The following is a 138017-nucleotide window of genomic DNA, read 5'->3' as shown; positions in this document are numbered from 1 at the left end:
AAATATATTATGAGGTAGGGGTTGAGATGAAATGTGTTTCATTATGATATCTAGTTATTCCTGCACTATTGAAAAGATTTTCCTTTCCTGTAAAGAATTGCTTTGGTACCTTTGTTGAAAGTCAATCGAGGGGTGCCTGGGAGGCTCAGTGGGTTAAGCCTCTGCCTTCAGCTCAGGTTATGATCCCAGGGTCCTGGAATTGAGCCCTGCATCGGGCTCTCTCCTCAGCAGGGAGTCTGCTTCTGCCTCTCTCTCTCTCTCTGCCTGCCTCTCTGCCTGCTTGTGATCTCTGTCTGTCGAATAAATAAATAAAATCTTAAAAAAAAAAAAAAAGCCAATCGACACATGGTCTTGATTACTTCAAGCGAAGATGTGCGAGTCCCCCGGCTTTGTTTTCCTTTTTCAAAGCTGCTTCAGCTATTCTAGATGCTCTGCATACCCAAAAATAGCAGGTGTCAAGTTCCTTCCTGTCTCTCAGATCCAGATACATCCTTCAGTCTTTGCTTTGTGATAACAAACTGGCCTCCTTAAGCATTTCTCCTGGAAGAGAGCATATTAATCTTGGTCACTAGAGGGCGCTGGAGGGACACTGCGATAGCCAGAGGTTTGTCTTCCTGGCCTCCTTTGCTATGTTTTGCTTGTTCCTTTCCCCTGCACAGCCACCTGTGCAGCACTATGTGGGTGGGGAGCATGCGTTGACTGTGTGTCCAGGGCACAGTCCCTCAGCGCCCTTGAAGCCTGGGCCAGGTGACTGTCTTGCGCACTCATCCCAACACAGACCTCAGGCCCCCCCATCCCCCACTGTGGCCCCCACTCTCTCTGTACACCCTCAGTTTACAGCCTAAGCTTGCTGGACACCTGGGGAGCTGTTTCCCACAGCCCTCCTGACTCAATCAAACACCAGGTCTCCTGCCCAGTGCTGATCTGATTCCCTTTGCACCCCTGTGCCCTCCTAGGAGGGTGGTTCTGCCACGTGGTGACAGAGGACCAGCTCTGCCCCCTAGTAACGCAGTGAGATTCTCCACCGTCCAGTGGGCCTGCAACCAGTCCTTTTCTAGGGAGGTCTGAAGCCCAGTCTTGGGGAGAGGACCCTCCAGTTTTGTCCTTCCTTGAGTACTCCCCAATAACAAGAAATTCCCATTCCAGCCAAACTCCTCATCATTCATGTCAGAATTACACAGCAAATTTGGGCAACTAACATCCAGTTGAGAAGGTGATGGTGAGGAAAGCAGGCTCTGGGGCCAAGCTGTCTAGGTTTGTATCCTGACTCTGCCTTTTGGCAGGATGTATGCATATTCTTTAATGTCTCTGGTCTCAGTTTCCGCATCTGTTAAATGGGCACAGTAATAGCACATAACTTCATAAGGTTAGAATGAGGGTTAAAGGAGATAATAGAGGTCAGGTACATAGCGTAGTATCTAACAAGGAGCTGTTGATGTTACTGTTAATGCTTTTACTACCATCCCCTTGTATCTCTAACCAATGGTAAACTCTTGACCGAGAGCAAATCTCCGTGCTCTACCGTCCCCAGGGTTGGGTATCTTGCTATGTCCATATTAGATGAGCAATAGGAACTACAGAGTAAGTGAGCTGCTGAGGAATGTTCTGTTTGCTGCAGAAAGAAGAAGTGAGGAGGAAGCACATTCGTCTGCACATGGAAGGCGCGCTAACCGCCAGGGACAAGGTCGGGGTGCAGGATTTTGTGTTGTTGGACGCCTACACCAGCGAATCTGCTTTTCTGGACAATCTTCGCAAGCGTTTCAGCGAGAACCTCATCTATGTAACGTAACCCATTTCTCAGCTGTTCTCCTAGACCGGTGGTTTCCCCACCCCCACCCCCACCCCACCCCCGCCTCTCTTCACGGCCTCAATGATAGCCAACAATATCCCTCTGTTAGGTCAGCTTCTAAAGGGATGGGCAAAGGGACCACTGCCAGATGCATCCCGATCCTTCATGTTAGGCTTTTAGGTTTGCCAGTGACAGAGACCCAGTTTAAACAGGTCTAACCCCCAAGACACAATCTACCGACCTATGTCACTTTAGGGACCAGAAACAGAACTAGGATCTTAGGGTGATGAATCTTGAAGAGCCTCTAGGGCTCTTTCTCTATCCCGCTTCTCTGCACCCTTTTGCAATGGTCTCTTTCTGGGGCCGATTCTGCAAGGTGGCAAGGTGGCCCCCAGGACCAGGCTGATGTTGGTACAGAGGCGATAGCAAGTCTTCCCGGAGACACAGACATTGGTTGGCTCTGACTGGCCCATTTTGGCTCATGTGCCTATCTCTGAACCAATCCCCCGTAGCTAGGATGAGGACTGTTCTGATTGGCCAGGCTATTTACCAAGGCCCAGCCCTGGAAGTGAGGGACAAGGGGCGGGTGTGCACCTTACTGTAGGGTGTGGACTGGGGAAGGTTCCTCAAAGGAATCTGCTGGAGGAAGGGGGTCTAGATACCAGACAGGCAAACATAAGAGATGTCCACCACATCCCATGAATCTTCAAGAGTCAAGACTGCAACATTTTACCAGAACTGTTCTTAGCTTGGTCTGGTTGCTTCTAGGGGCAGTCAGTTTTTAACTTCCCCATTAATCACCCCCACTTTGATCTGATTGGTTGGTTTTCAGGTAAATTCCTTTAGGGTAAACTCCACTGTGTGTGTGTGTGTGTGTGTGTGGTGTGTGTGTGTGTGTGTGTGGTGTGTGTGTGTGTGAGAGATGGGATGTTATTAAATGCAATTAGCTTTACTAAAATCTTACTAGCTTTTACTAAAAGTAAATTAGACAACCAAACCCAATCTAAAAATATTTGTCTTGCACCTATTTTGTTTTTAACGGTGACTGTGACTTAATCTGCAGTTGGAACCAAGGTTACTAGGAGAAATAAGCAAAGGGCTTCTCACAGTATATATTTTTAATTATGGAAATAGATTTTATGTATAAGCAAAGGAGAAAGAGCGTGGTGTGGAGAAGTATACATGGGACGGTAGGATCATCGTGAATAAATTGTTTCCAGTTTGAACAGAGAGACTCTTCAGAAACTATATTCTATCCTGGAAGATTTCTACTGCTGGAAGCAATGCAGAATTTTCATCAAAATACAGTATTCTTATCTGTTCTCGTTCTCTGACTTGATCCTAGAGATTAGAAACATTTGTGAGAATGATTTCAGGCATAATTAGTGTAATCTTGGGAACCTCCAAACTGGAGACTCTGGAATGAAAATCCAGAACAAACTCAGAATCAGAAAACTGCAGATGCGTTTTCAAAGGAGCCCACACATTTACTGTTTTCTCTTTCCGAGGTTAGAGTTTTGTGTCTTCATAACTGTGTTGGTCCTATTACAAATGGAAGCCCTTGAAAAACTTGACTCATAACAGAATCCCACACTGAAATCCAGGGAAATAGATGTGAGTGGTGGGAGTGCCCCCTCGATATCCCTGGGATGCATACCCACCCTGCTTTCACCCAGTGGCCAGCGAGACCTTGGGGACACATAAACATAAATCAGAGTGCAGCAGCCCCTTCTGAAAGCTCTCCATATGACATAACAGTCTGAAGCGGGTATTTCACATCAGTGGGAGAGTGATATCTGCACCATGCACTGTAGTTGGAATAAATCCCCAGTTCTTCATGCCCTGTGTCATCAGAACTTGCTCCCTCTTGGACATCTTGTCTTACCGTTTCCATTCTCCCCTCCCACACTGGCCTCCAGGACGGTCAGCCTGTCACATTTGTCCCCTTTCCTCCTTTTTTTTTTCCATGAGTGGCTCCTCATCCTTCAAGTCCCAGCTCAGAGTCCCCTCCTTAAAGAAGACTTACCTAAGCCCAAGAGCTAAGGTGGCCTTCCTTGGTCATTCGCGTTCTCATTACCCTAGGAACACCTTTCTTACCATCCTAACTGAAGCTGTCTTGATCCCTTGGTTGGTTGTCTGGGCCCCCTCCCCCGCCCCGTGCACACGCATGGAAGCTTCATGACAGCAGAGACACTACCTGTCTTATTTACTGTTTTATATCCCCAGCGTGGAATGAATGTGTGGGGGGTCATAGCATGTGATGGTCTTTTGCTAAAGCTGTTTGCACCCCGGGATTCCTCACTAGTGCTTTGGTCTGTTCCTTTTAGACCTACATTGGGACCCTCCTTGTGTCTGTGAACCCATACCAGGAACTTGGAATCTACACTGTGAGCCAGATGGAACTTTATCAAGGGGTCAATTTCTTTGAACTGCCACCACATGTGTAAGTAGCATGTACAAGCGTCACCAATAGTGTTTTCCTATCTCTTTCCTTCCTCTTTTTCTCTTATCTCTCCCACCTTCCTACTCACCCATCCATCCATCCATCCACTCACTCAGTCATTCATCCGTCCAAATCCTTGATGAATGCTCATTAGGTTTCATACCTCACTTAAACGGCTGCCTTCTTGCAAACTGTCTTTCAGTGCAGTAGAAAACATCACATCATGGTTGACTCTCAGCTTAAATATCATGAGGGGTGGAATCTTTTGCACCTGCTGAGAGATCCAAGAGTGAGGCTTCGGAGGTGTCTTTTCTGTAAAGAGGTTTGCTACAGTGCCATCTACTGGTGTCTGAGTGTCATGATGGGAGAGGAGCATCCCCACTGGTAGTAGGACTTTAGATCCTGTCCCATCTATATGTGACTCGGGCTTTGCTGAAATCTCAGTTCTCCTTGGTTGACTGCTGGACTAATATTTAGGCTCTTCCTCCATTTTTCTTTGGTGACTCATCTGTTCACCTCCTAAGGGATTTATAAACCTTTTTGCATCACTACTACCAACAATGTCCAAAATAACGAGCTTTCAAACTCAGCCACATGGGAATATTAGTGTCTCGGGAGATTAGTGTCTTCACGTTCTGTAGATATCCCCGAGCTTTTAAGATAGTTTAAGTTTCTTGTCTCTGTACTCTTAATACAGAAGGTTTTGAGGGAAAGAGGAAACACGAGATCTTCATATATCCACCGAGTGTTTAAAATATTTAGATGGGGTGTTATTTCCACCTACAGCTAATAGCACGTCTCCTGGGGATGTAATGTAGTATCTAGTTTGTTCTTATAAGAAATGTTGGATTTTTTCCAAATAAATCCATCCCACTGTTAAGAAATGTCCACTATTATTCACATTCTCTGTTTTAACTCAGCTGTTTGAGTACTAACTTCTGGAACACTTTATGCATGATCAGTCAATGGGTCATGGTGAGAGTTTGGTATCTGAGGTCAGGGTTTTGTACCCCTTGTCCGGATGTGATTTCCTGGAGGCAGGGAGCTCTGATGATGTCACAGGTGAGGGAAGCAACAGCATGGTCCCTTCCTGGTCCTTCCATTTCTGCCCCACTCCTCCAGCTACGCCATAGCTGACAACGCATACCGTATGATGTGCTCTGAGCTAAACAACCACTTCATCCTCATTTCTGGAGAGAGCGGGGCAGGGAAAACAGAGGCCTCCAAGAAGATTCTGCAGTATTTTGCTGTGACCTGCCCAATGACCGAGTCACTCCAAATAGCCCGTGACAGACTGCTGCTCTCCAATCCTGTGTTGGAGGTAAGTGATCTTAGAGGATTCGTGCAGGGGAAGTTCTAGGGAAGTCACTAAGTAAGGAGAATCCTCTGCCTGGGCAGATCATCATCTGGGTGTTAAGCAGAGATGTCTCAAGGGCAGGATCATGGTTAAGGGCATAATTTTGACATCCGGCAGGCGTGGCTGCTGATCCCAGGGCCGCCGCGTGCCAGCAAGCTTCGGCAAATCACTCAACATCCCAGATTCTGTTTGCCTTTCTGTGAAATGGGTCTATTCGTAGTTTCTACCTCTTAGGAGGTTTTGAGGGTAAAACAAGATGGATGCATAAAAAGCACCCGGCAGAATTAGTAGTCACTAAAGTCATTAATATTTTTCTTATTTAATTGGGATCATCTTGATGATTCCGCCATTACAATTCACTGACTTGCTGGACGATTTCGAACAGGTTATTTTATTATGGGTTTTGGTTGTCCTTCATGGTAAAGATGTTTGTGGCCAAAGGAATTTTTCCCAATGGACCTATGGTCTGAACAATTCACCTCTTCGATGTAAAAAGGGGTCTGGTACTGTAGCTTCTGGAAGAACAAGGACGTAGTTTCCTCGATATCTGCCCATAATCATTCCTAGACTGGATGCCAGAGAGAAGACACATTTCCCTCCTCTCTAGCTCCATCCCAGGATTTGGCATCAAATCCTCTATACTTAGTGGTTCCTTCTTAGAAGATAAAGTATGGCTTTCATCGCTGGCCCCCCTTCTCCCCTCCATTTTCATAATCATGGCATTTGGAGGGTAGGAAGTTGACGAGCAGAGTGAGCTCAAGTGAACTTTCATCGCAGTTTGGTTCAGTCTGTCCCTGTCTCCCTCACTTTGTATTCCAAGGCTTTTGGAAATGCCAAAACACTCCGGAATGACAACTCCAGCAGATTTGGAAAATACATGGACATACAGTTTGACTATAAGGTACACTGAAGTTCCTATTACTGGTTCATGGGGATCCCTTAACCGGCCAGTGACAGCAGCCTGACCCAAGGTTCCTCAAGGGAGGAAAGGCTTTAGTGGCTCAAATAAGTAAAAACTCCAGGCTTAGTGCTATTTTGGGAGATACAAATAAAGACCACAATGAGATACTATGTCCTACTTTCTCGGGTGGGGGCAAAACTTAAGAAGTCTGGCGATACTAGCTGTTGGTGAAGATGTGGACCGTTAGGAACTCTAACCCGTTGCTGGTGGGGAGTGCATGGGTGCAACCCATTTGGAAAACCGTATGCTATCTCGCGGAAGTTGAAATCCGCATAATCCATTCCACTCTTGGAGATATTCCTGTAGATCTGCAAGCATGCCCACAAAAGCCCTGCTCATCATGGTAAAAGGACTGGGAACAGCCAACGCACCCGGAGGGCTGAGTGTCCATCAACACAATGGCGGGTTGTCCACCCAGGGAAGCATTGCATAGCAGCAAGAACAGATGAATGGCAGCTAGCTGCACAAAACACGGCCAAGTCTTGGGAATGTCCTGTGTGTCGGGGTGATGTCCGAGAACAAGCCCATGCAAACAATGTATTGTTTGGGCATACATAATTAGACAGCATAGGTGGCAAACATTTTCGGATAGGGCCAGGTGGTCTGTGTTTTAGACTTTGCGGACCCTATCGTTTCGGTCACAAGTACTCAGCTCTGTTGTTGTGGTACAGAAACCAAAGACCACGCATAACGGGAGAGTATGGTTGTATGTTGCGCAGAGCTTAAATGGGGCTGATGCAGGTAGGGGGCGGGTGGACAGAGTTCTCAAGGACATAGAATTCCCGGTGACAAAGCGCGTCACTTGGACCAGAGAACAGTCGCTGGTGGGGCGTAGAGTGGAGTGACGCAAGACTGGCTAAGGTTTTCCTGGAGGCCTGTACGTGGACTTCTGGCGAAGTGTGCCTAGACTTTGGAAAAAATGGAATAGTTATGTCTGTTTTAAAGCTTCTTATTGAAATTCAACACACATGCGAAAAAGGACACTAATCGTGAGTACAGCTTGATGAGTTTTACTTGTGTGTATCTCCCTGTGATAACTGGCACTTAGATCAAGAGAGAAAAATTTCTAGGGGCACCTGAGTGGCTCAGTTGGTTAAGCATCTGCCTTCGGCTCAGGTCATGATCTCAGGGTCGTGGGATCGAGTCCTGCGTCTGGCTCCTTGCTTGGCCAGGAGCCTGCTTCTCCCTCTGTCTCTGCCTACCGCTCCCCCTGCTTGTGCTCCCTCCCTCTCTGTCAAATAAATGAATAAAATCTATTAAAAAGAAGATGTAAAAATTTCTAGTGCCTAGAAAAATCTCCTACCTTTCTCTGAAAGTGCCTGCCTTCCCAGAAGTTACCAACTGTTCCAACCTCTATAATCAGATGAATTTGGCTGGTTCTTGAACCTCGTGTAGATGGAATTATGCAGTATGTTCTAGTTTGTGTCTGGCTCCTTTCCATCAATGTTTTACCTGTCAGTTCCATTCGTGTCACTTTGTGTAGCAGCTGGTCACTCTCGGCTTATGTGATCTCTTCACTATCTGTCCACCTGTTGATGGACATTTGGCTTTTCCGATTTGGGGCTATCAAAGAGTGCTCTGAACATCCTTGCATGTGTTCTTGAGTAGATATTGGTGGTCACTTATGTTGGGTGCTTGCCCGGAAGTGGCATTGCTGGGCTCTTACCAGCAATGTTAGGACAGTGCATGACGGTTCTCATGGCCAGCAGGGTTCTCTATACCCTTGTCGACATTTGATATTGCCAAGTCCTCTTGGTTTGAGACATTCTGGTCAAGTGCAGTGGTTTTCTGCTTTATGTTCGTATTTCCCTGATTATAAATGAAGTCCGGATAACTGGCCAGTTAAAAATTTGGCGCTAAAGCCTTTTGCCCACTTTTAAGTAGGTTGTTTTTCTCATTTTGCTTTGCAGGAGTTCTATATATGTTCTGGAATACAAATCCTCTACTGGAATATTCTTAAAAATAGTGTGGGGGCACCTGGATGGCTCAGTTGGTTAGGCAGCTGCCTTCAGTTCAGGTCACGATCCCGGAGTCCTGGGATCAAGTCCCATGTCGGGTTCCCTAATCAGCAGGGAGTCTGCTTCTCCCTCTCCCTCTGCCACTCCCCCTGCTTGGGCTCTCTCTCTCACACACATAAATAAAATTTTAAAAGATAAATAAAAGTGTGCTATTGGCACAAGGATATATAAACAGGCCAGTGGACCAGAATGGGGTCTGCAAAGTCCTCCACATAAGATATGGTCCCCCAGCTTATGACCGAAGCCCACTGTGACTGAACAGGGATAGGAGTGCCTTGCTCGTAAATAGTGCTATCAATTGGAAATCCATGTGAATAAGAACTTTGACCCTCTACCTCATTCCATATACGAAATTTCAAGCACAGTCCTAAACCTGAATGGTAAAATAATCCCACTTCTAGACAGAAGTACAGAAAATCTCTCTCATGACCTCAGGGTAGGCAAACATGTTTTTTAAAAAGAGACCAGAAAACGCTAGGCTTAGAAGAACCATCATTCGAATTCAGAATTTCCGTTCCTCAGAAGACACCAGCAAGAGAGTGGCTTAGTTATTATTGTCATTGTGCCTTTTTTGCTCTGTTCTCAAGGGCATTCCCGTAGGTGGGCATATCATCAGTTACCTGATAGAAAAGTCTCGAGTCGTCTATCAAAACCAGGGCGAGAGGAACTTCCACATCTTCTACCAGCTGCTGGAGGGCGGCAAAGAGGAGCTCCTTGCGTACCTGGGACTTGAGCGGGACCCCCGGCTGTACAAATACCTCTCGCAGGTTGGAAGCACCTGGCTTGGGTGGCCCTTTGGAGGCAGCAATCAAGGGTGTTAGTGGGAGCTTCTATGGGGTGGTCAGGAAGTTTCTCATTACCACTCTGGAGGTATCCTACAGACTGGTTTATGGACACTTACCATAACCCCTCTGTTTATGCCTGGCAGGTAGATGGTAGATCATCTTGGTAAAGTAACCGATCTCTAGGTGAGGGGTTCTCAGCCCTGGCTGAAATTCGAATCACCTGAGGAGGTTTTTCAACACACACACACACTCACACATCTCTGGCCCCTACCCTCCAGCGATCCAGATCTAGTTGGTCTGGGGTGGGATGGGGACCTCAGGGTTGTGTTAAACACTCCCCCATGATTCGGTGTAATTAAGCGAATCCTCCGTGATTCTAAGTCACAGCGGGAGTGAGAACTGCTGGTCTAGGTGTGAGAGTAACTTGCTTTCCACCGGTGTCCACAGCCCGTGCTGCATCCTTCTGCTTTCAAAACTAATTAGGAAAAGACCCTCCGCCTCCTTGCCTCCCATTCTGAGACTCGTTGGCTGCAAAATGAACATACTTGCTTACAGAAAGCGTTCAGGCCATTCCTGGGATCCAGCACTGTGAAAGGGGCTTTCAGAATGTAACTCCGCCCCAACCATTACTCTTTCTGCAGCCAGCACGAAGGCTGGAGAAGGTCCAGATTGTAGAGAACCTACCAATCTTGGACGCCACCAGCACCTTTCTCCCCCCGAGATCTGTGGATTTTTCTCTTCTTTACTGGGCCTGGCTTTGAATGGAGGTCCCTTGGCAGAGTGCAAGTGGGGACATCACTTGAGAAAGAGAACGAGGTCTTAGGAAGTGAATCTTGTAAAAGATGGACCAACATTTCATAGTAAGTCATGGAGGAAGAATAGGCATGACTGAAATTTAGCTTGAAAAATGAGGCGATATAATGAAGACAAAAGAATCCCATAATCTCCTTTTACAAACTTTGTCTTGATTGTAAGAATGAAGAGTAACTCAAATTTGATTTTTTTTTTTTTTTGAGGACCAAATTTTTCTAACAAAGCTGTGTGGTAGCATCACATTTGACTTTCTATGGCCTGATCAGAGAGGGTCAACCTGTAAAAAGTATTTGTGGGCTTCATTCTTTTACCCAAGGGCTTCTCCTCACCCTTTGAGATTCAAATCATTCCCTTTTGGAATGTATCTTGTCTTCATCTTTGCAGATATTTTTCTAGTTCTGTTTCATTTGGCCAGATCTTCATGCCACCGTGGCTTTGGAAATGGTTCAAGGGATGCACCAGTATTATTTTGTTCAATTTTGTGTTCTCTCATAACTTTGGCAGACTTTGTGACTTCGCTTGGCAGTATATCTATACTACTTCTGAACTTCTAGGTGTCCTGCAGGGACTGCTTCACCCTCTCCCTCTGCCACTCCCCCTGCTTGTCCCCACCCTGGTGGGGGTGGGAGCAGACGCTGGTTGAATGGGGAGGGGATATTTGGGAAGTTGGAGATTTAACAGTGGTCTGTTCACTGGTGAATATTTTCATGCTATGGCCCCTCTGGTTTCCCTGTGCAACAGGAAAATCTTTGAAGATGACAGATCTTCAGATAGCCAGGAATCCAGGGACACCCTGTACTATAAAAGCAAAAAACAAACAAACCAACCAAAAAAACAAAAAAAAACCCCTCATCTAGAAGTCTTCCCTTTAAATCGCGACATTTGGTGGTGTGTATCTTATCTAAAAGACAACTTCTAAAGTGGTGGGACCTCTCATCACATATCTGCTGGGGATTGTATCCGTCACCTGTCTCTCTCTAAATGCCAAACTTTTATTTTCTCGAGTGAGGGTCTCTTTTCACTTCGTCCTGCCCTGCAGTTTCTGCTGGAGGTTGTAAGAGCATCAAGATGCTTTCTGAATTTCAGGGCTGTCCTTTCTCTGCATATTTTAGCAGATGTTTCTTGAAACAAGCATCTTCGATTTATTTGGCAAATATGACAAGGAAAACTATTTAAAACACACACACACACACACACACACACACACACACATTCAAAGAGAGATACCACTAATGTGTACCTTTCAAAGTTTTCCCAGGATAAAGATGAAATTCTAAATAAGTTTGAAGAAAGCAAATCACCCTATGCTAGCTGATTAGCGAAACCTACCTTTTTATAATTTAGAACATTCTAGAACCAGCTCTTGTGTGCTTGTAGAAAAAAAAACCCTTCAATTCAAGGCTAGATGTGGGCATGGCTCACTGCCCCTATAAAAATGACATTAAGCAACCCAATTCTGTGTCAACAGGGTCACTGTGCCAAAGAGTCATCTATTAACGACAAAAACGACTGGAAAACTGTTTCCAGTGCCTTTTCTGTCATCGATTTTACTGAAGATGACCTCGAGGTATGAGCCCCAAGGACAGAACTGCTGGTCCGTGGGTCTGGGATTGACGAAACATTGCTGGTATCTTGGTGGCCACCTAGTGGGCTTGCCAGATTCAGCCAATAAAAACCCAGCTCGCCTAGCTACATTTTAATGGTCACCATCATTTGGGGGCACTATTTGGGACCAAAATTAGTCATTGCTCGTCTGAAATTCCAATGTTAAACTGTGCATTCTGCATTTCATCGGGCAGATGAAAGACTTCCCGGTGCTGTATGCGAGGAGGAGGTCATGTTTCTTCCTTCTCTCAAATCCAATCTCAAATACTTAGATGCCCTAGAACAGCAGGATTGTATCTTATTTACACTTTTGTTTTTGAACAAACTGGAGCAAATTGTAGGCTTTATAAACATTGTGTTTTTACATCCTTTTTTTTTTTTTGATGGCTAAAACTATTCTTTCAAGGGCCAGAATTATAATTTTAAAATATCATATATTTATGTAAATATATATCTGGGATCATGGCATTTGCATAGAAAATGGCTTATTGGTGGGGAGGGGGTAGGGAAGATAGAAAAGAGAAGTGTCCTGTCCCGGAGAATGGGCAGAGCTTCCTCCCCACCCTGCGCTGAGGCTCTCTATCCCTCTTCCCTTAATATCTGAGGTGGGTAAGAGGCCGATTTCGGGGGAAGGAGGAAATCAGCTTGGCTCTGCGAGCTCAGGACTGAAATTGGGACGGGGGTGGTTTTCCTTGTGATGACGTCTCCTGTGATTCACCAGTTAGGTGGCTGCCCCTCTTTCCCCCTTCTCCTCGCCCTTTCCAATGTTCTAGAATCTCTTTGGAATTATTGCCAGCGTCCTACACCTGGGAAACATTTGTTTCGAAGAGAACCACCAAGGCTGCGCCACCATACCAGACACCCATGAGATCAAATGGATCTCCAAGGTGACGTTCCACTTTTGAAGAGCAGAGGGAAGGCCTGGCCCTTTTTGGAGATGGAAGGGCAGGACGGGGGAGCTCGAGGTAGCTGGATGCCCAACTCCCAAGTGGCTAATACCATGTCCATCTGGCTGGTACTGCCTAGGAAAATTAAAGAGCATGGGACAAGTGAGGGAGGGGGTAAAACCAGCTGGGCACAAGATCGTATGTGATCTGTCTTGCATTTAATCAAGATTATCAGTCAGAGCGTATAATCCTGGGCCTGGAAATCACACCAGTTCTTTAAACATTGGCAAAAATCAAATCCAACCACTGAATGGCATTTTGGTTTCCATTTTTCAGCTCCTGGGAGTCCACCCCTCCATCCTTCTGGAAGCTCTCACCCACAGAAAGATTGAAGCCAAAACTGAGGAGGTAACAATGCCTCTAGGTGGAAATGGACCTGCCCTTCCTCCTAGGGCTGCTACCTGCCTCATGCAAGAGGAGGATGGTGGTCCTGGAGGAGGCCAGACCCCAGCCTTCCAGCTCCTTCTGGGGTCTCCTGCCTCAGCCTCCCCATCCCGAACTGTTACACCAAACTCCCATGCCTCCCTTTCACCATGCCTTTCCTCCTTGAGGTCTTTGCACATGCTGTTCCCTCTGCTGGAACACTGTTCCCTGTGCTTCTCCCAACATCTTCTCATCCTTCCGTTCCTGGGGTCACATCTTCAAAGAGCCTTCCTGATCATCCCACCCCTCCTAAAACACCATAGGTATCTCCTCACTTTGCTCTCAGCTTGCAATATGACTGTGTGCGGCAGTGTCCCAACTGTGAACCCACAGAGGCTGGAATTATCTGTCTGGGTCAGAGCTGTATCTCAGCAGCTCCATGCCTGGCACGTATTGGGCTCCTGCCTGAACGCTTGCAGGTGGGGATGGTGTCTTCCCACAGCACCTATCCTTCCCTGGCCGTCATTAAAGGCTAATTTGAAAACTCAGAAACGGATGGGCTTTTTTTTTTTTTTAAACCTCTGTAATGATGCCCCTGTTGTTGTTCTCAGGTAATATGCCCATTGACACTAGAACTCTCTGTCTACGCTAGAGATGCAATGGCCAAGGCCGTTTACGGAAGAACATTTACTTGGCTGGTCAACAAAATCAACTCTTCCTTAGTGAACAAGGTTTGTCCACACGTTTTTAGGTGACTCACTCTGGGTAACGTGGAAATGTTTTATGACCGACATTATCACTCTGAAGAATTTGTGAGCATCGGCCATTGGCCTCCTGATGGCCAGGGGCGGTGTCCTTCAGCATCTACATTTCCAGCACACAGCAGGCTCACAAAAATGCCCACTGAGGGCGCCTGGGTGGCTCAGTGGGTTAAGCCTCTGCCTTCGCCTCGGTCATGATCTCTGGGTCCTGGGATCGAGTCCCGCATCAGGCTCTCTGCTTGGCAGGGAGCCTTTCTCCTCTCTCTCTCTACCTGCCTCTCTGCCTGCTTGTGATCTCTCTCTGTCAAATAAATAAAATCTTTTTTAAAAAATGTCCACTGAATGATTGTGTCTCAAAGTGGGAATGCACGGTATTTGCAGTATGCCAGATGGCTTTCAGTGTACATGGAAAGTTTTGACTTTAACAGTAGTATGTTTTAACATGTGTAAGAAAATAATACAAGTCTTTCCAACTCACCCTAAGTGGACTTATTTAAGTAATAAGGGGGAGTTTATTCAAAGCTAGAAATTAAGGAAAGGGTACTGGGGCACAGACATAGATGTAAAACTCCAGGAGGTAGTATGTATAGGACAGATTTGGAAGGCCTTGGCTCAAGACACCATACTGGATGTTAAATTGTGGCCCTTTCAGAAAAAAACAGTCATATTCTCATTAAATATCCGTCCTGTCTGACAGCTCTTGGTCCTGTTTAAAATGGTTTTCAAACCACCCATCCTCTCTCCTGGATAAACATCTCCTTTGCTGCTGTCTCTAGAGGTCTCTCTCTTTCTTTGGGATGTGGGCTCGGGAGACTGAGAAGGACTGAAGCAAGGTTGTGAATCAGAAGGGGAAGGTCTCACTTCTTGGGTGGCAGACACAGAAGCCGCAGTGGGATGCTGGCAGGCTTCAGGGCAGAGGAGTGGGCTGGGAAATTCCTTTCCATCTCATGATTCCTCTGTGAGCCAATGCTGAAAAGAGAGATGATGGGAGCTGTCTAACCAAGTCCAAGCTTTGGAGGCAGTTACCGCGTTTTAAGAGTCATTAAGTAAAAGACCTAACAACAAGCAATGTGTGTTACTTTGACTAGGATTTCACCAAGAAAACTGTGATCGGATTGCTGGATATCTATGGGTTTGAGGTCTTCGACAAGAATGGGTGAGTTCGTCATTACATACTGGTCCTCTGTTCTCCTTTAGGGTGCGAGTCTGGTTTAAGGCATCTCTAGTATTATGGGAATTGGTTTTCCCATCCTCAGAAATTCTCTGGGTTTCCATAGCTGCTAATTCATCAACTATTCCAGAATTGGAATAACCATAAAAAATGCAAATGTCTTTTAGCTTGACTCCTCTGATCTGTTTAGTAAATGATATGATTAATAAGCATTTTGCTTTCTCTGTTAAAAAGCATCTTTAAAAATAAGAAAATACAATTTTTAATTGGTCTACGTGTGTAGCTCTAGTTATTTAAATTTTTGCAGCTTGAGGTGCCTGGGTGGCTCAGTCTAAGCGTCTGCCTTTGGCTCAAGTCATGATCCCAGATTCCTGGGATTGAGTCCCACTTCAGGCTCCCTGATCAGTGGGGAGCCTGCTTCTCCTACTCCCCCTGCTGGTACTTTGTCTGTCTGTCAGATAAATAAAATCTTCAAAAATTAATTAATTATTAATTATTGATTAATTTTCCCTCTCTAGTTTTGAACAGTTCTGCATCAATTATTGCAATGAGAAACTCCAGCAACTGTTGATTGAGAGAACCCTAAAGGCGGAACAGGCAGAATATGAAATGGAAGGTATAGAGGTAAAACATTTTAATGTTTTCTCCTCATCTGATTTCTTATTCTAGCGAAAGAGATTCACTTGAGCAATAATATTTCACTGGAGATTTTATCCTCATTAGTACTCAGAATTATTTTTCACTCTTTTTCTGAGTATTTTCTGAGAAATTACTTTGACCTTCAGGAAGTTTTGTTTTAAGTTGGAGGTAAAAATCAAATTTTGCAAAAATAACATTGGAAAATCACTTTAAAAGAGAGATATTTTGGGGCGCCTGGGCGGCTCAGTGGGTTAAAGCCTCTGCCTTCGGCTCAGGTCATGATTTCAGGGTCCTGGAATCGAGCCCTGCATCGGGCTCTCTCTGCTCAGCAGGGAGCCTGCTTCCCCCTCTCTACTTGTGATCTCTGTCTGTCAAATAAATAAATAAAATCTTAAAATAAATAAATAAATAAAAGAGATATTTTATGTTGCTCTAAATCCTCCTTGGGGAATTCTTTGGTCTCTGTCGTTTTAGTGGGAACCAATTCAGTATTTCAACAACAAGATCATCTGTGATTTGGTGGAAGAGAGACACAAAGGAATCATTTCCATTCTGGTGAGAATTAAGAGACTTCATACAGTGTTGCCAAAACGCAGAAGAATTTCCCTCGGGTGTCAGAGGGTTGCTTAGGATGAGCAGAAAACCAGAAACCGTAAAGGGAGGTTTTACAAAGAACGTCCCTTGGTCCTGAGCTGAGGCTTCTTGGGATGCACCTGTGACTTGATCTTGAACCGTTTCACCTTCTGAGAACATCCCCAGTCGCCGATCTTCAGTTGTTCCGATTCAGACATCACTTTTTTAAATGTAAAGGCCAATGAGAAATCATTCCTTTGCCTTTCCATTGGCGATCATCTCCCATCTGACGAAAATTAACAGGTCCCTTTTCTCCTCCTGCCCCTCCTCCATCTAACCGTTGGGTGAACAAGATTCCAAAGCTCGGCAGGGACATTGGTGGGTGGTGACTGCAGTTGCCAGGAACATGGGCACCATCTGGATTCAGATCCCAGCCCCACCCCACGCTTACTAGCCGTGTGAACTTAGGTGGGTGTTCTAACCTCTCTGGGCTCCAATCTCCTTGTCTTCAAGTGGGTGCGACGATTCGAGCCCTTATCTTAAGAGGAAATGTAAGAACGAGTTGAGATCGTATAGGCACAGGGCTTAGAATTACACTGGTGTATGGCAAGCATTCAGACTCCTAGTCACTCAACAGATAGGATCAGTGCTCACTTGGTGCTCCGATTTGGACACAGCGGTGGACAAAACAGATCAAAACCGTTACACTCACAAGGCTTTAAATTCTAGCACAGAGACAGACAAGGAACAGGTTAATGGGCAAAATAAGGAGGTTGTATGATGAAGAAAAAAGCAGAAAAGATTAGATGTGGTGGGGAGGACGATTCAATTTTAGGTAAGATGGTCTGGGAAGGGCTGTGTGGACATCTGGGGAACCGCAGACTGACCTAAGCTATTCTGTGTGCACTCAATGCTCATACAGATTGCCAGACTAGTATTTTTAAATATTTTAGTAATAAATATTTGTTCCTGTGTGGTTTCGCATAGATGGAATCAGAAAGCCTAGAGATCCTACTTCAGGAGAGTCGTCTCACCAACCTGAACCCAGTTTTTGTTTTTTCTTGCTGTTTTAATAAAAGCTGCAGGGTTGATTCATTTTTTAAGATGGTCCATTAAATGTTAACAATGTTAAGGACCCAAAATAGGAAGTAGACACAGCTGGAGAAACGTGAAAAATTAGATGTACCTGGTTTTATTTCTTTTTAATTTTTTTATTTTAATAAACATATAATGTATTTTTATCCCCAGGGGTACAGGTCTGTGAATCGTCTGGTTTACACATTTCACAGCACTCATCATAGCACATACCCTCCCCAATGTCCATTTCCCCACCACCCTCTCCCGTCCCCCTTCCCCCCCGCAACCCTCAGTCTGTTTCTTGAGATTGAGTCTTTTATGGTTTGTCTCCCTCCCAATCCCATCTTTTCATTTTTTCTTTTCCTACCTCCCCCCAAACCCCCCCACCTTGCATCTCCACTTCCTCATATCAAAGAGATCATATGATAGTTATATTTCTCCGATTGACTTATTTCGCTAAGCATGATACCCTCTAGTTCCATCCACGTCGTCGCAAATGGCAAGATTTCATGTCTTTTGATGGCTGCATAGTATTCCATTGTGTATATATACCACATCTTCTTTATCCATTCATCTGTTGATGGACATCTAGGCGCTTTCCACAGTTTGGCTATTGTGGACATTGCTGCTATAAACATTCGGGTGCACGTGCCCCTTCGGAGCACCACGTTTGTATCTTTAGGATATATACCCAGGAGTGCAATTGCTGGGTCGTAGGGTAGCTCTATTTTCAGTTTTTTGAGGAACCTCCACACTGTTTTCCAGAGTGGTTGCACCAGCTTGCATTCCCACCAACAGTGTAGGAGGGTTCCCCTCTCTCCGCATCCTCGCCAGCATCTGTCATTTCTTGACTTGTTAATTTTAGCCATTCTGACTGGTGTGAGGTGGTATCTCATTGTGGTTTTGATTTGTATTTCCCTGATGCCGAGTGATGTGGAGCATTTTTTCATGTGTCTGTTGGCCATCTGGATGTCTTCCTTGCAGAAATGTCTGTTCATGTCCTCTGCCCATTTCTTGACTGGATTATTTGTTCTTTGGGTATTGAGTTTGATAAGCTCTTTATAGATTTTGGATACGAGCCCTTTATCTGATATGTCGTTTGCAAATATCTTCTCCCATTCTGTCAGTTGTCTTTTGGTTTTGTTAACTGTTTCCTTTGCTGTGCAAAAGCTTTTGATCTTGATGAAATCCCAATAGTTCATTTTTGCCCTTGCTTCTGTTGCCTTTGGCGATGTTCCTAGGAAGAAGTTGCTGCGGTGGAGGTCAAAGAGGTTGCTGCCTGCATTCTCCTCAAGGATTTTGATAGATTCCTTTCGCACATTGAGGTCCTTCATCCACTTTGAGTCTATTTTCGTGTGTGGTGTAAGGAAATAGTCCAATTTCATTTTTCTGCATGTGGCTGTCCAATTTTCCCAGCACCATTTGTTGAAGAGGCTGTCTTTTTTCCATTGGATATTCTTTCCTGCTTTGTCGAAGATTAGTTGACCATAGAGTTGAGGGTCTATTTCTGGGCTCTCTATTCTGTTCCATTGGTCTATATGTCTGTTTTTGTGCCAGTACCATACTGTCTTGATGATGACAGCTTTGTAATAGAGCTTGAAGTCTGGAATTGTGATACCACCGACTTTGGCTTTCTTTTTCAATATTCCTTTGGCTATTCGAGGTCTTTTCTGGTTCCATATAAATTTTAGGATTATTTGTTCTATTTCTTTAAAAAAAATGGTTGGGATTTTGATAGGGATTGCATTAAATGTGTAGATTGCTTTAGGTAAAATAGACATTTTCACAATATTTGTTCTTCCAATCCATGAGCATGGAATATTTTTCCATTTCTTTGTGTCTTCCTCAATTTCTTTCATGAGTACTTTATAGTTTTCTGAGTATAGATTCTTTGCCTCTTTGGTTAGATTTATTCCTAGGTATCTTATGGTTTTGGGTACGATTGTAAATGGGACTGACTCCTCAATTTCTCTTTCTTCTGTCTTGTTGTTAGTGTAAAGAAATGCGACTGATTTCTGTGCATTGACTTTATATCCTGACACTTTACTGAATTCCTGTATAAGTTCTAGCAGTTTTGGAGTGGAGCCTTTTGGGTTTTCCACATATAGTATCATATCATCTGCAAAGAGTGATAGTTTGACTTCTTCTTTGCCGATTTGGATGCCTTTAATTTCTTTTTGTTGTCTGATTGCTGAGGCTAGGACTTCTAGTACTATGTTGAACAGCAGTGGTGATAACGGACATCCCTGCCGTGTTCCTGACCTTAGCGGAAAAGCTTTCAGTTTTTCTCCATTGAGAATGATATTTGCGGTGGGTTTTTCATAGATGGCTTTGATAATATTGAGGTATGTGCCTTCTATCCCTACACTTTGAAGAGTTTTAATCAGGAAGGGATGCTGCACTTTGTCAAATGCTTTTTCAGCATCTATTGAGAGTATCATATGGTTCTTACTCTTTCTTTTATTAATGTATTGTATCACATTGATGGATTTGCGGATGTTGAACCAACCTTGCAGCCCTGGAATAAATCCCACTTGGTCGTGGTGAATAATCCTTTTAATGTACTGTTGGATCCTATTGGCCAGTATTTTGGTGAGAATTTTCGCATCTGTGTTCATCAAGGATATTGGTCTGTAATTCTCTTTTTTGGTGGGATCCTTGTCTGGTTTTGGGATCAAGGTGATGCTGGCCTCATAGAATGAGTTTGGAAGTTTTCCTTCCATTTCTATTTTTTGGAACAGTTTCAGGAGAATAGGAATTAATTCTTCTTTAAATGTTTGGTAGAATTCCCCTGGGAAGCCGTCTGGTCCTGGACTTTTGTTTGTTTGGAGATTTTTGATGACTGTTTCAATCTCCTTACTGGTTATGGGTCTGTTCAGGTTATCTATTTCTTCCTGGTTCAGTTGTGGTAGTTTATACATCTCTAGAAATGTATCCATTTCTTCCAGGTTGTCAAATTTGTTGCCATAGAGTTGCTCGTAGTATGTTCTTATAATTGTTTGTATTTCTTTGGTGTTGGTTGTGATCTCTCCTCTTTCATTCATGATTTTATTTATTTGCGTCCTTTCTCTTTTCTTTTTGATAAGTCTGGCCAGGGGCTTATCAATCTTATTAATTCTTTCAAAGAACCAGCTCCTAGTTTTGTTGATTTGTTCTATTGTTTTTTTAGTTTCTATTTCATTGATTTCTGCTCTGATCTTTATGATTTCTCTTCTCCTGCTGGGTTTAGGCTTTCTTTGTTGTTCTCTCTCCAGCTCCTTTAGGTGTAGGGTTAGGTTGTGTATTTGAGACCTTTCTTGTTTCTTGAGAAAGGCTTGCACTGCTATATATTTTCCTCTCAGGACTGCCTTTGTTGTGTCCCACAGATTTTGAACTGTTGTGTTTTCATTATCATTTGTTTCCATGAATTTTTTCAATTCTTCTTTAATTTCCTGGTTGACCCATTCATTTTTTAGAAGGATGCTGTTTAGTCTCCATGTATTTGCGTTCTTTCCAAATTTCCTCTTGTGATTGAGTTCGAGCTTCAGAGCATTGTGGTCTGAAAATATGCAGGGAATGATCTCGATCTTTTGGTACCGATTGAGACCTGATTTATGACCCAGGATGTGGTCTATTCTGGAGAATGTTCCATGTGCACTAGAGAAGAATGTATATTCTGTTGCTTTGGGATGGAATGTTCTGAATATATCTGTGATGTCCATCTGGTCCAGTGTGTCATTTAAGGCCTTTATTTCCTTGTTGATCTTTTGCTTAGATGATCTGTCCATTTCAGTGAGGGGAGTGTTAAAGTCCCCTGCTATTATTGTATTACTGTTGATGTATTTCTTTGATTTTGTTATTAATTGGTTTATATAGTTGGCTGCTCCCATGTTAGGGGCATAGATATTTAAGATTGTTAGATCTTCTTGTTGGACAGACCCTTTGAGTATGATATAGTGTCCTTCCTCATCTCTTATTATAGTCTTTGGCTTAAAATCTAATTGATCTGATATAAGGATTGCCACCCCAGCTTTCTTCTGATGTCCATTAGCATGGTACATTGTTTTCCACCCCCTCACTTTAAATCTGGAGGTGTCTTCGGGTCTAAAATGAGTTTCTTGTAGGCAGCATATGGATGGGTTTTGTTTTTTTATCCATTCTGATACCCTGTGTCTTTTGATTGGGGCATTGAGCCCATTAACATTCAGGGTAACTATTGAGAGATATGAATTTAGTGCCATTGTATTGCCTGTAAGATGATTGTTACTGTATATTGTTTCTGTTTCTTTCTGATCTACTACTTTTAGGGTCTCTCTTTGCTTAGAGGACCCCTTTCAATATTTCCTGTAGAGCTGGTTTGGTGTTTGCAAATTCTTTCAGCTTTTGTTTGTCCTGGAAGCTCTTTATCTCTCCTTCTATTTTCAATGATAGCCTAGCCGGATATAGTATTCTTGGCTGCATGTTTTTCTCGTTTAGTGCTCTGAATATATCATGCCAGTTCTTTCTGGCCTGCCAGGTCTCTGTGGATAGGTCCGCTGCCAATCTAATGTTTTTACCCTTGTATGTTACAGACTTCTTTTCCCGGGCTGCTTTCAGGATTTTCTCTTTGTCGCTAAGACTTGTAAATTTTACTATCAGGTGACGAGGTGTGGACCTATTTTTATTGATTTTGAGGGGCGTTCTTAGCATCTCCTGGATTTTGATGTTTGTTCCCTTTGCCATATTAGGGAAATTCTCTCCAATAATTGTCTCCAATATACCTTCTGCTCCCCTCTCTCTTTCTTCTTCTTCTGGAATCCCAATTATTCTAATGTTGTGTCGTCTTATGGTGTCACTTATCTCTCGAATCCTCTCCTCGTGTTCCAGTAGTTGTTTGTCTCTCTTTTGCTCAGCTTCTTTATTCTCTGTCATTTGGTCTTCTATGTCACTAATTCTTTCTTCTGCCTCATTTATCCTGGCAGTGAGAGCTTCCATTTTTGATTGCACCTCATGAATAGCTTTTTTGATTTCAACTTGGTTAGATTTTAGTTCTTTTATTTCTCCAGAAAGGGCTTTTATCTCTCCGGAGAGGGTTTCTCTAATATCTTCTATGCCTTTTTCGAGCCCGGCTAGAACCTTGAGAATTGTCATTCTGAACTCTAGATCTGTCATGCTACCTATGTCTGTATTGATTAGGTCTCCAGCCTTCGGTACGGCCTCTTGTTCTTTTTTTTGAGGTGAGTTTTTCCGCCTTGTCATTTTGTCCAGGTAGGATTTGCTTTCTCCTGCTGTGGAATTCCGCTGTTCTTGGTGACTGAAGTTGGTTTTGGATGGTTTCTTGTTGATCTTCTGGGGGAGGGGCCTGTTGTAGTGATTCTCAAGTGTCTTTGCCGCAGGCGGAATTGCACCACCCTTGCCAGGGGCCAGGCTAAGTAATCCGCTCGGGTTCGCTTTCGGGAGCTTTTGTTCCCTGAGCGCTTTCCGTAGAGTTCCGGAGGACGGGAATGAAGATGGCGGCCTCCCAATCTCTCGGGCCCGGAGGAGCCGAGAGCTTGGGGTTCCGCTCCTCAGTGCACTCTCAGAGCAAAGCGCCCAATAGCCCCGCCTCCCTGGCTTGCGGTCGCGCCTCGAGGAAAGCAGTCAATTGTTGGAGCTGGAGAAAAGCGCCGGGTCGCTTTTGTCTCCGTGGCCTCCGGCCGCGCTCCGAGCCCACCCAGCCTGCGACCGGCACAAGGTAACCCCGGGCTTAGAGCTCACTCCTCGGCTTTGTCGCTATAGCCGGCTTCCCCGCTCTAATACCTGCGAGCTCTGCGGCACTCAGACATCCCCAGTCCTTCTGTGACCCTGCGGGTCCTGGGGTTATGCTGACCCCGCCTGGGTTTCCCCCCAGTTTAGCCTCTGGAGCGATGTCTCCCAGTGGAGCCGACTTTTAAAAGTCCCGATTTTGTGCTCCGTCGCTCCGCCGCTTGCCGGGTGCCGGCCCCTCCCCCCGGGGTCTATCTTCCTGTCGCTTTGGATTCACTTCTCCGCAGGTCCTACCTTTCAGAAAGTGATCGATTTTCTGTTTCTGGGATTGTTGCTCTTCTTCTCTTCGATTTCCCGTTGGATTTATAGGTGTTCACAATGGTTAGATAAGCTATCTAGCTGATCTCCTGCTACCCGATGTCGTCTCAGCCTGCTACTTCTCCGCCATCTTGACTCCTCCCCTGGTTTTATTTCTTTTTACCAGGAGACTTTGCTCCTAGTAAAAAGGAGATACGTCCTTAGCCAGCAGAGACTGGTTAAGAGAAAATGAGGCGGTATGTTTAAGTAAGTTGGTCATGGAGGCTGTGGAGGGTCCTTGGGAAGACTCTGGAAGTATGATGAGTCCAAGAGTTGACTTGTCAAAGAATTTCCCATCCCTCCGAGATGCTAGGCGCCTGGAACGGATTGGTGCCCATTCACCCCCAATACTCACCTGAACTTGTGTTCGATAAGAGTATTTCAATCCAGTACATTCTGCCACAGCTGGCAAAGAAATTTAAACTTGGAATTGATGGCATGTGATGGCAGCTATGCATTGAAGCTTCTCTTTTTCTCTGGAAGGATGAAGAATGTATCCGTCCCGGTCCCGCGACAGACTTGAGTTTCCTGGAGAAATTGGAAGAGAAAGTAGGGAAGCATGCACACTTCCAAACGTATGTATCTCACTTGGGAAGCTTTTGCCTGGGGAAGCTCATTGTAGGTCCACTTTCTTGGATATGTGGGCAGTGGACCCCATAGCTGTTGTTCATACACTGCTTCCTACGTTAAAATGTGATGCACCGTAAGGATGCACCAACTTATATACGTCATACCTTTTGTTAGTGGAAATCAAATTCAAATGAATTCTGGGTAGAATGTTCGAAGATTTTGTATCTATGATCGTTACATTTTGGATAGAGTCATGTGCATGAAATAGTTGTTTTGTTTTGTTTTTATTATTGTTTTTTATTATGTGAATCACCATACAGTATGTCACTAGTTTTTGATGTAGCGTTATAAGATTCACTGTTTGCGTATAACACCCAGTGCTCCATGCATTCCGTGCCCTCCTTAATACCCACTACCCAGCCAACCCATCCCCTACACCTCTCCCCTCTAAAACCCTGTTTGTATCTCGGAATCCACAGTCTCTCATGGTTCATCTCCCCCTCTGATTCCCCACTGCTTCATTTTTCTCTTCCTTCTCCTAATGTCCTCCATGTCATTCCTTATGTTCCACAAGTAAGTGAAACCATATGATGATTGACTTTCTCTGCTTGACTTATTTCACTCAGATAATCTTCTCCAGTCCCGTCCATGTTGACACAAAAGTTGGGTATCCGTCCTTTCTGATGGCTGAGGAATATTCCATTGTATATATGGACCATATCTTCTATTTTTTTAAGATTTTATTTATTTATTTGACAGACAGAGATCACAAGTAGGCAGAGAGGCAGGCAGAGCGAGAGGGGGAAGCAGGCTCCCCGCTGAGCAGAGAGCCCGATGCGGGGCTCAATCCCAGGACCCTGAGATCATGACCTGAGCTGAAGGCAGAGGCTTTAACCCACTGAGCCACCCAGACGCCCCTGGACGATATCTTCTTTAGCCATTCATCTGTTGAGGGCATCGCGGCTCTTTCCACAGTTCGGCTCTTTTGGACATTGCTGCTATGAACATTGGGGTGCATATGGCCCTTCTTTTCACTACATCTGTATCTTTGAGGTAAATACCCGGTAGTTAGGTTTAAAGTACAAAATACATATGTGATATGTGTAGCTCTGATGTATAGAACCCAGCAAATCTTCACATTGTACATACCTCCCTCATCACCAGCACCAGATCAGGATACAGAACATTGGTAGCAGCTCAGGAAATTGACTAGAAATTTAACTTGGTCATTGAGACAAGGAGGAGAGAATTACTTATCTCATGCTCTGGAATCCTAAAGCCCTGGTTTTGAATCCCAGCTCAGCCACTTATAAGACAAGTGACTTATTACTCAACCTAGTGGGTAACATTGTAAATGACTACATAGATCACCTAATACAATTTCTGGCCATAGTAAAGTCTCCGTAGATGGTAGCGGCTTTATCGTGCTTTTGTAGAATATCGCCAGGATAAATAAATGCATCAGAAATGGAAAAACAGATTGTGGTCTGTTCACAAATGGAATAATAGCACAAAAATGCATCATCTGTGACTACATGCAGTGATGTGGGTAAATCACAGAGCATGTAAACAAGAGAAGTCAGACACACAAAAAAGTGTATACTATACGATTCCGTTTCTGTAAAGTGCCAAACCAGATAAAAACCAGCCTGTTGTGTTAGATGGGGCTCATCTGGAAGGGGCTCAAGGTGGTGGGGGAGTGATTCTCAGGTAATACTGGTAATATTTTGTCTCTTGATCTGGGTGCTGGTCCCATGGGTATGTTTCTTGTGCCCAGATTCACTGAATTGCATACTTATGATACCTGCACTGTCAATATGTATGTATATATATTTCAAGAAAAGGTTATAAAAATTAGGAATCACCAGAATCCAAAAAATGATGTTTCATGAGTATTTCAGTCCCTCCACATCAGAAAAAAGTAAGGTAGTAAAATTGTTTCTTAGTTATCACCTGGAAGAAAATAGAAGTTATTTCATTGTATAAGTGTTTCTAGGGCTCACATAGGTTTAATTCCTCAGTTCTTCAGAGATGGATCTAATTTTATTTTTGAGTTTTCATTCAATTTGAGTTAGTTAACATACAGTGTAATATCAGTTTCTGGTGCACAATATAGTGATTCAGCACTTCCATTCGTCACACTCAGTCATCACCCTGAGGACCCAAGGAGGGTCATGCCCTCCTTCATCTCCATCACCTATTTCCCTCTCCTGCCACCTGCCTCCCCTCTGCTCACCATCCGTGTGTTCTCTATAATTAAGAGTCTGTTTCTTGATTTGTCTTTCTGTCCCCTTTTTCTCCTTTGTTCATTTGTTTCTTAAATACTACATTTGAGTGACATCATATGGTGTCCTCCTCTGACCTCACTTAGCATTATCCTCCCTAGCTCCATCCATGTTGTTGCAAATGGCAAGATTTTATTCTTTTTTATGGCTGAGTAATATTCCATTATATCTATACACCATATCTTCTTTATCCATGCATCAATCAAAGGACACTTGGGCTGCTTCCATAATTCAGCTGTTGCAGATAATGCTGTTATGAATATCGGGGAGTATGTATTTTTTTGGAATTCGTGTTTTTGTATTCTCTGGTGGTGCGATTTGCTGGATCGTAAGGTAGCTCTATTTTAACTTTTTGAGGAACCTCCATACTGTTTTCCAGAGTGGCTGCACCAGTCGGCATTCCCACCACCAGTGCAAGAGCGTTCCACTTTCTGCACAGAGAGGGATCTAATATTAGGGAGACCTATGCGTGTTTTGTTTCCGGTGCTCCGGTCAGTTGTCATGCTCCTAAACAACTTGTGAAGGCTTCTCTTTTGCTACTTCCTTCATAAACCAGGGCATTTTGTTGCCCCGAACTAGAAAGTTTCAGTCCGTGTCTATTTCTGTCTTGCTGCAGCCGGAAGCTGGCAGGGCCAAAGGGCCGGAAGAGGATTGGCTGGATGGAGTTCCGGCTCTTCCACTATGCGGGGGAGGTCACCTACTGCACCAAAGGCGAGTGTCCCAGCCATGCAGGTGCCCCTGTGTCCACTGAACACATGGCTGCATGCCCTTCCCAAACGTTTGCTAGCCCTCCTTGCAGGCATGCTGTCTGAACGGCTTTTTCTTATTATTTCTTATTATTCATGACTTTTGCCTGTAACCACTCCATTTCACCCATTTAAAGTGTACAATTCAGTAGTTTTTACTGTATTCACTTTAGAGTTATGCAACCCCTTCACCCCAAAAAGAAACCCCACGTGCATTAACAACCGATGTGTTTTCCCCAACCCCCTCCCCCACAGCCCTAGGCTCTGAACTCCTCTATTTTCTGTCTCTGCAGATTTGCCCATTCTGAGTATTTCGTATTGATGGAGTCTTACAATATGTGGTCTCGCGTGTCTGGCTTCCTTCACTTAGCATCGTGTCTTCGAGATTCTCCCATGTGGTTACTTTTATTGCTAAATAATATTCCATTCTATGGAGAGACGCCATTTTGTTTATCCATTGGTCATTTGATAGGCATCTGGGTTTGTTCACGCTCTTGAGCTATTACTAATAATGCTCCTATGAACATTTTCTTTCAAAATGTTCAAAAAATATTTTTGTTGGTCACTTCTGCTTTAGGTTCTAAATTATTTTCACTTTTTTTTTCTCTTTTCTTACATTTTTTAAAAAATTTAGTACATCATTAGTTTTTGATACAATGTTCAAGGATTCCTTAGTTGTCTATAACACCCAAGGCTTATTCTTTTTTAAAGTAGGCTCCATGCCCAATGTGGGGCTTGAACTCATGACCCTGAAATCAAGAGTCACATGCTCTACTGACTGAGCCAGCTAAGCACCCCTAAATTATTTTCACTTCTAAATAATTAGTTTTTTCTCTAAGAATCCTTTAAAAAGCAATACTTTTTTCTCTCTTAAATTCCCAGTGGTATATAAAAACAGAAAACATTTTAAAATAGGATGAGTCTCTGTGCACATCATCAACTGATTTTCGTTTAAAGGATATTATACATGTAAGGCTAGAAGTTGGGGTCCATATAGAAAAGTCCAAAAAGGAAACTGAAAGTCCCCTTTACTCCTTCTTCCAGAGGTAACCCCAAGAACCAACAGTTTCTTGTACTTTTTCAGGAAAATAGAAATACTTTCTCCGTGTACACGTGGGGGCACACATACACATCCAAATACACACCTATGCACACAAAACCAACACAGATTGTTATTTTGTGTTCTCTCTTTGGCAACTTTTCATTTAATGACTATGAGAGATCATTTGGATTCCAGTTAGCACTCAGTGAGCCCTTACTGGGGGCCGGGCCTGCTTTATCTCTGTTGTTCACTTAATCCTCATAAAACCCTTGTATTATTATTATTATCATCATCATCATCATCATTCCCCTCTTAATCTATGAGGCAACTGAGCTCAGAGAAGTCCAGCCACTCACCCAAGGTCACTCAGCTTGTAAGTGGCAGGATTGGGGTTCAGACCCATGCCTTTTGCCTCCAGACCCTCGTCCCTCATCCATGTTCTGCAGCAACCCACAGATCCCACCACGTTTCTTTTGAGAGGCTACAGGCACTCGCTCTAGGGCTGTAGCCTTTGACCCATTTGATGGACACTGCTTGTTTCCAGCGTTGTCTCTTGTAAACACGGCTGTGTTTGGCATCTGCCTATTTCCATGGATGGCTGTGTGGGTGGATACAATGTGCTTTACATAAACAGCGGGATATTATTCGGTCCTAGAAAGGAAAGAAGTTCTGATACACTCCACGGATAGAACCTTGAAAACTGATGTTAAATGAAATCAGCCAGTCTCAAAGGACGAAAGCTGATGATTCCAACGACAAGGTGCCTGGAGTGGTCAAAGTCCTATTGAGACAGGAAGTAGAAAAGTGGTCATGGGGCTGGGGGAAGGGGAATGGGGAATTAGCATTTAATGGGGTCAAAGTTTCAGTATGAGAAAATGCGTTCCGGTGACAGCTGGTGGTGATGGTTCGCAACAATGTGACTGTACTTAATGCCACCAAACACTTAAAAATAGCTAAAATGCTGAATTTTTTTGTTATGTATATTTTACCACAATAAAAATGTTAGTTTTGGTAGCTCCAAACAGCTTTCTAAAAAGATTATATCATAGATGTTTTTTGATACATGTCTTTTTTATTTTATTTTATTTTTTTAAAGATTTTATTTATTTGTTTGACAGAGATCACAAGCAGGCAGAGAGGCAGGCAAAGAGAGAGGAAGGGAAGCAGGCTCCCTGCTGAGCAGAGAGCCTGATGCAGGGCTCAATCCCAGGACCCTGGGATCATGACCTGAGCTGAAGGCAGAGGCTTTTAACCCACTGAGCTACCCAGGCACCCCGATACATGTCTTTTTTAGCAGATTTTTATTTTTATTTTTTTAAAAGATTTATTTATTTATTTGACAGACAGAGAGAGATCACAAGTAGGCAGAGAGGCAGGCAGAGAGAGAGGAGGAAGCAGGCTCCCCACTGAGCAGAGAGCCCGATGCGGGGCTCGATCCCAGGACCCTGGGATCATGACCTGAGCCGAAGGCAGAGGCTTTAACCCACTGAGCCACCCAGGCGCCCCTTATTTTTATTTTTTAATAATAAAACGTGGGGCTTGAACTCATGACCCTGAGATCAAGAGCTGAGCTGAGATCGAGAGTCGGATGCTTAACCGACTGAGCCATCCAGGTGCCCCTGGTGCTGATTTTATAATGTCATTTAGTTACTAATATAATGATTGTTAACTGATTAGGTTTTAAGTGAGCATGTAAAAACCAAGTTTTAAAGTCAGAAATGGCACATTATCCTTTGTATGAGGATACGTACTAGCATCTAGTCCTGATGCTTCAGTTTTGCTTTCCTCAGTAGTGGGGATGATTTTCTCACCTGGCTTCCCCAGGCCACTCTTGAAATTCAACACTCCATCCATTGTTTTCATGCCATTCCTTTTTTTTTTTAGATTTTATTTATGTATGTATTTATTTTATAGATAGCATGAAAGTAGGGGGAGGAGCAGAGGGAGAGGGACAAGCAGACTCCCAGCTGAGTGTAGAGCCCAACACGGGGCTTGATCCCATGACCCTGAGATCATGACCTGAGCTGGAAGGAAGAGTTGAACGTTCAACCAACTGGGCGACCCAAGCGCCTCTCAATGTCATTCCTTTTTTACATAGCTCTTTGCTATTGGACTAGGACAATACTTAGCATAAAGGCTCTACATCTCTGTGATAGCTAGGGAGAGGTTAGAGTACAGTGTGTGTGCCATAAATTCAATTCTGAGGACCTTCTCAACCACAGGTGGGATTACTCATCCAGGAACATCTGGCAATGTCTAGAGACAAATTTGGTTTTCCCAGCTGGGGAAGGGGCTGCTGGCATCGAGTGGGTAGAGGTCAGGGGTGCTGCTAACCATCTTACAATTCACAAGACAGTCGCCACAAAGAATTCTCCAACCCCAAATGTCCATAGTGCCAAGGCTGAGAACCTCAGATCTGAGCCTAGGAGTTTATGCTCAGGATTTCCCTTTGCAGTCAGTTGGGATGGAATTGCATTTTTAGACAAAGCCAGTGATCCAGAAATTTTTCAATGTTTTACAGGATTCTTAGAAAAAAACAATGATCTCCTCTACAGACATCTGAAAGAAGTAAGTCTGGAATTTAACTATATGTATTTCTGATGGTATCACCCATGACACTGATTTGGGGTTGGTTTGGCCTTCTGGATTTTTCTGTACATTATGCATTATGTTAGAACTCTAGCATGTCAAGACCAGAACAGATATTCAAGGTCATCTGTATGATATGCCCTTTTTAATTTAATTTTATTTTATTTTTTCAGTGTTCCAAGATTTATTGTTTATGCACCACACCCAGTGCTCCATGCAATACATGCCCTTCGTAATACCCACGATCAGGCTCCCCTAACCCCCCACCTCCCTACCCTCCAAAACCCTGTTTGTTTCTCAGAGTCCACAGTCTCTCATGGTTCATCTCTGCCTCCGATTTCCCCCAACTCACTTCTCCTCTCCATCTCCCCATGTCCTCCATGTTATTCCTTATTCTCCACAAGTAAGTGAAACCATATGATAATTGACTCTCTCTGCTTGACTTATTTCACTCAGCATAATCTCCTCCAGTCCCATCCATGGAGAAAGGGGAATCCTCTTACACTGTCGGTAGGAATGCAAGTTGATGCGGCCATTTCGGAAAACAGTGTGGAGATTCCTTAAGAAATTAAAAATAGAGCTACCCTAGGAGCCTGCAATTGCACTACTGGGGATTTACCCCAAAGATACAGATGTAGTGAAAAGAAGGGCCATCTGTACCCCAATGTTCGTAGCAGCAATGGCCACGGTCGCCAAACTGTGGAAAGAACCAAGATGCCCTTCAACAGACGAATGTATGATATGCCATTGATTCAAGAATATATATTGGCCCTGTTGTGTGCTGGGCTAGTTCTGGGCAGTCCTTGTTCTCATGGGGCTTACATTGGGGGGCAGGGAGGGGTCAAGAATAAATATATACAAAAAAAAAGAATAAATATATACAGTGACCCTTAAACAACATGAACCTGACAATTTCCTGTGCAGTCATAATTCCATGTATAACTTTCAACTCTCCCAAAACTTAATTACCAATAGCCTACTGTTGACTGGAAGCCTTACTCATACATAAACAGTCGTTGAACACATCTTTTGTATGTTATATATTGTATACAGTATTCTTACAATGAAATAAGCTAGAGAAAAGAGAATATTATTAAGAAAGTCCTAAGGAAGATACACTTAAAACCCTGTACTGTAAAGAAAAAGAAAGTCTGGGGCGCCTGGGTGGCTCAGTGGGTTGGGCCTCTGCCTTCGGCTCGGGTCGTGGTCTCGGGGTCCTGGGATCGAGCCTCGCGTCGGGCTCTCTGCTCGGCGGGGAGCCTGCTTCCCTCTCTCTCTGCCTGCCTCTCTGCCTACTTGTGATCTCTGTCAAAAAAAAAAAAAAGAAAGAAAGAAAAAGAAAAAGAAATTCTGCATGTAAGGGGATCCACATGGTTCCAACCCATTTTGTCCAAGGGTCAACTGTACACAAATAAGTTACCTGTCGGTGAGAAGTGCTCCAAAGAAAATAAGAAAACACGATTGAGAGGAGCATTTTTAATCTAGTTTAAGAGATCAAAGAAAACACCCCTGTGGAGGTGACTTTGGGCTGAAACCCGAGTGAGAATGTTACTGGCCATGGAAAGATTGGGCTGACTCCAGGTCGAGGGACTGGCGTGTGCAAAGGCCCTGAGGCCCAGACAATTTCCATGTGTGTTCAGTAAGGAGTATAATGTTTGGAGAGGGGACTGAGCCCAGCAGGGTGAGGTCCCCAGGGAAGAGAAGAGATTTTTGTTCGGGTACAGTGGGAATGTACTAGGGTAGCATGAACAGAGGATGAGAAAATTGAGACCCAGAGAAGGCTCGACTTGCTCAGGATCACATCATGAAGTGGGGGCTGGAGCTGCGATTAGCCCCTGGGGCTGCTGCTGCAAGTTCCAGTCTCCTTCCATATACCTCACTGATCAGAAAAACCCTGGGTGTTTTGAAGCCTTCCTTTGTATTGACACTGTTGGCTGTTTTATAAAAATTAGATTTTGTTTCATTAGCTTGGTTTACAAAAAGCTTAAAGTTAGGGAGACCTTTTCAGAGCGAACACGGAGACTCTTGGTTTCAGGAATACCTTCTGGTCTTTCCAACCTTTCTCGGCCCAATCTCTGGGCTTCAGGATAGAGAACTATTCCTAACTTTGGATCTCTGCTCTAGGCCAGTGCTCTTTGGGGCTGAGCATCAGCCCTGCCTCTTCCCAGCGTGGGGTCTGGAGCAGATTTTCCTGTCGTTGTGGGGTGGGTCTGGCGGTGCCCCTTCCCAGGGTCACTGTGAATGACACAGGCGTGGAAGGGCCCAGCTGGTACAAGGAACGTAATACTCCTCTCCTGGCTTTGCCCCTGCGCACCACACCCACGCCCATCACAAACCCACCTATGGAGGGTGCTTCCCATGGAAAAATCTCAGAGTCTCTCCCTTCACCAGCTAGGACTGACGCATCTGGCACTTTCTTTTGACTTCAAGATGGGTCCTTTCTAGGGGCGCCTGAGTGGCTCAGTGGGTTAAAGCCTCTGCCTTCCGCTTGGGTCATGATCCCAGGGTCCTGGGATCGAGCCCCGCATGGGGCTCTCTGTTCAGCAGGGAGCCTGCTTCCCCCCCCCCCCACCCGCCTGCCTCTCTGCCTACTTGTGATCTCTCTCTGTCAAATAAATAAACAAAATCTTTAAAAAAAACATGGATCCTTTCTAATGTGTTCACCCCTGTCCCCAAATTGCTCTTTTGTGCCATCATTAAGAGCAGAATTAGAGTGGATTAAACAAAAATTTTTTTAAAGATTTTATTTATTTATTTGACAGAAAGAGAGAGATCATGAGTAGACAGAGAGGCAGGCAGGGGTGGGGGGGAGCAGGTTCCCTGCTGAGCAGAGAGCCCCATGCGGGGCTCGATCCCAGGACCCTGAGATCATGACCTGAGCCGAAGGCAGAGGCTTTAACCCACTGAGCCACCCAGGTGCCCCAATTTTTTTTTAATTTAAAGAAACATCGAATTGTGATAAAATGCCCATACCATAAAATGTACCATGGCAATTGTTTTTAAGTGTTCATTTGAGTAGTGTTAAACACCATCGATCCTCGCACTCCCAATCTCCAGGATCCTTTTCATCTTGGAAAACTGAAACTCTGCCCCCTGTTTCAAACACTCACTCCCTGTTCCTCCTCCCTCAGCCCCTGCAGCCACCACCCTACTTCCTGTCGCTCTGAATTCGACTCCTCTAGGAACCTCATGTAAATGGGGTCATACAGTATTTGTCCTTCTGTGTCTCATTTCTGTCCCTTAGCATGATGTCCTCAGTTTCATGCATGTCTCCACACATGTCACAATTTCCTTCCTTCTTTTTTAAAATTTCTTGTTTTTACTGTATTGTTAATCACCATACAGTACATCATCAGTTTTTGATGTACTGTCCAATGATTCACTGTTTGCATATAACACCAGGGTGCTCATCACAACATGTGCCCTCCTTAATACCTGTCACCGGGCTACCCCATCACCCAACCACCTCCCCTCCGAAGCCCTCAGATTGTTTCCTGGAGTCCATAATCTTTCATGGTTTGTCTTCCCCTCTGATTTCTTCCCGTTCAGTTTTCCCTTCCTTCCCCTAATGTCCTCCATACTATTCCTTATGCTCCACATATGAGCAAAACCATAAGAAAATTGTCTTTCTCTGCCTGACCTACTTCCCTTAGCAAAGGCCCCTCCAGTCCCATTCATGTCAATGCAAATGGTGGGTATTCATCCTTTCTGATGGCTGAGTAATATTCCATTGTGTATATGGACCACATCTTTATCCATCTGTCTGTTGAACGGCATCTCTGCTCCTTCCACAGTTTGGTTAATTTCCTTCCTTCTTAAAGGCTGAAGAATATCTCATTGTATGGATACAAAGAAAAGAATTTTAGTGTAGAATTAATTTTTTTTAAATTGAAGATCTTTGTGGCCCCTAGGTGGCTCAGTCAGTTGAGCGTCCTATTCTTGATTTTAGCTCAGGTCATGATCTCAGGGTCATGAGATCGAGCCCCATGTCAGACTCTGCACTGAGCGTGGAGCCCACTGAAGATTTTCTCTCCCTCTCCCCTTGCCCTTCACCCACTCTCTCTCAAATAAATCTCTTAAAAATATAAATCAAGATTTTTAATAAAACAGACTATTTTGAAAACTTGTACACAGTGGGGAGAAATCAAACTGCACAAAAGCTGATGTCCTTGACCCCATATCACCAACTCTCTGAGAGCCAACTGTTCTAGCCATTTGGTTGTGTATCCTTCCAGGGATGGTTCAGACCAAGGGGTATGTGTGTGTGTGTCCCTCCTTTTCCTTTCTCTTCACACAATAATCACACACTGTACATGTGGTCCTTGTTTTGCCTTTTTTTTTTTTCCCACTTAACACCATATCCTGGAGATCATTCTTCGAGAGCTGTTCATTCTTTATGGGCTGGACTGTGAACAAGGGTAGCTTCACTGCGTCCGAGGAGAAACAATTGGACGGCCTCACCATGTAGACAGAGCCGTGGATCCGGTATTTAAACATTTCCTTCTGCATTTGTCTTTTTTCCCATCTTCCAGTGCTCCCAAAGCAATGGCTCTGGGCTGCGGTGTACACTTACGCAGGTTTCTTGAAGACCCCTTAGTGACTTCCGAAGCAGTGAACGTGGGGCTCATTTCCTTTACTTGCAGGTGCTCTGCAGGTCCAAAAACCACATCCTGAAGGAGTGCTTCCTGGTGGCTGAGTTAGAAAACCGGAGAAGGCCGCCAACGGTGAGTCAGGGGAAAGCAGGCCCATGCGGAATTGGAAAAGGTAGTAAAAATCAGCCAGAGGGTACAACTATTCTCAGTTACCTGCACATTTTGATCTGTCCTTCCTTTTTCTGAAAGCGTCCCTCTCTAACACACACTGACTAAATACATATTTTCCAAGTGTAGCAACCAGTGTGTTTACTGCGTGTGGGGCGCAAGTTTTAGCAATAACAGAATGGACAAGATCCCTGTTTTCATGGGGCGTATGATCTAGTGGAAGAGAGGAGAAGACAATACCATCAAAGAAAGAAGGGACTTTATGACACTGCAAGTGTCATAAAGGAAGCTTGGTAACCAGGAAATGGGAGGCTGATAGGGGTGATGGTCTCAATGGCGATACGGGCTCCTATGAGGTGCTCACCACGTATTTGCTGAGTGAGGAAAGCATCCTGGACAGGCACTTGTCCAGCCTCTGTTTGACCAGTCTGAGCTTGGACTTCTCAGGCCAGAACATCCGAAACCTTTTTAGTGGGTGAGATGGTAACGGGAAGGGCAATCTGTCAGAAGCTGGGATATAAAGACCTGTGCCCTAGCCAATCTTCTCTGTATTTAGTGGGAGAAGCAATGTCTATTTAGCTCATTCATTCTCTCTCTTTCTCTCTGAAGGTGGGGACTCAGTTTAAAAACAGCCTGAGCAGCCTTCTGGAAATCCTCATCTCTAAGGAACCTTCATACATCCGTTGCATCAAGCCCAATGAGAGGAAAGAACCCAGTGAGTCATGAATTGTTCTGAACACTGAGCTCAGGGAAATGAGGCTGGGCGGAAGGCCAAGATGACAGTGGGTTAAGATGCTTTAAAAAAAAAAAAAAAAGGCCCAAAACATCCCATAGCCTTGCTTCTTGTCCTTTGTACATGAATTCATTTTTAAATAATAGAAGGGAAATGAAGAGGGATGGAGAGTTTTTTGGTGGTCCCAAATGAGCATTGCTCAGAGCCTGGCCCATTTCAGGAGCAACCCAGCTGAGCCAGACAAATGTCAGAGGTGAGGGGAGCAGTGTTGCTTCCCTCCAACCAAGGAACTTTCTTCCAAGATGGTCTACGACTTGGGTATCTTCCAAGCTCATGCCATGGTCAGTGACACTGTTGTATGAAAGCCAGGCAGGAAGAGCAAATGAGTGAAGCAGACTGGGTTTAAGGCAGTAGGGAGTGGAGGGGACTGTGACAAACAGCAAAGGGCATATCATGTCCAAAGCGGCAGCCCTAGTCCCTTCCAATCAGTTGTTCCCATGTGGAACTCTAGTCCAGAATGGCCAGATATCATTTTTTTTTTAAGAGAAGCCAGAAATCCAGATTTTCCTATAAAATTCCCCCATTAACACACACACAGAGAGACAATTAGGACCTGACAAAATATGTCTGTGGCCAGATCCAGGCCACGATGGTCAGCTTGCAGCCTATGGTCTTTCTCAGCTGAAACAGAGATATGGGGTCATTTACGGTCACTCTCCCTTCTGTGTTTCCAAAGGCAAGTTTGACGACTTGCTCATAAGGCATCAGATCAAGTACCTGGGGCTGATGGAGCACCTGCGGGTGAGACGGGCGGGCTTTGCATACCGGCGGAAATACGAGCATTTCTTGCAAAGGTAACATTTGTTTTGTTGATCCTACGCCAGTACAGGATCAAAAACCAACTGTGTGGGGAGTCTCTGGGTGTGGCGATGAGTAAAAGGCCACCCCCCAGGGAACTCCAGTGGGTTCTTCTGTAACTGAGATGAACATGAACATTTTGGAGAATAGGAAACTGACTCAGGTTAGTTACCTCCTTCCCTTCGTTTCCCTAAACCTGTGACTTCTTGGAGCGCAGAAGGTCAAGGCTGATGCATAGACCTGCCACTAGGGGGGCAGACTTGGGTAGTGTACCCCTTGAGTCTGTGTACAGTTGGGGAAGACCCGCCCCACGGGGATTGTAGGTGCTGGTTTAGTGCCATCAGTCTGGCAGGGATCCTCGCAGCCTCGTGGGCTCTCCTGTGAAGCAAGTGTAGTGGTGGGAACGTGGGCGGTGAAACCACGCAAACCTGGGTGGGACTCCCCATCCTGTCTCTTCTAGCTCTGACCCATTTCCTTATGGGTAACATAGAGATTAAATTGTCTATTCTCAGGGAGTTCATCAGGACTTAATGACATAACTCCACTGCCCCCCAAATTGTTTGTGCACTAATACTTCATTGGTGGGGGGCTGCGTGTGAATTTGTGCTACCAAAAAAAAAAAAATTAACACAATCTTATGCTCTCAAGGGAAGCATAATGGCATAATGGTTGTTTCTGTAGGTGGGCGTGGTTAAATATTGGCAGTTTCGCATTTCCACCTGACTAGTAGGTTTCTTTTGAACTACAGCTTTATAAAAGTCACATCCATGAGCTTATATCTTTCATCTGATTTCTTGTATTTTGCAACTTATATCAAGGTTCTGCCTTTTGAAACTTGAGCATTTCCCAGCGGGTCTTATTTTTAGTCCCTGCTTTAGTGATCTCAGATCTTTCTTTACCAAGGAGCATGCTGGTTTTTCTTCCATGAGTCTCATGCCTTGGTAAGTGCTATCTGCTTATATGTACTTATTAAGTAATAATCTATTTCCTCGCTGTTATTTTTATTTAACTCCTAGTTAACCTACAGTGCAATACTGGTTTCTGGAGTTGAATTCAGTGATTCATCACTTACAGACAACACCCAGCGCTTATTACAAGAGCCCTCCTTAATCCCCATCCCCGTCTTGCCCATCCCCCACCCACACCCCTCCAACAGCTCTCAGTTCTTGGTCACCAAGGATCTCTTATGGCCTGTTTCCTTCTCTCCTTTTTTTCCTCTACCCCTCCCCATATGTTCATCTGTTTTCTTTATTAAATTACACATGTAAGTGAGGCCCTATGGTATTTGTCTTTCTCTGACTAATTTTGCTTAGCACAATACCCTCTAGTTCCATCCACATCCTTGGAAATGGCAAGATTTCCTTCTTTTTGATGGCTGCATAATATTCCATTGTATGTATGTATGTGTATATATATATATATATATACCACATCTTTATTCACTCATCACTTGATAGACGTTGGGGCTCTTTCCACAGTTTGGCTATTGTGGACATCGTTGCTATAAACATTGGGGTGCACGTGCCCCTTCAAATCAGTACTTTTGTCTTCTTTGGGAAAATACCTAGTAGTGCAATTGCTGGATCATAGGGTAGTTCTATTTTTAGCTTTTTGAGGAAGCTTCATACTGTTCTCCAGCCTCATTGTTATGTTAAATGATTTATATTCCTGTTGATACCCTTTACCTATAACCCCCTTATATCCTTATCACCTTGGCCCCAGCCCTAAGCAACCACTCACCTGCTTCCTGTCTCTATAGATTTCCCTATTCTGGAAGTTTCCTACGCATGGAGTCCTACAGCATGTGGCCTTTCATGACTGGTTTCTGTCACTTTGCCCAGTGTTTTCAAGGTTCATCCCTGCGGTAGCACATGTCAGTATGTCATCCCTTTTTAGGGCCAAATCATGTTCCATTTCTTGTGCGGAGAGACCCATCCGTTGGTGGGCATTTGGATTGTTTCCATTCGGGGCTATTAGGAATAACGCTGCTAGGAACACACATGTTCAGGTTTTTATGTGGACATGTGTTTTATGTTGGGGAGCTGTATACCCAGGAGTAGGTTACTAGGTCATAGGCTAACTCAGTGTTTAATTGTTTGAGGAACTACCAGCCTGTTTGCCTTTTTTTTTCCTAACGTACCTCCTTTGAACGCGGTTTTTGCTCATCAACTACTAGTTGTTCACTTTTTCACCTGTTCCTTTTTCTGAATCTGACTTCCTGCAGAGACAGCCAGAATCAGCTGCCACTGCTTGCCCTACCTGCACCCCCCCAAGCACATGCGCACATTGTGTTCCCATTTTTCTGCAGTTGTGCACTTCATAGAGCTTTTTTTCTACTTTTTTGTCATCTGAGGCTCATTTACTCTGCTGGTGAATGCTAGTGAGGTGGAAACTGGGCAGGCTGGAAGACCAGCGAAGAGGGCTGGTCTACAGGTGGGCGGCCCCGGGGGAGGGGCTGGAGCCCCTGGGAGGGGGCACCCTGCATGGCACCGCTTCCCTTGACCAGGAAGCAACTGCATCTCAGAGTTGAAAAAGACAGAATTCCCAGTCCCTCTGCCTGTGGGTGTTAAAGATCTCTACCCATTCCACCCTTCTCTGGCCGCCGCATGTCTGGATAGCTTTGATGGCATGTGCTAGTGGACTGGACAGTTGTGTCCCTACTGCGTTACCTGGGGGAGGCATGCCCCTGCGCCTTGGTGTGTGTGCCTGGACCAAGAGAGGTCATCGGGGAGGAACAGGGGACACTTAATGTCTTAGTTTCGGGCTTGTGTAATAAAGCACCATAGACTGGGTGTTATAAACAACCGAAAAGTACCTTTCACGGTTTTGGAGGCTGGAAAGCTGAGAACAAGATACCAGCATGGTCATGTTCTGGGGAGAAACCCCTCTGGGTTACATGCAGACCACCCTTCTCGCGATGATTCTCTCATCCTCATGTGATGGGAAGAGGGTGAAGGAACTCTTTGGGGTCTCTCTTAGAAGGGCGATGACCCCATTCATAGGGCCTTCAGCCTCACGACCTCGTCAGCTCCCAGAGGGCCCTCACCGCCTAATACATGGTGGCTTAGGATTTCAGCCTGTGAGTTTAGGATGAGGGGAAGACATGGACATTTACCCCATGGCAATGCCCTTAATGACTTTTTCATGAAGCGTAGTTCTGGGAAAATCAACATGTTTTTAACAGTTTAAAATGTGATTTTTATGGGGCACCTGGGTGGTTCATTTGGTTAAGCAACTGCTTTCAGCTCAGATCATGGTCCCGGAGTCCCGGGATCAAGTCCCACGTCAGGTTCCCGGCTCCATGGGGAGTCTGCTTCTCCCTCTGACCTTCTCCCCTCTCATGTTCTCTCTCTCTCTCAAATAAATAAAGTCTTTTTTAAAAAGTGATTTTAAAATAAAATGAACCATGTCACAATATTAAGGGTAAGAAGCACAGCAGGAACAGTGTAGCTAACATTTTTTGAGGTCTTGGACTGAGCCCAGTACTCTCCACGGCTTATCTCACATCAACCTCGTGACAGGCCCACGAGGAAGGTCGTGTCCCTTGTTCCCGTTGCAGAGATGAGGAGGCAAAGTGACTTGCCCAGCTCCTGAGCTGCACTTGAACCCAGTTCCTATAGCTGCAAGTCCACAGGCAGGTGGATTTATGCATTCTCTTATTTCATGATGTTGCAGACTGCATGGTCCTTTTTATAGGGACCACATCCTCGCAATGTATGCTGAAATCAGGATCCGAAGTCATCCCTGGGCCCACGTCCCTCATTACTTACCAGGCGTGGGCCCTTTTCTTCGTGTGCTGACCCATGTTTATTTTATCCTTTCATTCATCAGCAGGCGGACATTTGGGTTGTCTCTGATGAATAATGACACGGTGACGCTGTGAACGTTCTTGCGTAAGCTCATGTGTGGGCACAGGATTTCACGTCCCTGCGTAGAGTCTGTGGAGTGGAATGGGGTTTCTCGGGCCAAGTGTCCGATGATGTCAGGTTCTATGAAGACAGGCCAGACCCAGCCTGTTGAAATAGTTTCTCCCTTTTATCTTTCTTGCCAAGTGTCTATTGCTGAATTCAAGGAAGTTGGTGTGATGGGTCTGCTAGATTGTGCTGAGTGACTGGCATGCCACAGCTAAGCCAAGTGGGCCCCTGGCGGGGGGTGGGGGGCAAGTGTCCGTTCCGAGGGCTTTCTGGAAGGGCCTCTCCTCTCCCCAGGTACAAGTCCCTGTGCCCGGACACCTGGCCACACTGGCACGGACCTCCAGCAGAGGGCGTGGAAAGGCTGATCCAGTACATGGGCTACACACCGGAGGAGTACAAGTTAGGGAGGTAAGTGGCTAGGAAATCCCCGTTAAAAGGTTCTGTGCATTCTTCCGTATGCATCAAGAGCCTGGAGATGAACTTTTAAAGGAGTCCAAGCAGATCCTCCCATCCACTCAATTTAAATGCAGCTCCGTAAAGAAGGAAAAAACCTCCTGTGTGTGCCTGCTCTCAGTACTTTGCTCACCCCAAGTACATTCCACAATACCTCTGAGAGTGGTGGGGTATCCTGCACTCAACTCAGTTCTGACACCATCTACTGCGGGTAGCGTCAGATGCCCAAGATAAGGACTCAGTCCCACAAGACTGTCTGTCCCCCAACTTCAGATGCCAGTTCCAAGTCCGCATTGTCACCTGTGCATCTGACGACCAACTGGACATCTATTAGAGGTTCTCGGGACCCTCTCTTTGGGTTCAACTGATTTGCTAGAGGGGCTCACAGAACTCAGAGTGACTGGATCCCAGGCTTATTACTCAAGGATAGAACTCAGGAACAGCCAGATGGTTGAGATGCATTGGGTAGGGTATAGGGGAAAAGCATAGAGCTTCCACGCCCTCTCCCGGCACACCCAGATCATCAAACCATGTCCTTTCTGGAGTCTTATGGAAGCTTCTTTACACAGGCATGATTGATAAAACCACTGGCCGGTGGTCATCATCCCTTCAACCCCCGGCCCCTCTCCCCAGGTAGGGGGTGGGGCTGAAAGTTCTGAGCTTCTCATCTCAAGATTGGTTCCTCTGGCAACCAGCCCCCATCATTAGGCTATCCAGGGGACTTGGTGAACATCACCTCCTTAGCATAAACTCAGGTGTGGTGTGGCCTGAGGGATCTGCTGTAGATAGCAAGACATCCACTTCACTGTTATCACTTTGAAACTATCTCAGGAACAAAGTCCAAATATTATAACCAAAGATGCCCCTACTGCCAATTATAAGGGTTTGGGGAGCTAGCTATGGCACTAGAATGGGACCAAAACCAAATACATATTTCTTATTACGAATCACAGTATCACAAGCTCCACGTGGTTGGAAGGGTGTTGGAGGAGATGAAGCTAGAAGGGAGACCTGTGTTCTAAACCTGACCCAGGGCTGGGTTGCACCTCTTTGCCTGCAAAATGAGTTTGCCTGGGCTTTTTTATTGTTCAAATGCACGCGGGACCTCTCAGAGGGGGTATTAGGACTTACGTGATGTGAAAGATCCCGTGGCATCCCAGAAGGTGTTCTAGAACTCCGAGCACATTGCTGTAGTGGTTGTCGTCCAGGAGCAGGAGACCTTTCACACACGATGATAGATAGCATTGAGGCAGACTCTGTGGGGGTGAACCGGGAAGATTTTAGTCTATCCTCTTAGTCATTTTGGTCAGGGTTGATATGGTGGTAAGGACCAGTGCCTAAGGATGTAGACAGGCATTCCCAGGCTGCAGAAAATTTCTGCCATGGAATGCATCGATGGACTTTGCCCTCCCACTCCTAACTCCCACTTGGATATAGCCCTCTCTGGCCACCCTGGTCCCTCTCCAGCCTTATGCTTCTGTCTTGGGCCCTGCTTCAAGAATTAATTACAGTTCCAATCCAGATCCATGAGAATGGGGTTAGAGCATTCTGAGGGAGACAGACCGTGGAGATAGGTCATAGGTGGTCTCTGTCCCTCTTCCGCAATCTGGGAACGTGGGATCACGTGTACTGAGGCACTGCTGCCCCCTTGTGGCTGCGCTGGGAAGTTTCCCTCACAAGGTGGGTAGGGCATGCCAGAAGTGATGGACATTGATCATTGATCTTCGCTGGTTGATGGGATCTTTCATACTTAAACTCCTATTCCTTGTCATCAATTTTCAAAATCCAGGGAGGTGATGTAAGGGTAAAATGGTGTCATAGTTTCCTGAGGCTGGATGACAAAGGCCTGTAGACTGGCTGGCTTAAAATAACAGGAAAATTACACTTTCATGGTTAGTTCTCAAGGCTCCAAGTCCAACATCAAGGTGTGGGTGGGCTCTGTGGGAGACTCCTTCCTTGACTCTTCCAGCTTCTTCTGGCTCCTGACATTCCGTGGCTTGTGGTCCCATCCCTCCAGCCTCTGCCTGTCTTCACATAAACTTCCCTCCGTGTGTGTGTGTGTGTGTGTGTGTGTGTCCCCTTTTCTGTCTCTTACAGGCACACACACATTGGATTTAGGCCACTCCTAATTCCATACACTCTCCTCTCCGTCCCTACCTTGATGACATCTGCAAAGACCCTATTTCCCGATAAGATCACATCATGAGGCTCTAGGGCAGGGGACACTGTGGAAGCCAGGGCAGCTGGTAACCGACCAAATTAATCATCACAACAATCTCTCTTTCCACTTCTAGAACCAAAATCTTCATTCGTTTCCCCAGAACTCTATTTGCTACCGAAGATGCCTTTGAATTCAGTAAACATCAATTAGGTACGATTTTCTCTGTCTTGACTGCAGCAGAATGTGAAATGAACCAGCTTAGCGTGGGAGGGGTCTTACACAAGGTTTTTGAGAGTGTCAGAAGTGTTGGCTTTGGAAACCCAGAACAAGATATGGGGCTATATGATAAAATACATGTGGATGTATGCCGTAATCCGTGTTTGGAGGGCAGTCACAGGTGCACACGGACACTTAAACCCTGGATTGCTGTCCCAGTTCTCGGTAGGCCCCAAGTCTTGTGTCACACCAGGGCCTAAGCCTCCAGTGAAGCATTGAAAACTTCATTCATGCCAGTATCTGATGTCGGAAGGTGTTGCTTCCAAGCCGCAGCTGGGGCCGGGTGTGTGAACCAGGAGGGAGGAAAGTTACGGGGCGGGGGCAGAGGAGTGCAAAATTTTTCTGAAACTACTGGAGTGGGGTGGGGCGTCTCCATTGAAATCCCGAGTGGTCTATTGAGTCATCTGAGTGCTTGCTGCATATTAAGTCTCTGGCACTTGGGACCTCGGTGTGTTCTTAGAACAAACCTACGTGGCCATACTATCTCCACTTTCATTCTGGGAAACTGAGGTCCAAGATGTCAGTAACTTGCTGAAGGCTGCATGGCTCGTAAGCAGCAGAGCTGGGGTTTGAACACGGGTCTCTCTAGCTTCGGGATCTGGGCTTGTCACCACCGTGTTTGCTGATCTCATTTTTATTTCTATTTATTTATTTTTTTGATCCTCACGGCAGCACGCCCTGATCCTGGGACCTGGGATGGGGCCCGTGCTGGCTGCAGGTGGGACAGAGGGGGTCTGTCAGTTTCTAACCAGCCTCTGGGGGGACGGGATGCCACTGGTCTGCAGGGGTGGGGCGTGGTATTGAGGCTGCCTCTGACCTCCCCTCTGAAGAGCACAACTACACAGTCACACAGCCGAAAGCTGTTTCACCAACCCTTTTATTTTCAGTTGCAAGGATCCAAGCCACATACAAAGCCTGCCTAGAAAGGAGAATGTATGTGAAAAAAAGACAGGCAGGTAAGAATGAAACAGAAGCTTGCCCGTTCACAATGAGCCAGAGCTCTGCTCGGTCTCTCTGACCTGGGCGGCACCTGGAGGCAGAGACTCTGTTGGGGCTTTGCTCCCCCTGCCCATCCATCCTTGAAACCTGGGTGTGGCTTGTTTTTATTCTACTAACGGCCATTCTAACATAGTGACTGACCCGTTTGGGTCCAACAGACGTGGTTTATTTGATCCCCAGCATGTGTGCTTTTAAAGAATAATTTTTTTATTTTTATTTTTTAAGATTTTATTTATTCATTCGATAGCACAAGCAGGAGGAGTGGCAGGCAGAGGGAGAGGGAGAAGCAGGCTCCCTGCTGACCAGAGAGCCTGATGTGGGGCTCGATCCCAGGATCCCGGGATCATGACTTGAGTCGAAGGCAGACGATTAATTGACTGAACCACACAGGTGCCCAAAGAATAGTTTTTTCAAAAGGATACTCACCCTGGGAGTATCCAGGAACCTGTCCCCTGTGGCTCTCCCATCCCTTCTCAACACCGTACCCGCATCCCTCTCCTAAATTTTGCCTTTATCCTTCCCTTGCTTTTCTGGATAGTTTTACCATCATCATTTAGTGATGGAAGCATCACTAAACGATATAGTTAGTGGCTGGCATGTTTTGACATTCATAAAATTATACCATTTGTAATTTTAGGGACATTTTTGTTCCTGAAATTCAACCAGCCAACGTTATGTAGATGTGGTCGTTTATTTTCACAGCTGCATAAGATGGCATGAGATCAGATGTTGGCAAACTTTTTCTTCAAGGCCAGATGGTCCTTTAGACTTGTGGGTCATCTGGCCCCGGTCACGGCTACTCAGTTTTGACGTTGTAGCAGGAAGGTATTTTGGCAATACATAAATAAATGAGCATAGCCCTGTGGCAATAAAGCTTTATTTACAAAAGCAGATGTCCGGCCAGAGGGCTGTAGTTTGCGGACCCCTGTGCTGTACAAGTATACCACAGTCCAGCCATTCTGTTGATAGTCCTTTGTTTTTGGAACAGAAACAGTGCTGCTATGAGGAATAAAAGCATTTTTTTAAAAAGTTTTATTCATTCATTTGAGACAGAGAGGGAGAATCTCAAGCAGACTCCGTGCTGAGCGCAGAGCCTGACGCGGGGCTTAATCCCATGACCCATGAGACCATGGCCTGAGCTGAAACCAAGAGTCAGACACTTAATCAACTGGGCCACCCAGGTGCCCCAGAAAACATTTTTTAAAAATCAGAATACTGAACAAAATATGAAAAGCATTTAAAAATTGGGAAACAAGCCAGAAATCTCTGTGTCCCAATTGACATATCTCAATTTTTAAGTGTGGATAACTAAAGCACACACTGCATGAGACCAGCCAAATGCAGCCCCACGACTAACATGTGCCCCTCAAGACCTGGGGAAACTGACCCCCTCAGTGCAATTTCGGGGCTCTCCTTGAAGCCTCCCGCACCGCCGGAGTTGCTCAGTCGTCCTGGTTCAGTGGCCTGAGCACCCTCAGATAGAAACTGGCGACATTCTGCAACTTTCCATTTGGGGGGTGGGGGGGTGGGGGGCTGGCCCAGGGTGGAGGTGGGCATCCAGGTGTTTGGGGGAGGGGGTGAGCGGTTCTGAGAAAAAAAAAAAAAGCCTTTTCTATTTAAATGCGATTGTGCTTGCCTTCTAATGCCAGCAGTGAACTCTTTCAGCCATCAGACTGGAGGCGCACTGGCGTGGGGCCCTGGCTCGGAAGGCGGCCAGTAGGAGAAGGTGGGCTGTGCGGACCGTGAGGAAGTGAGTTCTCTCCAGAAGGTGATCGTGGGTCTTGGTTGAGTTCTTGGGCTTTGGGCAGAAAGCTGAGCTTCTCCCCAGGATGCCAGGCCTTAGGGATTCAGTTCCACTGCTTTCCTCCGAGCTCCCTAATCTGACGGTGATCATAATTCACTATGCTTGTTAGTTTCTCTCAGTTCAAAAGCCACGAGAGTCAGCTGCCTCCCGGTGTCAGTTGATGTCCACAACTAATTCAAACTGCTCAGGACAAAACCAAAAATGGTGTGGGTGAAACAGAATGTGTCTTTGGGCAGACTTGACCTGTGGGCTATGTGACCGTCACCCTCCTTGGCGACCAAAGCAATCTCTGCCATTTTGGCCTCCTTTAAAATCAAACAGGTGGAGAGAGTCTCAGAGCAGAAATCGGCCAGAAAGCTAACAAAACACTTGCCTCTTTAGGTTCATAAAGGGATTCATCAACCGAAACAAAGCCCTCTGCCCAGACAACGAGGAGTTTATCGTGTTCGTGAGGAAGAATTACATCTTGAAACTTCGGTATCATGTCCCAAAGAATGTCTTGGACAAGAGCTGGCTGAGGCCTCCTGGCATCTTGGAAAATGTGAGGACCGAATGGGGACTCCTGCTGCAAGTGACTCGGGCACTGATGGGCTAAGCTTTTGTTGTCTTCGTGCACCCTCCTTGGCTGGAAAGGGTCGCCTTAGCAAAGCACTTCTTTTTGCAAGGCTGTTACACAAGAAATATCACTCCTCCAAATTCATACTCTAAAGCCAACAGAGGTCTGTTTGCACAGAGCTCTTGTGGATAGTTCCTATCCTGTCGTAATCTTCCCGCTAACTTCTAATAATTGTCACGGGGGAAAGTATTTCTCAAAAGTGGATTCTGAGGACCCTCTGTCTAGAGCACAATGGGGGACAATATAAGATCCTGGGTCCCAGCCTGGGTCTACTGAGCATCTCCAAGAGTCCTTTTCTCTTCTGCCAGGTCCTCAGATGACTCAAACACATTCAAATTTAAGAACCAGTAGTTTAGGGCACCTGGGTGGTTCAGCTATTAAGCATCTACCTTCAGCTCAGGTCATGATCCCAGGGTCCTGGGATGGAGCCCCACATCAGGCTCCCTGCTCAGCGGAGAGCCTGCTTTTCCCTCTCCCACTCCTCCGGCTTGTATTCCCTCTCTCACTGTCTCTGTCAAATAAATAAATAAAATCTTCAAAGAAAAAAAAACAAAAACCAGTAGCTTAGCAAGAGTGAAAAAGTAGTACAAGATTGGCAAATGAGCTGCTTTCTTGGAGTTTAAAATACTAATGCTGTACTTAATTATTTTTAAGAAAGATTTTTATTTATTTGACAGAGAGCACAAGCATGGGGAGTGGCAGGCAGAGAGGGAGAGGGAGAAGCAGGCTTTCCACTGCGGGGAACCCGACACAGGGCTCGATCCCAGGACCCTGGGATCAGGACCTGAGCCGAAGGCAGCCACCCAGGCCTCCCTACTGCTGTACTTTACATGAGACTGGATTCAACTGTGCTTTCAAAGCATCTGTCTTGGTGGCCACAGCCCAAGAACAGGGTGTGAGCAGGGCAGGTGGGACAGACATGTGTTCTCCACACAGGCGTCCGACCTGCTCAGGAAAATGTGCACAAGGAACCTGGTCCGGAAGTACTGTTGCGGGATCACAGCGGAGAGGAAAGCGCTGGTAGGGGCTTGGGGGTGGGTGGGGTGGGAGCATGGGCAGATGACCGGGTGGGGGAGGGGCTAGGGCTGGCGCCTGCCCGCCATCTCTTCTGGGAGCCAAGGGGCGCACTGGGCCCATGCCTCATACGTGTGTTGAGGATTAAACACACCTAGGCCACTTGGCGCAGAGCCCTGGTTCAAGGGCAGCTGTTACGAGTAATGTGGCTCCTGGTGTTGCCGTGGGAACCTGACCCAGATAGTCTCCTACGCTGCCCAGAATGCAGGACCCATGCAGACCAATGCAGAGCATGGCTCTGCTGCAGGGTTTGGTTCATGCTTACCCACAAGTCAGCGGACTTTTTCTGTAAAGCCCTAGAGGGTAACATCTTGGAGTCTGCGGGCCCCATGAGCGCTGTTCCAATCAGTCTACTCTGCTGGCACAGCATGAAAGGATGGCAGAGCCATGCTGCTAAAACACACAAACCCCCCACCCCCAAAAAGCTAAAAAATTGGGCAGCAGGCTGGGTTTGGCCCTTGGGTTGTAGTTTGCAGATCTCGGACCTAGGTGGAAGGACCTGCTCTCTGAAATTCTGAAAATCCCACTTCCGGGGAGAGCGTGCAAGAGACTGGCCTTAGGTGTCTGCTCCGGTCTCTGCCAGTATCATTTTTAGGGCATTTTGGCCAAAGCCTGGAATGTGTTGTGATTTCTGTGCCAAAGGAGGCCGAGGCTCCTACAGCTTATCAAGGAAAGTAAGTCGTCCCGTGGACCTAAGGAGCCTCTGTCCCAAGGATCCTCGCAGCTACTACTTTGTCCTTCCAATTCTGTATCACCAGATGCAGCAAAAGGTGGTTATGAGTGAACTCTTCAGGGGAAAGAAAGAAGGTTATGCAGAAGTCCTAAGCCAGCCCTTTGCCGACAGCCGGATCGGTAAGTACATTTTTCCATCTGTGCACTCGCTTCTCCTATTTTAAGGCTCGAAAGAAGATGCCTGACTCTGTAGCATGTCCTGACCACAGCTGAGGTCCTGGTCACAGAGGGGCATAAACCCAGCAGATGTCAGTGGCTTTGGTACGAAGATGGTATTTGGTGATGATTCGCTGTGTTCTGGTTCCCTCCCCAGATGAAGGAGACATTAATCCCAAAGTGCTTCAACTCATTAGCAATGAGAAAATCCAGGTATGGAAACATGGGTCCCTGGGTCTGGCAGGATTCCCTTAATGGGGTCTGTTTTCTGTATGAAGAGCATCTGGAAAAACTGTTGAAATGCAGGGGTGCGTGTGGGTGGGCTGGGCTCTCCACCGTAATGCTCTGGGTATTAATGAAGATTGTGGGGCCCATGTGACCTCTAGGTATCTGGTCCTTATGTCAGCCTAGAAACTGGGTTTGGTTTTCTTTCCTTTTAAAAAGATTTTGAGAGAGCATGAGCATGAGCGGGGGTAGTGGGAGAGGGAGAAGCGGACTCCCCACCCAACAGAAAGCCTGATGTGGGACTCGATCCCAGGACCCTAGGATCATGACCTGAGCCGAAGGCAGACACTCAACTGGTTAAGTCACCCGGGTGCCCCGTGGGTTTGGTTTTCTGTGAAACTGAGTGCAGTGCAGCCATGAACTTCATCACTGAACGTCTCCTATTAGAAGCAATATGGTAGGGTGTCAGCACGGACATCATAACTGAGCTGTGTGCCATTCAGGTTCCTGAAGCTCTTGCCGCCTCTGTCCTTCTGTGAGTGGGGATGGCGGGAATAGTGAGAGGCCAAAGGGGTCAATGGTGGGAAACGCTGTGTGGTAATACCAGTCTATATGAGCCTCTCTCTGTCTCTCTCTCTCTGGTAATACCAATCTGTGTGAGCTTCTCTCCCTCCAAGTGCTTGAAGTAACTGGTCTTAGCAGAGTCTGGAGGAACAAGGAACTCTGTCCTCTGCCCTGTCCCCCTACGGAGTCACATTGCCTTCCTTGCAGTATGGTATCCCGGTCATCAAATATGACAGGAAAGGCTTCAAGGCCCGGCCGCGCCAACTCCTCCTGACTCAGAAGGCAGCTTATGTGGTGGAGCTTGCCAAAATCAAGCAGAAAATAGATTACTCAGCCCTCAGAGGTAAGAAGCCAGCCATCTCCAGACCGTTCCCTGGACTTAGCTCCCCAGGCGGAGGGGAACGGGACGGGTACACACCTCTACTGGAAAACAGAAGTGTAGGGTGCCCAGAAAGCTTGGGGCTGGCTGCCTGAGCCTGGCCTGTGTGTTTTTTCTGGCATAAATGTCAGCGGCCGCCCCTTCCCCCAAGTATCCAGGTCAGACGACAGGCACCTTCTCCGAGGACCTGTGTTGTAGCCCGAGCACAGCCCTTCACAGCCTCCTAGCAATGCTGACCGCTGGGGTGTGCCACTCACCCTCTGGGGCCCAGCAAGGAGGGACAGAGGGTGGGATGGGGGTGCCCCCAGGTACACCGCTTCTTTTTTCTGCGTGAATGTCAAGTTGTCCAGTTCCAGGTCCCTAACTCAGGGATCTGTCCTCAGGTGTCTCTACTAGTAGCCTCAGTGATGGCATCTTGGTCATTCACGTCTCGCCAGAGGACCACAAGCAAAAGGTAAGCGACGGCCACCAGTGTCTGCCAGGGGAGAGTGACCGTGCCACGCTCAGCTGCCCACCGGGAAGCCTCCGGAGGGGAGTGTATTTTTCTTTGAAGCCACTGCTTCTGAAACCATCACGTCCTCTCTGCCTCAGGGCGATGCTGTCTTACAGTGTGAGCACGTTTTCGAAGCAGTCACCAAGCTCATCATGCTGGCGAAGAGGGGGAATGTTGTGAATGTCGTTCAGGGAAGGTAGGTGGTTTCTTCAGCCATCCCTTGTTTTCCAAGGTGACCCGGGGGCTGATGGCCCGGTTCTCCAAGGAGGGCCTTCCATCCCTGGGGGAAGCCGTCAGCCAGTGAAAGGTGGACCTATGGGCCAGGACAGGTGACAGCTGCACCTTCCCCTGGTTGAGGCCTATTGTCTGAGCACCGTGGGCCACAGCCTGGCAGGCTGCTTACCATGGATGAGTGGCCAGGGATAACATTTCTTTAGGACACAGAGGAAAAATACTTGGCACAGAGGGTGCTCTTACCTGAGTCTTTCTCAAGTCTGAGGGCGCCACCATGTTTTCTGTTACACGGGCACACGGTGGCTGAGCAGCAGGCCTGTGTCAGCTGGCTGGTCAGGGACAGTGTGGGGGTCCCTGAGGCTGAATCCCGGAGACTCCCAGACCTCCTCCAGGCAGGCTGCACCCCTCCGCCCCCCAATGCTGCTGCTCTTAGTGGGTCTCAAGTCCCTGTAGGCTGATGGGCAAATTCCTCTGTGCAAGAGGGAGAGAGAGTGGGGAGCGCTCCCCCGACGGGAGCCCTGGCCACCTCGTGATGGGCCCCCTGAAGAACTAAACATGCTAAGTTGATCTGGAAATAGCCACAGAAACAAGGGGTAGGTTTCCTGGTTGTGGCAATGGTTGTCTTTTGAGGACTCAAATATGCAGTAAAACTCTGTAATAATACAAACGGGAATTTGATCTCGAAGCCCCATAAGTGTATTTCCTGAACGTCAGTCATTGATTACTTGGTGTGTTTTCAGTTTACAGTTTTATATCAGCCCTGGAAAAAAAGGCACGATTGTTTTTGATACAGGGCCGGAAGAACAAATCTATAAAGATAAAAATGGCCAGTTAACCGTGGTGAGTGGCTGTGGTGGGAGGTGAGTTTTACCTGAGAATGCAGATTAAAATGTGGCCATTTTCAGCCCTCCTCTAGACTTTTCATATCTCCCTCTATTCCCTATTCTACATCAAAACAACAGGTGGTACTGATGCCCGAGGCACACATTCACACACAGAACGAAAGGATTTGAAGAAAGCAAGCTTATCTCCCATTTCTAGTTGTTAGTGAACAGGATGGTGATGTTAAGTCCTTCTCAGTTTTAAATGTTGAAGGCAACTTTTCACTTGAGGGTGGAGGCTGAGGCTTTGTGGTGTCTCCCGCCTTGGACTCTCCTGGCAAGCTTCTAGAAATACCCATGCCAGAGTTTTGGCCCTGGATGCTGTGATGGGACTGGTGCAGGCTGTGGCCTGCTCTTTGCCATGGGAGCCATGTCGGTCTGAAAAGCAGAGCTGACTGCTGTCTGGTGAAGTCCAGGCTGGGTGCTCAGTGCTTAGTCTTCCCCATCAGTCTCATGGTGCTAAGCCAGGTGTCCCCATAGCCTTCACAAGTAGTACACAGGGCTTAGTGTGATCCCATTTTGCTAGGAAATGACAGATTAAAACCTGAAGGGGCTGAATCTTTGAGAGGTATTTTGTAGGTGCACGCTGTATTCTCATCTGATACAAATGTATGAGCCAAAAGTCTGTCAATGTATGGGGTGTCTCGTACATACTTACATTTGCATTCCCACAACTTTGAAACCGTCTTTGTGGGGGTAGGTAGTACTCAAAAGGCTTTCCTAATATAACTGCCCCTGAACTCCTTCAGGGAGAAGTTAAAATCTTTGAAGTATCATTTCAGCCTTTTCAGCTTACATGCTATCTTAGGGGTGTGACCTTTAAGGATACGGCCTTGGGCATCACCCAGCTCCACTGCCTGACTGGCTAGGACTGAAACTGCTAAGCAGCCTCAGTGAGTCCTTTTCTAAATGCCCTCTGTCTCAGCAGCAGGTGGGGCCGGCTTCTCGAAGCTCGTCCACACCGCCGCTGCCCACCGTTGGGGCGTGAAGGGTCTCTAACCTAACTGTGGGTGCTCTCCCGAGGTATCGGTCCACGCCAAGTCCTCCTGACTGCTCCCGTGGCCATCTCTGCTCTGGCTGAGGAAAGCACCCAGGAAGCGGGAGGCTGTCCAGGGAGCTGCACCTTCAAGGAAACAGGTCCCCGAGGCTCCAGGCAGAGGAGCAGCTCTGAAGGAACTGAGTGGCATCCGTCCATCTCCTGGTTCTCAGCAGCCCTGGGACACTAAAGGGAAAGGTGCTCTTCAGCGGCCCAACCTCAGGTCACCTACGGGGATGGGTTGCAGTGTCCCTACCAGGTCCTTCCCTCGATGGGCACTTGAACGTGTCATTATAGGGTGGGCAGCAGATCCTCTACCTTTGTCAAGCTGCCCCTGAGGGACCATGGAGGAGTATATATACACACATGGTCTGAGAAGGAGTCCTTGTAATTTGATAAAGCTGCGTGTTTTGAATTTTGCTTTAACTAAATGGAACTTAGGTGCTTTGGGTTCCAGATGGGGAGCCGTAGCAGAAATGTCATGGCCTCAGGTGTGTTTCTGTCTCCCCTGTCCCGGCCCCCCTCCCTCGTGTTAACGCGGCAGTAACCCCAGCAGACTCACTCTGCTTTCCACCTAAGACTTCCAGCAGGGTCTCAGCGAACAGAACAATGACCCCCACCAGGTTCTTCCTGGCGACTTCAGGCGTTAAAGCAGAATGAATGGAGGACAGAGGCCTTGCCCTCTTTGCTGTGAACCCCACCACACTGCCGGGATTGTGCTGGGTGTTTCTGAAAAGACTCAGAAAACATTTAAACAGAAGCATTATGTAACTTTTATTTTACATGTCCACAAATGCTTGTACAACATACAGTGACTATTTCTAACATTTATAGCATTTTTTAATAGCACAAAAAGGAAAGTCAGTGACACAGAGGTGTGCTACCGTCACGCTGGGAGGAGCCCAGCTGCCACGGAGGGCTGAGCTGCTGCCACGTGGGTCCCGAGCAGCTGCTGGGGGTGGGGGGGCAGGGGAGCCCACCTACACAGAGCATGGGGTCCCTGCACCTCGGCCAGGCTGCTCATCTGCTACCTACTGTGGGGCTCGGGGTGGGGGGCAACAGAAGAGGCTACACCAGGATTGTCTTGGGCACAGCCCCCAGTCACCACAAACAAGGCCACCTTTGAAAAAACTGTTCTACTTCAACTGTAAGCTCTTACAGTGTAATAAAACTTAACTCTTTACCAAATCTTAGGCCAGTGTTTTACTTAGATGGTTCTTAAGTATAAATATGGGCCTTTGTTTGCCCCATATGCTAGCATAAAAACCAGTTCCTTGTGGAATCCATTTGCTAACAGAGCTTGGACCAGCCAACACTCGCTGTCAGCTCCTGGCTATGCAAGCTAACGGTGTTCTCATTCACCGTGGAATGTTTCAGGAACCTGTTCCAATCCCAGGAAAGCAAAGACTCAAAATTACAAGTACAAAGTTAAGGACAAGTGTAAAGACTGCCAGAAACATTAGCTCATACGGTGTAGAAGCCCAGACGCATCCGATTGTTCCACAAACTTACTCCTCACAGAAAGATTTAAAAAATTCATATCATGGCTTTTCCATTCCTACAGAAAACATCACAACTGACATTCACTTCAACTTTCTAAAAAAGTTCAACCCAAACGTCAGGGTTGGTGTTTAAAACTCAAACAGTATATAAAATATTTACAAAACAGTATTTAAGCCCCACCCCCCAGCACTTAATAAAACCCTAATGGCCTAATAGAAAGTTCCCCACACAACAGTTTAAAAGGCCTCGACCCCCATACATGATTTTTTAGGTTCAGTCAAGATTGTTTTAAAGTTTTATTGGAGGCTTTGTTGCTCGATACAAAATAAAGGCATACCACTGTCCCAAGAAGGGCAGTATGTACAAAGCCTAAGCTGTAAAAACCATTTCAAAATAGAAACTCGTTTTTTGGAATACACTGTGTCGAAGGCTGCCCATGTTAATACCTTTGGTATAAAACAGTAACATTTCCCTTGAAGAGCAGACAAATCCCATCCATCACCTAACACACGTTCACATCTCCTTGCAACTAGTCTACCTAGTCTAGTCACATGACCAGCCACATCAGTCACCACTCGCTTCTGTCCCTTCACAGGCGCGGAGGCTGGGAGGTAGGTAACCGAGAACATCCGTCCTCCACAAGCACCATGCGGACAGCCGGGCTCCAGCTCGGACCCCTGCACTCCACACAAACACATTCCCATCTACAGTCGCACACATCCCTTAAACACGAACATAAACACTTAACTGGACCCCAAAGGAGCTGCACATCCTCCAACTCTGCTCGCTGTGGCCACTCCATACCGTGTAAAACTCAGAGGCAAAGACACAGAGGGGATCTCCAGGGGAGGGCTATGTACAGCAGGTGAGCTGCCCCAAGACTGCTGGTGTGAACGGGCTTCCTGCCTGGATGCCAGGCCAGGGGACAGAGGCCAGGCCATGTCCCCTTTCTAAGCAAAGGGCGGGACTTCTACTTGAGAAAGGAAGCCCAGCTTAACAGGGAAGAAGGCCGAGGAGCCCAGGATGTATGTGAGCTCCATCTACAACCAGACCATACGGCCCTCAAGGACGGAGATGGTCAACAAGGGGGACAAGTGGAAGGGGCAGGAGGTGGGGAAGGAGCCAGGAACAGAGCCGTGCACTCCCTGCCGGGGCCAGCTCTGCCCTTAGCCAGGCGTGTGGGGTCCTAACAGGCCTGCCCCTCCAACAGGGCTGGGCACTGAGAGCTATACTCAAATAGTCAGAGGCACGAAGCCCATCGGTCCTACCTTTGCCACAAACTGCAATCATCTGCTGGTATCACAGGGGCGAAATCCGGGGGCAGAATGGAGTTCCAGCAGAGCCCCGGAGACAGCCCAGTCTAACGCATGGGAATGCAGCCAGCATGCTGGCCCAGAGGGTTCTGAAATGTGGAGCTCAGAGAAACCTGTGGTGGCCACCAACTGCAGGGTCCCTCTCAGAGCGGCCAGACTGAGCCCCAAGGGAATGCCGCCCCAAAGCCCAAACAGGGAATCACCACCCACCAAAATAAATACTGCAAACAAAATTGCTCACGTCCACTTCATACCCATTCATACTTTTCTCCGAGAGCCCAGAGAGCCTGGCTCCAAGGATTCTCAGATCCCCATGAAAGGGGGAGACCTTGGACACAGGTTGCTCAAGAACAGGGGTACATTCACCTGGGGAAAGACAGTCACCCGGTTGAGAAGTATCAAAATAATCATCTGGCTTGTTACAGAAATGGATCTCCGGACTGCAGGGGACGTGGACGGTGCCCAGGAGTCCACAGGAATCAGAGTGAAGAGCGGGGGGAGGGGGGGAGAGAGGAGGAGGAGGGAGGAGGCGGGGACGGCCAGCCGGCTCACTGGTGCAGGTGGGCCCGGTCATCTGGGCGCTTGATATGGATCCGCCGCACGCGTTCGATCCGCTCCCGCTCCCGCTCCTCGTCCTCATCCAGGTGGTGCGAGCGGCCTGCTGCCCCACCAGTGGCCTCCAGGAGCGCATTGTCAGGTCCTCGGCCGTCCTGGGCCTCGTACAACAGAATATTGAGGGTCTCCTCATAAATCCGGGCCTCTGGGAACTCCACCTGCATTTCCACAACACGAAAGTCAGGGTCGTTAGTACCACACACTCTCCACCACCGCCTCCGCTGCCACCTGCTACTTCCAGCAGAGCCGCCAGCTCAGGCCCCTGGGATTCCTTCCGAGACCACTGTTACTAGTTTTACAGTAGCTTTTATTTTCAATAGACAATCCTTACACATGGTGCTTACACAGGTAACAAAAGAGATACAGTGCATGCAAATATAGGATCGTACACCTCTATATTCCCACGCTTTTTTTTTTAAGATTTTATTTATTGGGGTGCCTGGGTGGCTCAGTGGGTTAAGCGTCTGCCTTCAGCTCAGGTCACGATGTCAGGGTCCTGGAATTGAGCCCCGCATCGGGCTCTCTGCTCAGCGGGGAACCTGCTTCCCCCTCTCTCTCTCTCTGCCTACTTGTAATCTCTCTCGCTCTGTCAAATAAATAAAATCTTTTTAAAAATATTTATTTATTTGACAGAGCGAGAGAGATCACAAGTAGGCAGAGAGGCAGGCGGGGATGGGGAAGCAGGCTCCCTGCTGAGCAGAGAGCCCAATGCGGGGCTCGATCCCAGGACCAACATCATGACCTGAGCTGAAGGCAGACACTTAACCCACTGAGCCACCCAGGCGCCCCATATTCCCACACTTTAAAATGCACAAAAGGTGGCCCATCACACACTCCTCTCACCTTTCGCTTTCCCCTAACTTGTACTTCCCTGCTATGGAAGGCTTTCCCCAACAATGTAACAATGCAGTTAACCAATTAGGTCATTTCCAACAGGTTTTGGAATAACGACAGGTTATTAATAATCACGACAGGTTTCTAATAACGACAGATCTGCATCCTTGGAGCTGCTCCACACCCATTTTTTTGAACAGGGACCAGCTGAAAAGCACATGACCCCTCCTGCTTGGTAAAGCTGTGTGTCTGCCACTTGCCCTTTGGGGTCAAGGCACTGGGAACTGGAGGAAGGCTGTCCAAGTGGGCCCCGGGCACCTGATTCACAGAGTAGAGACTTTGCTTTCAAGGGCAGAATTCTGAGGTTCCCAGAGAAATGGAGGCAGCACGGTCTCCTCTGTCCTTCCCACTGAAGCCACAAAAGCAGGAGAGCGAGTGTGCAGCAGCTGAGGACTGAGAGTCATAAATCGTGGCAGATGGGATGGGGGAAAGACCAGGGTTTGGAATAACACCGACCCAGCAAAGAGTTTACTGCCAAGAGGGAGGTCAGTGCAGCCTGCAACCCCAGAATGAGCATCGGCACAGAGAGCTCCGGGGGGCACTGGAGTCTCCCAACACCTAGAGAGTGTTCCCGGGTTTCCTCTTTTTTCTTTTCTCTATTCTCTTGCACACCCACTCCCCAAAAGTCTTGTGGCAGCAACAGCCAGAGCCCGGTGGAGTCAAAACTCTGAAGGGGAACATTCCTTTCTGATGAGGACAGCTGTGGTCTCATCAGGGTGGAGCGGATCCCTTATGTTTTTGTCTCCCTTCTCATGCCGCTGGGCTCAGGCACAGGTCAAGCCACAGGCAGTGCATGGCAGATCGGGGACCTGAAGCCCGCTTTCTGGCCAGATAACTGAAAAGGGGAGTCCCAGGGAAGCAGGAAGCACCAAAAGACAGCGAAGGACGGGTGCTCTGGAACAGCAGCTTCTTGGTTGTACGTGAACTCCTGGCCTTGAGCTCAGCTGCCAACCTGTCCCTCAACAACCCACGCAGAACTGAGCCATGAGTCAGAGCGCTGCCCTGGACACAGACCCACCCTCAGTGTGGCCCCGATGTCAGGGCTTTGAAACCTGGGCTGTCACTGGCACTGTGACCCATGGCTGGTTGAAACTTGTGGCCTGAACCCAGCTGGGTCAGCTGCGTGCTACAACAAAATAAAACAAAAAAAAAAAAAAACAACGTCTTCGTTAGGATTTAAACAGGACCTAGAGCCCTGTAACATTCGGAATATCCAGGATAGAATTCCAAAGTTCCTGGCATAATCAAGAACCAGAAAAATCTCAACTCCTGAGGGAAAACATAATCAGCAGATACCGATGCCAAGTTCAAGATGATACGAGACGTTGGAATCATCGAACAGAGACTTGAAAGCAGCTATTATAAAAAAAGTCACGATAAGGAAGGGCCAACTTCTTAAAAGCAAATGCAAACACAGGAAGTCTCAGTAAGGAGACATAACATTGAAGAAAGAAATGAAAACTGTCCAGCTGAAAAACAATAACCAAGAGCAACAAAAAAACAAAAAACCCCAATTCACTGGCAGGGTTCAACAGCACTGTGGAGATGACAGGCGAGTCTGGGTACCTGAAGACAAGAGCAACAGAAGTGATACAATCTGAGGAGAAGCAGAAAAACAGACCAGTAAGGGCCGTGGTTCTGTGCCCTATAATCACTGAGTCCCTGGTGAGTCAGAATCAAGCACCAGACAGAAAACGTGTGTATTACGTATCTACTTAAGCCTTAGTTTCGGCAAGCCATAACCTGTCCAGCTTAACTGACAGAAGACAGTTAAATGATTAAAAGAATTAGCAGAGCACCTGGAATGCTGTAGCAAGAAAGCGATACAAAAAAACCCCAACAGGAACATCTGCCCAGTTACCTGAAACAACAGAACACAGGTGTCGGCTCCTGTGAGCCAGAAGCAGCCACCTGCTCCAGTAAGGGCAACCATCCCCTGACATGCACCCCCTGGAAAGCCAGTCACGTGCTTCCCCCAGAGCAAGAAGCAGCCCAGAGCAAAGGGAGCCGTGGCTAGTGGCCCTGGCCTGCCACCCTGGGCCCTGCCTCTCACCAGTTTCAAAAACACAAGCACAGGCTTGCTCTGGAACCTGGTGGGCTCATCTAAAAATGGTGGGGATCAGACTTCGTGGTCTCTGAACCCTTTGCTCCCAGTTAAACTTGAAAATGTAAAACCAGTATTTTAAAGTTTAATCAATAAGACGATTATCCTGTTAATATCCAAGGACAAAGGCAACCCATGTATATAAAACCAAACTGACAAGATGGGGAAGCTAGTTACAGGTGGAATTCGCAGCCCCCCAAAAGTCCACAGAACAGAGATGCGCATCTTGCTAATGTGGTAAAGGGAAGCAAGCAATTCTGGTCTCCCCATGATCTTTGAAAGAAAAAGGAACCTTAGGGTTTTTCCCTTCTTGGCTCTCTTAAAACAATATATATCTTTTGGGATATATTCTAAATACCAATGATAAATGTTTTAAAAGTCTTTTTTAAAAAATGCTCAGGACTCTGGTTTCTACTTTGTGGTCTCATTTTTGCTCATTTGCCTTTTCTTCTGAGGCCAGTTCTAGAATCCCAGACAACTGTGTGCTCCTAGAGCCACAGTGATGATGGAAGGCTGACCGGTGGTCTACAGATCTGTGCGTGAAAACCCACTCAGCAGACCCTCCACGTGTCCCAGGTCATCAGAGTTCCCTTAGTAAGGTTCAGAGGAAGTGACAGTGTATCATAGGATTTTTTCTAAAAAAAGGAAGAAAACCCAGTTGCATGGCCTAAGAAGGTCAAGCCAGCAGAAGACCTGAAGGGAGTGAAGTTCAATTAAGAGCAGATCAGATCTCCAACAGCACTTTGGGGTATGATCTAGCTTCGCAGAATGGCACAGTGATAGAGGTCAAGCCTGTCGGTTTGGAGAAGATGATAGAGAAGTACATCCAGAGTCCAGATCTGTCAGGAAGTCGCGTGCTCAGAAGGAAGCCAACAAGCCTGGGAGCTAAGGAATCTCCAGCAGGCCCGTGAGGGTGGAGGGCCACTCTAGGTCAGTGGGTCAGAGGAGGGCAGAGAGATGACAGTTAAGCTGTAGGTCATGACTAGAAAGCCAAAGTCAAGATCTTAAAGGCATCATGGTTCCTCTGATGATTGAGATGGGATGGCACCACGCTGGCGGGAAATGGTGGTATGTGGACAGTGAGGAACAGCATAGGCTGTGTCCCGTCACTGACAGGAGATAATGCTGGTGGCGTGGTGACAGTGGTATGAGGAATGGTATGAGGACACCATCTGAATCCACTTTTTTTTTTTTTAAGATTTTACTTATTTATTTGACAGAGAGAGACACAGTGAGAGAGGGAACACAAGCAGGGGGAGTGGGAGAGGGAGAAGCAGGCTTCCCATTGGGCAGGGAGCCCGATGCGGGGCTCCATCCCAGGACCCTAGGGTCATGACCAGAGCCAAGGGCAGACACTTAACGACTGAGCCACCCAGGCACCCCTTTTTTTTTTCCCTTTAAGGTTTTATTTTTAAGTTACCTCTACACCCACCGTGGGACTGCAACTCGCGACCCAGAGGTCAGGAGTTGCACACTCCGCTGACAGAGCCAGCCAGGCACTGTTCTGACTCTGCATTTATGGCAAAGACACTGAGGTGCATGCAGCACGACTGTCCCTATTTGCTAACGGTCAGAAAGGAAAATGCCATTTTGTTTCTCCAAGACCTACACGTGACTGTCTCCAGAGTCCCGAAGATGGTGAGTATTTTCACAGTGAGCAATCACGTGTCAATAAAAGTTTTTTTTTTTTTTTAAGATTTTATTTATTTGACAGACAGAGATCACAAGTAGGCAGACAGGCAGGCAGAGAGAGAGTGGGGTGGGGGGTAGGAAGCAGGCTCCCTGCTGAGCAGAGAGCCCGATGCGGGGCTTGATCCCAGGACTCTGGGATCATGACCTGAACCGAAGGAAGAGTCTTTAACCCACTGAGCCACCCAGGTGCCCCTAAGGAAAGCATTTTTAAAGCCTGTCCGTCTTTACGTTTGTTTTGCTCCAGGGGAAAGGGGAACGGTTCCAGTACGCACTGCAGACTAGCCACCCAGAGCCGTGCCCTCAGAGCTCTTACCTTGGTCTGCTTCTTCTCAGTGGCGTAGACGATGGAGGTGCAGCAGACCTCGGCAATCTTGCGGCCCTGCCCGTAAAAGGACCAGCAGCAGATTTCGTCCCCAATGACGTCCTTTATGAACAGGACCCTTCCATTAAAGCGCAGAGAGAGCTTATCAAAGAGCTCGATGTTTTTCAACATATTGTCATCAGAATTGCTGCAAAAGAGCATTTGAGAAGGTGAGCGCCAGCTGGTCCTGACTGCGGGTGAGTGTCTCCGCACCCCAGGCTGGGGCGGCCACCGTGCTGTGGCCGGGGAAGAAATGGGAGCGACTCGGGGCCTGTGGGCACAGGCAGCAGGTCAGAGCGTGGAGCCCCGCGAGGCGAGCCCCAGGACTGAGGGAATGCAAATGCCCAAGGAAGACTTTTCATCTTGGGTCCATTCTTGGGTCTTGAAGAACCTCATTAAACCCCCTACAGCTGAAACCACATGGTCCTGAGAGCCAGAAAACATTCTAGAAACCTGTATATATTGCTGGTGGGAATGTAAAATGGTGCAGCTGCTTTGGGTAAACAGCTGGGCAGGTCTAATGACTAAATCTAGAGTTACCAATGCACCCAGCAATTCCACTCCTAGGTACCCCCAAGAGAAATAAAAACCTTCATTTTTACTGTAAATAAACGTGCATACGGATGTTCACAGCAGTATCCGCAATGGCCCCAAGGTGGAAACCCTGACTGTGCCTCCACTGACGAACAGATCAACAAATGCAGAGAAGAGCCACACGCTGGGGTCTGACTCAGCCCTAAAAGGGGACGAGGTATTAACACACACGCCCCAACGAGGATGAACCCTGACAACATGATGCTAAGTGAAGAAAGCCAGTCGGGGGTAAGGGGGCTAGCGGTGGAGGGGAACGAAGAGTGACTGCTGATGGGTTTCTTTGGAGGGGATGAAAATGCTCACCAAGCAGGCACATGGTAACAGCTGAACAACTCTGTAAATACACTAAAACCCACTGAATTATATACTTTAAAAGGGCAGCCTTTGTGGTATGTATGAATTCAATCTCACATCTATCACCTGTCACCCTGGGCATCCTCAAGCAGGGGAGAGCCGTCCTCCCTGCAGGAGAACAGGAGGGGCCAGGCCTGGCCCATGTGAGCAAGGCTCTCCTAGCAAACGCGGTGGCCCATCCCGCCTCCACCTTACCTGGTGTACGAGTATTTGTTGTTACTTCGGTTGTAGAGCAGCTTCACGGCTGGCTGAGCATGTTTATGAAAAAGAAAGGGAAGAGTCACTTGGGGTGGAGGTGCTGTGGGCTTCCCACGGGGCTAGGCCCTGCCACCAGGTCAAGGGGGCGGCCGGGCATAGCTGGCAGATTGTGGGAGGGGGTGGGCAGGGGTGCAGAGGGCGACTGCGGGACCTGTGGCTGGGGGCGGGAGGTCGACACAAGATGAACTGCGGTTCCATTCTTTATCCCTGCTCAGGCCTTGCTCAGGCACCTCGACAGGTTTCTATTTCAAACCTTATTCATCATTTGGGGAGGCAAAAAAAGGCCACAAGGGTGCCTCCAACATACCTTATTTGAAGTCGCTATAAGTTTCTGCTCTTCCTTGGATGAGGTGATGACAGGAACTTTGCAGAAAGGCTCGTAAGTATCTTTGTTCTGCTGGAACAAAACATGCTTTCAGCCTAGGAGGCCTGCCCAGCATCGGGTTATTTAAGCTGGTCTGCTGGGCAAAGAGAGTTCTGGCGAGGAAAGATGAGGCCGCCAGCGCTGGGAAGAGAGGAGGACTCTTACCACCAGTGATTTCAGGGAAGGGACGGCCAAGAGTCAGGTTCTTTGGCCAGGGCGCTCAGTAAACCCTAACAACAATGACACACTTCCCCAGCCGAGGGAGTCACTTACAAATAAACTCTAAACGTGGCAGATGAAATATGATTGGATTGAAGCACCCCACTGTTACAACTATAGAAGAACTTAAAAACTCTGAGCCTATAAGGAGAAAAAAATGGGAGAAATGAGGTCTACAGACAAAGACATCAAAAATCTCAGACTGGGAAGGATGATGGATAACTGAGGGGAAAGCGAATGCCGCAACTTAAGTCCACAGATGGGAAAGAATCCTGGAGGTTTTCAAAGAACAGTTCTGAAGGCTGGTTGGCAGAGGGCAAGGGCAGAGGATTGCTAGTCAGTAGGCAGAAGCACCACTGAGAGCTGACCCTGCCACGCGTATCCCCTTCCCCAGGCAGGACAAAGGTTTGCTTTCCTAGAGTGGTTTGTACAGATGACAGGGCTGAGCTGCTCTTCTGAAAACAGGGGGATTCAGTGAATGGTCCACACACTATAAATGGTGGGGCCCCCAGCAACCAGCCCCTTCTATTCAGATCCCAGAAGGCAGCCAGTCTGGCTTACCCCTACCAGGCAAGAGAGTGCAAGATTTCTCCACAGGAATGTGATCTGTCCAGGAAGAGGCTTACAGATTCTGACACTGGGGGTTCCCACTGACTTATCATCTACCACTAAAGCCCAATGGACAACAAGGCTCACCCACGCACATACAGCTTTTCAGAACCTTACTCTTAAATTTTAAAAGACCAAAGATTATCAGATTATATGTGGAAAGCCTTTCAACATGAGACTGAAACCAAAATAAAGAAGAAAGTGGAATGAGTCATGACAAGGGCAGCAGAAAGAAAACTTCAAGACAGGAGAGCAGACACTGAATCCTATGAAACAAGAGCAGTGTTCTATATAAAAAAGAACACTCAGAGAACACGAAAAGGCTCTTGGAAATTAGAAATATGATAGCAGAAATGAAAAGTTCAAAAGAAGGGTTGAAAAGATAAAACTAAAGAAAACCTCTGAGAAAGTAGAACAGGAAGATAAAAGCAACAGAAGCTGAGAGGAGGTCAGTCCTGGACGTCTGATCTTAAACTAACAGAAACTACAGAATGGGAACCCAGAAAGCTTGTTTCTAACACAAAGAAGAAACAAAGATTCACTCGTCTGTCTGAACACGCCAGTAAGAGATTGCCCTTTCTGACCACTTAGGGATAAATTTGGTCTATGCATTTAGAAAATCAAGCATACAAAACAACGAGGCAATCACTAACTCTAGCAAACTGAAAAGTTGCACAATGAAGAAAATTTTCACTGTATACTTTGTGACTCAACTGTTAACAATATTAAGACATCACAATGTCAACTCTGAATACTGACTTAACCAAAGCTGTAAACACTATATTGGGAAAAGAAGAGAAATAACATGTGTACATGTTTGGTAGTGGTTGGGCTGGTGGTACTGCATGAGCTAAATTTTTATTTTCTACACACCAGAGCATAATGTTGAAAACTGAAATGTCAACGAACAGGCGTATAAGAAATATGAAAGTAAACAACTGTTGAAAGAATTGACAGAGGAGGGACGCCTGGATGGCTTAGTCGGGTAAGTGTCCACCTCTTGGTTTCAACTCAGATCATGATCTCAGGGATGTAAGATCGAGCCCCACGTCGGGCTTTGCACTCGGCGTAGAGTCTGCTTGAGAGTCTCCCTCTCCCTCACCCCACCCCCTCAAATAAACAAATACAATCTTAAACAAACAAACAAAAAAAAAGAATAACAGAGATGTACATACATTACTTCAACAAACAAAAAGGAAATAAAAATACTAAAGTAAAGGCTATAGCATACAGTCGGATTTACAATGACTTCAGATTTTCAGGGCAGAGGTGGTATGCGGAAATAACGGTTCCTCAAGGAGCTAGGCAGTAAAGGTACTGCTCCAGTGGAGGGCCAGCCAAACATGTGGCCTGAGGGAGGCACAGACAAGAGCCTCCCATATACAGATTCAATTTCTATGAAGACCAAAAGGGATTCTTATGAGTCCAGGCCATGTTGGAACTTTGCTTTATAAATAAATGGCTGCTGGCTGTGGGCTATGTCCAGGAGCACTTTGCTTTTATAGGGATTCTGCTATCACCAGACTTGATCCCAATGGTTCTGCTGAGAAGTGAGGGGTGTCTGAGTCTGCAAAGGTTACATGAGACTCGAAACAAGGACTGATGGGATGAGAATAGGTCCTGAGATGCATCCAGAACGCGGATTAGGTTTTATACCACATGCTGAAGGGTTTCAATGTACACAGGAGATGAGCCAATGCCATGGCAACTAAAAGCCAGAGGGTAGTTAGGTGGCCTAAGCATTATAGGGAAGCCTCTAAGGGGTCACTGACCAAAGGAGAAAGAAGCTCTTGGCTCTTGGGTTATTTGTAAACTCTCACATCTCAGTGAGGAAGGAACTGCCCTCATTTCGTGGAGAAGGAAAATGAGGAAAGCAGGTGGGCCTGGTACCTCCCCACTCATATGGGGAAAAAGGGTGATACCTACTTGTAAGGCTGCCTGGCATTCTTCCACCAGGCCCTGGACCAGGTAGTACTTGGCTTCCGCCAGCAGCTCCTCAATCTCCCGACGGCTCTCAGGCAAGGGGACCGCCCCATCACGAAGGTAGTTGAGTATCGTACCAAAGTGCTTCCCACACCGGTCAATAAGGATCCAGCCTGCGGTGGAAGGAGGAGAAAGAGGGGGCCTAGTTACACGGGCGCTCCTCTCCTGGGAGGTGCTGAAGACAAATGGGGTCTCTGGGGCTCCCTCCACCATCCAGGAAGAGCAGGACCACGGAGAGGGCAGCAGCTCCACCTGCCTCACTATCAGCAAAAGGCTGATCTGTCTGGGAAGCACTGGAATGATCTGCAGGGCCTGCTGCCTGGAGACAACCACAGCCATGGACTCACTTGGTCTCAGGCTCTCTCGGATGCCAGGACCGCTGGGGCCTCAGAGAATGTTTCTAAAATATCCTCAAAAATCCCTTAGCCAGGGGCGCCTGGGCTCAGTGGGTTAAAGGCTCTGCCTTCAGCTTAGGTCATGATCCCAGGGTCCTGTCTCTCTGCCTACTTGTGATCTCTGTCAAATAAATAAATAAGATCTAAAAAAAAGAGAAAAATCCCTTAGCCTCCCGAGAGTGCACCACACCTGGATAAAATGGGTCAAATGACCACAACTCGATGATGGTGGGGAAAGCCGGAGGTAAAAATATCTACTCTCTCTCTTTCTGTGATGCTTTTTTCAGATTCTCAAATAACAGAGCCATTTCTAAGGAAGCAGAGACTGCAACCTCTGGCCCCCAGGGGGGATCCCCAACACTCACCACTACCACCTCAGGATGTTCCTTCCTTAACTCCCCCAAATAAGCACTTACTGGCTAGTGACAGTGACTGCAGAGAAGACGGTGAACCAGACAGACTTTGTTTCAGGCAGTTCAGTCTAGCATGGGGAGATGGAACTTGCTTTCATTAATTATGGGAAAATGTGCCAACTGCTGACCAGAACCAAGCCCCATGAGATACTCCTGGGGGTGGGGACCAGGAAGCCAAGCCCTTCAGCTTCTTGATGACCTCTCCAATCTGGGGACTGGCCTGCTATACCTCCACTAGGGATCCCCAGGTTTTCACAATTCCTCTTCAGAAATGCAAATATATGGTGGGGGCGGGGAGGGTTGTTTCTTGCAGAAAGAAACAATGCTTAAACCTGGGAAGTGGAGGGACAAGAGGAGGGGATGAAACGAAGACCTGCCTTGACAGAGGACAGAAGGCTCTGAAAGAAGCCAGGTTGTAGAGAAGTCCCACCTCCCCCAGGCCAGCAGGGTAAGCCCAGCAAGGGGCTTCCCCAGGTCTCTTGTCCCCCATTACAGGTGAGAGGACACCAAGGCACAGGGCGGTTAGGTTTAAACAGGAATCTGTAATTTTTATGCCCACTTTCCTCCACTGTTGCTCAGTTTGGGAGAAGAGGCCCACACTTCCACTCTTAATACCACGGCACCCTGCCCCGAGTCCTCTGCAGACCCCCAGGCCTCACTGAGACACAAAAGCCAAGAGCAGCAAAGATACCTCTTTCATATCCAGAGTCACAAGTCCACCCACCATCCCCTTCCCAAATCCAGCCCTGCCAAGTATGCTCTCAGGGTTAGAGGCACTGTATCTATTCGGCATTTGCAACAATCCCTAGGAGAGTTTTGTAAGAAGGCCTTTTCCATACTCCTGTTCTATAAACTCCTCAGCCCGTGGCTCCTGGACCTTTGGTTAAAGGTCTGGTCTTATCCCTCTAGAGGCTTTCGCTTGGTACTGCCCCACAGTTATGGTTTTCTGACTATAGAGGGAAAAGTAATTCCCAGTGTGGCAAACACAATGAAGTCGTGTGGCCCGGAGTGAAACCCTGGTTTCAAGAAAGGAAGAGGCCTTCACAGGTGTGGTAAATCACATCACCATGACAGTGACTGCTAGACCTCATCCCCCTGAAGTATGGACGTGCATACAGCTCAGATGCCTAAGGGGGCCTGGGCCCAGGAGATGACCAGATAGCATGTGCCCTGCCCCCTGGGGACAGGAGATGGAGAGGCTCTTCTCACTCCAGCCAAGAACAGCCAAGCAGGAAGGTGGGCCTAGGGCTGCGTGTGCCTCGGATATTCCAGGGGAAGGTAGAAATGCAGATTTCTCCGTGAAACCTCTTGATTTTTAAACAGTGGTAAACCAAGAGGTCATTAATGAGCTCTAGGGCAAGGAAAACCTATCTGCAGGTTGCACAAGGCCTGCAGGCTAGCATTCTGCGGCCTCTCCGCTAACCCTGTATCAAGTGATTTCCTGCCAATGAGCGGACAAGGTGTAGAAGGACCATAGTATCTTCCCAACAGTTCTTTCAGAAGGAGGCTAAGTGCCCTGCACTGTCCACAGATGACAACAGAGTCTCAGAGAGGTTTAGGGACATTCCCAAGTCAGGGAGACAGGACAAGACCACAAGAAGCAAGTAAGAAACTCACAGGAAAGCTCCTTCCACCAGAACTGAGTAGAGCCTCAGTATTCAAAGAAATGGCAACCACTTCACTCAGCAGCTCTGGGAAGAAACTGTCCACGTTTCTGCCTTTGATGCATGGACAACTTAGCTGCTCTGAACGAGCAGGGGCCCCTGAAATCAATTATCCAACTGACAGTCCAGAGTTTCCATAAACGAACAGGCAGACCGTGACACTGGGCTCCAGCTCAAGAATGCTGTCAGGAAATGCTTGTGGTGAAGGAATCATACTTTGGACAAATAAGGGCAAAGGAGCCGGCTGTACTCGCCATGAGGTTTCAATTAGCATTCTGATTTTAAAATATGTTAGCTGCTTTCGAAGCTGGAATCTACCCCTTTGAAACAGCTTGAATGCCTAGTGTGTAGAAAAGCAAATGGAAGTTAAGCAGCACCTTGCTTGCGGGGAGTCTGTCCAGCTGCCGGGGAGCATGGCGGCTATTGAAGAAGGCTACACCCATCAGGGCAGCCTGGCAGCCGGCAGCCCATCCGGCAAGGCTGCAGAGCAGAATAGGCAGGCACAGATCCAGAGGCTGTGGAATGGTCTGGGAGACAGAACCCAGACCAGCGGTCAAGGGCAAGGGCCTGTGTTGGAAATCCAGTTGTGCCGCCTACTTGCTGGATGACATGGGTATTGCACCAAACCTCTCTGTCCCCCAGCTCCCTCTCCTAAATCTGGTCCCCCTCAGGGCTGGCACAAAGGTACGATGAGAGAATGCACAGGGTAACACGTAGCATAATGGCATCACTCAAATGAGGTCTTGGACAATGAGCCCTCCCCGCATCTCTTCATCATCCCTGGAGAAGAGAGCGGCAGCAGTGTCCAGAGGAGGCTCATTCCAGCCCTCATGAAAGTCCCCGTGGCTTTCAGGATATCCTGGAGAAGGCTTCTCTCAGGACCAGGGACTGGGCGACAAGGCTTGCCCCCTCCCAGCCCCAACTGCATGCCGTGAACTTCTCCTTTCTCCTTTCCCTGCCCCCACCTCCAGGGGCGGGATGGCGTTGGGGCGGGGGGAGACAGGACACAGGGCACGGGGCAGACTTCACTGACCTCTCCTTAGCACTGTAAGGTTTTTATACTCTCTGTGGTTCCCAAACTTGTCTATCTGTAAGTCACCTGAGGTGCTTGTTACAAATTCAGATTCCAGGAAGCTGCGGGGCAGGGCCTCTCAGCCTCAGCACTACTGACATTTTGGACCAGATAATTTTTTGTCATGGAGGGACTGTCCTCTGCCTTGTGGGGTATGAAGCAGCATCCCTGGCCACTACCCATTAGGTGCCAGGAGCATTCCCACCCCTAAACTGTGACAACCAGAAGGGTCTCTGGATATTGCCCAATGTCCCCTGGAGGTCAAAATCATTCCTGGTTGAGCACCAGTAGGGTAGATCAAAGACCTACATGTAAAAAAAAAAAAGAAAGAAAGAAAAAGAAAACTTTGAAGTATCAAAAAAAAAAAACAGAAAAACAAACAAACAAAAAAACCCCATCATGAGAAAAGCTGTAACAAGTCAGACTGGGAGAAAATATGTATAAAATCACAAACAAATGGATCCAGAATACTTTCATAAAGCAGTAAGAAAAAAAAAAAAAGGAAAATGTGTATATAAGATGCAATCAGGCAGCTAAATGATAAAATGCAAATGACAAAAAGCTGCTCAATAAGCTAGAAACTAGGAAATGTTAAGTAAAACCTGAGTATCAGATCATAATCAGCAGACTGGCAATAATCAAGAGGTCTGTGCCTAGGGTTGGCACAAACTGGGACGGTGCGGAGTTTGTAAGTCAGCACAATAGCTAATATCAACCGAGCCACAGATGCTAGCCCAGATTCCCCTCCTGGGAGTCAACTCCAGGACAGACCTCAACACTGCAGCCCCTGAGGTGGCTGGGTCCACAGTCTCTTCATTTACCAGAACAGAAACAGGACTTTCTGTGTGTGCCATGATGCGGCAAAGGCTGGGAAGCTCTGTTCCAGGGACACTCACACATGCCAGGGAGTGTTCAAGGTGATATTCCACATGGTGAACACTGGAAGCAACTGAAACAACCCTTACCAGAATATGCATCCATAAACTACAGTACATTCCCCAAATGGAACACTAACACGAATGTCTGAACTAGAGCTATGTATTAGTCACGACTCAATCTAACAACCATAATGCTAAGAAAGCAAAGAAGCTACAGACAATGTTAACACCATCTATATAACGTGGGAAAACACACCAACAATACATTGTTTAGGGACAGAAACAGTGCAGCAAAAGTAATTCCCGGACAGATACTCATCAGTGGTTTTTACCACTGGATGCACATTAGAATCCCCTACAGAGCTCCTCGAAGTGCTAACAGCCAGCGCATGGCGGGGGGGGGGGGGGGGGGTGTTCTTGAGGGGAGAACCCAGGCCTGAGGCTTTAGCCCCCAGGTGAGTGACTGTACTATAGAAGTAGAAATTCACCTCCTGAGTCCAAGGTCAGGCAAGTGGTTACCTCTGGAAGGGAGAGAGGCAAATGAAAAAGGTGAAGAGAGGCCCCATTAACCCAGGTAAATGTTTTATTCCTTGTCTGAGTGGGGGTGATGTGGAGAACGAAGTCAAAAGAAATGCAGAAAAAATTAAATCTCCTCACAACTTGCAGTCCATTGACAAGATGACCTGAGACAGGCACAGTGACCTTTCTCCCGGAACCCATCTGCCTCGGTGTTAACACTTCGATGGGGGCAAAAAGCCTGATTAGCCTATCTCTGGGATCCTGAAAGTCTTAACATGCAAAAATCCCTTTGGAAAGTTCCTTTACCCCTACCCGCCCCAAATGCATGTTGCCAATCATCCTCTAAACATAAGGCCCACTGAAATACATCTTTTTTAAATTTTATATATTTATTTATTTATTTATTCAACAGGTAGAAATCACAAGTAGGCAGAGAGGCAGGCAGAGAAAGAGAGGAGGAAGCAGGCTCCCTGCTGAGCAGAGAGCCTGATGTGGGGATGTGGGGCTCGATCCCAGGACCCTGAGATCACGATCTGAGCCTAAGGCAGAGGCTCAACCCACTGAGCCACCCATGTGCCCCGGAAATACATCTTAAAGGTCTCATGACTAAGGGTTTACTAGACAGTAGTAAATGACCTTATCCGAACAGCAGCTAGCCCCTAAGGTCCTGGAAACCTGACTTCCAAATCCCTTTGAGACTCAGGCTACCCCTAACCGCCCCCCCACTTGAAAGTATACAACCAGCCATTCCTCAGGACCTCAGTGCAGCTCTTCCTGCTCACGGGGCCTGTCCCTGACAACGCGCATTAATAAAAACCACCTTTTTTGCACCAAAGATGCCTCAGGAATTCTTTCTTGACCATTTGCTCCTCGGTCCCAACATTTCACGTCAGGGGCATGATGGAGTTTGTTTTATTAATCAAATTTTGAAAGTTCTCAATGTATTCAGAATTTTATGGAAGAGTGCATTCTAATTTAAGCAGGAGGCATGGAGATCTCAGGGAAACTACCAGGTATGACGGTTTTCCCACATACGACAACTGATTTCCCCACTGGTTTTCAGGGGAATGTGTGCTGATAATAAGATGAATGATTCCCTTCTTTAATCTGGTTCACATACTCCCTCATTCCAGAAACATTAGCAAGACCAGAAACCACTGTGGAGGGGGGAAGTGGGAAGGAAAGCTCTGTATGAAGGAACAGGGTTATGAAACAGGCAACCACAGGTGAGTACAGAGGCAGAACTCTTGTTAGGAGAGGTGCCACATCCACCCACGGTGACAAGGCATCAGGTAAAAATGCCAGTACTGGAAGAGCTGTGCCTCTCTGGGGAGGAGTCTGGAAAGCCATCCTTTGGGGGCAAGATAGAACTGCAGAGCACTCACCCCCAAGGGCAAGGCGGGCCCCTTCTCCCCTGGGCACTGCCAAGACCTGCTTCTCCAGCCCCTCACAGCACTCCTCCCTCCCCCTGGACACACCCCACCCAGGCAGGCCGCAGCAGGAGTGAGCAGTCCCCACAGACCAAGTCTCCCGACTGTCATGAGCTCCACCAAGAGCCTTCCACTGTTCATGTCCTCACTTAGTCCCGTCACAACCCTGGAAAGCAATACCCCTCACAACTTTGAAAAGTGGAAACAAGCTCAGAGAAAGTCACCCACCCTCCGTTCTATTACCAGAAAATGCCAGATGAGTCTACATCAGCCCAATGCCACATACACAGCAGCTGTGACTGTAACCCTGGGACAGAGCCTGGGCCCAGATCCACTCACTGCAAACTGCCCTGTTCAGGAACCGAACACACGCAGTACAAATCGCCAACAGGCAGGAAGGCACGGGGCACAAGGGAGAGTCCATCACCCACCCTGGGGCCCAGGTCCTCTCCTCGGGCACGCTTCAGGGGTTTCCAGCAGCTCAGTACCTCGATGTTCCATGCCCTCGGAGCTCCCTGTCCCCAATTCCTCAGCCAGCAGGACACGCTCCTGCACCCACTCGCCTCACGGAGTTGCACTTGCTGCGTGGGCCTGTGTGTGGCAAACCTCACTGCAGCTGACAGGCTTCCCGCCCGAAGCCCTGGGTGCAGCTGCAAGATGTGGGACGTTCAGGTTAATCTGTAGACCCAAGGGTATACCTGGGCCAACATTCGGGCCACCGGTCAGGCTGTGCGGTGTACTCACCAGGGCCAGCAGGATGGCGCTGCCCGGCTCAGGGTAGGCCGAAGACCAGACACAAAGCTGGCGATGACCCAGAAGGCTGCTGCGCTCAGGCAACCTGGCCAGGGGGCTGGGCCCTCGGTGAACCAAGGCCAGCCCAGACTATGAGCCAGCAAGCCCTGAGCTCAGTGGCTCTTTTTTTTTTTTTTGGAAGTCCCATAGCCTTCGACAATGATCTCTCACTTATTGAAAGGTAGCAACAAACAGTACCACCCCTGGAAGGGTGAAGTTGAGGAGTGAAAAACAGTGAGATGTCACACAGTGAGCATCTCGTGCAGCAGGTGGAGGGCTGGATGGAGCTCGAGCTCTAGCGGAGCCCCACGAAAATGTCCAGGGTCGGAGTGCCAAAGGCAGCCCTGCTTCCCCCGGAGGCGCCGGGGTGTCCAGGAAGCACCAGGGCCAGTGCAACCTCCGGCAGCTGATCAGAAGCCCAAGCAGGAGCCCGGGGAGCACCCCTGTGTCTCTCCCACTGTGGGATGGATGAGCCTGAGCACCGGCTTGTTCCCGGTGTGGCATTACACGGGCAAGGAGATGAGGCTCCAACTTAGCTTCCAATGCGACTCTGCTGCTTTTCCTGAGCCCCACCAGAGACTGGGGAGGGCGGAAGAAAAGCTACAACAATCCTGGGTTCTCAGATAAGGTCTGTTTCCTTCTGCAGCTGGGGCGCTATTGTCTCCGTCTCTACAAATACTCCCTGGGCAATACTGGGTGTGGCTCTGCAAAGGGGATCCTCCCACTCATAAAAAGCTCTGTGCTCTCTGGGTGAGACACAGAAGGAAGCTCTGGGGCTCCAACCTCATGTACCTGATGCTTGGCCAGAACCCCGAGTTTCCCTGGAAGCCCAGGGAAGCAGAACCTCAAGCCCCACAGCCCAGCCTTCTCTAGGACACCAAGGGAAACACGCTAACTAGCGCACAGCTCAAGCTTCAGGTCCCCAATCCCACCTACCTGTAACAAAACTCACCCACCCTCCCAGAAACCAATGTCCCAGGGAAGGCACAGGCATTAGCACAGCAGCTGACCTCAGAAACAGGTAAGGCAGGGTCCAGCCAGGCTGCGTTCTGGCCAGATCTTACGCAATCTCAGGCCAAAGAAGCGAAGGATGGTGCCATCCTTAAACCCCACGTGACCTGCCCCGTAAACCCAGCCAGGCAAGACTGTTCCCCTTGCCAGGTGCTCTTGGATTGTTCCAGGTAGGGAGCAAGATCACTTTAAAGAATTCTTCACCTTTCACGAACATGACTTGCCATGAGGAGAAAGGAAAGAAAAACACGGACTGAATGTACGTATTTGGAATACTGCGCACCAACAGCCCCATGAGGCAGGTATCACTACACCCACGTCACCTGGCTGGCATCACCAGCTACTACACAAGAAGCCATGACTCAAGTCCAGATCTTGAGTCTCTGTCAGGCCCCCATCCCGGGAGGACAAGGGTCCAAGAAAACATTCACGTCTCTCCCTCACTCGAGCTTCACTCCGAAGTTACAGAATCACTGCTGAGAACTGGCAGGGGACCGACCAGGGCAGCTCACCCAGCCACCATTTCAGAGCTGAGGCCTGGACTTTCTCAAAGTCACACGGCCTACCGACAACTGGGTCAGGACTATGAGTCCCCGCCCAGGTGACTCCCTACCCAGGTGACTCCAACTCCTCTTCATATCTCAGCTCATCTGTGACTTCCTCAGGGAAATCCTCCTTTACAACACCCCCCACCCCCGACTAGATCTGGTCTCCCGGGGACTCACTGTCGAGGCTCCCCGCACTCTGAGACAACACGGAGCACAGCTGGAAATCTGTAGCTGTGTGGACAATTGCCCCTGTGCCGCTAGCCTTCTGAACCAGAAGGAAGCCCTCGGGGCCACAAGCCCATCCCCAGAGCCCGGAGGGTGGGCTTACCTTCGCTGTCCGTGAGCACTTCCATGCGCCCGCTGAACATGGCTTTCAGCATGGTGTCCTGCTTGGTCAGCGTCTGCATGGTGGTGTAGTAGAGCGCCCCCCCCACATTCAGCTTCACGTACTTGGAGCTGGGGCTCGTGCCCTTGAAGGAAGTGGTGCGGGTAGCAGCTGCTGGCACCGCTGAACTCACCACACTTTCTCCTGACATCTCTTCCTGCCAGTGGAGAAGACACGGGGTCACCAGAGTCACGGCGCCAGGCCTGCTTTACCTCTTACAGCCTCTGGGCTGAATCTGGCTTCCAGACGGGTTTTGCTTGGCCCAGGTCTATACCGCATTTAAATCTTAAAGGTGGCTCCCAAGGTTGACGACACGGGAGAGTTCACCAAAAAACCCCTGGATTTCTGGCTCCTCTTAAAATCAGAGGCCAGGGGAGCCTGGGTGGCTCAGTGGGTTAAAGCTTCTGCCTTCGGCTCAGGTCATGTTCCCAGGGTCCTGGGATCGAGCCTGATGGGCTCTCTGCTCAGCAGGGAGCCTGCTTCCTCCTCTCTCTCTCACTCTGCCTACTTGCGATCTCTGTCAAATAAATAAATAAAGTCTCAAAAAAAAAAAAAAAATCAGAGGCCAACTGGGCCCCCAGACTCCCACAACTGGTGGGAACTGGGGTACTGGGTGCCCCAAACCCCACCTGGATAGCCTCATATACTGACCTCCCCTGCTGACCCTGTGAGTGCAAGTTTATCACTTGATCTTGTGTCCTGACAACTTCCTTTCTGCCTGTTCCCCACATGCCAACACCCTGTACACATCCTAAAGCAGTTTCCAGCATTGCCCAGGTCTCTCCCGGTTTCCTTATTGTCACACTCAACCTCTGAACTGCAGATGAAATCAGATTTTATGAATTGAGTGCGATCCCAACTACCACTCCTAATCCTTCCTGTCAGGAGGAAAAAGTGTTTCTCAGGACTACATGACAGACATTAAAAACCCTTGGAAGCAAGTTACTGCAAAATTAGAGACTTCCTGTACTAGCGCCGCCCCGAACAGCAAGACTGGACGACAGTCTCCTTAATGGCACTGCCAGCTTGTGTCCCTCTCAAAGAAATGGACATACCATCTGATTTAAGCAGGCCTATGAAAGGAGGCTGGTACTCAACGAGAACATTTGTTTAACAGGTAAGGGTCTATGGCTGGAGAAGATGTCTGAGAGTGGGATGAATCTCTATGAATCTGGGGCACAGCACAGAGGAAGTGGCCCCTGATAGCCAGGACCTGGGCCACCACTCATCTCTGGGCCTTCATGTTTCCACCAAACAGGGACGATTCATACGGCACGTCATGATCTGACAAGGCCACTCAGTAGCTGATGGGCCAAGACATAAACAAGACTATCCTGTAATTAAGTCTGAACACAGACAAAAACAAGAACATTGCCTGAAACAGAAAAAGTGACCAAACCTTGCCATATCCCAACTAATGTGACTCCCTGCTGCTTCTTTACCAGTTAGAGCTCTAGCCCCATTCCATTCCTCCCCACCTTCAACACAGGAATTACTAAGGCCCCAGCCAAGAATTAACCCTCCTTCCTGACAGCATTCAATACAGAGCAAAGCCCCACTTCCCTGAATCCTTCCCCACAATCACCCAAGGCAAGCCCCAATCTCCTTTCTGAAATGTTCAGTGGTTCTCCCTCATTGTCCCAAATAAACCCCACTTAGACTATAGGCATGCCCCTGTGGGGGGTTGACAGGACAAAGCTTCAAAAAACAATACCCTGATCCTGAAAAAGGATTGTTTTTTAGATTCTTTATGCCTTTCTATCTTTTCAGGATCTCCCACAATTAACATATATTACATTTATAATGGGAAAAACACAACTGTTGTTTTTCAACGGGAGAAGGGACTACTGGTGAGTGGCAACCTGCATCTACTGATCAGTAATAGCACAGGCAAGGGCCATCACTCTCAACCGCCATCCACCCAAAAAGAGTGGCCCGGAGATCACCCACTGGGGGACTCCAGTTGGGGCCCTGGAGGCACAGGAAGATGGGCTCCTGGAAAGAAAAGTGTTTTTTCAAGAAAGTGTTCTTGCTTTATCACTTGGTGTCTCTAGGGCCTAATGCCACAAATAAAGAGAAAGCAGTGACCCCTCCCTTCCAGCTTTCCTTTGAAATCAGTCCTCAGAAACCCTACACTAAAGGTTATCACCAACACTTCCCCCAGAAATACTCTGTCCACGGGAAGATAGAAGTAACTGGGGACAAGAAAGAGTTTCTTAAAACTCTGAAGACTTAGGGGAGGTGGGGGAGGGTGAAGGCCTACCGGTGTGGGGTTTGGGGGTTTTTCAGTTAGGGAAAATTGCTCCAAAATGGGAATACTTTTTAAAGCACCCTTTCAGATCTAAATTCACACAAAAATAATGTGTTTTAGGAAATAGTCTAGCGTTTTATAACGCACCTAAGAAATAAACAAATTAAAGTATACTTCAATGTACTTTTACTTTCCCCAATACCTTTTTGAAAGATTATTTGCACACAGGAAAGTACATTTTAAGTGCACGGTTTGAGGAGTTTTGGTCAGTATATGTATCCGTTCAGCCACCACTCAGATCAAAATAGAGAACATTTTCATGGTTCCAGAAAAGCCCTTCCATGCCCCCCCCACGCCCTTCCCGCCCCCACCCAGTAGGTACCAGTTTTCATCTCTACCATCACACACAACTTTTAAAATCCAAACAATGCTGGAACGCAGCTACTGTTATTTCCAACTAGTAGATTGGAACAGCAGGCGCATCCCAGAGAAGTTCAGTCACTTCCCAAAGTGCCCTGGTACTGGAGCTGGGTCAGTGACAGAGCAAGGATGTGGGCAAGTCCCAGCTGGCCTTGGGCCCATGATTTTTATCAACATTCGTGCCTGAAATATAAAGTGCTGGAACATATACATTGAGGAGGGAGTGCCCCACCCTCCCTTCTTTACCAAGTACAAAAAAGATAGGAGGCAATGTGTGGCTAAGGACTTGGGTTTTGAAGTCAGACCTGAATTTAAGGGCCCAGCCCTGCCATTTGGTTGACCAGTTGTGGGAGCCTGGGCGAGTCATCTGAGTCTTGTCCCGTCTATCAGACAGAGACAACAGCAGTGTCTCCCTCCCAGGATGGCCGTGGGGGACGATGCCACAAAGCACTCAGAGCAGCCGCTGGCTCAGAGCAGATAGTGCAACACCAAAGACTCACACTATGATTATTTGAGAATGCGCTGAGACTCCAATTATCTTCTCTCTGAAGACCATTTCCGTCTCTACCAGAACCCCACCTGAATCACTAAGAGATAAAGGCAGAAACCATCTGGATCTAGGCTGAGACTCCAGAATAGACAAAGAAAGCTCTGAACCTTTCCAGAGCCCACCCTTCCAAAGTCAGTCACCTCAATTCGGGAATGGCCCTTGGATAAAAGGTTCTGACTGTTCGTGTCCCTGAGCCCGCACGACACGGGAGCTAAGGACACAAAGCAGCAGACAATAAGCCTCTTCCAGCAAATCTCTTTAGAGAGGACTCCTCAGTCATTGCTACTGGGATCCTCCTTTTCCACTTGTTTCAAAGATTTGATTTCATCATTAATGAGGTTGGGGAGGTGAGGCAGGGGAGAGCAAAAGTGGTTATAAGAAACAAACACGGCATTAATTGGTATTGGTTACCAATTCCATTCAATCAGAAGAGTTTAATCCAGTTAGATCTCTCCTGAGTATCCTGTTGCAGATTCTCAACAGTAGCTCTCCCCTTACAAAAAATACTGACATCAGGGTCCTATCCGTGTAAATTCTGATGTTAACTGGTCTGGGAATACGGCCTGGGCAACAGAATTTTTTTAAACCTCCCTAGGTGATTCCAGTGTGCAGCCAAGATTGCAACCCACCACTCTAAATAGTTCCGTACACCTGTTAATTTCATCCTCTGGGCGAAGGCCCCCTCTTGTTCTATTCGCCCAGTGAATTCCTGACCGCACGCAAAAATAAACCAAAGCATCATGTACAAAACCCAGCCCCTATCTCACAGCTTCAGACCCACAGACAGGAAGCAACTGTATACAGGCTTAAAAAATAAAAATCAGGCCAAGGAGGAAAAGTGTTGACCTGAAAAGAGGCTCGAGCAAATACAATAGAAGAAGGCACCAATTCCTTCACCCTTGCTCGTTTTTTATACAGCTCTCGGTGCAACTGTCTCTCTTGTGTGTTGGGGGGAGATGTGCATGAGGAAGGTTTGATCAAAAGTCTGAGGAACCTCGAGTAGTCTCAGTTCCACCACTTCCTGTGCGAGGTTCAGACAAGCGTTTTAACTGAGTCTCAGTTTCCTTTCTTGTAAAATGAACGTAAAAAGCCATAATCTTCATAATAACCTTCAGGGAATGAATGTTAAAGTACTTGGCACCTGGCCCTTAGTGAACCTCAAACTTCCTTAAGACCAGAGGTCCCAGCCCAGGCTGTATTACAATCACCTGGGTGCTTATAGGCCAATTCATTAGAATTGGGGGTGGGGAGGGCAGGTCAGCAGTATTTAAAAAGGTCTTCAGGGGGGCGCCTGCGTGGCTCAGTGGGTTAAAGGCTCAGGCCATGATCCCAGGGTCCTGGAATCGAGCCCCAAATCGGGCTCTCTGCTTGGTAGGGAGCCCGCTTCTCTCTCTCTGCCTGCCTCTCTGCCTACTTGTGATCTCTGTCAAATAAATACTATTATGAATAAAATTGTTCTCTTAATTTCAAAAAAAAAAAAAAAAAAAAACAACAACACTCTTCAGGCGATCTAAGGTGCAGCCCCAGCTAAATGCCACAGAGTGAAGGTGCTTTTTTAACCAGCTTCATCAAAGAGCCAAGGCCTTTTTGCTAATTATAAAACTTCCCCAAACTAAGGGCATTTCTACAACTAAGGAAAGTCTGCTGTTACATTTCAACCAAACTGCAGCACATCAGCCGCATAACTGTAGGATTATTTTGCACCCAAAACTTGCTTATAGGGCACCTACTGTTATTTCCAAGTGTCCTGCTAAATTATCTTCTCTCCCTCTGTGTATCATGCAACCTATTGGCCTCTTTCTCCCAGAGATCCCTTGAAGAAGACATAATCATCAATCCCACTTTTTAGGGGAGAAAACTGAAGAATCAGAACTACAAGTGTCCTCGGGACTCAGGCCCCTTTCATTACAAAGCCCAAATCAAGAAATCATTAATCTCCTGCAGGGCGTGTTAAAACAGATGGAGGGAACCGACCTGCAGACTGATCAAGTAATCAGTGGGAGGGCTTGAAAATTTGGCCATTTCTAACAAGTTCCCAGGTGATGCTGCTGCTACTGCTGGTCTGGGGAGCAGTGTGAAAACCACACTGGTTTAACGCCTCCTTCTCCTCAGGTGGTCCTTATCTTGCATAAAATGGAGCAAAGTCAGATACAGGTTGGCTAAGTTTTCTCAGCAGTGTCCTTGAAACTGATCTTCTCTAAATACGGTGTTTTCCAGGAAAGACACGAGGCAAAGAAGTAAAAGAGCAAGGTGGAACTAAGGCGGAACTTTGGTCATTCCCACCCAGGGCCAAAGGGCGATTTAATGTACAGACCCTTAAAGGATCACAATCAAACAGAACTCTTCCCACAGCTGGGTGACAGCATAGGACCCATTCCCAACTCCTTAGGTGTGGCCACTTCGGGCTCCAACGGAAGTGACTAGATAGGTACCAAGGCACCAGCTAAGGGCGCTGGACTCCGTGGTGACGGTAGCCTGACTTCAAGCCCCTGGCATCCCTCTAGGAACCGGATGCACATCTGCCCTCCAGCTCCCTCTATTTCTCCCCCTAGCCGCCCCCCACCCCGCGCCCTTATGTTTAGAAGCACCTGGAAGTCCTTTCTCCACTTTCCTGAAACCCAGAGACTGCAGTCACAACTTCCAAAAAAACCCAAACGCTCCGCCCCAAGGAATCTCACGTCGCTCTGTCACAACCTAACTGTTCTCTTTCGCAACACCCTCCATCCTCACTCTCCACCCCAATGTCCATCTTCGACGACCCCTCTTTGTTCTCTTCACAATCACCAATCCCATTTCCAATGAGCACTCGACTCAGAGACACCCCCCCAACTCACCCACACACACATCTACTCCCCCAAGACCAAACGCTCTTTCCCGATCCCCAACAGCCAAGGACCACCCCCCAAATTATCCACCGAAACCCTTCCCCCACCCCCGGCCTCGCCCCCCCCAAACCCCAACCACCTCTCCCCTTTCGCGACAGCCCCTCATCGCAACTCCCCCCAACCCTCGGCCCCTTCTCTACTCTGCCTCTGCCGGGCTCTCCCGGCCACCCAGTCTCCCGTTGGTAGGCAACGCCCTCCCTACCATGAAAAGTCGGAGGACGCAGGAGTCTCCAAAACCGGACTGAGAGAGGCAGGAAACACCCAGCTGGCGCAAGCCGGGGGGAGAGGCGGGGCCGGGGCGGGAACTTCCGCTGCCGCAGCCCGCTTCCGCCCCGCAGAGGGTTCCTTCTTAAAGGGTCCGTCGTGACCCTGCACATCGGCTGCGTTCCCCCTAGTCTCTGTGGCTGGAGTGGATTGAATCTCGGCTGGATCAAGCATTAACCCGCTCTTGAATGGTCCGCCTCTTTTCACCTTCCAAGGAGGAGGGAAAGATGCAGAGAGGTCCTCCTTCCCCGGTACAGAAGCTCTGCGGAACTGTCGTTTACCGGAATTGGATAATTGCTTCCCAGCGGAGCTCTGAGAGCGGACACCCCGGGGCAAGATGGCGGTCGATCCTCGCCCGCTGCCCCGGGTCTGGCTAAGCTCGAAGGTATTGGGCTGAGGCGGCGGTAGCTGCGGCCCCGACCCCGAGCGCGGGGGCTTCGAGTGGATAAAGGTCTACGGCCTGCGGGTAGCGAGTGGGAACAGGTTGTGGGTTCTCCGTGGGGGGGGGGGCTTTGGGGGAGGTGGCTCTTCGGCCGGGTCCCTGCCTCCCAAAGTAGGAGGGCAGGTGTTGGGGACTGGCTTTCGTGTTCCGAGGGTCGAGGGGGAGGGGGAATCTCTTCGTGGCTGTTTCCACCCTTTTTCATCTCTGGGAAGTATAGACAGAGTACTGCTGGGTGATGAAGATTTGTTATCATGGTTGTTGATGCCGAGGAAAGATGCTGGGCTCAAGAGTCACCCAAACCGGAGTTCGAGTCCTATTCATTCGCTGTGTGACCTTGGGTGAATTCCCTCACCCCTCCGAGCTTCGGTTTCTTGCTCTGTAAAATGGAGTAATTAGCTCGTTTCACAGAGGAGGTTGTGTAATACAGGTTTTAGTATCTGACACTCAGCTCTCTCAGTAGAGACAGCTGGTGTAAATGATTTCAATAAGAAAAATTTGGTCGTAATCGGACTCTAACTTAGCCCTAGCGGCAGCCTTGCATTCTCAGCTTTTCTTTGCTGCCCTGTGAGCCACGGAGTCCCTTGGGTCTTTTCCGTATCACTTAACGAATTGCTTTGGCGTTAGAGGTGGCTTCAAATTCGGGAGTCTAGTGACCTCTAAAAAGTCATGTCCACTCTACATTTCATTTTCTCTGTGGGAAGGTAGGATTGATAATACCATGCACCTAGATAGGCTGTAGCCTTCAATAAATGATAGCTGTTATTCTTCACAGTCTAAGTCCTGTTGCCTGTTCTTTAAAAATTGGATGACTGAGACCTGGAAGAGCTGTTGAAAAGACAAAATTAGTTAAATAGCTGAACAGTGTTTGATACACGATCCACCCTTAACAGATGGTGGTGGTCACTAAACTTGGCTGCCCAGCTCTTCCACCATAGGAGGAGAATCCTCTTGGGCTCAGATAGTTGATATTTATGATGCTTCACCTTTGGTTGATACCCTCTGGACTCTTTCATAATTATCCAGGAAACTGACCACATCCAAAGAAGACTGATTTTGAGCAGATACCATGGGAATTTAGAAGTAGAAAAGCATCTGAATCCTGTCTTAGTATTAAAATCTTGGCTCTGCCCCTTTCTAATGGTCTAACATGGACTATGGACATAATTAAATGATCTCACACGGTTGCTGGCTTATGATATAGAAGGGACATGACACATAATGGATATTTAATCAACTTATTTTCCTTTTTGCTTTTTAAATAATTGTGGTTATCACCAACCTCTTATGTTCCTAATTTTTCCACATATATCATTGTTTCCCTAACTGGATGGTAAGCTTTTTGGATTTTTTTTTTTTTTGCTTGTTTTTTAAGTCTAGATGATACAGTAAAGCTCAGTTACATGCTATGTACTTTCAAATACTCCTTGTTAAAATCTTCCCACTTAATCCTAATCAGAGTGTCGTGTTGACTAGGTCAAAATAGAAGAAGTGTAAATATTTCAATTCTTTTAGCACCCCTAGGAGATAGGTACTATTATCGTCAATTTACAGGTAAAGTAAGGCATAGAGAGGATAAGCAATTTGGCCAAATGAGGTAAAATCAGAGCTAGAAGAAACCAAGGGTATTTTGACTCAGGTTTTTTTTTTCCTATTACATACAGCCTTTTATTGATCATGTCGAAGTTTGTGTAATCCTTCATTACAGTTACTTTGAATACGTATTTAAAGACTTCATAATGTATTTTATTTGTTTGATGAACTAGTAGATTCTAGGCAGGTAGAAGAGGTGAATAAGAAGGAACTAGAAAAACTGCAAAAGCTCTTCTGCAAGGTCCCCTGGGAGGAAAAAGTTTTGAGATAGTCTGTCTTACAGCTACTTTGTCACAGTTTGCCTATGCATCCTCCTGTTTTTCCACTGAGAAGAGGCTCCCTGTCCCCCACCCCCAAATGAGGAGCTTTCTACATGTTAAGAAATGATCATACCATCGTGCTCACGGATTGAGCCCTCTCTTTTGCAGCTCTCAGGAGCTTGAAGCTGTTACCCAATCTAAATAGGGTCATAGCCCAAGTGATAGGACTGGTGAGTCTTAGTGTACCCAGGGATAGGACAAAATTTAATGGGTGAGAAATGTAATGGTCCCAACCTTATTTCCTACCCAAAGAACCTGAGTGTGCAGATGAGAGCCTCTACCGAAGTTTTAAGCTTTTATTTATTTATTTGAGAGAGGGTAAGGGAGGACGAGCAGGGGGAGGGGCAGAGGGAGAACCAGACTCCCCACTGAGCAGGGAGCCCCAACTCCGATGTGAGGCCAGATCTCAGGCCCCCCAGAATAGTAACCCGAGGCAAAGCAGACACTCAAATCGACTGACCCACCCAGGCGCCCCTACTGAAGAGCTGGAAAACAAACAAAATAAAACTCGTGTCTGTAAAGATAATACATTGATTACTGTTGACTGCACACTGTCAGCCACCATGCCAGGTATTTGACGTACACGGTCTCATTTGGTCGTCCTTAGCCTCGGCCAATTAAGAGATGAAGGCAGAAAGCCTCTGAGGCATCTCTCTCCAGCACCTGGCAGAGCTGGGGACCAGCTCCAGCTCTGTGACTCCAAAGCAATTGTGCTTCTCAGTGCCATGCTGCCTCATCATGTGCGTTCCGCAGAAAATTTAGAAAACAGACTAGTTAAGGAAGCAGAACTTCCCGTAATCCCTCTGCCTCAAAACAACCGCCCTCAACATGTTGGTGTGTTTCTTTTTCCCAGCTTTGTGCCTCTGTGTGCACATGCATTTTTCTTTTTCATTATGTAACTGGGATCATATGGATCCACAGCCAGCTCTTTTTTCATTTCTCCAGCATAAACATTTTTCTTATGGTTAAAAAAATCTCAAACATGGGGCACCTGGGTGGCTCAGTGGGTTAAAGCCTCTGCCTTCGGCTCAGGTCATGATCCCAGGGTCCTGGGATGGAGCCCCACATCGGGCTCTCTGCTCAGCGGGGAGCCTGCTTCCCTTCCTCTCTCTCTGCCTGCCTCTCTGCCTACTTGTGATCTCTCTCTCTGTCAAATAAATAAATAAAATCTTTAAAAAAAATGCTTTAAAAAAAATCTCAAACAATTTTCAATGGCTTTTTAACATTCCCTCCTCCTCTTCTTGCTTACTGTCATAAAGCAAGTACATCTTTCATTCAGCTTCTCTGGGCTTGTTTTCAGTCTATTCCCTTTAGGCTGAAGGCCTGGGGAGATATCAGACATTGACTAAAAAGGACACTAGTGTTTAAACACTAGTTTAGTGTTTTAAACCAGAGGTATTTTTTTTTAATTATTTAACCAGTGAGAAAGATATAGGATGCCCTATCTATAAAACTTAACCCTGAATCTGGATTTTTTTTTTTTTTAAGATTTTATTTGAGAGAGAGAGACACAGAGAGAGAGGGAACACAAGCAGGGGTAGTGGGAGAGGGAGAAGCAGGCTTCCTGCTGAGCAGGGAGCCCGATGTGGGGCTCGATCCCAGGACCCCGGGATCACGACCTGAGCTGAAGGCAGAGGCTTTAACCCACTGAGCCACCTAGGCGCCCCTGGATTTTTTTTTTTCCTTCTGCTTTTGACAAGCTTTTGACAAGCTCCTCTGAAGCGAGAAGCTGCCCTCAGCTGTGAGTCCTTGACAACATCACTAATGATTACCTGGCATTTCTGTATCACAGGGAGGTCCTCAGGTGAGCTCTCCAGGCTTCTGCTGGGCAGAGAGAGCAAGTGATTCAGAAGACTGTTCTCTTTTTCTCCTCTGCCTTCTTCCCCTCCCTCCTCTGATCAGGTCAGCTTTATTTGTTCTGACGGTTATTGATGAGAGACCCATGTGTTGGGAAAGCCTTGTTTAATAGATGTGAATCACTGTTGAAAAGGGACCACTGAGGCCCCTCACTAGGTTGATCTGGCAGGAGCCCTGAATGAGCTTTTTCTTTTTTTTTTTTTTTTTAAGATTTTATTTATTTGTTTGACAGACAGAGATCACAAGTAGGCAGAGAGGCAGGCTCCCCGCTGAGCAGAGAGCCCAATGTGGGGCTCTGTCCCAGGACCCTGAGATTATGACCTGAGCCGAAGGCAGAGGCTTTAACCCACTGAGCCACCCAGGTGCCCCGGGCTTTTTATTCTTGATGGTGTTTTCACCTGGGCACTGCTTTGAGGGAGGTAACACGGCAAGGAGATTGTTTCCTGGGGAAGTATGGATTTCTAAGTAATCCATTTCAGTCGTTTTGTCAACTGGGCTGTTTATATATTTGGGACAGAATGACAGTTTTCGAGCCTCCAAAGAAAACCTCTCAGTGTGGGAGCCTCCATGGACCAGTGTTGTGTGCACTAGGCTGATAGCCAAACCTACCGCTTTGGGAAAAGACAGTTACTGGTGACTTAGATAAAAATGTAATGGATAATTGAGAAGCTCTGTCCAAAACATGCCAGTTGGATGGCAGAGTTCTGGCCCAGAGTCCACATCAGCCCATGGCAAGATGGGATCAGTAAGGATGGCAGAGTAAATTGTACATAAAAACAAATATATTCAATTTAACAGATTGTTTTGCATTCTGGAATCACATTTAGCTTTTTTAACATTAGAATGATCCTTTTTCCAGAAAAATTAAGGGTTTCTTTTGTGGTGGGCACAAAATAAGTGCCGGTAAATATTTGTCCAGTGAATGGCTGAATGAAATAATGACAGTAAATAATTGTTTGATTTTTTTCCTCCCCTCCAAGTCTTAACTTGGCAAAAATAAATTTGACTGCTCAGTGTTAGACTGTTTCAGAGAATTTGATTATCTAGGAACCTTTGACCTGGAGGATGCCTGGTTTGCATTAGAGCGTTATGGATGGAGTCGATCCATGCTTTGTTCATCTGTTAAACGATTACAGAGCCCATATCCTATGGCAGATGCTGTGCTCTTTCTCTTAAGAAGATGTAATTATTTAATACAGGAAAGAGCATGGCTGGTCTAGATGAGTTGCATGAAAAGAGCCAGTAGGAAGTTGGAACTTCTGCCAGGAGAGCTATTAGCCTTTTTGGGGAATACAGAAAGGTCCCAAGTAGCTCTCTGTTGCCCCAGTGCCTGCCCACCCTTGGTTCCTGAGCCCCTTCCTGTGCGTGTGTTTCCTATAATGGCCTACAGAGGCTGTTCACCATTTTCGCCGCAGGGTTTGTGCAAGTTTGCAAACATGTTCACCGTTTCTCAGACCTCGAGAGCATGGTTCATTGATAGGGCCCGTCAGGCTCGAGAGGAAAGGCTCGTGCAGAAGGAGCGGGAACGGGCAGCTATTGAGATTCAGGCCCATGTTCGGAGTTTCCTGTGTCGGAGTCGGCTGCAGAGAGAAATCAGGTGGGTGCCGGGGGCTCAGCACATTCTCCCTTGCTCCCAATTAATAGCAAGAAAAGATGGTGTTTTCTCTTATAGCTCATGAAAAGCCTTCCAGCTGCTGTGAGCTAATTTAAAATGTCTTTTTTTTTCTTATCCTTCCCTCCCCAGGAGAGAGATCGATGAATTTTTTAAAGCAGATGATGCTGAGTCCAGTAAAAAAAGTGCACTTTGTATTTTTAAGATTGCCAGGAAACTGCTGTTCCTGTTCAGAATTAAAGAGGATAATGAGGTAAAATAATAATAGAGAACACTGCTTACCCATCGGTTAGGTTTTTTTAAAGTATTTTATAAATACTAATTCATTTAGGCCTTACAGTGAGACTACGAAGATAAACTCTGGGACTGCCACATCCTGTCCTTTCTGTGTTCTCTTAGGATGTGTTTTGTAGGTATTGTGGCCAGTGCTTCTGAGAATCATCACTGTTCTTTTCACATTAAGTATGATAAGCCCTTGGACTCAGTTGTAAACGGGGAGCCAGGCAGGTTAGGCAAATGTGTGAAAGAAGCCATTTACAAAACAACAGAATTCCTAGTGAGCAGTAATTGAAGGGAGGTGGTGGTGTTGGGGGATGGTGAGGACATTAGACGGGGTGATGGGGTCTGAGGCATGCCCACTCAAGGTGGGTGGCTCCAGCCAGTGGTGGACTGCTACTCTCATTTGAAGAGGAGGTGCTGGAGATCCTGTGCTTGTTTGTAAGAATTGGTAGCTAATTTGAAATTCCTTTCAAATCCTATAAACCAAACAAAATATACTGGTTGCACCTTTGGGATTAGAGTGATCAGCGTAGAGCAGCAAGTTGTCTGTTCCAGTACACCCTATAGCATTGAGGAGTGCCTCTGTGTTCCCGGGGGTTAGGCATTCATTACTGCTAAGCATCCCATTGTGCCAGACCCTCCTGAAGGCACTGGGGGCCCAGAAGGAAACAAGATGGGCAAGGTCTCTAGCCCCGTGGAGCCTGTAGCCTAGAGAGAGGCAAAAGTATGCTGGCGGTGGACGCACAGACACATAGATGAGGACAGACAGGTGCAGCGAGGTGACCACTGTTGACAGAGGAAACTATAGCTCCGGGTAATGAGGTGGTGGCCCAGGACCACAGCACTTTTGAGGGTGGATCCAGGGTTGGTATAGACAGGGTTAGTTTCCACTTTCCTTCCTTTTGCATTTCAAGAGAAAAGTGATGATGTGACAGATTGTGAGGCAGAAGTCCCTGTCCACGGTGCTTACAGAATGGCCCCTAGGAGAGCACCACTCGGGACAGCTGCCAGTCTGCAAAAGTGCAAGCCCAGATTGCCAGGTTGATTTCGTTTTTGCAAAGGAGCCCCAGTCCAAAACGCATGTGTCGGGCTCATCCAGCCTGTGGGCCACCAGGCTGAGAGCCTTCCGTTAGCCTCTCCGATCGTGTTTTTGTAGCTGTGAGAGGGAATTACATACGATCACACATGTGAGTCCCCTGGCACTGTGTGAGTGCCTACATGTGCCAGGTGCCCACGGGACTCCTGGCCTTTTTCCCATCTCAGCATTGGTTGTGCAAGTTTATAACCCCTACTCTGCCTCTTTGCAGAGATTCGAGAAGTTGTGTCGCTACATCCTGAGCAGCATGGACGCTGAGAATGAGCCCAAGGTAAGCGGGATGGGAGCTGGGAAGTCTCCCAAAAGCTCTCAGGCCAGTCTCTTGGCTCTAAAGATCCCTGCTGAATGTTTGGATTTTGTTGGGTATGACTTTGCATAGGCACACACAGCCCTGCGTGTCAGTAACAGCTCGAAACATTAACGAACTGTAACTGATTTTTTTTTTTTTTAAGTCTCTTCATTATCCAAGAGCTATGGTCTTCTCTTACCGCTTACTCAAGATACTAAATTCCCTTCCTAGGCTATTTTATCCCTAGGTTTAGTGTTAAAATAAATCCTACTCACTGCTTATTCACCCGTTCATCTCCGCTGCCTTCTCTGGCACTGGACCTAGCAAACTGGTCCCTTTCCAGTAGCTACAACATACATTTTTTGGTCTCCGTACCTGCCCATTACATTTCTCTCTCTCCTGCTTGTAGGTGTGGTATGTGTCCCTGGCCCTTTCCAAGGATCTTACCCTCCTGTGGATTAAACAGATCAAACACATTCTTTGGTGTTGCTGTGAATTTCTTGAGCAGCTCAAGGTAAAAACAAAACAAGACACCTTTGAATATACCCTTCTCATTGGAGGCCTTTAATATATGTTTTGAGAGTCCTCATGATTCCTTCATAGGTTATTCCTTTGGAAGTTTGTCCGAGTCTAGTAAGAAATTATTAGAGCCCTTGTTCTGAAAGAGAGCGAGTTAGATCCTGTTACAGAATGAGCCTTTCTTTTCTGTGCAATATTTTGAACATTGGCCTGCACTTACCACAATCTCTGGTCCCTGGGAATCTGTTGGCTTTCTTTCCGTTCTTTTGACACAACGGATAATTTATTGCTTACATTACTGTATCAGTCAGGCCTTTTGTTGCAAGTGCAGATACCCAGCATCGTGCAGCCAGTAATACATATGAGCTAAGTGAGAAAGAGACTATCTTTGATAGAATATTCTCTGTAGCATGGCAGCCAGGGATGACCAGAACCAGAAGCTACTAGGGTTCTTACCCTTTTCTCTCATCCCTGCTCCCTTTTGAAATCGTGGTAGCCAGCAGTTCTGACCTCACATCCTTACCCTGTCTTGACCAATGAGAAAAGTGAGGACTCCCCCGTTGGTTTAGAAATCTGGGAGGACTGATAAAGGCACCCTGGGAACCTGGTCTCAACCTTGAGCTAGTCACAGTGGCAAGAGGGATGGGGTACTGCCACTGGCCCTTCCTAGTCCTGTACTCACACTTGTGTTAGGATAATGTGGGCAAGGGTGTGAGTCGTTAGAAACAGCGGATATTTTCACTTTGCACGATGGGGGGAGAGGTTTCAGGGGCAGAGGCTTAGCAGTGACTTGGGTCGTAGCTGAGTGATAGAGCAGAGGTCCCCAGAGCCCCCAGTGATCCATTCCTAGCCCTCTCCCTCAAGGCGCTTGTGAATGATTCACTCGGCCTTGACCCAGCAACAAGCATGAATGGTGGTTATAATAATAGCCAGTATTCCATGGAGTTACCTATGTGCCAGGCACTGTTCTTAGTACCTCATATACATTAATCCATTCATTTCTAACAACAAGCTTATGGAGAAAGCAGTGGTCCTACCCCTTCGTCAACAGCTGAGGAAACGAGTACAGAGATGGTAAACAACTTGGTCTAAATAAATCACACAGCTAGGAAGCGGTAAAGCTAGCCATCTGAGCCCAGAGTCCCTGTTGTGTTCAGCTGGATTTCTACACTGCGGCTTCAGTGAACACGCATGCATACATGTCTGCGTATGAGCATACACAGCAAGCCAGCTCTAGTCAGCCTGTTTTCCAAGAATTCTCTTCTCCGTTCCCAAGAGCACTTCAGATTCCGTGCTTGAGCACTAGTGTGCCAGCATCTCTGTCCATTAACTCCCAAAGGGGTCATTTTCCAGGAGGCAAAGGATAAACTCGGACAATCCTGAATCCCTTATCAGAGGCCAGCCTGCATCCAGGCTGGTTGTGAATGGATGCTTGGCTGTGGGAAACAGGAGGGCTTATGTCTCATCTCAGTCTCTTTATGGTTTCCAGCCCGAAATTTTACAGGACTCCAGACTCGTCACGCTGTACCTCACGATGCTCGTCACCTTCACGGACACTTCAACATGGAAAATTCTCCGCGGGAAAGGTCTGTGGGACTTGCTACAAAACCTTTCCCACGTGGCATTTACATAGTGAGCCTGGGGAACTTTCACCTTCTTAAGAAGCATGTTTGCTGCCATAAGTCTCAGGGAGAGACGTAAAACCCTACAAATGAAGATGCCCTTGGCACTTCCATCAGATGGCATTTGCAGTATCCAGAATTTGTTCAGTGTTCTAATAATTTCTCCTCTCTTTGCATTTATGATCTTGTTTTTGAAAACTCCCCTAGCATCTCAGTCTCCAAGCAATAATATTTGCTTGACCTTGTCATTCACGTCAGGATCATTGAGCAGCAAATAATTCTGTTTTGCCCTTAAACTTTGTGTTGTGAAGCTGCCTCCTTTTCCCCAGAGGGTACGCTGAGCCTTACGTGTTTCATATGTTCACTTCATCCTTCCGTTCGGCTAAGCCTTCTTGGCGCCAGATAACATTGCAGACACCAGAGAGACTGAGAAGATCACTGCCCTCAAGGGGGTTTAGGAGCCAAACAACTGTATGTCTGCCCTTCCTCACAGCTCTGGGGAGTCTGGTGAGGGGGACGGACACCAAAGGGAAGTCACAGACCTGTGACTGTATGCGCATATAGGCAGACTGTACCTGTGAACATGTACGTGTGGCCAGTAGTGCTTGGAAGGAGGGCTACAAGAGGGGAGAGCATTCAGTGGGTCAGGGAGGACCTGCCTTGCTGTGTCTGGGGCTCAGGCTCCTGCAGGAGCCATGTCTGAGCTAGGAGCTGGAGGGAGGGTTAGCGCTCAGAGCCAAGGAGAGGGATAACACTTTGAGAGCCGAGGCAACTGTACGTGCAGAGGCTCCCAGCCAGGAAGGAGGAGTAATTTTAAAGCAGGGGAGTTGGTGGGTGGTTTAAAACTGGATGAGTTCTGTCCTAGAGTTCCAGGGAGCTTTATCCCGGTGCAGGGAGAAGGCAGCCACAGAGAGCAGAGAGTGCCGGGCCCTCAGGGGGAATTAGGAAGGGTGCTACAGGCCCTCTGTGTTACCTCTGGCCAGGGAAATGATAGGATTCCTCGCCTAAGAGGGGACACCTGAGCTGGACCTTCTGGGAGAGAGAATTCTGGCGATTGGTCTCTCCCTGTACACTGGGACCAAACCAAAGATGGGAGTAGGAAAGCAAGCCAGAGAAAATCTACTTTCTACTTCCTTTATGGCCTCGGGCCTGGGCCATGATGTTCTGTCCCACGTATAAATGGTTCACAGTAAGGCCAGTGCCTTTCTTCTCAGACTTTTTTCTTTTTGTTCATTTAGGGGAGAGTCTTCGGCCAGCCATGAACCACATTTGTGCAAACATCATGGGACATCTCAACCAGCGTGGGTTTTATTCTGTGCTGCAGGTTTGTGACCCTTTATCATGGGACTTTGTTCTTCCCTACCTGAACTTGGATTTTTACGACTGATTTCAGCCTATCTGGTGCCTTCCCCACAGAAACCTTTTTGCAGGAGGAGTTTAAGGCCTGGCATCCTGTCCCTTCCCCTGCCTTGAGTCCCCTGTGGTTTGTGTCAGGGGAGGACAGTGGCCCTGGGATCCCTCTATTGTGCTCCATCTTTGGCTCCAGGAATAACCCAGTCACTTGACATTTAAAGTCGGGAAGGACACCTCAGGGCTTGGTTCCCTTGGGTTCCTTCTTGGGTGGTGTCTGGAATACCTTTCTTGCTGTGTCCTCAAACACCTTCTGTCCACACCGCCCTTTACTGTGCCAGCTCACACCCCCAGGGAATTGTCAGAACTCTGACTGCTGTTTAAAAACACTTTGGGGGGGCGTCTGGGTGGCTCACTGGGTTAAAGCCTCTGCCTTTGGCTCGGGTCATGATCTCAGGGTCCTGGGATCGAACCCCGAGTCAGGCTCTCTGCTCGGCAGGGAGCCTGCTTCCTCCTCTCTCTCTGCCTGCCTCTCTGCCTCCTTGTGATCTCTGTCGAATAAATAAATAAAATCTTTAAAAATAAATAAATAAATAAAAACACTTTGGGATTGTTGAGTTTAAGAAGTAGCATTGATTTTGCCCTTCCTCCTGCCTGGTGCTGAGATGGGCCGGCTCCTTCCTGATCGGGTTGCCTTTTCCCCCTCACACAAATCCTGTGAGCTGGCTTCCTGGCCAGAGGTGGTGTCATCAGCCATTCATCTCCATGAGAGAAGCTTCTGGATCCCAGAATATGGGAAGAACACATGAGATTTAAGTCTAGTATTTTCACTGGCTGTAAACTTTTTTAGCTCTTTATTTCAAAATTTTAAATACAATATTGAGAGACAGAGTGGTATCATGAAGATGATAACTCTTACTTTGCTCTCCCTTCTTTTCAGAAAAATTTTCAGAAAAATTCCAATAGAGTTTTTTATCTGAAGCCCTCATTTTACTTCCATGCTGCTTTTTTACATACAAGTGAATATATAATTGGCGTTGTCCCCTGACCAGTTAAAATGTTCTTTTTCAGGTACTGTTAACCCGTGGCCTGGCGAGACCCCGGCCTTGTCTGTCCAAAGGCACTTTAACTGCAACCTTTTCTCTAGCGCTGCGGTAAGTAGCAGACACCAGCTGAGGGGTTGGCATGCTTGAGGAGGCTTCCTCCTCTCACTTTCCTTTTCTCCTGTTCCTTATGTTCAGTGTGGGCTTGCCTGCTTTATCAGAATTCACCAGAAGTGTCGTTCTTCCTATGGTGACTATCTGTGGCAGCTCTTCTGTCTGTGCCCCTGAGGTTTTTCCATCATGATTTGAAGGAAGCTTTTCAAAGTGAATTGTTTTGATTGTGCCAAGGACCCGAGAAACAAGCATTTGTCCTTTGAGCTTTTAATTGATAGAACCTGGTGCCCCTGAGGTTTTTCCATCATGATTCGAAGGAAGCTTTTCAAAGTGAATTGCTTTCATTGTGCCAAGGGCCCGAGATACAAGCGTTTGTCCTTTGAGCTTTTAATTGCTAGAACCTGAGAGCTGGAGGAGGCCCAGCAAAGGGCCAAGCAGAGGGTTAAGGGAATAGTGTTGTGAACACGGGTTTAAAATGTTCGAATCTAGAGGCCCAAAGAGGAGGTGCTGTTTGCCTTCACTTAGGAAATACAAAATATGTGAGAAGCTATCTAGTTCCCTGTGGAAATGATGCCTGCAATTCAATCATCAGGTACACAGAGCTGGGTCTGTTTGGGTCTGGAACTTTCTTAAACTGTCAAAAGCAGCACTAACTTGGGGGAAGAGGTTAATAAGGTAACCCAATAATCTTAATCCCCAAGGTAATAATAAACTTAGGGCAGAGGGTGTGTTGTGATCAAATCAGCTTGGTAGAGCGCCCTGCTCTGCCCCCCTTGCTAATCCACAGGGCACTTAACCAGGGGTAGCTCTCGACAGGTCCGGCGGTTCAGGAACCTTTGGGCTTGTTTAATCTGATGTTGGCCCAAACCTTCCTGAATGTGCAATACCCTCACCTGATTTTTTAGTGGTGGAGCGTGTCTGTTAATGTCCCATGGAGTCCTTTTCTACGGAATACTGTTTTGGAAAATGATGTTATAGAGGATCGGTTGGCACATTGTTTCTGTAAGGGGCCAGCTCCTACACATTCTCAGTTCTGTGGGCCACACGGTGTCTGTCACAGCCACCCTGCCGTTGCAGCACACCGCAGCCTAGATAGTACATACCCAAGCGACAAGGGCTGTGTTTCAATAAAACTGTATTTAATTTTTTTTTAATTTATTTATTTGTCAGAGAGAGAGTGGGAGAGAGAGTGAGCGAGCATAGGCAGAGGCAGAGGGAGAAGCAGGCTCCCTACCAAGCAAGGAGCCCGATGTGGGACTCGATCCCAGGACGCTGGGATCATGACCTGAGCTGAAGGCAGCTGCTTAACCAACTGAGCCACCCAGGCGTCCCTCAATAAAACTGTATTTAGAAAAATATGCAGTGGGCAGAATTTGGTCTGTGAACCATATGTGAGCCACTGGTCAAGACCGTGCTGTCCACTGATCCCCAGGGGCTGTTAGAAATACATTAAAATTAAGAATTTAGTTCCTCGTTTTGCCATGTTTCAAGTGCTTCCGGGCCACATGTGACTGAGCAGTGATGACCTTACTGGACCACACAAATAAGGAACATTCCCATCATCATGAAAAGTTCTTTTGGACAAGGCGGGTCTAGAGCAGCTTGGTCCAAGAGAAATATAGTAAGAACTGCATTTAAAAAGTGCAAAAAAAGGGGAAATTAAATCTTATGTAATTTTATTGTAATGTATTTTATGTAAACAAGTGTATCTAAAATATAATCATTTCTACACGAAGTCAGTGTTTTTAGATCATTTATTTTAGTTAAAATTACAAACTTAATAATTTCTTTTCGGGGCACTTGGGTGGCTCAGTGGATTAAAGCCTCTGCCATCGGCTCAGATCATGATCCCAGGGTCCTGGAATTGAGCCCCACATCGGGCTCTCTGCTCAGCAGGGAGCCTGTTCCCCCCCCACTCCGCCTGCCTCTCCGCCTACTTGTGATGTCTGTCCGTCAAATAAATAAATAAAAATCTTAAAAAAATTAAAACCCATCAAAAAAAATAATAATTTCTTTCTTTTCATACTGAGTCTTTGAAACCTGGGGTGGATTTTATACTTAAAGCCTATCTGTCGCTGAACTAACCACATTTTAAGTGCTCGGAAGCCACATGTGGCCACTGGCTACTGCGTTGGACAGCACGTTTCTATTGGTGAGATCCTTAAGACAGAGGAGCAGGTGTCAACCAATGATGCAGTAATTAGTTCCAGAGGTAGACCAGGTTATCTAGTAAATTATACCTTCCTTGCAGACCTTGGAAGGAGTTATATTTAATGAGTCGTAGGATGTAGGTAGAAGCAGGTTTTCCAGCGGGAGGTTTCCTGCAACTTCTTTGCTGAGTCACCTTCTGGGGCGGCTCATTCCAGTATCGCCCACCCTCTGCTCTGTCAGGGGCAGCGAAGGGCTGACACATGGATACCTGAGCTCTGGGGCACAGCAGTAGATCTGCCTCCCCCTCTTGTCTCCTGAGAACACAGATCTTTCCTTCTCTTCCAACGTCCCTCCCCCGCCCCGAGAGGGTAGTAATTCATGGTGTAATTCACCAAGAGTGTCACAGCCAGCTGTTCCAGCATGTTTCTTCTCCCTTAAGAATATGGTAGCATCCAGCGTTTTAGGTTTTTTCACTCCCTATGTTAGAGTCCATTGGCTCACTTGTGAAGGCCGGGCTGCTGTAAAGCTCTTTTCTTCAACAGTGCACCTTTTCCCCCTCTGAATATCTGTATGTAATTGAAAATGACCGGGACCTTTTAAAACAAGATATCTAGTGGATTTTTCATATTGGAATATACTGCTGAAAGTCTGCGAAATTATAAATGCTATGTTTAGACATGATCACCAAATCTTACGCTGCAAATAGCTAACATTCATGGACCACACGATTGTTTTAAGACTTCTGCTCACATTAACTGACTACTGACCATATTCTCCAATCTCAGTTTTATAGATGAGGAAGCTAAGGCCCAGAGAGGTTAAGCCATGTGCCCCCAGTCACACAGCAGGAAGTAGCAGGCCCAGGAGTTAAACCCAGGCTGATTCCAGAGCCCATGCTCTCTACTCCTTGTTCTTTACACCTGCCTACTTGCCTCACATATTGGACACATTTTTTTATTCTAGATACAATATATGTTGAATTCGTGGCATGTGGGAACTTTCTCAGATTCTCCTCATTCCATTTATTACCCAGGCCCCGGATTTGCCCAGGCTTAGTTTCTGTTTATCCCGTGTGCCCATCCTGCTCCCTGGTTGCAGAATGAGCTCTCTGTTGGTGGGCACTGTACAGTGAACCTCTCTTGTTCTCTCCTCCCCTGCCGTGCCTACCACTGAGACCCACATGTAAGGTGCACCCTGCTAAATGCACCACTGACAGGACCCTGGTAGAATTTGCCACCCGAGGCTTAGGTGCAACAACTACAAGGCTAAAGGAAGATTTTGATGACCTTGTGCTGGGGCTATAGATAACCGGGCATTGAGGGAAATGGGGTGTCTGGTGTGTCGGTGTGGTCTTTTGAGACTGGCCTCCTTACAGTCCTGCAATGTCTCACTCCTTGTCAGTCAGGCAGAGTTACTTAGGGTGGGATCCTGTCCTTGGCTCCCCCTTGGAGATGCAGTTGTCCCCTTGCAAGCAGGAAGTGATGAGTTCAAGTTTTTGGTGACATTCTCTTGTGGTTTGCTTTTCCTCTAGGTAATTGCTTAGTCCTGATCCACACTTCTTTCTAACATAGAGAAAGTAACTCAATTCTCTTTTTAAAGAATTCTCTTTTGTCCAAGTCAGCTCAGTGAGTTTAGCTTGGTTGTTCAGCCTCCTTTAGACAGGTGGTTGACAGAGGCTCTGGTGTTTTGAGCATTTCAGCCGTATGTAGTTTTCTTGTCCCAAAAATGGTACCCTTGACAGTGAAAGTTTAAATTCAAATTCTGATAGTCTAAGTACCGGTAACATACTTGCTTGTTGCCATCGGAGCACATTAGCTAGAAGATAATCAATTTCCTCCTGTAAGTTCTACCTCTTTTTTTTTTCTTGCACGACCTCTGGTGTTTTTTAAAATAACTTTATTGAGTTATAATTCACATATCTTACCTTTCACTCATTTGAAGTATACAGTTCACTAGTTTTATTTTTTATTATTTTGTAAAAGATTTTATTTATTTATTGGACAGTGAGAGAGGGAATACAAGCAGGGGGAGTGGGAGAGGGAGAAATAGGCTTTCTACCGAGCAGAGAGCCCGATGTGGGGCTCAATCCCAGGACCCTGGAATCATGACCTGAGCCAAAGGCAAACGCTTAACAACTGAGCCACCCAGGGGCTCCTACTGATCACAGACTTGTGCAGTCATCACCACTGTCTATTTCCAGAAATAAACCCCATAGCCATTACCAGCCACATGCCTTCCCTCCCACTTCCACCCCCTCCCCCCTCCCATGTCCCCAGCAACTACTAATCTACTTAATCTTCTTTGGGATTTGCTTGTTCTGGACGTTTCCCATAAATGGAATCCTACAACGTGCAGTCTTCCATGCCTGGCTTCTTTCAGTTTGCACAGTGTGTTCATCTGTGTTGTAGAATGTATCCGGGGGTGCCTTGGTGGCTCAGTGGGTTTAGCCTCTGCCTTCAGCTTGGGTCATGGTCTTGGGATCTTGGGATCGAGCCCCGCATCGGGCTCTCTGCCCCTCTCTCTCTGCCTGCCTCTCTACTTACTTGTGATCTCTCTCTCTCTCTAAAAAAAAAAAAAAAAAAAAGAATGTATCCATTCTTTGTTTTTATAGCCGAGTAATATTCTGTGGTAGGGCCATGCCACATTTGGGTTGTTTCTATGTTTTGGCTATGATGAGTGGTGCTACTGTGAACATTCATGTGTAGGTTTTTCTTGTGGGCCTGTTTTTCATTTTGTATGTATTCCTAGCAGTGGAATTGCTGGATCAGGTGGTAACTCTGTGCTAAACTTTTAGAGGAACTGCCAGACTTTTCCAAAGTGGCCTCACCATCTTACATTCCCCCCAGTAACGCATGAGGGTTACAGATTCTCCAGGTTCCCACCAACCCTTGTTACCGCCTTCATCACAGCCCTCTTCCTGGGTGTGAGGTGATCCCTTCCTGTTGTTTTAATCCTGCAGTTTGACCTGTAGGCCTGCGATGTTAACTGTCTTGTCATGTGCTTAGCAATCATTTGCTCTTCTTTCTTTGGAAGAATGTCTATTTAATGTCTTTCAAAGAAAAATGTCTTTGCCCTTTGTTTAATTGGGTTCTTTTGTTGTTGAGTGTATGAGTTCTTTATATGTTCCAAATGAAAGTCCCTTATCAGGAGATAATTTGCAAATATTTCCTCCCTTTCTGCTGGTTGTTTTTTTACTTTCATGATGGTGTCTTTTGAAGCAAAAAGTTTTAGATTTTGTGGGTTTTTAATTTTTTTAAGAGTTTATTCATCCATTTTGAGAGAGAGAGCACACATACGCACATGCACACACTAGCAAGGCAGAGGGGCAGAGACAGAGTGAGAGGCAGACTCCCGCTTACCCCGGAGCCCAACTCAGGGCTCCATCCCAGGATGCTGGGATCATGGCCTAAGCCAAAGGCAGACACTTAACCCACTGAGCCACCCGGGTGCTCCAGATTTTTGTGATTTTTCTTTTTCCTATGTAAGAAATCATTGTCAAACCAAAGGTTACAAAGATTTACTGCTGTGTTTTCTTCTAAGAGTTTTACAGTTTTAGTTTTAACTAGCATTTAGGTGTATAATCCGTTTTGAGTTAATTTTTATATATGGCGTGCAGTATAAGGGTCATTACCTTATTTTAATAACATTTATCCTTTTTTCTTTTTATGGAGAACTGCATGCATAGTGTACAAAACCTGGATGAAATAGAATAGTATAAGGAAGAAAAAATGTCTCATGATTCTGCAACCCAGACGTCATTAACATTTTTTAAAATCTATCCTTCTTGGGTTTTTTTCACTTGTATATACTTACGGGCTTATCTGTGTATACACATATCTGAGTATTATTATCATAATGCATACTTAAAATAAATTGCTTAATCGAAGTGTAAATCGTTGGTGAGTTATTGCATAGTAAACCTGCCTGCGTAAGTACCACTCCCCAGCATTGTGCCAGCATTCCAGAAGGTATTTTCCTTCCTCCCGGTTATTATCTCCTCCCTCGCCTCCCATGGACATAGTTCCTTATTCTGTTTTGTTTAAAGTTTATTACAGCATGAGTATTCTCTCATGCCAGTAAAACTTGAAAACAGGTATCTATCTCGTAGCTGTACCCTACAACTATACTGTCCCTGCTTCAGCCACTCCCCTTGCCTGTGTTCTCATCGTCAGCCTTTAGTTTTCCCAGAAGTCCTGTGAAGCAAAATTCCAGGGGAACTGGGGGCATTGGCAGAGTGGTTCTTTGGCTCTGGGGTGACTCACAAACCCGTGTGAATAAGGTGATCTGTCTGTGTCTAGCCCTGTGATTGCCGCACAATTTTCAGACAATCTGATTCGGCCATTCCTCATCCACGTCATGTCTGTGCCTGCTCTTGTGACTCATCTCAGCACAGTGACCCCTGAGGTAAGTGACTCTGATGTCCCTCTGAGTCTGGTTTTGCCTTTCTTCTTAGAAATTAGAGAATAAATGTTTTCTCTGTTAATTTCCACTTCTCCTGAGATTTCTTCTAAGACAGTAGCCACTGTAGGCACACTCATGTTAGCAGGCCAGAGAGCAAGGCTCCCCCATCTTTGTTGACTTTCTTCCTGGCCATGGAGAGCACGTCTGGCATCCAAGTGTTGATCTGCAAGCCATCGAGGTCATGCTCTGGTGAGAAATTCCTCCCATCAGCTCTCGCTCTAACCATCTACAATTGTTTGCAGCGCCTCGCTGTTTTAGAATCTCATGACATGCTTCGTAAGTTCATCACGTTTTTAAGAAATGAAGATCGATGCCGTGATGTATGTGAAAGCTTAGAAGGATGCCATACGCTCTGTCTAATGGGTGAGGATCCGTGGCTGGAATTTGACTGTGTTCTGGGTGTCGCGAAAAGTCCAGTGTGTTTGTTTTTTACTGTTTTGGAGATCATGAGTTGTTTTTAGTAACACTTGGAAGTACTTAAAAGACATGTAATCAGGTAGATAAAACAGACACATAAAATAGAAAATCTATGGAAAATATATCAGCCTGGCAGCCTAGTTGAGTGACTATAAATGAATGTTGAATTTTGGCGCTCAGCTTCCTGGCAGCCAAGGAAAAAATGAAAATGCGATGAATCGCCTGGATAATTCTCCTCTCAAGAGAGGAAGACAGGCCCCCAGTTGGGGGGTGTTAGATCAGAATAGGGCCTGCATCATCTTTTTAACATTTTCCTTGTGATTGAAGACAGGACAGGAGCAAATGGATAGAAGCATTTGAAATCAACAGTGGTACGTAATTCTCATCACTTAGAAGCTTATTTTACATAGAAAAATCTTCTTGGGCAAAATTTTAAGAGAGTTTATGGTGAGAGTCCTCACACGAGGCATATTAAATAACTTCCATGAGCGTTGAACAGTGATTTCCCAAAACATTCAGATGTCCTTCCAGAGGTCCTTTCTTACACTGACTTGATTTTTATATCTTAGTGTAATAGTGAAGTGTTACTTCACCAAAGATCACACCTCTGTGGTTCCAACATTTTATGATACTTCCCATCATCCTCACCTCAGGAGTGGGGAGCCTTATTCCAGTCTTAGAATTATGAAACAGATTGGAGAGGTGGGTTGACAGGCACGCAGCTCCTCTGTGGCAGGCCCAGGATTTGAAGCCAGGCACCTTTCCGCGTGGAGTTTGTTTTTGCATGTGGACATGGTTGCAAGAGCTCTGGGCAGAGAGCAGGGTTGTGAAGGTGACGCAGCAGGTCACCTGGCCCCGCCACATTCCGCTTTCTCCACACTGCTTGTAGGCAATCTCCTGCACTTGGGCGCCCTCAGCCCCAGGGTGTTAGAGGAGGAGACGGACGGGTTCGTGAGTTTGCTCACCCAGATGCTGTGCTACTGTCAGAAGTACGTGTCCCAGAAGAAGTCCAACCTAACACACTGGCACCCCGTCCTTGGCTGGTTCTCGCAGTCAGTGGACTACGGGTGAGTTCTGGGGGCAAACTGCTGTCTTTACTGTCCCCTGCCTGCCTCTCACCACCTCTCCCTTCCTTCCCGCCTCCTTCCAGCTTGTCGTTGTGTTGTCTGTTACAAAAGTAATATATATTTATTGAATAAAATCTGGATAAGACCAAAAGAGAATAAAAACCATCCCATTGTTCCACTACCCAGAGACAACCCACGTGAATATCCCTTCGATTTCTTTTTTTACCTGTAAATATCATCAATTGTTTGGGGATCATTTTATTTTGTATTTAATTCTTTAGTAAATTGTGAATCTTCTCTGTCAATACTATTTTTTCTTTTTCAATATCCGCTTTTCCTGACTCCCTAGACTGCTGTATTTTGGAGATACTAAAAGAAGATACATGATTGAAAGGGGATGGAAGTCACCTCATCCTTTTCAGGAGGTGGAATATCAACTTAAAAATCTTTAATTACAGAACTCAAAAACATTAAAAATGCTAGGCAAGAAGAGAGCAATTAAGACGGCATCATGAGTTTGAAAGTGAAACCTGTACCCTTCACTGAGATAAGGCAGGTCTTAGGAGTGAAGGCGGTTGTGGCTCCCAGCTGTTTCTCTGTTCAGATATCTGCCTGGGTCCCTGGAAGCTGCCCTGGAAGCAAAGAATGAGGAGCAGGGAAGGAATTCCCCAGATTGTCCCTCTTCCTCATGTCTGAGAGCCATCTAGTTGGAAAGACAAATGACCAGCTGGTGGCAGGCCCCCATGTGACACCCCAGCCTGAAGAGGATGGAGCATGATGTGACTGGGACACGGGAGGGATAGTATGGGAGGCAGGAGGGGCAGAGGAGCACAGCACTGTGCAGTCTGGTCTTCTCTGGGGGGTTTTAGACAGGCCGCTTTACCCCACTCTCCAGTCCTGAAACATAGGGACAATATTCCCAGTCCCTTGGATAGTGTTGTTTCGAGGATCAAATGAGATAAGGCATGTCAAGGGCCTGCCTCTAGGCTTGGCCTATGCTCGTGGGTGGTGGCTCTTTCTCCTGTGATACTGGGAGCCCACGGGAGCCTTCATGGAATGTAGAGCTGGGAGGTAAAGAAGGCAGATTTCAGTACTGAGTCTAATGCTGGGGGTACTGCGTGGAGTAGGGGAGGGAATACTTGAAGGGAAGGAGACTCTTAGGAGGTTGGGGGTCACAGAGACTTGCAGGCCAGGCCTGCAGGCTACATGTGAGGAAGAGGACAGATAGTACAGCAAGCATCATTTAGCTTTTGTCGACTGGGTGGTGAATGGGGTGGGGTCAGGATGAAGAACAGAGCCCGGGTATCTGGGAGGACTGTGCTGTGAGGAGCCTGGGGCCCTGGGGTGAGTAGGAATGCTGTCGGCGGCACAGGAAGCTTGGGAAGGGTGGCAGAGGAGACCAAGAGGGCAGTGCCTAATGCATCTAGGCCCTTGGTAGCATCTGTGGATCCCACTTTCTCTCTTTTATCCTCTTATTTGCCATGTTGACTGGCAAGCCATAGCCATAGCCCTCCGAGTGGAAGGCCCACTAGGCGCTGATTGGGCTGTCAGTAGCCATCCATCAGGTGGAACTGACACACCTGGTCTCCTGCTCTGTCCTAGCCTTAATGAGTCCATGCCCTTGATCACCAAGCAGCTGCAGTTCCTGTGGGGGGTGCCTCTGATCCGGATCTTCTTCAGTGACATCCTGAGCAAGAAGCTTCTGGAGAACCAGGAGCCAGCCCATGTGCAGCCAGCATCCCCCCAGAATGTGCTTCCTGTGAAGAGTGAGTGGCTGGGCCGGGGGGAGCCCGTGGGTCTGCTTAGCTAGGTGCAGCTCCTGCTGTCCATGTGTGCCTGCTCCTCTCTACTTCTGTGACACTCGAACTTCTCCCACACAGGCTTTAAGATTGCTTCAGCAAAGTTCACATTTAGCAAAAGAGCAACAGAAAACCCTTAGGGCTAGAAAACAAGGACCAGGGAAACATAAATAGGTGACCCAGACCATGATCATGTGTAGAGATTATGGATGTTCGTTCCCTCAGGGCTGCAGTGGGGTCTGTGAACTTCCATGTGGCTCAGAATTTCTCTTAGCTAGAATAAAAGGGGGGTCTGTGGATCTTCTCTTACTCATTAACACAAAGAAGGAAGGCCCATTTCTTAGGGGAAAGTGGACTCTTTCCAACTTCCTATTCATGAAAATCTCCCGGGGGGGGGTTCTGTATGCAGAGGACGCTGGGTCACTGACCAGGCCAACACCACATTGCCCCTTTGCTTAGTCATAGGTTCTGTGGAAAGGTTTCTTGTTGCCCTCTCTGAGAAAAGTTCAGGGAATGCCACTAACACAGAATCCGGTGGAGTCACCTGCCTGTGGCAGATTTTCAGGTTCAGGGTGACTTTTCTTCCAGTGTGGCACGGAGCCCCATCGTGCAGCTGTCGATGAGCAGGAGCTCAGTGTCCCTTCAGCAGGATGGAAATGTAAACAGGAAGGTCTAAAACTGAAGTCGAGTACAACCCAAACTGAGTATCACTACTTGAGGTTGATACTGCTTCCCTCTGAAAGCCCAGAACCGGGAATCCCCCGGGACCACCCCCCCCAACCCCGTCTTCGCCCATCTTCCCCTAATATCGTCTTCCAGACTTTTACCCTGTGGTTCTGAGGTCGGGTGGCCTAGTGAAAGAATCCCGTGTGGGAGTCGAATAGGCCTGGCTTGGTCTGAGATACTTTCTGGTGTTCTGAAGAGGTCTCTGGGTTGTACCTAAAAGCCTATTGTTAATGGTTTTCTCATTTATCCCAGAGCGAGGACTTGAGTCAGAGCAGCCGCCCCACTGTCCAGCCCTGGCTGTAAATCATTTTATTGAAATGCTCTTTGCAGAGTGAAACCGGGCAGATGGCTGAACGTCTGCTCACACATTCCTTCTCCTCTCCATGCCAGATCTCCTGAAGCGTGCGTTTCAGAAGTCTGCATCCGTTCGGAATATTCTCAGGCCCGTTGGGGGTAAGCGTGTGGACTCTGCAGAGGTCCAGAAGGTTTGCAACATCTGTGTCCTCTACCAGACCTCGCTGACGACTCTGACCCAGATCCGCCTGCAGATACTCACAGGTGTGCAGTCCTGGGGCGTCTTCGTCCATCTCTGACATTTGGTGGATGATTGTTCTGAGAAAAAGTGGATGTTCTTCCGGCTTTCTTGGCTCGAAAGATAGGTTTTTGAAGGAGGGTATTTTGAGCTGTTCTTCTTAGAGGCTGATACACCTCCGTTAAATGGCTCACACTGACCTCCATCCCAGCGCTGCCAGTTCATTCCTGTGACCTGGCTTGTATTTTCATGCATTTGCTTTCAGAAGGTAGCACTTTTTCTGAATGAAAAACTGGAAAAGACAAGAAAGAAAACTTAGACCATATTTAATCCTGTAGGCCAAGGATAACCACCTGTTCCTGAGTGTACCTCATCCACATACATGTATGTTTAAATGAAAATGCGGTTTTACCCTTCCCTTTCTGTTCATCACTTTAGAAGCATTTTATCATTATGAGCAGTTCTTCCAGAATTCCATTTTTGTTGACGTCATAGTTGACCATTACTTGGATGTGCCTGTTGTTTTCCTTCTTAGCCAAGCAAGGAAGAAGGTCATTTGTGTCATGAACACAGTTTGGGCATTTGGGGTTCCTACTGCCATGCAGGACTTGTTCGTATGAACAGTATGGCGAAGGACAGAAAGTCTGTAGGCCATAAAGCTGTCGACTACATAAAGGGTTAAAGCCACCGCTTCTGTCTTTCACATATACTTGTTCATCTTCAGACATTAACAGAGCACCTGTCTGTGCCAGGCCCTGAAAGTGAGGAGGTGACTAAGACAGCCAGGATCCCTTTCCCAAGAGGATTCTAAGAGTGGGGAGGTGAGCTATAGGCAAGGGAAAAGAGTATTTACTTTTTTTTAGAATTCTTTCTGCTCTGTGACCACGGAAATAAGGAGACAATATGGGCTTGGATTAGAGCAGGCTTTCCCAGCCTCAGCACTGCTGACATCTTGGGCCTGATACTTCTTTGCTGTGGAGGCCTTCTCGTCCGCTACAAGGTAGTGGCCCCTACCCCAAGATGCCAGTAGTGCTTCCCCCTCCCCAGCTGTGCCAGCCCTGCATGTCTCCAAACACTGACAGGTGCTGCCTGGGGGCAGCACGGTCTCTGGTTGAACAGCACAGGCCTGGTGTGGCGGGGCTGGAAGCAGGGGCCTTGGCATATGTTTTAGAGGTTGTGTCTGCAGGTCTGACGGGTACATTGGAGTTGGCGGAGTAAAGGCTAAAGGCTTCAAAGATGAGGCCAGAGTGTTGGCCCAAGCATCCTGCCTGGATGGTGGTACCATCTGCTGAGCTGGAGACAACCAGCTGGGGGTGGGACTGGTGGGGAACGACGAGTTCTGTTCGGCTCTGAGAAGCGTGAGGTGCCGCACAGGCATGTGAGTATACTGTGGGTACAGACAGAGGGGTGTCATGTAAAGCCTTGGGCCCAGGGCAGGCTCCATCAGGAAAATTCAGAAAGAGATGAATAGGGTCCCGGACCAGGCCTGGCACCCCAGCACCCACTGTGAGGGTTTGAGAAGCATATTAAAGTGACATGACTTTGAGTTTATGGCTTGTACTCAGCATTTTAAGGTGACCACAAATTCAGGCATCCCCTGTTGTCCCCGTGAGAGCACGCAGAAAGAAGTTTTCCTGGCTAACTTGAAAATCTGTCCTTTTAAGAAGGAGATGAACTAGTCTAAACTGTTTGTAGAATATTCGGTCTGTCCATCAACATGCAAAGCAGATTGTGGAAGATAATACACTTCTTTGCTCATGCTCCTCACGTGCACTTGGTGGCCCAGAGCCACATGCTGCCTCCTGGCAGAGCTCACCAGAGCCATGCATCTTCGCTTCTGCTGGAGTTGCCCCAGAAGCAGCGCTGGTTGAATCTGTGTCCGGGGCTGGCAATGAGTATTTTCGTCCATGCCTCGAGGACCGTTCACATAGTGTGAGAGTAGTTGTTCTTCCTGATTGTCCCTTGGGAGCATATTCATGGTCTCCACGGTTTAACTACTCACTCTGTTTCTCTCTTAATCTATTTCTAAATTACGAGGCTTCTGCATTCTTCTTTCTTTTTGGTTTCTGCATTCTATAACCACATTCTGCTACCTTGAAAATGTGGGCTCAAACCGTTAGGAATAATAACTAAGTGGGTGTTCCGTTTCTTTGCCTCCTCTGTGGCTCCTTCCGGCCTCCCTAGTCTAAGCGTTTATACCGGCATTGATTGAGTCTATCATTGTGCCCTTGCTGCAGGCAAGTATATCTTCCCCAAGCAGTTCTTTGTTCACGATTAAGTAATTCAGAGTGCTCTGTAAAATGAGAAGTATTCTAAGGACTCAAATATGAGGAGTAATTTGAGGCGCACACCTTACTGTGTGTTCAGAGACACGTGGAACTTTAGAGCCAGGCTCTCTGAATCAGTAGCTATGTTAACAGACTTAAAATGTAACAGCAATGTAGCCTGTGTGTCTGAGGCCTTGAGGCCATCAGGAAGCAGATCTAAAATGTCTTCTGCTTCACCCAGGGTTAAATATTCATGTGACATTTCACAGGATCTCCGCTACCATCATTCATCGCTCTCCCATTTTTAGCAGAGATAGAATAATAAAAGTAAAGGAGAGGAAACTTTTGCTAAATACAGATGAACCTGAAAGATGGTTTAAAGCAGGATCTGCAAACTGTAGCCTGGGGGCCAACTGTGGCCCACCACTTGGTTTTTTTGTAAATGAAGTTTTATTGGAATGCAGTCCCATCCATTCATTTACATACCGTCTGTAGCTGCTTTTGTGCTACGCTGGTAGCTTGCAGTAGTGTGACAGGGTGCTAGCCCAGGCCCACACAGGCTAAAAAATACTTAGTTTCCAGCCCTTTCCAGGAAAAATTTGCTGATCCCTGTTTTTTTTTAAAGATTTTATTTATTCATCTGACAGAGAGAGATCACAAGTAGGCACAGAGGCAGGCAGCGAGAGAGAAAGGGAAGCAGGCTCCCTGCCAAGCATAGAGCCCGCTGTGGGGTTTGATTCCAGGACCCTGGGATCATGACCTGAGCTGAAGCAGAGGTTTTAACCCACTAGCTACCCAGGCACCCCCTGATCACTGATTTAAAATAAAAACACAGAGTCATACGGACATGGGTTCTCTTCTTAGCTCGGCTGGGTGGTTTGGGGCTAATTACTTAACCTCTCCCTGCTTCAGTTTTTTTTGTTGTTGTTGTTTTTTTTTTCTCATAAAATGGAGGTAACATTGGGTTTCACAAGATAGAAAGGAGATAATGCATGCAGAGTACTTAGATCGACATTTGAAACCTAGAAAGCGCCTATGAAATGTTAGCTATTACTGTGATCATTACTCTCGTGGTGATAACGATTTTCTTTTGTGCACATTTAATGTCCACTGAGAAGGATAAGCGTTTTGTTTCCCCAGTGGGTAGGAGAAACTGTGAACCAAATAGAGCCCCAACCTGAAGCTTGGGTTTCTCTGTCCTTTTCCAGGTCTCACTTACCTTGATGACCTGCTCCCCAAACTGTGGGCGTTTATCTGTGAACTGGGGCCCCACGGAGGGTTAAAGCTCTTCTTGGAATGCCTCAGCAATGACACTGAAGAGTCCAAGCAGCTCTTGGCCATGCTGATGCTGTTCTGTGACTGCTCCCGGCACCTCATCACGTAGGTTGACTGCTGTGGGGCTCCATTCCTTTCCTAGAATGTGGAGAAGCCAAATCTCGGTGTCAGTAAGGAAGCTGCTGCCAGTGTGGTTATCGCCATCGTTCGGACCCCTGTGGCAGGGTCATTAGGAAAGTTAGAGCAGAAAACATTTACAGTACAAGGTGGGCCAGCACATAACGGGTTCAGCAATTCTTAGTTCCCATCCTTCTAGTGGATGACCCAGACCCCTTCTGGGTCTCCCAGAGCAGGGTTCAAGTTACGCCTCCACCATTTACTCACTGGGTTAGGTAGTTCCCTGGAAGATTCCAGAGTCAGGGAGCTGGGAGGCAAATCCTGGGTCTGCCACTTCCCAAGACACCTTGGGCAAGGGGGCCTCGCCTCTGTGAGCCTCCGTTTTCTCATCGGTAGATGAGAACAACAGTAGCCCATGCCTCTTGGCCCTATGGTAAGGATTGAAAGAGGTAACGACATGAAGTGCTAGGCAGAGTCCCAGCACACAGGAAGGGCTGTGATGCTTATTATTCTCAAGCTGACCCTAGGCAAGTTGCTTAACTTCCCTGAGCTTCGGTTTCCTTTCGTAAAATAGGAATAATATTAGCAACCTGATAGGGAATAAATGAAAAAAAGAACGTCAAGTTCTCTAGTACAGTGCCTGGGACAGAGCGGGGAAATAGCAAATGTGAGTCCCATTAAGTTCTTTTGTTTTTTAAGCTTGTGTGTCTACTTGTGTGTTTAGTACTTTTTTTTTTTTCATTTTATTTATTTGACAGAGAGAAATCACAGCTAGGCAGAGAGGCAGGCAGAGAGAGAGGAGGAAGCAGGCTCCCTCCGGAGCAGTTAGCCTGGTGCGGGGCTCGATCCCAGGACCCTGAGATCATGACCTGAGCCGAAGGCAGAGGCCCTAACCCACTGAGCCACCCAGGCGCCCCTGTTTAGTACTTTTTTAATACCACATTTTCCCAGAAGTTGGTAAAGAATTCTAAGAGCGAAGGGGCCCCAGACAGTTTTGTCCAGGGTAGAAGACATTGGTCGGTAGGAGGAGATCAGGAATTGGAGGTGGCAGACTGGGTAAGAGTCATGGAGGGAGGGGCTTGGTGAGCTGTTGGAGGCGAGCTCAGGGCTCTGTGACTGCAGCCGAAGACACCCTGAATGGCTGGGTCCAGCGTGATCTGAGGGCGAGTCATATTCTAAAGCAAATGAAGCAGTCGGGAAATTTTCACATAGAGCTGTATCTTAAATGGCTCATTTCCTCACATGTTCTTTTAGGCATTCATTCATTCCCTCATAAATACTTTTGTTTATGTGGCTGTTGTGGATGCAGAGGAAGATTCCACAGCTCTTCCCTCAGTAGACCCAGACTCTCAATCAAGAGTCCTCAGATAGGCATGAGTTCAGGCAGGAATTAAGGGTGTCACAGTCGGATCCTTATAAATAAGAAAGATATAAAGGAGAGCTTCTTATTGTTTTCCTGTTTCAATTATAGTTTTATAATTTTTACTACGGACAATGCAAATAAATAAAAAGTGGAGGAAATAGTAGAAGGAACCCCCACGTACCCGTCCGCAGTGGTCAGCACTCTGGCCACCTCTGCTTCCCTGCCACCCCCACAGGCTCTCCCCTCCGCCTTATCCTGAAGCAGATCCTACACATCCTGTCGTGTTAGCTCTAAATTTTATCTGAAAGATAAATTTTATTTCTTGAGCTAATTTTTTTTCTCGTAAGAGGTGGAGATTTCCTATTTCCCCCCCCTTTCCTCCGTGGGAAGCTGTGACTAATTTTCCATCTGATTTAGGATTCTTGACGACATTGAAGTTTATGAAGAACAGATTTCATTCAAACTGGAAGAGCTGGTCACCATCTCCTCTTTCCTGAACTCCTTTGTGTTTAAGATGATCTGGGATGGAATCGTAGGTAAGGTAAAGAAGCCGGCGGTCATTTCAGTGGTGCTACACACTCAGGGACGCTGCAGTCTGTACCACCAACTGATTCTCAGCTTTATTGCCCATCACAGCAAATTGGAAAGGCATATTTATTCACGTAATTGGAAGTTTTACTTCTTCGCTCTACGTGAAGGTCGTCTTAGATCTCCCCTCAGCATGTATGTGCAGAGGATTATTGATGCCAAGATTTCGCCCTGCCTCTCCTTTTGCTCCTTTGACTTGGTTTCCATGATGTGTCAGGGAACACCTCAAACCAGAGCTCCCCTCCTGAAGTGCTGGCAAGTTGTTCAGTACAAAGCTTCTTAGGTTAAAAGGGTCTTTGGATTACCTGCTAGTGGGAGGCAGCATGAGTGATTGTGTCTGGGACACCCAGGTCCTGCAGACTCCTAGAACATACCCAAGGCACCTTTTAGTTTGTTGCTGCTGCATGAAATCCAGAGTGAGGGAGACGAGGACCTTGGTGGGGCCTGGTGACGGGCAGAGATGAGAAGCTGTCCTCCCGCCCCCCCCACCAGCTCTGACCAGCTCTGGGTGTGCGGCTCCCCCATTCGTTTGCCCCACAGAGAATGCCAAGGGAGAGACCTTGGAGCTGTTCCAGTCTGTGCACGGGTGGCTGATGGTGCTTTATGAGCGGGACTGCCGGCGTCGCTTCGCCCCTGAGGACCACTGGCTGCGCAAGTGAGGAGCAGGGCATGGAAGGGGGGTTCACAAAAGCCAGAGTCCCCTCTGTCTCACTCTGCATTCATGCTCTGAGACTGGGGGATGTTCATCCCTCCTGCATGCCCTATCCTCCTGGGGGACAGACGCCCAGCAGTCACATCTGTGAGGACGTGTGGACGCTGAGGGTGATGAGAGCGTGTTCATGGTGACAGAGCCAGGTCCCATTTCGCAAATGGGGAGCAAGTTCTGGCTGAGCTGAGCAGCAGGTTGCGATAGTTCAGCGGTGGTTTTTATCAGCAGAATGAGCCGGACAAAAGCAACAGCTAGCTTTCTCAGGGATGGGGTGGGGAAATACTCTTGCAACAACTAAACGTAAGATGACTGCAGTTTTTTTATCAATGATGTGTCCACTCTGAGGTTGTGGCACTAGAGTGGGGTCTGGCAGATGCTTCCAATGAAGAGCCAGACAGTAAATATTTCAGGCTTAGCAGACCAGACGGTCTGTTTTGCAAGAGCTCTGCTGTGCTGTTGTAGCGTGAAAGCAGCCAGAGACCGTACGTAGTGGTCGTGTTCCATTGAAGTGGATTTACAGAAACAGCAGCAGGCTGTGGTTGGCCACCCCTGCGCTAGAGAATGGTTTTCATGTTGTAATAACCCCAAACCCATGCCTTTCCTCTGAAGGGATCTCAAACCTAGCGTGCTCTTCCAAGAACTGGACAAGGACCGGAAACGGGCCCAGCTGATCCTGCAGTATATCCCGCACGTCATTCCCCACAAAAACGTGAGTTGCTTTCAGAGCTGGGCTTCTGAGCATCTTTCTGTCCCACCACATGGCACCTGACCTGCCCTCGCTGTAGCAGTTGGAGAGAAAGACAGAAGCTCATTTGCTTAGCAGATGCAAACGGGGATTGATCTCCTGCTACATCAGGTTGTTAAGCCAAGTACAGAGACTAAAGACCGTGGGAACTAGCAGTTCAGGCAGGTGGGGTGTTCTGTTGCAGGGATGGATGCTGCGGGGCCCAGTCAAGGGGACCTGCCCCAGCTGGGAATGGGGGAAGGGAGTCAGGAGAAGCTTCCAGAGGCAGAAGCAGGCAGTGGTTAAAGGCCTGAGTGATCGAGGGTTGGTGCCATGTGGTCTGGCTGTGGAGAACACCAAGGGGAGCCAGGAAGCTGAAGAGGTTTATAGGAGTTGAAACTGGAAGGTCCTTGCGAACCAAGGGCAGGAGTGTGGAGTTTGGTTGGAGTCATTGGAGTGTTTTCAGCTTCAGGGGCCCCTGGTCAGACCTATGCTTTAGAGAGTTCCTTCTGGCCGTGGGATAGAGGACTGGCCAGGGGCAGAGGAAAGACCATAGAATCATGAGAATGAAGACATTCAGAGGAGAGAAGAGATGGATTTCAGGTGGTGGGCATGTTTCTGGCCCGGGCTCCTGGGCTCTTGTTGGCATCATTTCCTGGGGTAGGAGCACAGGCAAGAGCAGGTCTGGGCAGTGCTGGTGAGGCCACCTTTGAGTAGGCAACAGGCAAGGCATCCACAGCTCCTCGAGGCCATTGCACAACGGAGCTGGAGAGACACTCCACATATGGACAGCACCCAAATCTGGCTGCATCCATGGCCGTGGACAGGGTGGTTAGGGAGCCAGAGGGAGTAAGATGACCAGGGACCTGCCCTTGAGAGCGCCAACACAAGGAGAGGACTAACAAGAGGAAGGACACCAGCAACGTGGTGTCCCAGACTCAAGGGACGTGAGAGGCTTAGGAAGGGTGGGGTCCTATGGCGAGAGTGTCGGGAAGCAAGGGGGGGCACCACCCCGTCCCTGGTCGGTAGTGATGCTCCAGAAATGTCTGCTGGACGCTGCATACGGGGCTCACTGAGAGGAGGCTCCTGCAGGTCTTCCTGTGCCTTTCTTTCCTTTCCTTCTTTTTTGACAGGACATTTCTAGAAAACAGCACAAGTCACATTTTTGTAAATGTGAACATTTATTCACCTTATTTTTCAGAGCTACTTACTCCTCATTGCTCTCTGATATTGTTTTGACCTTGACGTTAATACTCGCAATTGCTATTCTTTTCCCTCGAGGAGTGATTCGCAGACAGATGTGGCTATTTAAATTCTTCTTGCACTTGACAATAGAACCTCTCAGAAATGAAGGGATCTCGTGGAGATAACTTAGTGAAACGTGTCTCCCACCCCCTCCGCACCCCCCACCCCCACCGAGGGAGGCCCTGACAGTAGCCCTGACTTTGCCTCAGATGGAGGCCCTGCAGCCTGGCAGAGCCAGCCGTGCTGTTGCTTTACTCTGCCCAGTGATGGAACGTTCTTCCTCACCTGAAGCTGAGTGATTTCTCTCTACCATCTACCCTTTGGTCCTTGAACAGCCACTGAGAGTGGAATCTCTAAATCTTCTGAGATGCACAGATGACTCTTGTTTGCCATCTGGGTCTTCTGTGTTCCAAGGATTCTGAGGAATCCCCCTCTTCTACAACCACTCTGCATGGAAGTGGCTTTCAGGCCTTCGTCTCCGGGCCCTTGTCCACTGTGGTGCAGTCCGACTGCTGACACAGCACCTCGCCCTGGACCGTGGCATTCCCTTATCATGCAGCCTGGGAATCTGCTCCGTGTCTCTGCAGTTCACAGAGGGCATCCCCGCGTGCCCCTGGGTTGTCACAGGGCAGTTTAAGTTGTTGAGAGGAGCACAGTGAAATCTGTTGGCCACTCTGTGAAGTACCAGCTTGAGCTCACATTGTCAGCATTTCTCTTGAGGATGTCCTATTTGCTAAGCTGGGTTTTAAAAAGGTAACTAAATTTGTTCATTTCAATGTACATGTATTTTTAAAATACAGCTACTAAGCCCTTAGCATACAAATAACTTACTTTTTTTTAAAAGATTTTATTTATTCATTTGAGAGAGAGAAAAAGCACAAGCAGAGGGAGGAGGGGCAGAGAGAGAGGGACAAGCAGTCTACCTAATGAGCAGGGAGCTAGAGATGGGACTCGATCCCAGGACCCTGAGATCATGACCTGAGCTGAAGGCAGACGTTTAACCGACTGAACCACCCAGGTGCCCCGTGCACACAAACACATTCTGTGATTTAGGACCCTAGCCACCTTGTAAATGACTCTGTATTTCTTTAGACCTAGGAGTGCCATGCAAGTCCTTACTGAGCCCTTGGGGGTGCTGAAAGCAAGAAGCCTGAGAACCTCTGAGATTAGTTGGCATGACTTGGGGACTATAATCTAATCCTTGCTGTGCTTTTCCTTTGGAGAGTTTTGCTGAAGATTGCCATCAGGGCTTTTGCTTGGTTCATGAACTCTTTCTTTCCCATCTCTTGGGACCTTTCCTGGCCCCTGGCCCCTGGCCCCAGGTCCAAGAGGGCATCTGTGGCTCAGTGTGTCAGAGGGTGAGGGCTCTGTCCCGTCCTGATGCGGCATGTGCTGCCCTCACGCTGACACGTCTTGCTGGAATGCACAGGGCAGTAGGGTCTCTCTCCGGAGTCAGCCTGCTCCTCCTGAGTCTGTCACTATGGCATTTGCTCTAAATGCCAAACCCTCCCTGTTCTTCACTCACTCAAGTGGGTGGCTCACAACACTGTTCTTCCCCTAACGTTTTTGAAGTCCTCAACTCTGCCTGGTTCACATACACAGCACTTCATTCTCTGTGCTGTCTTACGTAGCTTCTACTCGTCTGTGTGATTCATCTCCCGACTGGGACTTGAGTCCTTCCTCTACTGTTTGTGCCTAAAAGGCCTAATGCCCTGTGGGGTGGGCAGGGGCTGTGTGGTGCGATGGGCTATGTGTGGGTCCTGGGTTTGAATCTGGCTCTTCTGTCCACCAGCTCTGGGACCTTGGGTGAGTGAGTCAGTTTCTTCATCTGCACATTGGGTCCTTTCCCAGACGTCTCCTGTGGTCGCTTAGGCCTCAGCCCCTTGAGCCCTGCTTACAGTTGCCCCCAGCCGTCTTCCACACCCCATGGAAATCAGGACCTTGTCCAGGGATTCCTGGGAGACAGGCAGTCCCTCAGCCACCTCTGCACTTCTGTTTCCGTGTATGAGGTCTCTGCCCCATACTGGGTTCACCCAGATTGGAAGCTTGTCTCCTGCCTCATGTGCAAGTGACCATTCTACAGATTTGGGGGCAGAGGAAGCGGTTGTGCCCCACAGCTCACAAGTGAAAGACCTGTTTTGGAAGTCAGCAGTCCCCCTGCACAGACAGGACAGGCGACAGTGGCCTTCACCCCATCACAGCTGCCCTCACTGTCGCTCAGTCTGTTCTTCTCCTCCATGTTGTCCTGGAACCCCTGGAGCTTCTGGTACTACTCCGAGCACTTCAGTCCTTGTTTCTGGACTCGCCGACCAGCCGCATCAGGCTGCTCTGCTGAGAAGTAATCCCTCTGGTAAATAACGTTCCTCCTCCCTGGGAGGCCATTCCTGCTATAGCTGTATTTACTTCATGGCCAGTTAAACGATCAAATGGGAACGCACTAGCCTCCCTGTATACAGTTAATCCTTATTACCATTGTTACTGTTCTGACTGTCCTGTTTGTATTTAACAAAGCTTTTGACTTTGGAGGGGATTCTCATTTAAAAAAACAACAACAGAGCAGTCTTTGGATTTATTTCTTCATTCAGCCGACATCATTTGAGTGCTTTTACAGCAGTGATTCTCATATTCAGGATGGGGCAGAGGGTCGTGTTCTCCTACAAGGGGCTTTTCAGGGTCTTGACCATTGGGGGAGAGAGGGTTCTTCTCTAACAGTGATTGAGAAATGTTACTGGGTAGGGGTGGGGGGGATTTTGGTCTGCTTGAGGTCAGAGACCTTTATTCTGTGGGATCATTTTTTTTTTTTTATAATTTCTGACAGTGAAAAGAATTATCTTTGAAATGTTTCTGTTTTGCAACTCATGACGTTGATCTCCTTTAAAGCGAGCACAGCTCTGTAAAGCACTCTGGGTGACCTCTCCTGCCGCCAGGTTTTTGTAGTGGTTTATCAACTGAATGAGAACGATGTTCTCTCAGACCATTGTTACATGGACTCCGGCTAAGTCAGCCAGACTGTTCTTTTTGTGACCTTTCTTCCTTGGCATGTATTTAACTATAATTTCTAATTCCCCAGATTTGGGGGGAACGTCTACTATTCTCCCAAGACACTTCTAACCTGCAGCACTTATCAGAGCGTCTCATTCCGCTTGCCACTCACATGACTGGAGTTACTAATCTTGTACAGTGTGTCTTCGGGAATCATCAGTTGTTGACCCAGTTTCTGGTTTCACCTTTGCTCATTTCAGAGAGTTCTCCTGTTTCGAAACATGGTCACCAAGGAGAAGGAGAAGCTAGGGCTCGTGGAGACCAGCTCGGCCTCTCCCCACGTCACTCACATCACTATCCGACGGTCCCGGATGCTGGAGGTGAGAAGCCCGTCCAGAGAGGTAGACTTTCAGTGCATGATCTGTTGCCTCCAACCATTTTTGTCACTCCTTGATCTGATAGCACTGAAGTCAAGGCTCGGGGTTGGAATGGGGCCGTGGGTTCTGTTGTGTGCTCCGGAGAGCTGCCTGGTTAAATGTGACCTCAGTGCCGGGAACCCATAGTATGGTATTTCCCTGCCTTTTCCCCATGAGGGCCCCAGGGCTGGAACATCAGACACTGTGCTCTTTGCAATGAGGACAGGAAGTGCTGCATGTGGGCATACTCTTGTCTGTGCAAACTCCCTTTGCCCTGGGAGACATCTTGCCCAGACTCCCAACTGTGAATGTGGGGGCTTCAGTGTAGGTAGCAAGTTTACTGAGTCATACGGGGGGGGGGGGTGCATTTACTGCAGAGCTAGGAGTTCTTCATAGATGGGAACTTCGGAGAAACAGGGAAGTAGCCTGCCTCAGCCAAACCCAGTGTCCAGTGTGACCTGTGACAGGTGCCTGTCTTCAGAACACTTTACCTCTATCTCTCAGAAAATCGTAATAACTGAATGAATTTGTCAGAACACGACTCTGACTACCGTCTACTGGAATGTTGTTAGAGTGAATGTATGTGCCTATGAGGTTATTGTGTGCCATTTCTCACCCCACCCCCCAGGGTTGTGCAGTGTGGAGCCTACCCAAATGTGCTAAGCCTGCCAGTGGTCGAATTGGTGACTGAACCCCAAGTCCACATGCCCAGGAGAGGCTGGACTTGATGTTTGCTCTTCGGACCTTCTCTCTGGCTCTAGCCACAGCCCCTCATTAGCACATTTTGCGGCGTAGGGCAGTCGTGGGATCCCGAAACTGCACGTGGCCACATGGCCACATAGCCAGACACCAGCAAATGGCACTGGCGGCAGCCCTTCCTCCCCCTCCCCCACAATTTCATTTACCCGTTGGGGCATTCACGCTCCTTCGCTAGAGAGCTGCTTTTAGTTCCCCTGAATCTTGGCGATTGACACAGGGCTCTGCTGGGGAGAGGCAGCATGTGGTAACCGGATGTTTTTGACATTCTTAAAGGTAGAGAGAAGAGACTTAAGTGCCTCCAGGGACCCTGATGGTCATGGGAATGGGTCAGGCTGGCTGAGTGTGTCCGTGCAGGAGCATCTCATTTGCACGCTGAGCAATATGACTTGCACTGCTCCCTCCTGCTCTTCTTGAAACACACCCTCCGTTTAGATAACTGCGTAAGGAAGAGCCCCACTCGTGAGCCGGCTGATGACACCTGACATCCAGCCTCAGGGCTGGTGAGCAGTAGAGAGGGCTGGGCAGCTGGGGAACTCGTGCCCCCTCCGAAAGAGACCACCTGCTCCTCCCATCCCTTACGGTCCCCAGTCCCTCTCAGACGTGGCTGGCACCAACAGGAAGGCAGGGGTGGTAGAGACAGGTGTGTGTCCTGAGAGTGACGGAGTCTCTGGCTCCCTCCTCAAGTGTCGCTGGTTGTGGGAGACTAACCACATGTCCCGGTTACCCCGGGCCTGCTTCCTCAAACGCAGCCCTCAGGCGGTATCGGTCTGTTCCTGGCCAAGTCCGCTTTTTTTTTTTATATTCCCTTAGAGTCCATCTTGTCATGAAACAGGTTACTCTTGTTCCTTTTGAACTAGGAGGGGGAGAGGGTCACACACTCAGTTACCCTAGTTCTCGTCACCTGCTGGTTTGTTTGTGAGAGGGGGGCCCAGTGGCATTTGCTTGATTTGGACACAAGGGGGCATCAAGAAACTGATCTTAGATGCTCCTATGTGATTCTGGCCTTTTATCCAGTCTCCTCCTCTGTGGTTTCACTGCAGGTGGTGCTTCCACACTGCCCTTGCAGGTGTTAGTCTGAAGTCTTGCAGGAAAGCTTCCCCTCATAGAGGGTAAACTGGGGGCAGGACCCTAGCATCTCAGGACCAGGAGGAACCATAAACCATCCTCTGCCCAGCCCTGTCCCCACAGTCACAGGCAGAACTGGGATTCACAGTCACGCTCACGGAGGTCTCAGGGGGAGAGCTGGGCTCTCATGAGCCAGTCTCATCCCCAGGTCAGAGTCCTCTGCCTCTGCTCTTTGAGGTGCAGGATATCCTCCTCCCACTCACCTTCCAGAAGGAAGGACGTAGATCCAGTTCTCGTGTACTGACGCTCGTGCCCAGAGGGTGCAGCAGGCAGTTTTGTCAGAGGAGGTAGCTGGCACATTCCACTCTACAGCTCTTCAAAGAAAAGGCCAACATGGGGCTGATAAAGAAGCAGGATTCGACTCCAGTGAACATTCCTTAAGCACCTGCCTTGCGTGTGGCCGTGTGCTAAGTGCTTGCACGTAACACCATCTCATTTAATCGGCGTGATCCTGGCACCCCTGCCAACTCGAAGTCAGCTTAGGGAGACATCATCTCAGAGCAGAATGGAGGAAATCTGCAGGCAAGCAAGAACGTGCTGGAATTCTCCACCCATTCGCGACTCCGTGCCAGGATAATTACCATAAACGCAGGCAGAACGGTTAACCATTCTGCTGCAGCTGCGTGCTGACTTCCTGTGTTCTCTTGCTTTTCATCTCACTCCATGGTTCTCAGACTTCCACTTCTCAGGTGCTTCTCGGGACTGCGCACCCAAAGCCTCTGCCTTCCAGAGTTCGTTATTATGGGCTCTCCAACTTGGGAGCTTAACCCCGGGATAAGATCAGAGGCCACCAGGGACAGTCCTTTGCATTACGAGGGGAATATGATCAGCAGCAAGGTGGCAAGAGTTCCCCAAAGCAGTTCTTGGCATTCTGGCCCCATGTGCTTTGTGATAAAGGACCAGATCGGCAGGCAGGTGGCTGCCGTGGAGATGGCCTATCTCGTGTTAGCAGGGAGACCTGTGGGGCGGCCTCAGTGGGGTATTGCAGTGGATTTCCTCCTTACACGACAGTATCTGAAGAGCTCGGTTGCACCCCCAAGATAGGGCCTCTCATCTTGGACCAGAAGGCTCCTCCCTGGCTGCGGTCTTGTTCAGCACTGCTTCTGATGGTCACTCCTCGAAAACAAAAACCTAAACTAAGCTTGCTGATGTCAGGAACACATTTGGTGACAGAACCAGGAGCCCAAAGACCTCAACAGATTAGAATTGGGAGGCGGACTAAACAAGATAATGGAGTGCAAGAACACTAAAGTCACATCCTAGAGTACTACGTGGGTGGCTGTGTGCCTCACGGGCTGGCTGCCAGCCCGGGGCTGTGCGGGGCTCCTCCCTGCTCCCCCTGCCTCATGTGTGCCCAGTATCACTCCCACACCCTTGTCCCTACCATCTGTTTGCTCTGCTGCCAACAAAGATCTTTCTGAGAAAGTCTGTCACATCTCACCCTGCCTGGACTCTTCTGTGGCCCCCCACTGCCCTCCAGGTGGGCCCTGAATTCCTCAGCCTGACTCACCCAGGCCTTTCATGACCTGGGGAAGGCTACCAGGAGTTGACAGGGGGAGAGTATTTTCATTTTTCATCTTGTAGGGGTCTGAGTTTGACTGATTTTTATCATGAGCTAAATAAGCTAGTCTTTGCATTAAAATGGGTGGGGTCTTGTCCCAGTTACTTCTGTCCTTTGACGGCCAAGAGCTTGTCACAGCTCATCTTATCTGCCTTCCCCACCTCCATGCTCTGCATGGTCTCAGGGGTGGCCTCCCCTTGCCACAGAGCAGTGGAATCACATCCCCAAAATGAGTTTCCCTTGTAACAGGCTCATTTAAAAGCGGGTGAGAACTGCCTGTGCCCGTACCCCACGTCCTGACTCGCATGTTTAGTAATGATGCCAGGAAGGCTAGACACGGGAGCCGGAGCTTTGGAGCAGCAGCCGTGAGTTGGGCAGAGGGCCTCCCCCTCCTAACGGGCTGCCATTCTGCCCTCGGCAGGACGGCTACGAGCAGCTCCGGCAGCTCTCCCAGCACGCCATGAAGGGCGTCATCCGCGTGAAGTTTGTCAATGATCTCGGCGTGGATGAGGCAGGTATTGATCAGGATGGCGTCTTCAAGGAGTTCTTGGAGGAAATCATTAAGAGGGTGTTCGACCCGGCGCTCAATCTATTCAAGGTATTTAAGGGGCGCGGGAGCAGGGCTGATGGCAGCCAAAATCTCGGTGAGGAATGAGAAGCAAAGCGCCAGGCCCGTGGGCTCCCTGCCTCTCTCTGTTCTTCTCCCTCGCAGACAACCAGTGGGGATGAGAGGCTCTACCCCTCGCCCACGTCCTACATTCACGAGAACTACTTGCAACTCTTCGAGTTTGTGGGCAAGATGCTGGGGAAGGCCGTGTACGAGGTAGGCACATGCAGGAGCGTCGCACCGGGAGGGAAAACTAGAAGCTAGACGTCCCGGGGACTTGGTGCACCATGTCCTGGCCGGGCCCAGCCACATAAAGTCCCTGTCATTAGGATGGAGCCCAAGAAAGAGGACGGGACCCAAGATTACTGGACAGAAACACTGGGTGCTTTCCACGTGCTGTGTCGTTTCATCCTCTTGCCCGTCCTGTGGCTTGGCTGCCACTGTCCCATTTACTTGCTGGTGACAGAAGTAAGGCTTCAAGAAGTCAATTGTCTAGAGTCAGCGCTAGTTAAGCGGTAGAATCCAGATTCACACCCAGGCCAGCATGGTCCCATTGTAGGAGGGCAGCATTTTGTGGGGTGTGATAGTCGTTACAGCTGTTTCCTTAAATCCTTTGTTACTGGAGTGAGTGCTTCTGAGCAAGCCACAGGCATCCCGGTGTTGCCTACAAACCAGAGCAGGACAGAAGGTCGAGACCGGTCTTCCCTGGCTAGCCAGGGACTGTGCGATTGCGGCCCGTTTATTTCTATAGGCCCTCGTTCTTGTCAGAGGAAGTAGGGACAATAAAAGCTGTATTATTGGGTTGCTACAGATAGTAAATGAGCTAAGACAGGTAAGACACCTCCTGTGCTGCCTTGCTCGTCAGTCTCGTGGGGTCAGGGCGGCATGGGCTCATGTAGGCGGCAGGAGCAGCCCACCCAGCTGTCCACTGCAGGCCGAGCCGGCAGAACTCCCTCCAGAGATGCTTGGTCCCCACCCTAAGGGTCCTGCTCCCCAGGCCGGAAGGAAAGCTGCAGTAGGAGCTTGTGGCCTTCACAGTGGACTCCCAAACTGCCTAATCAGTACTCCCCTCTCACCCGGCACAAATCCTGGGGAAGGCAGAGCCGGTGGCTGGAGCAAATGCAGGGAGGCAGGAAGAGAGGCCCTGGGGGGGCGAGCATCCGCATTCTTGGTGTCCCTGGCCTCAGTCTCTGGCCGGGGTGCTGGCAGATGCCCCATCTGCGTCCCTGCCCAGGCTCCCTCAGGCTGCCTCCCGCCCTAGATCGGTTGCAGGGGCCTGGGCTCCTTTTCTGTGCTTCTCTTTCCACATCTGCAAAATGGAGACCATTTCTCAGTTGATTCCCATTTAGAACAGAAATCCCATGAGGATGTCCCTGGCCATATGCCACATTTCTCTTTTAAACATTTAGCTGTGATGTGCCCACAAGAGTCAGACCAGTGACTTCTGTGAATGTCCTCCCCTATTCGCCTGGACCCAGCGTCTGTCTCCTCCCCCTCCAGCAGTAACAGTGCAGAGAAATTAGGACATGCTGGGGCCCATGTGAGGAGTAGCATGCATTAACTCAACGTAACCCTCGCTGTCCTCTGAAACAGGTCATCATCGAGCCTGAGCCCCTGTCCCTTCTAAATCTCTCTGACTTGCATGCTTCCCTCCACCTGGAACAGTCTGCCTCTTCTCCCCAACGTTCCGCAGTGGTTTCCTTGCTGCATCCCTGCCTCTTGTCTTCCTCCTCTGGTCCATTCCCCACGCCAAGTACAACCTGGCACGTCCCTGCCTAGAGCCCTCCTGGGGCTCCCTCTTGCCCTCCAGATAGAGTTCAGACTCCAGGAGCCTCAGGAGGCCCCTCCAGATCTGGCCCTGATCCCTTGCACGCTGTGCTGTGTGTGGAGAGCTCTGTGTTCCCTCCCCGGGGCATCCCTGTGGGGCTTATATGAGAGGCCTTGTGCTGCTTAGGTCCACTTGGATAGGTCTTTCTCCTGGAGACGTCCCCTGCCCTGGATCCAAGGGAGAGCAGATGCTTTGCATTCCTCTCCACCCTGCTCATTTAAACCTTAAAATTGGGAGGCTGTGCCAGTCCCTATGTACAGATGAGAGATCGACGGCCTGCAGCCAGGCAGCAGTGCAGCTGGGGCTAGATACCTGAGCCTGTGCCCTTACCTGCTGTGCTCTGCTGGCCCCCAGAGGCGCTTGGCAGTGTCCTGTGTTGGGAGGTACTGGTCTCCCGCCTCGAAAGTTAGGAAGCACCTAGCAATGTCCTTGGTGCCCTCAGAGCCCCTCTGCAGCCCGAGCCACCCCGACAGGGTCACTGAGATGGGATCCTATGTGACAGATGGCAAGCTCCTATCTCCCCTCTCATAGGGAATTGTGGTGGACGTGCCCTTCGCGTCCTTCTTCCTGAGCCAGCTGCTCGGGCACCACCACAGCATCTTCTACAGCTCTGTGGACGAGCTGCCTTCGCTGGACTCGGAGTTCTATAAAAACCTCACCTCCATTAAGGTCAGTGTGACATGGCGGGTGTAGCTGCAGGCTGGTGTCCGCTCTGTCAAGTGAAGGCCTCAGGGTTCCCATGTGGTGGGAGGCGATTTCCTGCTCTGGTGCAGGGGCCACTCTATAGCTACCGGAAGCTCCCATGTCCCCTTCTGGGCACTCCTACCTCCTTGCTCACAGTGACGAGCGGCCTTTGCTTCAGGCCCGGTGGCAGCCACGGTGGTCCTGCCCACGCAGTACCGGGTAGGACGGGATGTGGCACAGCCTTCAAGGATATGGCCTGCTGGGTCCCAACACTTGCCCCTTCTCTGTTGTATTAGCGCTACGACGGGGACATTGCTGACCTGGGCCTGACTCTGTCGTACGACGAGGACGTCATGGGTCAGGTAGGTTGGCCTCTATGGCTGAGCAATTCTTTGCCACCCTCTTCTGGCTTCCTGGGACCTGCCCCATTCTTGGTTTTCTCCCCGGGAGGTCCACAAACCAGGGCTGCCTGTTCTCTGGTGCCTGGCCCCCTCACCCATCCCCCAGTTCCTGCCTCGCCAGCAAGGGGGCTGTTCCCCCTTCCATTCCCAGTTGACCTGGCCTTTGCCTGCTGGGCCCTCAGAGAACTCCCCACAGAGACCCCTTGTTGCTTAGATCGCATTTAGGGTCATTCCTGATGGGAGCTCTAATTCCCCATTTGTAACATTGCTTTTCGTTGCCATGGTGAGGATTAGCTATCACACACAAAGGCTTGTGATTTGCAGAGGGGAAGAAGCCACTGGAGCAGTGGCTCAAACAGAATCCAGTCCTTGCTCCGGCTCATCCCACAGAGCAGAGCAGGGAGAAAAGACTGTCGACACTGTGGCAGCAGAGGCGTCTCTTCCCAGAGTTTTCCTTTTGGCTTTACCCTGAAGTGCCCTCCGCGCCCTCCAGAGATGTCCCAGTGGACACCTGCTTGAGCCTCTGTGCGCCTGTGTTCTGAGGGCTGCAAGGAAAACCGGACCTAGAGCTGCGTAGTGCAGAGCTGGCTTCTTGGAGCCGAGCCTGCGTCGCCTCCAAGAGGTCCCTCAGTCTCCCTGAGCCCCGCTTTTCTGGGACCAGCGTGACGCCGTGAACTCCTGCAGGCCGCACGCTGCAGAGAGCCCCTAGCACGCTGGTGTGGGAGCGCTCTGACCGGCCTGTGAGGGAGGAGCCTCCGCCTTCCCCCAGAGTGGTTCTCCGAGGTTCTCTAAGTAATAGCACATGGACCAGCCGCTCCCTAGAGCCCTATCTGGGAAACACCAAGCTGGGGGTTTGTCAGAAGCCCCAGCTTCAGAGTCCTCCAGTTGCCCCAAGGTGTTGGCAGCAGTGGGCCTAGAGGCCACGATCATTCCTTTCTGCATCATCAGAGACCCAGGATATCCTATTAGTAGAATTTCTGCTAAAATTAGCTTTGAAATTATGCATTCTTTGATTTTTTAGGTGACCCCCAGAAATGCCTGAAGTTGAGGAAAATACTTGAGTCCACGGTTTTCAAATCTTTAATCAGATTTTGAGCCTTCCTCCTGAGAATTTTCTCTTCTGATGATAGAAATAATGCAAACTGCCAACCACAGATTCCACTATAAGATGAGTGCAGGATCTGAAAAAACCAGTTAGAGCGCCAGCGCCCGGAGAGCACTGCTGTTAATGTGTCATCTGTGTGTTTTCAAAATTCTCTCCTGGGGCACCTGTGTAACTTTTTTTCCCCCAGAAATGGTATCATACCATGCGTGTTATTATATATTCTTTTTTTCCCCACCTTCTCAACAAATGCACATTTTCATCATATTTTTTAATAGCTGCACATTCCAGGTTACAGTTGTACCAACATTTATTTAACTGTGCTCCTAATGCAAACACGGTCCTCTCCACAACATTTCGAAGCCTCAGTATGAATGTCTTAATGAGGATCAGATGAAAAGAAGCCTTCCATATTGATCGTGCAGGGTCTGCTTGTTGATAGTTAAGCCCTGGCTTCTTGTGAAAATGATTATTCCAAAACATGTCCCATCTTCATTCTGTTATTATGGACATCCGTGGCGGGCCCTTTCATCTTCAGGAAGCCTTATTTCCCCGGTAGAATCCTCTCGAGTAATTGCTCCCCATCTTCTCCCCCAGCTTGTTTGCCATGAACTGATTCCTGGAGGGAAGACCATTCCTGTTACGAATGAAAATAAGTGAGTATAGCAATTAGATTTTTAAGGTCAGCACTTGAAAAGACTTCATTCTGGCTCTCTGGTCTTACTTTGAGAATTTATTAAGATAGATTGAAGTAGAAAGAGGCCATAAATATCATAATGGAATTTACTGGTTACAGTTCATAGGCCAAAATTGTATTAAATTCGATTTGCAAAATAAGAATTGACAATTTATTTTTTGCAGTAGCACATCTAAGGTCAGAGGCACCCAGGCCACGGTGTTTCTAGGAATTTAATGACGGCTCGAGATACAGACAAATGGATTCTGAGCCGCTCAGGCACGTAGTCCTGAACTCACAGGGCCCAGAGGTGGAAAGACACCTTGGAGGGGCAGATCATTTTGGAATGATAGCATGTGACAGTTGTATGAAACGCTATTCTTGAGAAGACACAGTGATGAATTCAAATGCCACAGACAGGTCCTTAGACGTGGGGGGACTCAGAGGCCCAGCAGCTATTGTCACATATAACAGGCTTTTAGAAATCTATCATAAATGTCAGCCTCTTTGGTACCTAGAAGCAAAGCTCTGTGCAGTGCACAGTGCACTGTCTCCACCCGCACTGTTCTCACCTCATTAAAACAGAAGAACCTGGCATGAGGAGTAGATACTGGCCCTTTTGTCAATCTTTCAGTCTTCTCCTGCCACCAGGCTCAACTGAGCATCTGTACTGTTAATCTGAGCATCACTTTCCCAGTGACAGGTGAGAGCTCAGTCCTACCTGGCGAGTCACTTGGATCAGATGCACGTTGCAGCCCGAGCATCCCGTGCCTCTCTGGTCAGGTCGGGGGGTCAGTCCGCCTGCTTGCAGAGCTTTTATTTAGATGGTCAGTGTGGTCAGAAGAGCAGGCCTGATTCTCCTCGTGTTGGAAGGACACCAGTTTTAACTCCTAGTCACGGGGCATTAGTTGGACAACTGAGAAGAGAGCCAGGAGCCCAGGTTGGGAGGCGCTGCCTGGTGGTGTCAGAGAGCAGGGCCGAGTCCCATTGCTCCCTGCCCTGTGCCTATAACCATCCCTTCAGAGGGCTTCTCTGAGCTCATGTGTATAAAATACCTTTTAGGATGTCTGGTTCGGGGGGTAGGGGGGCTCAGTTAATGAGAGCAGTGAATGTCACCAGCGTCAGCTATGTGACATGTCCCATAGACCCCATCACCCTCAGATCGGTCGTGTTTCGCCGAGCTTGGCCTGGGGGGTGATCGTGGGAGCAGCATGGGTCACGGCCAGAAGCAGCAGGCGGACGCGGCCTGTGCTGGAGTGAGACTCCTATCCTGCATGACCTATGTGGAAAGCCACTTCACAAACTCTTAGACATTCTCAGCAAAAAAGCTCAGCATAAGGGCAAGGGGATTCAGTTCAACAGAAGGTCTTAAAAGGCCTGGCAAGGCCGGTTCCGCCCTCCTCAGGAGTGACATTTGATCTTGCACTTCCCAGTGGGCATTAAAAATGGGAAAGCCCTCCAAAGTCCCCCTCTCTCTTTTGGTAAAATGGAACAACAGCAACACCCTGCTTCGAAGCGTGTTTGAAAGGGATATAGATCGTGGAAAAAGTCATATTTAGTGTTTCAGTGGGCAAGTCTGGTACTGGATAATTTTTTTTAAATAGATGCATTTGCAAGGTCAGAACCTCAGGTCTGAGCACTTTGGGGTAAAATTTTTATTTGGACTGTGCTAATTTGGGGTGCTAATTTGGGATTTGGAGAATCGTGCCTGGGCTGGGCCCATGTTCTTTGCTAAGAAATCAGTCATGCTAGCAAAACTGGATTTAACCTGTTCAAAAGTTTTGCGTTGTATTTTACACAGTCGTAGATGAGGTCACTGTGCTCAGAAAAGCAGGCCCAGAAGACCATCTGCTTGGAACCGTTGTTAGTGCCCTGACTTCCTCTCGAACTTGAGTGTAAGCCAGCTGCATTTGGTCACAACTTTTCTCAGGCTTACTTTTCATGGCTTAGAGTCTTGGCCCAGATGAGTATGGCTTTGACAGAGGTTTCCTCATGAAACCATTTTTTCTCTGTTTTGAAGTTTATTGAAGGACGGAATTCTCTCTTAATCGGATGATATTAAATAAAAGTCCAAAAAGCACCCTTTGTACTGAGAAGGGCCCTCTCCTTACCTGGAGAATGTCTCACTTGGGTTCTTGGTACAGTGGGGTGTTCGCCTATGTCTGACCCCCGAGTTTTGGGGGAGGAGTGAATGAGGTAATGCCCTGAACTTATCAGGAGGGCTAGCTAGCATCACTGTCATCTTCATCATCAGCATCATTCTGGTGAAACACCCTGGTACTGCCGGTATTTCTGTGAAGTGGTCCCGAAATGACTGGACTCCTCTTTCAGCCCACTGGAAACAGCCCAGCCTGGCCTGGTAATTCCCACTGTTTTGCTCCTGTTGGCAACAGGATTAGCTACATCCATCTGATGGCGCATTTTCGGATGCACACTCAAATCAAAAACCAGACAGCTGCCCTCATTAGCGGATTCCGCTCCATTATCAAGCCCGAGTGGACTCGGATGTTCTCAACCCCTGAGCTACAGCGTCTCATCTCTGGTGACAATGCTGAGATTGATCTGGAAGATTTAAAGTAAGCAACGAGTGGTTGGTTGGTTGGTTGGTTGGTTGGGGCCGGGGAGTGGGGGTTGGTGAGTGAAATCTTTGGCCTCCTGGGAAGCAAGCTGTCCCCTTGCTGGGCCCCTTCTATTTCAGGAGCCCACCTCCAAGTGTACTCCCTGATCCCTGGGCGAATCGCTCTGGAACAGAAGCTCCCCCACTTGTCTGCCTAGAGACTCAGAAGTGGAAGCAGAGACTAAGCAGGTGTCAGGGACTGCTGGGCTCTCCAGAATTCTGGAAAATGGCAGGGCAGGACCTCCTGTTAGCTCTTGTTTGCAAGTCACAGGAGTGTACACCTCTTGAGCTCCCCGCCTGTTCATCTTCCAGGGCCGTGGGTCACAAAGGCATGAGCATCTTCCTTTAAGAGAAGTCAGGAGTCACCCAGGCCTGCCAGAGCTGGCTGTGCCACTTGGCTAAAGTCTGTCCCTGCCTGGGTCTGTAAGCGCCCATCGGAATGTGTGGCTGAACGCATTGTCTGCATTGTTTTCAGGAAGCACACGGTGTACTACGGTGGCTTTCATGGAAGTCACAGGGTCATCATCTGGCTCTGGGATATTCTGGCCTCCGACTTCACACCTGATGAGAGAGCCATGTTTCTGAAGGTATTTTATATGTTACCTAGATGTGCATTCATAGATATTCTCATAAACCTAGAGGCCACTCGATGTAAGAATTTACACTGGGAAAAAATAAACCTTACCAAGAGGATCTCCTATCATGAGCCTCCGTAGGCCTCTGTGATGAGTCAAGCAGTAACCAGACAGGCCAGAGGTGAGGCTGAGTCACACGGGCCCCAGAGCTGCTGCGCACCTCTCTGCAAAGATAGGCCCATGTGGGCATGAGCTCGTTGGCCTCAGCACTCCGTCTTCCCCTTCGCTGGTGCTGGCCTTGCTCACATCTTGTTTCTTCCTTCGTTTATAGAAGCAAATGGTGTTTACTACCTTAAAATTACAGACAAGCAATTTTTTTTAAGTTTTTTGTTTTTTTTTTTTTTTAAATAATTTCTACACCCAACATGGGGATCGAACTTCTCACTCCAAGATCGAGTCACGTGCTCCACCGACTAAGCCAGACAGGCAAACTCTTGAGTCTCTGTTCCTACTGTCCCGGGACTGCCTCTGTGTACCCTTTTTCTCAGTGGTGTAAAACATGCAGTGCCACACATACAGTGTGCCCGTAAAACACACGTGATTGAGTAGGCTGAGAGCAGTGTGTGTTTCTGCAAACAGTAGCTGACATTAGCCAGTTCCCTTATACTGGTGTCTTTGAAGTTGTAAACATTCAGAACATCCCCCCGACACCACCTGTTGTTTCCTGTTAACGTTGGCGAAGCCTTTTATGGGACGGTGGACAACATGCACACTTGTCTGTATTTGTTACACACGTGTGCATGTTTATAAAGAGGGAATCCTCATTTTGCCACCCGCTCTCCTATTTGATATTTTACCGTGAACACTTTGTCATATTCTGGGGGTACATTTAAGTGCCTTGAGCTATTTTCCATTGGACATTTGGGTTTCGAGAATGGTCTCCGGTGACCTCGGTTGTTGAGGCAACACAAACAGTGTCACCAGTTGAAAGGGCAGCGGGTTTTCTTTTTCCTTGGTTTGTCATTCTGAGGAGAGTTCATTCCCATCAAGGAGGCCCCCACTCGCAGACGCAGAAATGCCTAGCTCGTCCCTATGGGTTTTGAAGGACTTGGGGTAGGCAGGTAGACATAATTCCAAAAATTCTCAAGAGAATCAAGTCTGATTTTTCAGCAGCACCTCTTATAGGCAAAACACCCCCTGCCAGCCTATAGAGCCGCTCCCCCTGTCTCCTAGAAAGAGGAGAGAGCCCGTGGCTCCTGTATGCAGTCTGTCCCACAGCGGGCATGTTCGTGTCTCTGGAGAGCCGGTCTCCAGACCTGCTGTTCCTGTAGCCAGGCCCCGGCGCCAGGGGGAAGACACACCCGCTGTACGGGAGTGGCCCTGACTCTGCTCTCTTCAGATGTCACACCAGCAGGTGGCAGCTTCCTGTGCCCTCTGCTCCTGCACCTTCCACCCCTGGGGGATGAAAGCGGCACTCCCTCCATTGACCAGCCCTGGCTTGCCGCACATAGCAGGTCTGATCGGCCTGAACTGGGATAGGCGTGGGCTCTTCTGGGTCTGTCTCCTCATCCCTGAAACAGCGAATCACACAGCTCCCGAGGAGTGACACGATGAGGCCAGGTCCCAGAGCGCTCAGTGTGGAGCTCAGCCCTGCTTTCTTCATAGGAGCTGCTGCTATGTTTTGGTTGGTGGAAAGTAAACCCTGCTGCTGGGTAGTAGCATCGATACTTGGTGTAAAAACAGTTTTGAAACTTGCTGCACAAAAACTCTCTGGTTGCCCTCGGGAATCTCAAGGCCATTTAAAACAGTTTCAGTGGTAATAGTTACATTAAGAGCCAAACATGCAGCTTTCTGTGAAATTTTGAAGCACAGCTTGGCATTATGTAGTAGGCCCAGTAGTAGGCCCATACATCCCCTGGAGAAGGGAGAGAGTTTCTAGCTGATGTTCAGTTCTAAAAAGCGAGTGCTTTCTAAGACTTCCTCTGCAGGTCTGTCACTCGGATTTCTAAGTCAGTCTGGTTCCTCTGTGCAGACACGAGCTAGCACGTGTGGGGAAATAACACAGGTGCTGCCATCTGAAAGATGCAAGGTATCCCAAGAGTGTCGCAAGGGCACATGGCTGGCTGCCCAGAGGCCCCATTCTCAGCGTCTGGGGTGTCAGTGTGCCCCCTCAGCCTTGCTGGTGCCAGACGCCTGATCATTGTCTGCGTGCTGAGGGCAGGTTTGTCTGTCAGGGACAAAGCTCGCAGAGACTGTTCCATGACCCAGCAGGCCAGGGTGCGCACTGTCCCCCGGCTGGCTGGGAAGCCGAGCAGGAAGCCAGGTGCGAGGGGAGCGGGCCCTCTCCTGCGCCATGCTTAGGGGCACCACCATCTCCCTCTGCCCAGTGCTCCTGTGCGTGGCGTCTCTACACCAGGGCCCGCGTGCCAGGCCCACTGAGATAGGTCCCATGAGGGGAGTTTGTGTTGTTTCTGGCTGTTAAGCTACACATTCTCCGCCATCCCCTGGGTTGGCGCGCAGAAATGACTGGTCACATCTGCTGGTGTGGCTTTCGTGTGTTCTAACCTTCAAGAACAACACCCTTAAGGGAGACATGAGACATGTACCAGTTCTTGGGCCGAATGCACGGTCTGTCACCTTCCACTCTCTAGTCATACCGTGACTGGAGAAAGCAAAAAAGCGCAGCTCACCTGCCAGGGGCATGTTGCTGAGGGAGCAAGAGCCCCACTCTGTCCCCTCAACCTGCCTTGTGTTGCAGTTTGTGACCAGCTGCTCCAGGCCCCCGCTCCTAGGATTCGCCTACCTCAAGCCTCCCTTCTCCATCCGCTGTGTGGAAGTGTCAGATGATCAGGTACCGCTGCCAGGGGGCGAGGCGCCCGCTCTTCGGGGTGGTTTGCTGTGCACGCTGCGGGGAGCTTCACACCCGGTCTGGGTCTGTGGGACGGGCCGCGCGGCTCCTGGGAGCCGGGTGAGAAGGTTTCACAACGCTCCAGCCAGGAGAGCAGTCGGGCCCCCAGAGGATGCCCTAGGACTCGGGCTGCTCTAGGGCCTCAGCTCTCTTTCCTCCCTCAGGAAAGGGTACCTGGAGGTGGTTTAGTAGCGGGTGGCTTGGCGGGGCTCCGGGCTGAGAGGCAGTTGGGGGAGGGGGTAAGGCTTAGGAATGGGGCAGGCAAGGGCTTGTGTGCTGGCCCTTGCTGTCAGGCAGGCTGCATCGTTTTCTCGTCTGCAAGAGAGAACAAACGCCTCAGTTGTCCTGCCCCATGGAAGGGCGCTTGAAGAGCAGCTGTGGATCACTGTCTCAGCCCCTCCCCCGCCGGCAAAAACCCAGCGGCCTCTGCACATAGCTACCTCTCGGGATGCTGCAGGCTGGCCTCCAGGTCCCTCGTGTGACACTAGACAAGGCTCAGTCCTCTTAAGGAAGGCTGCCCCACATTGCAGTCTGCCCCGGGCCACGTGCTGGTGGCAGGAAGTGGGAGGCTGTTTTTGGACCTTAGGTGTGTTTACAGTAGTCTGGCTCTTTGGAAATTGGTTAACCAGTAACTAGCAGTTAACCCAAAGGCCCCCTTTCTGAGCGCTTACCTAACACAGGGGTCGCCCGTGCAGGACGGGGCTGCTTCTGTGCGCTCAGCACTCTGGGCCTGGTGCCCTCCGTTGGGGGGCTAGCCTCGGGCAGTAGCGTGCTCTCACCTGCCAGGCCGTTCCGCTCGATACCCAGGGCTAGCCAGGTCCTCTCCTGGGTCGCCCACTCCGGCAGCCCCCCGGGCTCCCTCGCCAGGTGCCTCCCAACCAAGGCTGTGTTGTGTGCTTGCAGGACACGGGAGACACCCTGGGCAGTGTCCTCCGGGGCTTCTTCACCATCCGCAAGCGGGAGCCAGGTGGCCGTCTGCCCACCTCCTCCACCTGCTTCAACCTGCTCAAGCTGCCCAACTACAGCAAGAAGAGTGCCCTTCGGGAAAAGCTGCGCTACGCCATCAGCATGAACACAGGCTTCGAGCTCTCCTAGCTCCCGCCCTCGCCGCCTGCCCTGGCCGGCTCCTGGGATCCCAGGGACCTTCAGCTCCAGGGGGCAGGGTCACTCTGGGAATGGATGACCCACACGCCAGGTGACCTCGCACTCTCTATAGCCATGAGACTCCCCTGTGGCCTCAACTACTTGGGACGCACCTGACGACTCCGTAGCGCTCTCCAGGTGACACTGATGGGAAGGGTGTTGAGAATAAACCTCCAGGTTCCGCCAGCGCTGGTCCTTTTCTCCTGCTTTCCGTGGCCTGAAGCTGAGGCCTGTGGTCGCAGAGGGACTTCTCCTTTTGATAGTTCGGTTTTTTGGTGAGTCTTTTCTTTCCTGAACTTTCTGAGTGAGCTGTGCATGAACGAGTGCCCAGAACTCCAAGGGTCCAGAGTGGTTTTCACAATACGGTCCTGAGTGCACAGAGCCCACTAGGGCTGAGACGCTCTCCTTCCTTTTCTGAAAACTCTTTACTCAGGTAAGGCCTTGCCAAGCCTCTATGCACTCGACAAAGTCTCTGCCTCCGTCCCGTCCACATGGCCCCTCTGCAGACAGCCAGGCCTGCCTGCTCCCCAGGGAAGCAGAGGTGCCGGCCAGGAAGGCGGCAGAGCCCAGGAAGTTCCGGGCACTGCCCCCACCTTGAAACCACGCATTTCATATGGCAGCAGTGCCCCCCTCCACGCACACACACCCAGTCTCGCCTCAGATGCTCGGAGTCCTTAGCAGGCCGGGTTGCTGGGAGGCCCCCCACTGGCTTGATCCCATCTAATGTGTTCACACTGGTGGCCTGGCTTTGGGAGAAAGTACCTGTTGGCCCTTAAGAGCAGCTCTGTTTCCAGAGGGTGCTGGCTGTTCCCCAAAGCCTGCTGATTCCTAAGGGGACAGCTGCCGTCCCCCTGCTTCTTTGCCCTACTCTTGTCTTGTAAGGAACACTGTCTGAGTTACCCAGCCTGTTGGGGCAGTGGCTTCCCTCCACTGATGGTAAAATCCCAAGAAACTTGGGTCTTGCCCCTCATTTTTCTTCAGCACGGGGAACCGGGGCACTTTGCACTGACGGAAGCTCAGAGGGCTGAGGAAATGCTGGGCTGGGTTTTTGGGGTTTGTTTTTTTACTTCATTTTTCTCTTCCAACCCATTGTGCTCCTCTATCTTTGTCATGAGAACTTCATTCTCGATCCAGGGAATTGAGACCGAGGCTGTGTCCGTGGTCTGTGTTGACAGCCATCCCCCTTGCCCCCCTCGTCAAGCTCCTTAGGCATCCCCACCACCAAGACTGAAGCCAGGAGTGCCTGGTCCCTCCTCTGTTCTGTGGAGCCGGCTGGGGCCTTCCAGCTTTCTACCAAGCAGCAGAACACCTTCTGGCAAAAACCTTCATGTTGGCGGCAAAGTAGACAGGACTGATCTCCGTGGCCTCCCTCAGAGGGTTGCCTCTAGGTGCCGTGTCCTGCCCGGGCCCAAGGCTGGCTCCATGAGAGCCCCTGGGCTTCTGCAAAACAGAGTTTATGTTTTACTTTGATGGAAAGATGGCAAAGAATTTAAAGACAGGAATTTATTATTATTAAAGATTTGTAAGTAACCTCTGATTCTGTGGATTTGCCACTTTAAACACTCGACTTCTCTGAAGATCTCTGAACGTGTGTGTGCGCGCAAAGCGGGCGTGCACATTTATGCGGGCGCCCAGAGGACCGTCGGCCCGCATGGATACTTCCATCTTGACTCCGATCACCCGCAGATCTGCCAGCGTGGCACTGCGGAGAGCAGAGAGCATGGTTTCTAAGCACCGACACCAACTTCTTTTGTTCTTTTGACGAGGAGGGGAGGTTCGTAATTTCATTTAAATTGTTCTCTTCAGTAGCTGGAAATATTGCACTATCTAAAACACTGAATCTGTGCTCTTATGGCCGGTGTTTGTTGACACTTCGATGGCTCTTGATGGCTCTAAAAAGTTGTGGGGGGTTTTTTGGTTTCATAGATAACCTAGGAATTAAAACGTGATCAAAGGCTTTATTAAATTTGTACTTCCACACACGATGGCTGTGTTCTGCTTTTTATCTGAAGAAGGAGTGCTTTAGGACCTTGGGCCCGGATAGCTCACGAGGGGGCGCCTGGAGCTTCAAGGGCTCCCCGAAGCGGAAGGGCTATTCAGAGGCAAACACAGCAGACCCCCAAGTCTTGCTGGCGAAGCAGTTAGTAGCAGCTGACAATGTTCTGTTCACTTCCAGTTCTGTTTGAAAGGGAGCACATTCCAGATAGAGCCCAGGTCACCTCCAGCACCACCAGGTTCTTGTCCCTCCCACCCACTCTGCAGAGGCGGCCCCCAACCCGGATTCCATATTTTATACCGAAACGGATACAAGCCCTAGATGTGTGTTTGTTGAAAACCATCCACATAACTCACAAGCACATGAAGGCAGATTTTCCAGCTGCATCGGGGTCTGTGCGGCTTTGCGCCCTGAGGATCGTAGTGCGGGACACGCAGCCCTGTGTCATCCTGTTCAGCCCACCTTTACACTCAGCAGAAAACCCATCTCTGACCGCCCGTGTTTCCAGCTTCACCCTACGTGGCTTCTCCCCTCATCTGCCCCTGCCTCTGGCCTGGAGCCCTCAGAGGGTCGGAGCAGGAGGCTGGCCTGTTGAAATCCAGGGACTCAGGAGAGATGGCCATTTTATAACAGAATGCGTGGGCACCCAAGGGAAATTCGTGTGTACTGGGTTTTCTCACACACAGCATCTGTACCGCCTCCCCAGAAAACAATAGTAGCGTCCAGTGACACACTCCCACCTGCAAATCCAGAGCCTCATTCTGTGACATCTCAGCCTTTCCAAGTTACCACAACAAAGAGAAAGTTCTTATAACTAGGAAAAACAAGTGGGCTTCTTAAAAATTGGTTTAAATGAAGACCGTTTTAGTGCACTGACAGAACCTGCAAGTGCTGAGAATATTGAGGTGGAACCCAGTTTGAGAAACACCGGTCTCCACCGTGTTTCAGACAGCGAAGCCATCTGCATGTCCTGTCCTGCTGACTTAGCAGAGGTCACACTGCCAGAGGTGTGCAGCGGGGTTATGGACAGACCGGTTATCTCTAAGGTTGGTTCACCTGGAGATGCAGGCCCTTAGACCTCAGACCTACTTCCTGGTAACTTCGTAGATCGGTCAGAGCCGCTGAAGAACTGAACTGTGGTTTGTCCGGTGCAGGGAGGGCTCAGGACCGCAGAGACGCCTGTGAAGCCTCCCTTCTGGCTCGGTGCCAGGCTCAGCCTGTGCCTCCCGGGAATCTTGGCACCCACTTCAGGGGCTGTGGGGATTCCACGAAGCAACACATGACCTCTCGGTTCCTCGCACCAAGTCAGCATCAGACGTCAGTCTTCCTCCTACATTTGCTCACCCTGCACCAGAAGAAAACAGAGCTGCCCATGACCTGTCTGTCAGGCCCTGGCCCAACTTCTAGTAGCTTCCGCTGCCACCACAGTCACAGCACAGCATGAGAAACCCTATGGAGAGGTCTCGACCACAGTCTCCCAGGGAACTTCTGCAGAATGGCGGGAAGGCACACTCCCTCCTCCCCACTGCCTGCGGGGAACCGGCTGAGGCGTTTCCAGGCCTGGCATGGCCTCCAGCCACCTCACACTCACGGAGGCCCAGACGGGAGCCGTGGGTCCCTGCAGTCTTCAGAGTCAAGATGAAGTCACTTGCTCATTATAATCATCATGGGACCTAACATGTTTTATAAGCTCGTGCTTGTGTCGTGACTGACTCTGGAGCCTGAGCCATCGGGGCTCCGAGCACACTGGACAGCAGGTTTGGAGCCTCTAGAATGGAGTTCGCTTCCCAGCTCTGGTGCTCGCTGGCCAGGAGGCCAGGGACAATTCCCTGGCATCTCTGGGCTGTACTTCCCTCTTCCACTCAATAGGGGTAGAAGCAGCCACCATGCAGTGTGGCCTGAAGAGCCCAGCCTGTGCCAGGCTCTTTGTGGACGGTTGATGATTTGTGGCTGGTGTAATTGTCACCATTATTTTATTCTGGAGACCTAACTGATGTCCTCTCTGGAATTACCTTTGTTTTTCAGGCTCCTTGCAAGGAAGACACCCCGAGGGGCTTCTGCTGGGCTTTACCCTTAGCCCCAGGTTTTTGGCTCCTTTGCCTGAGCCCCCACCATGTCCTGAGCTTCCACCACGCACTTCAACCCAGCCTGGGACCAGCAGCCACGTTCCCTTCGTGGTTTTACCTGCCCATGTCAGTTGCGTGGTCTCTGAGCCGTAAGGAGACTCAGAGACTTTGGGAGACCAGGATGGGATCTCTGTCATTTTTCAGACCCTCCACCAAGAGAGCCAGACAGAACACTCAGTGATGGCAGGAGAAACCCCGTGGAAGGTGTGACCCACCACTCTGACCCCAAAGAAGCCTGCAGAGGAAATCAAAACCTGAGCTTCCCAAACATCCACATGTCCACGAGTCACCAGGGAGATGCTGATTCAGCGGGTCTGGGGCGCCCAGGGTCCTGCATTCCTGACCACTGTGCGCTGTACCGCAGACCACACTCAGGAGTCCGCCACGGCCCAGTGTTCGGGCAGGTGGGGTAAGACCCTGAACTTGGCATCAAAATCTATTTCGGGTCAGCTGAGTGACTCTGGACAAGTTTCCAACTTCCTGAACCTTCTTTTCTCATCAGTAAAATCACCTCTAATACTAATAACTCTCCCGATGGCCTCACAGACAGCTGGGAGCGGTGGGGTCACACAGACCTGGGCACCAAGCCCAGCCTCTCACTGGCTATGGGGCTCTGACCACCTCTCCCAGCCTCGCTGTCATCTGGAAAACAGGCATAAGTCACATCCTAAAATGTGTCTCCATGGTAATGGGACAAGCATTGCTTCCAGGACAAAAGAGAGGTCATCTGTGTTTAGGGAGAAGGGGGTCGTAAAGGATGTGTTCATTTTCATCTGGAAAGAGGGTTTGCCCTTTGGAGACAGGAAGGGAGGCATTTGGGACGGAGGAAGCAGCCAGACCCAAGGTGAGGTGGTGAGCCGAGGGAGTCCCATCCCATCTGTCACTGAGGGCAGGAACGGGGGCGTCCTACCACAACTAGTGCTCGTCCTCCAGGCCTTCACCACAAGCAAAGCACTGCACTTGGCCTTCTGCACAAGTTCTTCACGATCTCCACCTGGGACCCTGGGCACCAGAGTAGAAGCGGTCCGTTCTTCGGATGAGGATGCAGAGGTTCAGAGAGCTGGTTGCACTTGCATGAGACCACACAGCTAGAAAGCACCAGAGGTCGGATTCGCCTCTGGGCCCCTGTGACGACAGAGGGCCCCCTTCAACTTCCACTAGCTTCGCTGCTGCGGGGAACAGTCACAGGCATCCCCTGTGGCGGGGAGCGCTAGTGTGGGAGAGCTGGGGAGGGCTAGAAGTCATTGGGTGCGAGCAGAGACCAAGGGGGCTGTAAGAGAAGGGTTGGTTCCCCAAGGCAGGCTAGGGGAGCCTGAAGTTGAACGCAAAGAGAAACGGGGCAGCGTATGACAGTGATGCTTTGTCTTCTCAATACATTGTCTGCTGTGGGCACCTGCGCCAGACATCAGCCTCCATGACCCTCTCCCCAACCTGCTTGTGTCCTCCCAGGGACTCTGTGCGGGGAAGGGAGCGTCACCCTGTGTGGGGCAGTGAGGGTCTGCCGTGCAGCCCAGGTGGCCTTGTCACCATCACAGATGATGCCCGATGGACCCAGCAGTTGGCGGTGTCCCAGCCAGCCCAGGGAGCCAGATTGCTAGGGAGTTCGGGCTTGCCTCTGTTCATCCAAAAATAGGCACACAGGCTGGGCCAGGTGC

General features: G+C 48.3%; 3 protein-coding genes across 6 annotated transcripts; 2 read left to right on the top strand and 1 right to left on the bottom strand.

Annotated features, from left to right (window-relative positions):
- Positions 1 to 1654: 1654 nt before the first annotated feature.
- MYO1H (myosin IH) lies at positions 1655 to 50991 on the top strand (the record flags this gene model as incomplete). Its single annotated transcript, XM_080821059.1, has 29 exons — positions 1655 to 1780; positions 4117 to 4232; positions 5355 to 5553; positions 6410 to 6490; positions 9156 to 9335; positions 11635 to 11733; positions 12545 to 12658; positions 12995 to 13066; positions 13693 to 13812; positions 14931 to 14998; positions 15532 to 15637; positions 16127 to 16207; positions 23846 to 23937; positions 26834 to 26928; positions 30527 to 30573; positions 35238 to 35318; positions 35964 to 36069; positions 36824 to 36941; positions 41154 to 41267; positions 43607 to 43683; positions 44637 to 44705; positions 46414 to 46498; positions 46934 to 47093; positions 48105 to 48188; positions 49001 to 49094; positions 49288 to 49343; positions 50127 to 50262; positions 50682 to 50752; positions 50890 to 50991. 29 exons carry the CDS (start codon positions 1655 to 1657, stop codon positions 50989 to 50991), a joined length of 2949 nt encoding a protein of 982 aa, XP_080677185.1.
- A 2708-nt stretch (positions 50992 to 53699) lies between these two features.
- On the bottom strand, positions 53700 to 81284 carry KCTD10 (potassium channel tetramerization domain containing 10). 2 transcript variants are annotated; one of them, XM_080821032.1, is made up of 7 exons: positions 81221 to 81284; positions 74856 to 75069; positions 65749 to 65918; positions 62938 to 63024; positions 62568 to 62620; positions 61377 to 61572; positions 53700 to 56531 (listed from the first exon to the last, which is right to left on the bottom strand). In XM_080821032.1, exons 1-7 carry the CDS (start codon positions 81221 to 81223, stop codon positions 56307 to 56309), a joined length of 948 nt encoding a protein of 315 aa, XP_080677158.1. In that variant the 5' UTR covers positions 81224 to 81284; the 3' UTR covers positions 53700 to 56306. The 2 variants fall into 2 exon arrangements, with proteins under 2 accessions (XP_080677158.1, XP_080677157.1); XM_080821031.1 differs by having other exon boundaries at positions 62938 to 63027; positions 81221 to 81278.
- Positions 81285 to 81586: 302 nt separating this feature from the next.
- UBE3B (ubiquitin protein ligase E3B) lies at positions 81587 to 134225 on the top strand. Of its 3 annotated transcripts, none has more exons than XM_080820890.1 (27): positions 81587 to 81667; positions 86907 to 87088; positions 87236 to 87356; positions 88690 to 88749; positions 89177 to 89281; positions 90776 to 90872; positions 92147 to 92232; positions 93330 to 93412; positions 99865 to 99970; positions 100270 to 100390; positions 101334 to 101511; positions 103114 to 103277; positions 104427 to 104594; positions 108044 to 108215; positions 110008 to 110126; positions 110719 to 110833; positions 111497 to 111596; positions 116099 to 116218; positions 120121 to 120297; positions 120412 to 120522; positions 122666 to 122803; positions 123115 to 123180; positions 124919 to 124977; positions 127391 to 127573; positions 128090 to 128201; positions 130948 to 131040; positions 132001 to 134225. In XM_080820890.1, the coding sequence occupies exons 1-27, from the start codon at positions 81620 to 81622 to the stop codon at positions 132190 to 132192; spliced, it is 3276 nt and encodes a 1091-aa protein (XP_080677016.1). In that variant the 5' UTR covers positions 81587 to 81619; the 3' UTR covers positions 132193 to 134225. The 3 variants fall into 3 exon arrangements, with proteins under 3 accessions (XP_080677016.1, XP_080677017.1, XP_080677018.1); XM_080820891.1 differs by having other exon boundaries at positions 81597 to 81748; XM_080820892.1 differs by having other exon boundaries at positions 81603 to 81765.
- The last annotated feature ends 3792 nt before the right edge of the window (positions 134226 to 138017 follow it).

The sequence above is a fragment of the Martes martes genome, assembly GCF_963455335.1.
Source record: "Martes martes genome assembly, chromosome: 13".
Lineage (NCBI taxonomy): Eukaryota > Metazoa > Chordata > Mammalia > Carnivora > Mustelidae > Martes > Martes martes.
The sequence above is the reverse complement of the archived record's forward strand: the minus strand, read 5'-3'. Positions and strand labels throughout refer to the sequence as shown.

What these genes read in the sequence shown, in the direction of transcription:
- KCTD10 (XM_080821031.1), bottom strand. An exon ending in AATGCCAGGCAGCCTTACAA is followed by an intron (nt 63,028 to 65,748) that starts GTAGGTATCACC and finishes GTTTTGTTCCAG; the next exon opens with CAGAACAAAGATACTTACGA. An exon ending in AACAAATACTCGTACACCAG is followed by an intron (nt 61,573 to 62,567) that starts GTAAGGTGGAGG and finishes GCTCTTTTGCAG; the next exon opens with CAATTCTGATGACAATATGT.
- UBE3B (XM_080820890.1), top strand. Translation starts at nt 81,620, where the DNA reads ATGGCGGTCGATCCTCGCCCGCTGCCCCGGGTCTGGCTAAGCTCGAAG. An exon ending in CGGCTGCAGAGAGAAATCAG is followed by an intron (nt 87,089 to 87,235) that starts GTGGGTGCCGGG and finishes TTCCCTCCCCAG; the next exon opens with GAGAGAGATCGATGAATTTT. An exon ending in GAATGTGCTTCCTGTGAAGA is followed by an intron (nt 103,278 to 104,426) that starts GTGAGTGGCTGG and finishes TCTCCATGCCAG; the next exon opens with ATCTCCTGAAGCGTGCGTTT.